Source organism: Hakea prostrata, chromosome 1 (genome assembly GCF_041222555.1).
Source record: "Hakea prostrata isolate BN-2017 chromosome 1, UWA_Hpros_2, whole genome shotgun sequence".
NCBI lineage: Eukaryota > Viridiplantae > Streptophyta > Magnoliopsida > Proteales > Proteaceae > Hakea > Hakea prostrata.
Genome location: NC_142600.1, coordinates 72,588,688 through 72,725,673, shown reverse-complemented (window position 1 = coordinate 72,725,673; position 136,986 = coordinate 72,588,688). Strand labels below are relative to the sequence as shown.

General features: G+C 37.9%; 10 protein-coding genes and 3 long non-coding RNA genes across 19 annotated transcripts; 5 read left to right on the top strand and 8 right to left on the bottom strand.

Moving 5' to 3' along the window:
• Nucleotides 1-3,903: 3,903 nt before the first annotated feature.
• Nucleotides 3,904-5,670, bottom strand: LOC149029874 (1-aminocyclopropane-1-carboxylate synthase-like). Its single transcript, XM_089151788.1, has 4 exons — nucleotides 5,494-5,670; nucleotides 5,242-5,373; nucleotides 4,988-5,142; nucleotides 3,904-4,772 (listed from the first exon to the last, which is right to left on the bottom strand). Exons 1-4 carry the CDS (start codon nucleotides 5,668-5,670, stop codon nucleotides 3,905-3,907), a joined length of 1,332 nt encoding a protein of 443 aa, XP_089007914.1. The 3' UTR covers nucleotide 3,904.
• A 13,612-nt stretch (nucleotides 5,671-19,282) lies between these two features.
• Nucleotides 19,283-29,639, bottom strand: LOC149029873 (DET1- and DDB1-associated protein 1-like). The gene is made up of 4 exons (XM_089142212.1): nucleotides 29,412-29,639; nucleotides 22,147-22,207; nucleotides 20,434-20,495; nucleotides 19,283-20,347 (listed from the first exon to the last, which is right to left on the bottom strand). Exons 1-4 carry the CDS (start codon nucleotides 29,565-29,567, stop codon nucleotides 20,240-20,242), a joined length of 387 nt encoding a protein of 128 aa, XP_088998338.1. The 5' UTR covers nucleotides 29,568-29,639; the 3' UTR covers nucleotides 19,283-20,239.
• A 2,037-nt stretch (nucleotides 29,640-31,676) lies between these two features.
• Nucleotides 31,677-35,009, bottom strand: SPO11-2 (sporulation 11-2). Its single transcript, XM_089151778.1, has 11 exons — nucleotides 34,919-35,009; nucleotides 34,747-34,830; nucleotides 34,374-34,503; nucleotides 34,134-34,271; nucleotides 33,950-34,038; nucleotides 32,814-32,942; nucleotides 32,591-32,685; nucleotides 32,386-32,448; nucleotides 32,231-32,307; nucleotides 32,008-32,135; nucleotides 31,677-31,916 (listed from the first exon to the last, which is right to left on the bottom strand). The coding sequence occupies exons 1-11, from the start codon at nucleotides 34,994-34,996 to the stop codon at nucleotides 31,782-31,784; spliced, it is 1,146 nt and encodes a 381-aa protein (XP_089007904.1). The 5' UTR covers nucleotides 34,997-35,009; the 3' UTR covers nucleotides 31,677-31,781.
• A 353-nt stretch (nucleotides 35,010-35,362) lies between these two features.
• On the top strand, nucleotides 35,363-37,268 carry LOC149029871 (NAD(P)-binding Rossmann-fold superfamily protein). The gene has a single exon (XM_089142211.1). The coding sequence runs from the start codon at nucleotides 35,481-35,483 to the stop codon at nucleotides 36,504-36,506; it is 1,026 nt and encodes a 341-aa protein (XP_088998337.1). The 5' UTR covers nucleotides 35,363-35,480; the 3' UTR covers nucleotides 36,507-37,268.
• A 1,741-nt stretch (nucleotides 37,269-39,009) lies between these two features.
• On the bottom strand, nucleotides 39,010-46,448 carry LOC149029870 (uncharacterized protein At3g49140-like). 2 transcript variants are annotated; one of them, XM_089142210.1, is made up of 11 exons: nucleotides 46,297-46,448; nucleotides 46,080-46,170; nucleotides 45,737-45,965; nucleotides 45,553-45,655; nucleotides 45,383-45,450; nucleotides 45,121-45,297; nucleotides 44,876-45,001; nucleotides 44,341-44,676; nucleotides 43,238-43,390; nucleotides 40,112-40,207; nucleotides 39,010-39,748 (listed from the first exon to the last, which is right to left on the bottom strand). In XM_089142210.1, exons 1-11 carry the CDS (start codon nucleotides 46,382-46,384, stop codon nucleotides 39,647-39,649), a joined length of 1,569 nt encoding a protein of 522 aa, XP_088998336.1. In that variant the 5' UTR covers nucleotides 46,385-46,448; the 3' UTR covers nucleotides 39,010-39,646. The 2 variants fall into 2 exon arrangements, 1 of the variants encoding a protein (XP_088998336.1); XR_016171206.1 differs by having other exon boundaries at nucleotides 39,658-39,748; nucleotides 40,112-40,185.
• Nucleotides 46,449-48,978: 2,530 nt separating this feature from the next.
• Nucleotides 48,979-58,449, bottom strand: ATERDJ2A (DnaJ / Sec63 Brl domains-containing protein). Of its 3 annotated transcripts, none has more exons than XM_089142208.1 (11): nucleotides 58,315-58,449; nucleotides 57,218-57,427; nucleotides 57,018-57,113; nucleotides 56,016-56,136; nucleotides 55,765-55,871; nucleotides 55,410-55,627; nucleotides 54,855-55,032; nucleotides 54,541-54,660; nucleotides 51,924-52,010; nucleotides 50,917-51,027; nucleotides 48,979-50,057 (listed from the first exon to the last, which is right to left on the bottom strand). In XM_089142208.1, the coding sequence occupies exons 2-11, from the start codon at nucleotides 57,401-57,403 to the stop codon at nucleotides 49,224-49,226; spliced, it is 2,058 nt and encodes a 685-aa protein (XP_088998334.1). In that variant the 5' UTR covers nucleotides 57,404-57,427; nucleotides 58,315-58,449; the 3' UTR covers nucleotides 48,979-49,223. The 3 variants fall into 3 exon arrangements, with proteins under 3 accessions (XP_088998334.1, XP_088998333.1, XP_088998335.1); XM_089142207.1 differs by having other exon boundaries at nucleotides 58,267-58,448; XM_089142209.1 differs by lacking the exon at nucleotides 58,315-58,449 and adding an exon at nucleotides 58,137-58,233.
• Nucleotides 58,450-59,589: 1,140 nt separating this feature from the next.
• On the top strand, nucleotides 59,590-61,361 carry LOC149029868 (uncharacterized). 2 transcript variants are annotated; one of them, XR_016171205.1, is made up of 5 exons: nucleotides 59,590-59,870; nucleotides 60,476-60,590; nucleotides 60,764-60,851; nucleotides 60,943-61,016; nucleotides 61,238-61,361. It is a non-coding gene; the product is annotated as an uncharacterized LOC149029868 (long non-coding RNA). The 2 variants fall into 2 exon arrangements; XR_016171204.1 differs by lacking the exon at nucleotides 60,476-60,590.
• A 21-nt stretch (nucleotides 61,362-61,382) lies between these two features.
• On the top strand, nucleotides 61,383-90,077 carry LOC149029867 (exocyst complex component SEC10b-like). The gene is made up of 25 exons (XM_089142205.1): nucleotides 61,383-61,413; nucleotides 66,125-66,226; nucleotides 66,338-66,595; nucleotides 66,676-66,750; nucleotides 67,213-67,314; nucleotides 67,600-67,650; nucleotides 67,760-67,865; nucleotides 69,644-69,763; nucleotides 69,855-69,946; nucleotides 70,650-70,818; nucleotides 70,900-70,976; nucleotides 71,099-71,197; nucleotides 71,307-71,397; nucleotides 81,069-81,154; nucleotides 81,251-81,424; nucleotides 84,685-84,738; nucleotides 84,843-84,968; nucleotides 85,118-85,210; nucleotides 85,316-85,462; nucleotides 85,779-85,882; nucleotides 85,973-86,057; nucleotides 86,865-86,923; nucleotides 87,939-88,037; nucleotides 88,146-88,229; nucleotides 88,328-90,077. The coding sequence occupies exons 2-25, from the start codon at nucleotides 66,125-66,127 to the stop codon at nucleotides 88,404-88,406; spliced, it is 2,532 nt and encodes an 843-aa protein (XP_088998331.1). The 5' UTR covers nucleotides 61,383-61,413; the 3' UTR covers nucleotides 88,407-90,077.
• A 298-nt stretch (nucleotides 90,078-90,375) lies between these two features.
• Nucleotides 90,376-99,927, top strand: LOC149029866 (Tic22-like family protein). Of its 2 annotated transcripts, none has more exons than XM_089142204.1 (9): nucleotides 90,376-91,137; nucleotides 93,049-93,143; nucleotides 93,444-93,523; nucleotides 96,968-97,009; nucleotides 97,081-97,205; nucleotides 97,952-98,129; nucleotides 98,292-98,470; nucleotides 98,651-98,893; nucleotides 98,999-99,927. In XM_089142204.1, exons 1-9 carry the CDS (start codon nucleotides 90,572-90,574, stop codon nucleotides 99,270-99,272), a joined length of 1,782 nt encoding a protein of 593 aa, XP_088998330.1. In that variant the 5' UTR covers nucleotides 90,376-90,571; the 3' UTR covers nucleotides 99,273-99,927. The 2 variants fall into 2 exon arrangements, with proteins under 2 accessions (XP_088998330.1, XP_088998329.1); XM_089142203.1 differs by having other exon boundaries at nucleotides 98,987-99,926.
• A 6,640-nt stretch (nucleotides 99,928-106,567) lies between these two features.
• Nucleotides 106,568-108,483, top strand: LOC149029865 (WRKY transcription factor 22-like). Its single transcript, XM_089151766.1, has 3 exons — nucleotides 106,568-107,038; nucleotides 107,170-107,283; nucleotides 107,441-108,483. The coding sequence occupies exons 1-3, from the start codon at nucleotides 106,614-106,616 to the stop codon at nucleotides 107,988-107,990; spliced, it is 1,089 nt and encodes a 362-aa protein (XP_089007892.1). The 5' UTR covers nucleotides 106,568-106,613; the 3' UTR covers nucleotides 107,991-108,483.
• Nucleotides 108,484-120,437: 11,954 nt separating this feature from the next.
• LOC149029864 (F-box protein At2g17036-like) lies at nucleotides 120,438-122,729 on the bottom strand. 2 transcript variants are annotated; one of them, XM_089151746.1, is made up of 2 exons: nucleotides 122,416-122,729; nucleotides 120,438-122,314 (listed from the first exon to the last, which is right to left on the bottom strand). In XM_089151746.1, the coding sequence occupies exon 2, from the start codon at nucleotides 122,024-122,026 to the stop codon at nucleotides 121,034-121,036; it is 993 nt and encodes a 330-aa protein (XP_089007872.1). In that variant the 5' UTR covers nucleotides 122,027-122,314; nucleotides 122,416-122,729; the 3' UTR covers nucleotides 120,438-121,033. The 2 variants fall into 2 exon arrangements, with proteins under 2 accessions (XP_089007872.1, XP_089007880.1); XM_089151754.1 differs by having other exon boundaries at nucleotides 120,438-122,309.
• Nucleotides 122,730-124,638: 1,909 nt separating this feature from the next.
• LOC149029863 (uncharacterized) lies at nucleotides 124,639-133,327 on the bottom strand. Its single transcript, XR_016171203.1, has 5 exons — nucleotides 132,827-133,327; nucleotides 125,841-125,929; nucleotides 125,339-125,470; nucleotides 125,097-125,177; nucleotides 124,639-124,984 (listed from the first exon to the last, which is right to left on the bottom strand). It is a non-coding gene; the product is annotated as an uncharacterized LOC149029863 (long non-coding RNA).
• Nucleotides 133,328-133,628: 301 nt separating this feature from the next.
• On the bottom strand, nucleotides 133,629-136,382 carry LOC149029862 (uncharacterized). The gene is made up of 3 exons (XR_016172804.1): nucleotides 136,337-136,382; nucleotides 136,176-136,235; nucleotides 133,629-133,830 (listed from the first exon to the last, which is right to left on the bottom strand). It is a non-coding gene; the product is annotated as an uncharacterized LOC149029862 (long non-coding RNA).
• Between the last annotated feature and the right edge of the window lie 604 nt (nucleotides 136,383-136,986).

The window sequence follows — 136,986 nt, the reverse complement described above, 5'->3', positions numbered from 1 at the left end:
GTTCGGTAGTCAAGAGTAGAAATGGAATTTTCTCTCTTTCTCTCAGTTAAAATCTTGGTGGAGAAACTCTTTTGCAGGGATCCTGACCTTTGATTCACTCCTGGGAACATATGATCTTTCAGGATACGTGGGATCCATTTAAGCAGAAACACAGGAAGGGGAGAGAGAGACATGGATGGTGGCGACATGACAACGCAGAGGATGACGAAATGAGTTGAAAAGGCCAAAACAAATTGATCTGTTTGATGGACAATGTCTTTTTTATTTTTTATTTTTGGTGGGTTTGATGGACAATGTCGTGTCATACAAGGTTCTTAAAAAGGCAACGATGATCATCATTAAAGTGGGGAAAGTTGGAAACCTAGAATGGAAAGTTGGGAACTGCACAACTTCGAAGTTTCCTGCATTTTTTTTTCTTTCTACGTAAAAGAAGAAAGCCCAATGGGTTCCAAATTTGAACTTGTTTGAGTTCTGCGCATTTACGTTAAGTTTAGGGTTTAGGGTTTAGGGTTTACATCATATGTCGCCAGACAGAAATTGATCTCACAGAGATTTCGGATTTAACGGTCCAAAATCTTGGTTTAACGGTCATGCACATTTTTTATCCAAACAATTTTGTCAAAATTTGACCATTCTTATGTAGTCATGTGAATTTTTGTTCCTATTACCCCAAAAAAAATGTTAAATTTTTGTAGCTATTAACATAAGAAAAATGTGAATTTTTGTATTTGACTTTGAAGAGACATATTCTCATAGGTGATCTAAATAACTTGATTTAGGAGGTTTGTGATGAAAGTAAAGAGCATCTAAAAGTATGTACTTGCAAGCAGATTCTTTGTGTCAGAGCAAGGCATACATCTATGCGTCCGACAGCTTGGATGTCTTGTCTGTAGTACTCGGATTGGTTGCTTGGTACCATGGGTAAGGCATCCAACAGTTGGATGCACAAACACACACCTTGCTTAGACGAAGAGAATTTGGATATGTATGTACCCTATGGCCTATGTTTGCTGTGAAATCATTGCGTGAGAGTTCTGGCAATTCCATTCTAGCAATCGGTTGAAAGATCTCTATTTGCTTTATTCTTCTACATAGTGAAAAGTTTTTCGCCTGTAAACATAACACACTGCATTAGTGTGTGAATCACGTTAAATCTCTTTATTCTTTTGTTGGCACATCGAATTATAATTTCTACTATTAATGGAAGAGATTAGTCCCCACACATGTAGTTAGTACTTCTCCCAACTACTCTCCCCACCGCCATGCTCAGTTGGGTTGGTCTGGCTGGAACACTTGAACTACCAAGTGTCATGGATAGCCAGGTTAGGTGCAGGTGCTTATTCATCTTCGGAGTCCTCTTAATTATTCTAGCCATCTGCTACAAGAATGTCAAACACAACAAGAAAGCAAGACTCAAGAGTTAGATGTGAATTATTGCTCACTGATCTGATTAATGAATTCTTCATAAACTTTTCTGTGAATTATTTATCAATCGAGGTAGGATCTTCAGAATAACTCTTTATATATAAAGGCTGTAATTGGTTGGATATCCTACATTATGCCTTTGTCCATTAATTAACTATACCTTATTTTAAGAATCTATAAGAATATTAGTGTGTTGGAATGTCAATTTCTATGGTGGTCCTTATCATATCCTTCAAATCTATATATTTTATTTCCACAAGTATGATAAAGACGAAACAATTTCAGGTCAGTTTCCTCCATTTATAAGCCAGCAGACTGGAACTTTCATTATCCAGTTGATAAAGCAACAACTCAGAAGAAGACCAACATCGCCATGACTTTTGATGATGCAAGGTCCCATGTACAGGGTGAACAACCAACAAGAATTTTTTATTTTCTCCATGGTAGAGTAGACTTCTTGTCATGAAGTACTGTCTTTATCAATTAACCATTCTAAGTAAGGAAGCTTATTAATATGTCTGCTTTGAACTCTACGTAGGCAGCTTATTATTTTTTTACTCGTTAGGTTGCAATGCAAGAGTAAAATTTAGAGATTTTCGTCTCAAGGCTTTTACATTAGATTTCAATCCCCCGTGTTCTTATGATTTCTATTATGATATGGACTTTTCTTTTAAATGCGTCGATAAGGAACTCAAGAAACAATTTTAGAAGCTCTGAGCAGTGCCGCACAGGACGTACATGAATTTCTTTCTGCTCTCTTGTTTGTTTGATGTAAAGAATTGCATCCTCTTTGCAAAATCTTCTCTTGAAGTTGGGTTCTCATTTGCTTGGTTCTCTTGCTGGAGCATGCATGATTTTGTAGCGAATAGGGTTGGGTTGTCTTTAAGATCTGTTCTGGGGGGATTTTGGGTCTTACAAAGAAAGTTGAGGAAGAAGGAGGAGTTTGTTGAGTTAACTAGGTGTAGTACGTTAGGTTCAAGTTTAGCGAAAAAGCTTGGATCGATCTAAATGCGTAGGATCATCAAGTCGAAATTTCGGCCGTAGGATCCGAAATTTCGGTTGAGATTTCGATCTCAACGTTAAATTTCGACCAAATTCCGATCCCACCGCCCAAATTGCATGGCTTGATGGTCCTGCGCATTTATTGCGCAAGACCCAAGCAAGGTCACAAGTTTAGTTTGTGGTTCAAGATTCACCCCAGTTATCGCTGTTTAAAAACTTAAGTTAATGGTTTTAGTCATGTGGACCATCTGATGGGTTAAAGTTAATGAATATTGATGGCGTCCATCCAATGTCCAAGCAAATAAGACGGACAAAAACCCTAGATGGAGAGGATCCAGACTAAGGGTGTAAATGGATAACAGAAATCCGCTTCCGGCATTCGCATCTGTTTAGAGATAATCGAACCCGTTCGATTACCAATAATAGGATGAGGATATAGTATACCCCTTACTTACCGACTATCCGTCTGATTAAATTATCTGATTAAGTTACTTATTTAGATTTATTTTCTTATTTTTATTAATTTTTTACCTGTGATATGTGACGATTTTTTTAGATTTTCTACTAAAATAACTATCAAAGTTTTTAAACTCTTAAATTTCAAACCTAGCCCTCACAAATAAAAAGGTAAATATGTAAACAGATAGTGAAAAACTTAAACTCAAATTATATTCATGCCCATTTAAAAGAATCTATTAAAAAAATAATTATCCAATTGAATCCATCCGAAACATAATAGGATATTATTTGAATCAGTCCGAATATAATAGGATGCAGATATGATATTTCCGTTTACACACCTAATGCAAACAAAATTTGGATTGACATTGAGTGTAATTCAATGGCCACCGTGATTTCAATATAGAAACAAGAAATTTCATGGTATACAATAAAAAGCTAAGAGTTCTCCATCGCTAAACTAAAAGGTTATCAAACAAAAAATAACACATCATTTTAGAAAAACAAATATATTGGTTGATTTCTTGGTAAAATCCGTTGGAAAGCAATAAGTGTGTTTTCCAAAGGTGGATTGGGGACGATGACTCTTGAATTGTGTGGAAATGAAGCTGGACTAGCTAGAGTAGGTTAAGATTTTATTAGTTTTTTTCTTTAAAAGTAATGATGTTTGTTTGACCAAAGATGTAGCGTGATAGTTCCAATGGAATCCTTTTTTATTTTCACATATAAATACATACCATCCTTCACTCCAAAAAAAAAAAAAAATAATAATAATAATAATAATAATAATAATAATAATAATAATAATTAAGAATATTATGAATTCTCCATGAAATTACATACCAATCTTCCAATAGTTGACTACGTTAACTAGGTAGGAAAGAATATTATGAAATCTCCATACAATACGTTATCAAGTCACTTGCAGCATGAAAGAATGAATCGACTTCCAACCAGTATATATGTGAATAGAATGTAGAATATTTCAGAGATCCAAGTCTCGAACTAACAGGAATTCCTAATTCCTGACGGAGCTTGTCTTGCTTCCTGACACAAACTTTTGAATCCTCTTGAGAGCTACTTCCATGGTTTCATCATCCATGTTTGCAAAGCAAACCCTGAACCAACCAGGCTCTGAGCAATGAAAAGAAGAACCTGGAGAAAAATTGAGCTTCACTTCATTGATTATGACCTTCCATAAAGCCATCTCTGCTTCTAATGTTGATTCTTTCAGGAGTTTCCTTAAGTCCATCCAACAGTAGAGACCAGCATTACTCTTCAAGCACCCCATCCCTACTTCACCAAGCTTCCTTGTGATGAACTCATACCTTGCTGCTAGCCTCTTTGCATTCTCAACTATGAACCTCTCCACAAACACATCATCTGATAACATTGATGCTATCAAGTGCTGTGTCTGTGTGGAGACTAATCCAAAGCTCGACATCTTGCGAGCGCAGCTCACCACCTTATCGTTATATGAGTAAACTATGCCAACCCTGAGGCCTGGCAAACCCATATCCTTAGAGAAGCTATACACAATGTGGATGAGATCTCTATTGCAGGAATTATCTTCCTCTAATATCTCTGCAATGCTTATGAATTTGGGTTGGCTGAAGACAGTGGCTGCATATATCTCATCACAGACTAAGTGAATCTTTTTCTCATTGATGAAGCTTACAATGGTTTGGAGAGTCTCTCTGTCCAACATAGTCCCTAAGGGGTTTGATGGATTGGTGATTAACAAGCCCTTTATGTTGATGTTGGCTTTCTGGGCTTTCTGATATGCTTCCTCCAATGCAGCTTTGGTGATCTTGAAGTCATTAGAGCTTTCGCAGACGACCGGAACTATTTGCACTCCGGTTCTCCATCTCAAATCTCGATCGAAACTGCAATTGTTAAGCAACCCTATTAGTGAAAAAAATAATGATGGAGAAGAAAGAAAAGTGGTGTGCCAAAAGTTTTAAAGCTGATGGAACGAACTTGAGTCAAATCTCTTTTATTTATCACATACCAGGCTTATCCAATTTAGTGTCTAAACACCAAATTGAGCCCATTAGGCACTTAACAAAGGAGAAGAGTGGTGAACAAGAGAAGAACATACGCTGGATAATACGGTGAAGGAACCAGGAAGGCATCACCAGGGTTGGCCAAACAAAAGATAATCAACTCATTGGCTCCAGTAGATCCACCACCCATGACTATCCGATCAGGTTCAAATGTAACTCCTCTCACTTTCCCCATAAACTTTGCCACAGCCTGTTTTGAGAGATCCACCAATGTCACTTTCTTATCAAACACTTCAATTGAAGATACTAATTGAAGGGGAAAAAAGTGTGATCGCTCATATGATCTTACCTCTCTAAAGGCTGGCAAGCCATGGTAGTCCTGAAAGATGGCAATATCCTTGAATTCTTTGACTCCTTCTGGTGTGCAGATAGATGCCCGTGGGTTTCTTCTAATCCAATCTTCGATCAAATCAAAGGAAAGCTGCGAGAACAGTAAACAACAAAAAGAGAATAAGTTGACTGCTCTGGACTTGGAATAAACCCATACTCCTAAAAAAAATTTAAAAATAATAATAGATGATAAATATTTATTTTCTCAGACCTGATTTTCAGCCAGACCCATCTGGATGACTCCCTCAGGGTTATGGGTTGCATGGAAAGGATTGTTATCATAGGCTTTCCATCCATCAAAATATGGAGAATCTTCTCCATGTCCACGGTTGGTAGCTATCTCAGATAATAGCTGCTTGTGTTGCTCACTTGGTGTGAATCCCATCATACAATGCAATGCAATGCAAATTAAGGTGTATAGCTATATCAGCTACTATGGGCAAGATGCTCTTCACTAGCTGTTGTGGTCTTCAACTCAAGGGGAGAGAAGAATTTATAGGAGGTGGAGGTGGAAGTAGCTAGGAATTAACGTAAAAGAAGAAGAGAGAAGAGGGAGAGATTTTCAAAGCTCAAAATTCAACGAAGCCCAGGAAGATCCAGGAAGTCATAGCTAAGCACAGACGCTAGCCCGTGTTCAATTCTAATGAAACATAAGCATGTGCAGTCTAGTTTTCTTCATCCACATTGAATGAGACTTCACTTCCTGTACTCTCTCATTGCTAGTGTTCTTAATTAGTCTTTCTCCTTCGGAAATTTCCCGTGAAGAGGAAGTGCTTTACTAATCGGATAAAATTTATGAAGTGAAACTTCCCACGAAGGATCTCAAGAGTTTCATCAACCTGGCTAGCTCCTTGGAAACGAAATGGAGATTTGAGAGAAGAGAGAATAGTCAATGTCACACAAGTTGTGTTATGTTGTGGCTTAAATTCGTATATTCAACTTTGAAGATTAACATATATATTTTGTTTGATAAGATAACTTAAGTTTTAAACTTAAACGTTAAGTTTCTATTGTCTTTCATCCAAAGGATAAAAAGAAAACAAAAAAATTCAAAGATAGATGAACATATTTTGACAGACAACCCGAATGATTTGATTTGAGGATCCTAATGAAAGTAGAGAGCTTGGGCCTAAAGGAACCATTAGTATGGTATGGTACAATTCGACCTAATGGATTGATCGGTTTACTTAATTAAAATCTATAAGTATTTACCTTATATTTGCCTATCGGGTTATTGTGAAATTTAAGATTTTTACCTTAGAGTTTTAGATAAGAGTTCTTGTAATACCGTTTTAGCAAATGATTGAGAGATCTTCATTTTTTTCTCTTCTACATAGTTGAAAGTTATTCTTCTTCGTCCTGTGAAGGTATTAGTGTTTGAACTACGTTAAAACGGTTGCTTACATGGAGGGTTCTCATTAGTCTTCAAACAATAATAACAAGCGTGCCTGTCACATTTTTTTTGAGTTTTAACATGCAGAGGGAAAAAAGGATACATGTTCCTATTTAGAGCAGCCTTGCTATTTTTGTAGCTTAGAAATCCAAAAGAACCTCCAAATTTAGAGACGTGCCCTACTTGGGTTTAGGTATCAGATTGAACATGCATGGCCAACACCAAGAGATAAGGATAAAATAAACTTTCATGTATTAGATCCTTGCGTGGGTGATCTGAGGAAAACTGGTTTTGATTCATTTTGGAAACTAAGTTCTGTTTTCCGCTCAAGAAACAGTTCAGGAACTAAGTTAGGCAACAAATAGTGTGTTGCTATGTATTGTAAGACTCACTGTTTCGGAGTTTTAACACCCCATTGGTTTTCTGGCTCGCAACCCATCTTAACGTGCGGGAAGGATCAATGATGGCGAAAATATGACGCAGATGATGACGATTATGTGTTCGACGAAATGCGTAAAAGGCAATTAGAAATTTGGAACACAGTCTCGAGATTAGGTCGAAGAGCATAAAGTGAAGTCATCTTCTCAGTTTTTTCTCTGTCAGACATAAACGTGATTGACATTCAGACAAATATCCAACAGAAGATCAAGTTGAATTCTACTTCACTAAGTTTGTTGAGCAAAAATCAAAGATCACACATAGCTTTTTACTGTGTTTTCGTACATACATAGTAGTAAATGCCACGAGCTTAGGCGTGTCTCTAGTTGTTCTTGTTCCCTACCGTCATGCTCAGCTGGGTTGGCGAAAATGGACGGTTGAACTGATGAGGCAACGCGTTTCTGTACGTATTTCCATGTGTAAATTCACGACTTCAATGTTTCTTTTCCTTTTCTAGGTCAGTTTCAAATGTCTTATGTACAATGATAATTGCTTCAGCCAGATAAACCATAACTTGTCTAGCCTTCTAGAGCATCTCATGGATTCAAGAATGACTACAATACTTACCTATTTGTTTTGCAAAGAAACCTGCTCGTGTCTGTTAATGGTTTGCAGGAACTTTCTTTCTATTGGGCTCTGCAATCTTCAACCCACTTCAGCATCATCAATTTTTCATGTTCATCTCACACAATTTCAGAAATGAAAGTGACTTAGTTAACTTACGTCTCTCGTCTCTGAATTATTTTATCCGTATTTAAACACAGACTTTCGAAGAAAGATGATTCAAACTCTAAGACTATATGGAGCAAAAAGCCCGAGTCTAGATCAGACCGTCTACCTATAAAGGAAGAGGTCTTTTCTTCCTTATATATTTATCCATCACACAATAGAGATAGGATCCACCAGAAGTCTTATGTCTGATTCATTTTTATTAGCACAGTCAAAAATGTACCCTACCAGTATTGTGTGGTTAAAAAGTACGAAGATAAATAATACAAGATGACCCAGAAAAGCCTTGGGCACTATTGTCATTTTCATAAAATTGAGGGATCCTAAAAAAATGATATTGTCCTCATTGACCCTTATTATCTTATATTTGATTTTTATTTTAAAAATATGCATCTTTGGTTTTCTTAAATTTATTTTTAAAATAAGTCTCTTCACTTTCTATCCCACTAGTATCAACATCATCCTTTTGAGGGAGTAACGAATCCAAATGGTATATATAATGGTATGTCGATTTCACATTACATTACTCCACCTACCAAAAAACTATTACCCTATACTAATATGTTCCAACCAAGATGGTGGACTTCTGCTTTTTCTATTAGTCTAAAATTTTTTGAAAACTTTATATGGGTTGTCAAAACCCTTTAAAATTTCATGCCACTTTAAAAATATTTTTTAGAAAGTTTATATAGGCCTTTGACTTGCTTTTAGAAATATTTTTCTTTACTTTCCTCACGAGTTATAATAGATGAATAATTACATAGTCAATTAAAAACAATATCATATTCGAGTTTAATTTGATGTCAGAGAAATGATCTCAGCTCTATAAAGAGCCCGAAAAAAGAACGTTAAGCCTCAGATTCGGATTAGGATTAAGATAAGGATAAGGATAAAATTCAAAAATTTTAAAAATTCTATCCAAACCCTATGTTGCAACCCTACTCTTCTCAAGTTTTTGTATGAGAAACCTGTTCAACTCTCAACTTGTGACTTTTGTCTCCTAATAATTTTGACTCTTTTTTCTTCTTATGTTCAGGTCAGCAAATCCCATTTCTTGGGTTTCAAGTTTTTCCATCATTTTTCTCTTTCAGATAGCTAGGTCAAAGCTTGTGATTCTGAAAATGTGCACCATTTCTTTTCTGGGTAATGACGTGCACCAATAAAACTCTGAAGACAAAAGATTTCCACTCATTATGCCAAATTCGCTGACTAAAACAAAAATGTGGAGAAGAAAGACGACAGTGATTTGTGATATATCTGATTCACGGGTTGTTCTTAAATTTTGAGATGATCTCTGTGGATCGCAGCCAATAGTTTTCCAAAATCAGCCAAAGTAGTTACCAATTTGGATTAGTAAATGGAGCAGCTAGGAACATAGATTTTTAATACTGATCTTACAGTCTCTGGATACATTTTTTTACCAGAGTAGTTGGTCAGAGGGTCTTATCCTGAACCATGATCTCATTCTTATTTGTTTCCTACAGGACTGATAAACATGAAGAAGATTTAAGTCAGCTTTCTCAAAATTCAAATTGATATTGGTTTGTGTGAAATAGGAATTATAAAGACTCTTCCTTTGAAGTCCAGAATGGTAAACTGCATGCATGATAACAGCAGAAATGAAATACACAACATAGTTTGAAAAGCATTCTTCACCTGGAGATCTGTCTGAACTGCCTTGGTTTTGTATGATTCTTTGACTACATTGAAAATGTGAAAATACTAAATAAAGCAATTTCAAATCACATGAAATGCATGTTGGAAAATGACTCTTTTAAGCATGATTGAATGAAAGGGTAATTTTCATCTGGACCATGAGGTTTTGGTCTATGTCTTTTTTTAGTCAAAAAATACTGAGACTTTGCATTGCCTTTGCTGTACTATAGAAAAAGTAATGACACTTTGTGCTAGTATACTATTGTTCCTCATTTTATCTTAAGAGACAGACGTCTATTGACTCCTCAAGTGTACATCAAAGGAGACGAAACTATTTTAAAGAAAGTGTCTAACACGTCTTGACGATTTTTCATCTTTATTCTACTGCTTTTGATTTAGGTTACATTTGTGTGTATTTCATTTTTTGTGTTAAATATTATTGATGTATATTCTCTTTATATAGTTATCATCTTATTTCTCCTGATTTATTCTTCAACAGGATATCTGATTTGTCCCAGTCTCGTATGATTTTCAAACGACATCATGTCTGAAGGACCACACATTAAACCATACAAATATGAAGGAAAGTGTGGAATGCATGCGCATATTTGACTTATGGTCGATGTGAGAATAGACCATGTTTCAATGAAAACACATGTAGCTTCAATCAACTTCTCTGGTCATGGTCGAAACGTGAAGGCAGAAAACAGAAATTCATCAGCTCCTAAGATTTTGTAGGAACCAACTGTGTAGGTTCTGGGTTGACTATTCCCATGTCGAACCTCTGTTTTCAACTGGGTAGTGCTCACATCGAGCCATTCACCATGACTGCTGATGGTGATGGTCTGATGTTCCAGCTGAGCACAGAAGAAGAATTCTAGTAGGGAAAGATTTGAAATTTCCATTCACCGAAAACAAGAGAAGAAAAAAAAGGCTTGCGCGCGGGGTAAATTCTTTGGATTCAAATGATCCCTACGAAGTGTTAGCAAAGCTATACAATGAAGCAGTGGAAATAGCAAAACACACATGCATACACAATACAAGATTTAGGCGGTTCCCTTGAAGGTCATGTTCATGGCCGACCAGAGATAGTTTTACCACAAGACAAAGAAATAAAGTGTAGACCTAAATCATTTTCTACCCATCTCAATCTGTTGAGAGACTCTTGACCCCCCAAAAAAACTGTTGAGAGACTATATATGATGATACTTTAGGGAAAAAAACCAGAATGCCTCTCCATCTAAAGACACCCAAAACAATGAAATAAAAGCTCCAAACGGTTTGGATCCCACAACTAGTCATCATAAGAAGTGCTTTGATGTTAGAAATGAGAGTGCAGAGGGAATTTCCTTATGGCAGGATCCAGTATCTTCTGTAGATGTGAATGGAAATCTCTTCCTGCAAAATAGGAGTCAGGACTTCTAAAGGGAAGATCATATGTTTTTTCTTGAGTAAACTTTCGTAAAGAGGTTCAAGCATTATAGGAAGGGATGCTTAGTTCATTAATCTAGATTGAAACAGTTACCTGCTCCTAAAATTACAGTCTACATTTGCAACAATAATACTTATTTTATCATTATTATTATTATTATTATTATTATTATTATTATTATTATTATTATTATTATTTTATAACTTCTAATGAAGGGGTTGTGATAAGTTGATTTCATACATATTATTTTATATGATTAATTTATTATATTTCCATGTATTTACAATTGTTTTATATCAATTTACCCTAATATGATATGAAAATGAATATGTTGCACCCTTTCCTTTAATTTCTATAATTTTGGTGATTTTATATATTTCCTAACAAATTCTAATAAAGATTTATTACTTTTACATGTAGGAAATTATCAATCAAATCTGGGTATTATTGCAAGAGTCCTACCTCAAGTCAAAAACATAAAGAGAATGAGTCCTTGCATGCTTCTACGTTTTATTTCCTATTTAGGATTTGATCAAAGAAGGGAAAAGAGGAAGAAGAATCCAATTCAAATAAGAAGGATAGAAGAATCCCGATTTTGAATGTCTCTGTCCAGTTTTGATCAAGATCTTCATCGGATGGTCATATGGTGTCCGATCGAGCTGATTTTTGGAGGAGAACTTCACGACGTCTTGGTCTTCAAATCCAACGGTGGGACTATGCATTGGAGATCTCTAAGTTAGTCCGATTTATACATCAAAACACTCCTTGGTTAAGTCAGATAAGAACTCTGAGTTTGATTCAAACTCTGAGTTTAATTAATCTATAAAAGGATAGCAAAGCCAAGGAAGAGGAGGAGGACGTTTTTGGAGCTTTGGAGGAGCGGAGAGATCGAACCAGGAGACGTTGGTTGGCTTTGGAGATCTGAATCTTGGGAATAAGTTTTTCTTGATCTTCTTTCAATGTTCTTGAACTCCTCTGTAATGTTTTTAGTTTCTAGTATGAACTAATTTAGTTTTTCTAGGGATCAGATGTAGCCTATCTTTGAATTCCCACTCTTGAATTCATCAATATAATTTTGAATATTGTTTCCATTGATTGAGTTTTTACTTCTATTCTTCATGCTTTTGATTAATTGGCCACTAATCAACTGATTTGTTAATCATAATGAACTGAGAGGGGATTTATGTGTTTAGTTCATTGGAGTAAAAGCCATGAATTACATGTAGGATAGAGATATACTTACATGGTTTGTGTAGTTGTTACATGGGAATTCACAGAATTTAATGATTTCTCAGTTGTTGTAACCCACATAGAATTATAGTAGGTTAGCAATTGAGGGAATTTCTATTAGTACTCGAGAGAGACTAATAGATAGGAAAGGGAATCTCGACTATCAATCAGAAAAATATTTCTCAAATTACAAAGAGGGAGAAAAGGGTGTGAATGCTTAGTTATGGTGAAATCTGACCCCTAGGTCTTTAGCAATTAATAATCTCAATTTAACTTTCAATTTGCAATATAGTCTAGAATAATTATCTTCCTTATTATTTGTTCAAATAAAATTGGTATAATTAATTTGGTACTTAATCTATAGTCTTCCGAGGGATCGATCTTTTATCATTATATTACTTGTTACGACAGCGTACACTTGCGTTGTACTTTTTCACAACAGGTTGGTTTTAGCTTACCTTACTTATATGTACTAATAAACTACTACATCCAATGCATGAGTATTGCATGTAGTAGTTATATATGATGATATAGAAAAATATCAGACGAAGGAATAATAATTAATTAATTTTTAGATTTATGTACAAAATTACTAATATTTTGTCTATAGAGTTCAGACATTTGGTAGAACTTGTCAAAATTACTTTGGCCCAGCTCTCAACCAGATGAATCCATCCCAAATAATATTCGTAGGTGACCATTAGTTATAAGGTTGTTGAATGTATTATAAAAGCAAATAATATTTTGAACTATATAATGTGAAGAATACAAGTTAAGTGAACACAAAATGTTTAAATTTGTGATGTTCATTAAAAATGCTAATCACGTGAGGTATTTTGAGAATACTTCATTTCTTTTTTATTTTTTTCTTGGGAATTTAGAACTAATCTGATCATATATTATGCATGATTTTTTGTTGGAAAATTTTCAAGGACATCCAAGATAATTGGCAAAAAGCATAGATATCCCAAAACTATGCCAAATTGACAATCACCCCTTTTTCCATTAAAAACTTTAATTAGTTAAAGAAAATGAAGAATATAAACTTAGTGGTATTATTCTATACCTTATAATATAAAATGACGAATTGAGAAAGAAAACGGTATTCATGGAAGAAGAAATAAGATGAAATTTAGGATTCAATTTTTAGGGCCAACATTGTAAAGTCACAAGAGAGTAAAGGTATTATAGAAATTATAAAATTATCTAGCCATGACTTAGGGTCTGTTAGGCTACATGAATCAAGAAATTTCAAATCTCTAGATTCATGAATGTAAGATTTTTACCCGTTTGGTTGTGAAAATCTCTAGATTCATGAAATTTAAATATTCGTTTTTTTACACTTAAAACGTGAATTTGTAGATGGATATGGAAAATTTATCTTTTTTGAAGAATAAGTTTGATTTATGACTATAAAAGCACTAAACATTTGCACATTCACAAAAATCACATCGACCAAACAGTTTTTCATAGTGAAATTTCCACAAAACAAGTTAACCAAACAGTTAATTTTATGATTGTGACTCCATAGATTTGAAATCTCTAGATATTTTAAATCTCTAGACTCATGTAAGCAAACAAACCATTAACAAAATTTGCTAATGAAGTGTACCATTGTAAAAGTAAAAGACATTTTAGGGTGTATGTGCTTTTTGCCAATTGTCTAAGAGTGTCTTTGAAAATTTTTCTTTTTTTATTTAGAAATACATAATGCATGATTGAGATAATAAATATTCATACAAAATTCGCATGGATAATCAAAATGTTTGTGGCTATTGTCTCTGATTATTCTATGTATTTAGTTATATTTTAACACAATGATTATTAATTTATCTTATTTTAAGAATAAATTTGATATACTGGAGGCAATTGATATAATACCAACATATACGAAGAAAATCTCAGGTAATTTTTTATTTATAATATCATAACAATATGAACTAAATTAGACTATTTATTTTTCATGAGTTGAAAATTATCCAAATCCTTCAATTACAAATTTTCATATATTTGAATATACATATTAGGTAGTTCTTCACTTCTTCTTTTTTTAATTATGAAATATAATTTTGAATTATTTTTATATTAGAATTAGCTGCATAAAGTTATAAGTTGGCTATTGTGGAGTAAATTTGTTTTTGAATTTTTGTGGTATTAGATTAATCTGAAAAGATGACTTTTTAGTTTTTATTAGTATTATAATTTTGGTTAAAATTTAGATTTTTTTTTTTCTCCTTCTTCTCTCCAATAATAGTGTGCAAATAACTTATCTTTTATAATTGAAAGGAGGGGAGAGAATAATTAAATATCTAAATTATATAAAATGATATAAAAAGAGAAGAAGGTATTACAAAAATTAATTAACACAAAAGAAATAAAATGATTATCAAGTAATTATTTATTATTAAAAATTGGGTTATAATTAATATTTAGAGCAAATTGCACAGGCACTCCAAAATGGAGGCCTTAAAGCACTGACATCCCACTTTATGTTTAAAAAACACATAGGTCCTATTCCATTAGAATGGTTAGTTATATTATTACAAAGACTATTATACCCTTGACTTATTTTCCAAGAAATCTTACTCATTTATCCCAAAAAAAACCTTGCGCACGACCGTTCAACCGTTTTCTTCCACAGAAAACTGACAATAAATAATAAAAATTCCATTGAAAATTTTGAGATTTAGAAGAACTAACAGTTGAAGCATTCTTCTTCTTCTTCTTTTTAAGTTTAGTAACAGTCAACACGAAACAGAGACAATGCTCTGTTTTTCATCGTTTTGTTTTTAGAATATCAAAATCTTTCATACCATTAGTCATGAAACAGTTTTTTGGATAATGGTATTCAAATTTGATATGATGAACACAAACTACTAGAACTCCAAAGTAATTAAATCACTATTGTTCCTGAGATTTCTGCCAATTTTTTTTAGCTGAGCAGAGGAACGAGATTTCAATGACTCTGTACAAATAACGGGAATAAGAGAAAATAACAGATACAGAAGAGAAGAAGGAAAAAACCTAAATAGAAAACTGGAGGTAGCAAAAGTGCACCAAAACATAGTGAATCTGCCATGGCCTGGATCAGGGTCAACATATTTGGCGCCGTTAGTGAAGCAGATGGATTGGTAACCTGGGGTTTGATTTTTTATTTTATTTTTTTCTCTTCAGTTTAAGGGCATTTTTGGAATTAATAGAAAATTAACAATGGGTTAACAGTTTCATTAACAGAATGGACTAGTGTGTTTATTGAATTGGGGTGTCAGTGTTTTACAGCTTCCATTTTGGGGTGCCAATACAATTTGCTCTAATATTTATTATTATTATATTATAAAATAATGTTAAACTTTTGGATACTATTTATTATTGTATGCAAATCAAATTATCAAGCACTTTTAAGAAAATAGAAATGTAGCCATCTCTCTTTCTTTCTTTTTACTGTCCAGTAAAAGTACTATATTTAACTCTCCAAAGAAATAGTCTTGGAGGGAAGAAAAAGAAATAAAGGAAGAGTCCAACATAAATAGAGGTGTGCAATTCCACTTCCACCACTGTCTTGAGAGGTTGAAAGACTTAGCCCCCTAGCAACATAGTCCGCATAGCCATTTTGAGTTCGGCTAATATAGTTTAATACAATAGAGTCAAAATAATCTCTAAACTTAACAACTTCATCTAGAATGCAAGTCCTTAGTCAATCTAATGAATTCCCAAACCCATTCAAAGCATCAACAACGCATGTAGGCTGTAGCCGTTTCTCTTAGAGTTTTACTTTTATAATAATAATATGATATCGGTTTTTGTTATGATTTTTGTTCATTTTTTATTAGTTTGGTATTCTTAAAATGTTCTTATGTGGAGATGTAAGCAAGGTAGAGGTTGGAAAGAGAAAAAAATATATATTTTATTCTAACTTTTGTAACTTTACTATTTTAACCCTGCATAAATATTAATTATGCACATAATCATTATCCTCATAAACAAAAATAAACAATTTATGACAATAAATCATAAACAACTCTTGATCTATTTATGAATTCATGTTTAAATCAATTTATTTTAATGAAAAACAAGGATCATAAATCATACCAAACACATCTATTTATGTTTACATGTTGAATAATCATAAATTTAAACCATACCAAAGAGAGCCTAACAATTACTAGCAACTCCGGCTTCATGCAGGCGACTTGCAGCCTGAAATCTCAGCTGAGGATGAGTTTTTGGAATTAGCTTGTCCTCATGGAATCGCGAACCTTTGTCCCATCCATTGTAACACATGTTTCTGTAGGACAATGAGATGGTTGCATATATAACACATCAAAAAAAGGAGGACGGAAAATTTTCCGGTGGACTCCCATCATTCGATTAACACACCGACGAGCATTGGGAAAATCATCTTATTGCCTAACACATTAAGCCTATTGTAGGTGAGCCCAACACAGAGACACTGACACTTGAGACGAAAAAAATCTTTTCTCAGCTAATTGTCACAAAATATGAATACTTCATGATAAACATGTATATGGTTGCAGGCCCAGCCAAAGCGAACAATCGTAAAAATTTAGCTTGAACCATTAAGAGAGGTAGAAATACGCCACAAGGAGGCAAGAAAGGTTAGGTGTCCATTCTCTAAAAACAAAGTCAACTAAAATTTGTATCTATGCAGTGGCGGAGCCACGTTGGGAGGGGGGGCCAGGCCCCGGATTTGAATGGAATTCCTTGTTTTTCCTTTATTTCTCACTTTAAATGTGAAAACCACTCTTTGGCCCCCCTCCAAAAATTAAAAATAAAATTCAGATAAGATGTGGGACATGTCATTCATATCTTTCTGGTTGTCTTAAATCCCTATTTGGATAAAAGGTTAAATTTTAATTAAAAACTAACTAAACCACTCCGATCCGTTTCTCCTTATATTTCTCTCCTTTTTCTTTTTATTTATTCTCTCATGAATCTCCTCTTTATTCCTATTTTTCTCTTTTTTTTTCTCCCGTCTCACTATTGCGTTAGCCTTTGAAATTTTCCTAAATCTTCTCCCTCGTATTCCTCTCTCTTTCTCATTATTCCTTTCTCTCTCCCTCACGATTTTCTATTAATTTACCTAATTTTTAATGTATAATCCACATTAAATATAATAATATATTCCGAGATGGGACCTCGTGGGTCCCCATTGGCCCACTCATTCGGCCCCCCCCAATGTTCATCCTGGCTCCGCCCCTGTATCTATGGATGATGAAATAAGCAGAGGCTCACCTCTGAGGGTCCTTGAAAACTTCCTAACAGTGGCTTTCTCCCACAATGCTGGCTTGAAGTTGAATGAAGAATATTGCCAGTTTTTGAATTGAAAGCTGACAATTATCATGAGTCTATCATGAGTTCATAAGACAAATGGTAACAGTCAGCCAGCGCAAAACAGCTGAAACATTCTTGCTAATAAGAAAGACGAACCTTGATATTTAGAACAACTAGTTAAAAGGACTTGGAATATCAACCAATGACTGAAATCTCCCCGAACTTAGCTGAAATGTAAATGTAAGCATGCTGTTCTCAAGGAAGAGAAAGCAGCAAAGGTGCTTCAAAGGGTAATTCAGGCTCTACTTATTTTTATTCATTTATATTGTGAGAAGCCAAGGTTAAGATCGACTATGCAATCAGATGATGGACCAGTATCCTATGAAAGCACTTCTAAGCAGAGAAAAAACAATCTGGTATACTAATGGATAATCCAATCAACTAACAGAGAATATCATATTTAAAATTCAGACCCATTCAATAGTAAATCAAACATTCGGATGAGCCCATAGAGATAGCATATTCAGAAGCTAACGGCAACCAACAAATCAATTTCATGGAATAAACGAACTAGAAGACATTAAAATAGCTAAAGCCGCGCGCTAACAGAAGAATGAAACAAAAGCTTACTGCTTCTTTTATGAACACAGAAGACGCCACACCCTTTCATATAGAGTCATTATCTTGGAAGATCTGCCAATGTCCAGAAGTCCCCAAGGCACCCAAAATTGCATCAACACATCACCTGCAACAAAAACAACAAGAAGACTACCAAGAAAACACTCTTATCATCTAAATCACCCTAATATAATCCCTCTGTGACCAACTTCTTCGATTGGAGCACTGAAATTACCATCGGAATGAGCTTCACACACTCTATCTATCATGGGGATATTGATTCCATCAATGATCAGTGGGTACCTGGGCTCCAATCTGTGCAGGTCAAAGCCATGACCAATCCGGAAAGGACGAAGGATTTCGGATGAATTTCTGGCAACTGTATTGTTTTGGGCTAGTCTGTTATATCACAGCCCCTTTTAAGATGAACCGTGGTTTAGCATAGCTTGAACCTATCTTTGAACCGGCGCCAAACCAACCTGGTTCAGGCTATGTATATATATGTATGTGTTGGTTCAGTTTTTGGGTTGAGGTTGTATTTGGGTTTTGGGTTCGTTAGTTGGCTCCGTTCTCGCGAACGAAGGGTTTCAAGAACCCTCCACTGCTGCTGTTTCGTGGAGATTACTCTGGCTTTCGGGTGACTGCCTCTTTGAGCCTTCTTTTCGGTTGTAATTTTCTCCAAAATATGCTTAGGGCCTGTTTGATTACATGAATCCAGAGATTTCAAATCTCCAGATTCACAAATGGGAGATTTATACCTATTTGGTTGTGTGAATCCTTGGATTCATGAAATCTAGGGATTTACATTTTTACACTAAAAATGTGAATCGGTAGATTTATGAGTATAAGGTGAAATCTAGAGATTTCAACCTTACTATAAAAGGGCTAAACATTTGAACCATGACTCCATCAATGTTTTTTCATAATAAATCTATAGATTTTATTTCAAATACTCAGAGGCTAACCAAATAGTTAATTTTATGAACCATGATTCCATAGATTTGAAATCTCTAGATTTTTTTAGGGCGTGACGCACCAGAACCGGGCACGGGGGGTGTGTCTCTGACTCCTCCTCGTTTGTTGGGGTCGTTCCCCTCTTCGTTTTGCCTTTCTTTTTTTTGTTTTTTTTCTTCTCCCGGCCCTCTTCGTCTCTAAATTTTTGAAATCTCTAGACTCAAGTAACCCTCTATTATAGTGATTGGACTATGTCTTGAGTCTCAAAGACTTAGGCTTTGGGTCGAATTCCATCATCAATCGTGTGTGTCTCCTTCTCTTAGTCTTTGCAATAGTCTTGATTTGTCATCATGTATCACAACATGTATCTTCTTCTTCTTTGACTTCGATTGAAACAGAAGCTGCAGTTAAAAGGCTCTTGTTGAAAGAAGAAGTCAAGAGACGAGAACCCTACAAGGGTTGTGGTTAAGTTAATCAAAAGGACGAGGTGTTGATGAAGTAGAAAAATGAGAAAAAAAAAATTGTCCAAAAGTAAGCTTATATAAAGATCTTCAGGTGAAAATCCCTAGAGGCAATGACAGAGTTCTGTAACATAAAATACGGGGGCAGTTCCACCAAACAAGAAAAGTTTGTTTACCAGGTGGAAGAGAATGTTTACAAAAATAAATTCTAAATAGATTGATAGCAGTGTAAAACTCAATTTCATATCGGTTGAATCAAGTCATGAATAGTCATAGAATTTCCTGCTTCCATACAAGATCATTTTTCCAGGTTATTAAACTCTGAATCATTATGTAGATCAATCAACTCCAAACGAACTGGGAGCAAGATTGGTTAGGAATGGCTGCAATTGGACAAAATCTGCCCAAATCCCAAATTCAGCCCAATCTCCAATTCCACATGGTTCGGCATGTTTGCTGGGCTAGATAACCTCAATGAATAATTTAATTGGCAAGAACCAACACCTCTCAATTATGAGGTCATGAGGTTCAACTCATAAAGCATACCTGAAGGAAGCTCTACTCTTAACCCCTGCAATTATTCAATGAAGGTCCTATAGACATATTCTACACGATTCTACAAGTCTTCCTAATGATTCCCACCCACAAGCAAACCATACCAGCAAGCACCAAATCTATAATAAGAACACCCTTTACATGGCAGTACGAGCAGACAGGATATGCCGAAGAATTGCAGGTTCCTAGGCTGAAAAGCTCAGTTGGAACTTTCTTCTGGGAATGAACCCCTAAGCTGCTTGAACCTCTGCTCTGAAGCCAGATTTTCCGATGCTGCTCTCTTGGGCCTCCTTATCTGCAAACGTAACTGAAAAAAGAAAGAATGCGGAGCTTAGGAGAGAAATGTGCTGCATATGGGAGTCTCCATTCTGTAAATTAGAAGTAGAACCAGACCTTTTCTTCAGCACGTCGATATAACTGTCCCCAGAGCGTATTTTTGGGTTCAGTTGTGATTACTGGGAAGAAAAAAAGATGACCACATTAAGTAGTGAAGCACAAGAATCAAAACAAGACGGTTTGGTGCACACAAATAAGTTTTGGTCAAGCACTGCTTCAATTCCCTCATGGCAGGTTACTGACCAGCAAAATACTCAATAAACCAATAAGACATACAAAGGAGATCAACCCAGTGAACGAATTTCGCAGGGTTATGGGAGGGCTGGGCTGGAGACAGTTTTAATTTTTGGCAGCCTTGCACTAGGTAGTACTGTAGTAGCTCTCAGCCATGAAACTGTACAAAGTTGAACAGACATAACAAGGTGCTGATTGAGTCAACACTAATAGAGAGCTGTAAGTTAGAAAAGGTAAAATTAAGGGTGTTCAGTTTCAAGTATTTCTCCACCATAACCTGCTACCAAGTTTTTGGCACATAGGCAGAGAAATGCTTGCTTCCTGGGATCTAGATATTCACACCAACCTTTCTGTTCACTCAAATTGGTTTGTGAATTATAGTGACCTATCTAGTTCAACCAAACATTAACCTAACCAGAACAGAAGTCAACATGTCCCGGTTGTCAATTTTCTTTGTTTGTAAGAGGACCAACTCATCATCCCACTTATGGGTGGTGATCTGCCTTGCTGGCACATTGCATTTGGACTATATCCAAGAAGATTAGAGGAGAGGATCCAAAAATGCTTAATTGCTGCTGTTGTATCCAGGATCATTGCTTTGTTATAAATGTATAGCAAAGATTTTCATACAGAAGGTTTCTGGTGCTTGAATTGGATGAGTAGGCATTCTTAGTAGGTTGGACACTTGCTGTTTGTTCTTTTTTCCCTTTCAGTTATTGTGTATCTGGAGAACCATGGACAGCCAGACTTGGTCAATAAGCACATTAATTAATCAGAAAAACTGCATTCCCTTTGTTGGATTGTAAGAGATTTTGTAGGATATCTTTCCTGTAGCCATAGCAGGCTAGCAGTCAACGGTGAGCGCGACAGAAATATTAAATGCCATGTGGCATGGAACTGCCGTCCATTTTGAGGGGCACGCAAAAAGAAAAGGTCCATCTTTCAGCAGAACAGAAGACTGAGTAAATGTCCAGACTCAATGGCCGCAGAGAACCATTGAATAACTGAAATCTTTAGACAACATGCAATGAGATATTAAAAGCAATTAATATAACAAGAAAACGATGGTTTTATTTTGCAATAAATCCAGTAAGTACGCAAAAACAATATCCAACTAACAGTATTTGTGTGTTTAGGTTTCAACATCTTACCAGGTTCATATCCTCACATGGGAGAGGTTGTGGCTTTCCACGATAAAGCAGAAAAAGTTAGAGGAGAAGAAAGAGATAGTTTTATTATCCATTATGACCCAGACTAGAAGGGGGGAATTGAAACAACTCATACAAAATGATTGAGGAAATGTACACTAAATAAAGTTATGTTTCATCACAATTGTAATGAAAACTATACTAGGTTATGATACCATTGCTTATTGTGATTAGCAAGTTCATGATAAAAATCAATAAGCGAAGAAAAAAGTGTCATGCGATGACATAATAAATGGACTCAACCAAAAAGTTTCAGTATATCTAAATAAAAAATAAAAGAGATGAAATAAGATTGTAATAGGATGATAACAAAGGATTAGTTTCTAACCTTGATTAGGTGGTGGAACTGTCCGATTATGAGTCGGATGATAGGTAGCGGGCATTAACTTCTGAAAAAATACACACCCCAAAAAAGAAGAAAAAGCCATCAGAGCAGAAGAAACTGTGCAAATATGTCTTTATTGCTGACACTTACTGGCTTATTTCACATTAAACACAGAAGTAAAAAATGAAACAAGAAAGGCTAATTAATGAAAAGGCAAAGATGATGCTTAAGAAAATAAGCGACCATTATGTACGCTAATAAATGAAGCAAATCCAAATACCATTCCCATCAAGAAGAGGGAATTTGAAACATCCCTCTCTACCCCTAACCAACGCCCTCCCTCCCTTCCCCCCCAAAACCATCAACCACCAGAAAAAAGAAGCTCAATAGCCCCTCAAGGAAGGCTTTCTTTGATGGCCCAAGCATATTTCATGTGACATTTTGGTTGTCCACAAATAGAAATTTCAAAGAAAGTGCTTCTAGGTAGGAGTTTACATTGCAAGGACTATTTTTCTCACTAGCTTATTGACGACACCCCCCTCTCCCTCTCTCTTTTTGGAGTCAATCAACCTCATTTGTTCTCCATGTGCCTCCATGGAGAAAAGTAGAGGGGGTATCAACCATAGATCAAGAGCTTCCGATGGGCCTTGTAAGGTACCAGTATTTGAATGTTGGTCCCCAAGGGAGAATCAATAGACTTCTACCCTTTAAGCAATCAGAGCTAGTGGTACCATAGATCAAGAGCTTGAACTCGAGAGTAATCCTGCCTCTTCAAAATAGTGAGTTGGGTTGAGATCTCAGTGAGATGTTTTAGTTTTTCCTTCCTTTTTCTTTGTGGGGACTGTTAAAGTGGATTGAAGCCCTAGCAGTCTGCCAGAGTACTGTGACTACCGTCAACCCTTGCCTTGTTTTCTTTGTTTCTCTCTCATCCCATCATCATTTGGAGTGGGACCACAACTCTTAGAATCATCGAAGGGTCCTCTTTCAACCTCCCAGGGACTTGGTTGGTTATATCAAAGGGTTGAAGAGCACAATTCATTACTTTACAACCTCAGAGGTAACACCAGCTTCTGGTTTATTTCCCTGTTTCATCTTTGCAGCCTTGCGATCTGTCGTACAATTGCTGCCAGTCGAGAGTAATCTTATTTGAGTATCATTGGTTGTTAGGGATTGAAGCCAAGGTGCAAAAAGTGTATTTTTACACCTATCTAGCATCTACAATAAATTCTTGTGTGCTCACCTGCTGCTAGTTTATATGCTAACTAATTAACTTCTATCCCTCTACTTCTTTCCTGAAATGTCATTAACTTGTACTTTAGGTGTTATTCAAACTGTTAGTTTTGACAAGGGGGGAGAGTGCATGTATAGAGGATTCCAACTGTCTTTTTATTTACAAAGCCATCATTCAACAAGTTGATTGTGTTGCAATCAAACCCCTCCCCCCCAAGAAAGAAAAAATCCAAAAGAACAGAATGGGATAGCTGTCTGGCTGAGAAGGAAAATCGCTATTTGTTAGAGGTTCCTAAGAGTCTCCTCTATTGAGATGGATGCCCCTAAGACCTTTTGGTTTAATATGCTTCTCGCAGTTGTCTTCCTCATCAATCAAAGGCCAAGTCAACTCCTTGGCTACAGAAACCATTTCACCTCAAGCATTGCTTATCCACTGCTCTTTCCTCAAAATCCATTTCCCATGAATTTCACTGAATCTATGTCTAACCCAACAATGGAAGAAGACCATGTCTAAGGAAATGATGGTTCTTCGAAAGGATGGTACTTAGACTCTTGTTGATCTTCCCAGGGGAAGAGACGAAGAGTAAGTATTGGATGCAGGTGAGCCTACAAATTAAGTACCGATCAGATGGTATTGTGGAAAATGTAAGACTCAATTGAATGCCGAAGACTACAGTAAGTATTTGGCATTGATTACCAAGAGACTTTGGCTCTTGTGACCAAGCACAACTCCATCAAAGCTCTCGTATCAATGGCAGCCAACGATAACTGGCCTCTGTATCAATTAAAAGCGAAGAATGCATTTTTCAATGGTGACTCACAAGAGGAAGTGTATATGCAACCTCCACCTGGTTTTAAGTTTCCTCAGCAAAATGGAAAGTGAACCTTTAGAAAAAGGCACTTTGTGGCCTCAAGTAGCCTTCTAGACTTGGTTTGGCAGTTGATAGGTCATCCTAAGGAATGGATATTCCTACATGAGTTGACCATACTTAGTTTGTTGATGACATTGTAGTGGATGGGAATGGCAAAGCCAAATAAGTAGACTGACATGTTACCTGGCCAATAGTTTGAGATTCAAGATCTGGGACGTCTGAAGTACTTCTTGGGAATTGAAGTACCAAGATAGGAAAAGAGAATCAATATTTGCTAAAGAAAATTTGTTTTGGATCCACTGAAAGAAAATGCAACTAACAAACACCCCAATTTGATCAAAAACAGAAGTTAGTTGAAGATTGTGGCTCTCCTATTATAGATGCAGGGAGCTACGAGATTAGTTGGGGAACTAATCCGTCTCTCCTTGAATAGGCAGACATCACTTATGTAGTTGATGACTTGGTGTTGTAAGCCAGTTCATTGATGCTCCCAAGACTAGGTACTTGGATGTTGTTTATCTCATCATCAAGTACTTAAAATCTTCTCCACTGAAAGACGTTTTACATGCCGAGCATAATCATCTAAGAATAAGAGGATTAGACTGACACCATTTGGGCTGGTTCAGATTCTGGCAAAAGGAACTAAATTTTATTGTACCATTGTACATGGTAATCTAGCTGAATGGAGTAAGAAACAAGTAGTTGTAGCTAGATCCAGCATGGAGGTAGAATTTGAGCCATGGCTCATGGAATGTGTGAACTCATATGGCTGTGGAAACTGATTTGAGAGTTGCAGTTTGACTTCAAGAGACCTATGCGGCTCGATTGTGATAACAATGCTGGCTATAAGTATCGCTCATAATCCCACGCAATATGATAGAACCAAGCACATTGAGGTTTACAGCATTCTATCAAAGGAAAGGAATTTGGATACATTTGTACACCCACTGTCAAGATAGGTGATCAACTAGCAGAAGCATTCACCAAAGTTCTCATTCCTGACCAGTTGAATGCCCTCTTGTGCAAGCTGGGAGTTCATGAGATTTCTCCAGCTTGAGGGGTAGCGTTGGAATTTATATTGTAATTTTGTCACTGGAATTACAAGTCAGGTTAAGCTGTAATTTTTATCCATGTTCAGTTTTATCTTTTACCTAACCAGGTAGGAAAATATACAAGAAGTTGTTGATGAAGCAAACAGGTTAGTGGAGTCTATTCTCACTCAGACCTTAGCCACAATCTCTAAATTACTCATCTTCCAACTTCTCTTCTTCCCTCCCTATCTGTTAATCCTGGTTGTTTTCCTAGCATCAATTTATACTCAGTTTCTAGTTTTCTCATCCTACAATCCATTTGACCAGAAGAAGCCTCCATGTGGCTCAGAAAAAGCAGTGAGTCATAAAAAAAACTTTCTTGATAGGCAGTACAAATTAAAATTTCCCTAATGGGAAGGAAACACACAGTAATATTTCACAAAAATAAAACAAGCATAAAACACACCAAAAGTCAATATAGTACCATTAGAACATAATGATTGAGAAAAGCAGGAATGTTGGTAAGAGGGCAACGTTTTTTAAAATTAAACCAGATCAAACGGTTGGATAGTCACACCCCTAACCACCTATCCATGCTTTTGAGTTGGTCTGCCCATGAGCCAACCCGAACTAACACCAGCCAGAATTAGATCGATATAAAACTTGTGACCAGATTATGAATTTAAGGAAAACTTTCGCTTCATTATTTAAGTATTAATAAACTCATCATTAAGAGAAAAGACTATAAAAAATTTAAAACCTCTAACAGAGTAGAAATTGAATATATTCAAATATTTGAGAAGTTTAGCATACATTTACTAAAATTCTAAATCTATAATTAATGGGGAATAATCAGGCATATGATAACTAAACCTAGTCAATCAGTCATTTGTCCTCCACCAGATTGTTATTTAAAATATTGTATGGAATCTTTGTAACAATGAAACTTCATTTTTCTACTTTAGCATCTTTATAATTGTCAGCAGAGGCCCCTATGGACACCTGCATCCACGTTGGAAATGGATACCCAGGTGAACATGTACATGTCCTTGTTACACCAAAAAAGTATTTTTGGATCAAAGGGAACTGTACTTCATTAGAATCTACAACATCAAATCATTCTAAAATTAGACTGCAAGCTATGGCATGCAACTTTAGTTACATTAGGATGAATAATGAGGTGGCAAAAATTGCCAGGAGGGAGAATCCACAAAGTGATTATTCAAGGTATTTGGGATAAATTACGTATAATTCATGAAGAATCAAAATAGGATGGATGAAGTGTAGACATACATGTTGTTTATTTGATATATGCCTTCAAACCTTGAAGGAAATTTTATAGGACAACAATATGACAAGATATAGTGGATGATAAAAGAATTTTGGGTAGTTAATAAGCATCAACTAGTAAAACACAATGTAATGGAGATAAGGACCTTGAGTTAGAGGAGTGGCAAAATAAGGAAGGATAAAGTAATGGTCACGTTAGAACTGATCTAAGAGTAGCTCTGATGCATGATAATCTATGAGAAGGTCATTTTGGGTTGCACAACCATCTTCAACAGGCCTTTGGATGCTCAAATACGCAGGAGATACTCTAATCAAATTGAAGGAAATAACAGAGACAAGGTTTAAATGACCTTAAGAAATGAAGATGTTGAGATGAATGATTGGCAAAACTAGGAAGGATTTACCCTTGGCTCCTTCTCCTTGAGGAAATTTGTAAGAAGCTCCAACTCTAGAAGGCAAGCTCCTATCCTATGCGGTCAAGGCTGTCCTAAACAAATAGATCCTTTAATCCACATACATCTAATGGTGTGGAATCTTTGCCATCCCTAAACCCATCATCCATGCCAGTCCCTCTTTGTAGCTTCCTCTATAAAGGTCAAGAATCCTCAAATTCCCACCACCCTACCAACTGGGCTTTTGTTTGTAGGCTCAAATCTAAGCGATGCCTTGGCATCCGAAGGATCAGGGACTAACACATTATTGGTCTCCTTGAACTTATTCAAAAAGTCTCTTTTTTAAAGAGAATTCCATCTAGGCCAGTTGGGTCTGTTGTCATTTTCTCAAGCATAACTCCATAACTCCATTTAAATTGTCCCCAAACCCTCTAGGACTTGGAGATATATCATTTTCCTCCGCCAATTAGCCTTCTCAGTTATTCCTTTCTCCAACCCTAATGGCTCCAACATCTCCTTTTGCTGGATCTTGGGACTGCTCAGCATTCTCATTAACGTCATTAAAGCTAGATCTATTTTTGCTTATGGTATTCCGAAAGATACCCTCCTCTCTTCCTTTATCTCTAAAGGGACATGGGGTTCGCCCCCTGCCCCTCTGAGCTTGATTGAATCTTGCCCCTCCTTCCCCCTCCCCACTCCCCTCCTCGTAGAAGAAATAGCCTCCTCTGGCTTCACTCCAAGAAGAACTCCTCTCGGTCTCTCCTTGGAACCTCATCCACACCCAATCCCCTAAGGTTTTCTGAAGTAACCTTGTCTAGTTCAAAGGTCATATCCCCCGCCAAACCATCACTATCTGAAGAGCCCTTCCCCACTGCCTTCCCATCCAATGCCTCCTGATCAAATGGTGTTTGCCCCTTCTCCAAACCCATTTGGACCCATGCCCTCACCTCCATCTGGCATAGGTGTCATCACCAGTAGCTCTTTGGTCTGGCTGCACATCGAGACCCTATGTCATTGGCTTACCTCTTTCTTTTGTGGTTCCCCATTGCTAGTACTCTGGGAAAGTTTGTTTGGCACATGTATCTCTCACATTTGGTTGGAGCGAAACCTTTGTAGATGGACTTCCAAATGGAGATCCACTAACCAGATTTGGAAGGCCATTTGTAGGGACATCTGTTCCAAGCTCTCTCTCCTTGTACCTAAACTGATGTTAGATCCCCCAAGGTACAAACTTATTGTTTTTACTTGGGGTCCAGATTCTTCTTGTTGAATCCTCCTAAGCATACCTAGCCTAGCTTGGATCCCCTTGCTCCCCCCCCCCCATATTTTTTCCTTTTGTGTTGTTAATGTACTTCTTATTCACCCAAAAAGAAGTAAGGGATGATCATATCAAAGCTGATATAGGAGTATCTCTAATACATGATAAGCTACAAGAAAGTTGTTTGAGGTGACATGACCATGTTCAAAGGAGGCCTTTGGATGCTCTGGTATGGAAAAGTGATTTGATATAGATTGAAGGAATTAAAACGGGTAATAAATAGACTCAGCATGACCCTAGGAGAAGCATTGAGAATGGGCATGCACAACCTAGGTCTTGTACCTAATATGACCTTGAATAGAGATGAACGGAAGGCAAGGATAAACGTAGACGACATTTAGCTTGGAATTTGGATAAGGCCAACCAGTTGTTGTCATGCTAGCATTTCAAATCTGACTACCAATGCTCCAGAATTAGTAGTTAGCAAGACACCCATCACTACAACCAAAAAGTTTTGACTGTGATTATTGTCTTCATGAAGTACAAATTGTGAATTGATTTGTTCTGGGAGACTGTAGTGCAGATCGTGTGTACTGGCTTGATTGTTGATTCAACCATTCTATTTTTGTTGTCATGCTAACTAGCCTGCTCATGAACATGGATACCAGATTTCCTTAAAGTAGCTGAGAATGGTGGGGAAGCAGTGTAGCAAAGAAACTCCATATGCAAGACGAGATATATGCTGCTTATGAGACGAAAACGTAAAATAGAGAACAAGAACTATCAGGGCTTCCTGAAAATGCAAAGCAACATTCCACCACTCAATGTGAGACAAATTCCCAAACCCATGAATTATCCACCGTAGTGCTAGGTTCAAGTATGATTTTTTATACTAGCTACTAAATCAACCAAAAAACAAATAAAATTATAGAATTTTTCATTCCAATGCAGAATCCCGAAGAGTTGCCCCAAAAGAATTATGAATATGTAGAAGCAATCACAGTAAAGCCTGATTTTGAATGAAAACACAGCATGCCCAGAATATCCCAAAAGAAACAAAGCTACTGTGATCCCGTGGAGGATGAACAAGGGATAATGAACTCAAACTCCAAACCAGCAATAAAAGTAAATAAGATTACAATGAATACATTTGTTTAGTTAAGAGGAAAATAAAAAAGGAAAAACAAATGCTTACAGAAGGATTCGAGGGATCAGATGGTCGATGTTGGCTAAAATTGTGAGGATCGATCGAAGGCCAATCACCGAGCATTGAACCCATGAAAAATATCCCGTTTGGAAGTCGACTTCGATCGGAGAAACTATCTATCTGCCTTTCATTGTACTGAACCATAAGAGAACATAGGAGAATTGGAGACTACTCTACTGAAAATGGGGATTCCGATGCAGAGATTTATCTCATGATTTGTCTTATAATGGTGGCCGTAGGAGGTAGAGAGTTCGTTCACGGTATGGCGAAACAGATACCGATACAATCCGTATCGTTACTACGCGAAATCGTCACGTAAGTAAAAAGACCACGTTTCGCGGTAACGGGTCTAACGAGTGACGGCCACTGAAAAGCCGACGTCACTAAGAGCAAATTATATTTACACCCTTTATATTTGTGAATAATTTGTTTGCACCTTTTGAAATTTATTTTATTATGTTTATATTCTTTATATTTTAAATTATACAACAATCATACCTCCACTGTAGGAATAATAGGGTTAGGGTTAAATACCGTTACTATATTTTCAAAATTTTCAAAATTATCTTTATTTATTTCAAAGCTTATAAAAAGGTTAAAAAAAAAAATCAAGGTCTCTTTAAAAAAAATGAGATTCACGCTAAGAATTGTTTTTTTTTACGTTTTTTTTTAATTTTACATAAGATTTACTAATAATAAATATATTTTTTATATTTAAAGCTAACAGTGTTAGACACAGGCACGTTTGTAATAAAATAAATTTAAAGAGGTGTAAGTATAATTATTTACAAACACAGGGATATAAATATAATTTGCTCACATCTATAGCCGTCATGGTTTGTCAGCGATATATCGCCATGTTGGAGTGGAGGGATACGACATTACTCTTTGACACAAGCTCGACAATATTTCAACAATATATCGTCGATATGTCAAGGAGTTATCTCCCATCGTGGTGGTGGCAGCAGCAAAATCTAAACAGACAAACATATTAAGTCGTCTTCTTTAGAGAAGAAACCCAATCACTCAGGCTTAAACATCTTCAGAAATTCATGAAATATCTAGACTCGCAAAATTTACTGGTAAAGGATGGCAACAAGATTCGTAGGCTAGGGTTCTTTGGGTCTCACCATAAATTCGGTTATCATAGGGGTAGATTTATGAAAATTTGAGAAGTTTTTGTACATTATTGATTTAATGATGTTATTATCCCCTGTTTTGTTTGTCGGATTTTAACAAAATACGTGTCAAGATATTATCTGCGCAGTCGCTAACAAAAATCGATCAGGACTATCAGTGTACGATTACCAGGTTCACATGGGGACGTTTAATTTTCAATGTCTGGAGCTGCCGGGTACACTCATCAAAGTGATGGGATCAAGGGTAGGTAGAAGCCTGCCAAACCGTGGCAGGTGTGTTTCTTCGAGAGTCTAGTAGTTGAAATTGTAGCTGCAAAGAGAAGTAACCAGATCTGATCAAATCCCAATCAAAACTACTCTGAAGAAAAGAACTAGTCAAACTTAAACGCAATGATGCACTTGAAGGATGTGTGAACGCTGTTGGGCAGAAGCTTGATGGGAGTGTTCTGTTCTGAGTTTTTCGACTGAATCACCAGGTAAACTCAAAATTTTGGTATCCATGGTCAACAATTATGTAAATTAGAGTGAATCTTAGTCAAACAAAATATACATATATTCAAATAGCCCAAGTAGACATCATTTTAACTGCTGAATTCCATTGTTTAGTAGGTTTTTAGGACACTTTTAGCTTCCTAGTTAGATTTGAATTTCTAATTTGAGTCATTTTAGCTTTGTTTTATTATTTCCTAATATTTTTAGGATTTCTTAGATCACTGTTGTCTTGTCATGTATATTCAACTTTTGAATAATAATTTTCAGTTTATCAAACTTTTTAGAATTCTTTGTTCCATGCTATCATTGCATCACACATGTACAAAAAATGATGCTATTCTGAACTTTCCCTCGGATTTCATGCATGTATAAATAGGTAAATGATTCTAATCTTTCTATGATATAAATATGTTCATCGTTAAGAGTATCTCTCCTAAGGTGATTCTCTAATTGACACCTTTAGTCATGTGTGACCTTACATTTTATCCATTTCATATAACATTTTTAACATTCATACTCACAAAATACATGATATCTTTCAATATGTAATAATGATCAGTAATTTTCAGAATTTGAAAACCCTTCCAACTGATGGTTGGAAATAAAACACTATTGTCTGATTCCAAGTCTCAAATTTCTGCAATTAGAATTATCAATTCACATCCCAGATATGGAAACTAATCAGTTCACAGAAAGAACGACAGAGAAGAGATGCAATCACCTAGGATCAGATGTAATCTGACTGTACAATTTTTTCGGCAATGTACTTCCCCAGAAAATCATACCCATGGAAATATAGTGCTTCAATTTCTGCCCTTTGACCACTCTGAACCATTGACTGCAGTTCTTCTCTGTAATTCTCCTATACATCATAAACACACTTAAGACTGCATTTCAAGGAGGCAAATTTGCATTTAAGTCTTAATTCAGATGGATGTAAGTTGCGTATTAACCTGCAGTGCCTCAGAAGACATCAAGCTTTTAGCTATTTGAAGATCATGAGGCTTCAGTGGAGCTAATGATTGTTCAGGTATAAGTGATAAATCACCTCCTCGCAATCCCAGCCACTTGACATTGCAAGCTGACAGGAATAAAAGGATGCTGGATACTCATAGATTCCATTTATAATAGACTCCATTCAGTGACCATAATGATGATGGAAAAAATAAGAGATACCATATCTGTATGCCTCCATACCCATACCAATGCTCCCAAACTTGAAGGTGCATAATATAGCTAGTCCTGCTGGATTCCTTCAGAAAGTTCAAATACAAAAGTTAGTCCAGAAACTCCGTTGCAATGAGACAATCAGACTTCCTCTTTAATCCCACCAGTCAACCAGTGCTACGATTGGAAGACTTGGAAAAGCACGGCTCAATCGATAAAGAAGCATCCTGTTATTGAATTTTACGCATGGAATATAAACAGCAATCAACAAACAAAGAATTAGTTAGTTCGGCTCCAGATGCAAAATTCAAAAGAGAGGCAGTTAAGCTTTTGTTAGTAGTGACATCCTCACTTCTTTCTGGGAATTACCTAGTTGCAATGTCTGGATATCCCTTGGCTGTCACAATTATGCTTGGAATTTGATTGAATATCTTGTCCTCGGCTAGTCTTTGGAATATTGCATGCTACAAAAGTTAGAATGTACAGTTGTGAAGATCACCATAAAGATAATTCATAGAATTAGCAAACCAATACCAATTCTCCACAAGAAAAAGCAATTATATAACCACATGAGAATGAACAACGCAGATACCTTTTCTACCACAATAATATAACGAGCGTCTGACTGCATGACCAACTTCTCTATCACATTCAAGTCGCCTGTAATAGCATGCCCAGAAGACCCACTAGCAGAGCAGTCTATAATCTCTTGGTTTGGCTCCTTCATTTATGTTCCAGATTTAGTCAGACAATAACATAAATGCTACACATGAATTAACTGGAAAACCACAGGAAGTAACATAATCATATATAAGGTTCCCTGCTAATGACATCTGGTTTTACGATGCCTCCAATGTTGACTTCCTACACAAATCGAGTATACTAGATGTACCTATCCACAAAGATTATCTATTGATTACAGGAACTCATCAACGAAATAGACAACCTCCTTCTATCTTTTGGAGATGCACACTGATTTAGATCAGTACTTGAGCAGTTAAACTCAAAATATAGGGAGAAAAGCCAAACCTGGGATGTTCTTACATTGCTGAATTCTTTGAGTTTTAGAATGACTTGGCTACTCGTTCAACAATTTTACACAGGCGAGCTAAGTCACAGCTCTTCCAAGTTTTGCAAGTAAAACCTTATGGCGAAGAGCTACAAATAGAAGTATTTGAGGAGAAAGAAACAAAGAGACGTTCGACTCCTCCTCCATTGCACATCCTAGTCTCCCCTCAGTGCATCCTCTGTTCTTCAGATTCTGAAAACTCTCCCCACCTCTTCCTTCCCTACCCTTTCTCTGAACCTATCTGACGCCTTGCTCTTGCTTTCATATGGCACAGGTGTAGGCTTCCTCAGCCATTGGACCTCGAATCTCGTCAGGGTTCCTCCATTGTAGACATGGTTAGGAAGCTGGTCTCAGCTCTTGCATTTCTCATATTTGGCTCAAGAAGAAACTTCCCAAATGGACTTCCAAATCCAGATCCCATGACAAAATTTAGAAAACCATGTGTAAAGCTGTTTGCTCCAAGCTTCTTTTGTTCTTCTTCATATGCCTTTTGTAGATACCCCACGAAACAAGAATATTGTTGTTACCTAGGGTCTTGACTTGTGCTACTTACTCAGGGCTGATGTAGTTCTCCAACACCCCCCCCTCCCTCCCTCCCTCCCTCTTAGGGTATTACATTATTTAGTCATCCAAGAAAAACAAAAACAAAAGAGACGTACCTGCAATAACAAACGCCCAATCAGAGCTCCTCTACTGGATGCCATAATACCAAGACTGTAACGACTGCAGTGAAGCAAAGCAACAACATCTGCAGCATTAATAAGTTACCATTAAAGGAGCCCATCTCAAAAAAGTTCAGTGTGCAAAAGGAAAGATGAAGAAAATGGGCAAAAGCAGCTTGACCTTGGATCGTTCTATTGACTTCCAGTTGGGAAGTAAAGTAATCTGGCGAGCTACAAAGCAACTTATAGAAAAGTTCTCTCTGAGTAACTCTCTTCTCTTGATTCAGAAGCTCAAAACATAACTCCATGACTTTCCACACTACGGGCGAAAATATGGAAGAAATAAAAACAAAAAACAATTTAGCTCGAGAACAAAGACATTTCCTGTAGAAGTAAGGAGAAGCAGATCGACTTTCACTACCTCTAACGAAGGCCTTGGCGGCATTGGCTCGCATCAGAGACCTCGTGCAGAAAGAATGAGAGAGGAAAATCGAGGAAACATCCGTCATCAGTCCACGGCTTACTCTACTGTTATTTGACGTCCTATTAATCTACTAATGGAGTCAGTTCGGATTCTAGCACATAATTCCCCATAAAAACATCGATTTCATTTGAAATAATTGAGAGCAACGGAGAAACGCAAAGGATATCACTTTATCTCTTGATAGTTCCGAAACACAATGGCAGTATTTAACCACAATTTTCTATACTTATCGATTGAATTTCAAGATTATAAGTCAAATATCTATGAATTGCAAAAGTAATGAAGGAAAACACAGAAAAACAAAACTAACTAGAGGAAGATCGGAGATGGCCGGATTTGGAGAATTCAAGATCTTGAGAAAATTGAGAACCGCAATTTCGATTCTAGCTCGCACCTTAAACAATGACATACAGTACAACGGTTACAGTCGGAGAAGAAGCAAAAGAGGAAGCAACAAAAAGTGAAAAGGTTAAGCTAGATACCACTGAAGGTGGAAGTATTTCTGCATAGCAGAGTTGCTGATCCGAATAGAACAAGGACGTTTTGCTGAAATCCGCCATTGTTGCTTCAAGTAGAATTGAATTTGAATTTGCAATTAGAGAAAGATGAAATCTGAGAAAAGGAGAAGCATGTTTGGGGTTTAGGAAGGGTTCAGGTTCCAACTTCCAAGACAGAAGTGTAAAAAGACCGTTTTTCAGATGGTTCGGGTGGGAAAACAAAAAAACGGTGCGGTTAGGCTGAATTCGGCTCCTGTCCGTATTTGGCTCCTTTGCCCGCGAATAATCGGTTCGATCCCAAGCAAAATGGTACAATGCAAATACGATTTAAGAACTGGTTATAAAGTTGGATCAAATTCAAATCAATTTGATTCTGATTCAGTTCTATCCTGACAACATTTTCGCCGAAAACGACCCGTTGAGTTGACCAGAGTAGAACGTGATTTCGTTTTTTTTGGGTATATTTTACGCTCACAGTTTCACCATTGCTGTTTGTTCATCAAGAAATCTGGAATCTGAACTGTATCGATATTATTGAGCTTGCTTGATGGCATCCAGAGATGGTGAAACCACTGAGAAGCTCAAAAACGTTGCAACTGCTCCAGTCTTCATCGATAATGATTCCTTACGTTCTTCTCTTTCCTACCCATCTCTCCTCAAACATCTACAATCATCTCTACCTTCTGCAAACTCGATTCAATCCCCAATTCGCCAAAACTACTCCGTTGATTCGTCATCATCTCTGCTACTAATGCCATCTTGGTCTTTATCTTCCTCTCTTCCGTACATCGGCGTCAAGCTTGTAACCTCTTTTCCTCAAAATTCCGCTCGAAACTTACCCGGAATTCATGCAAGTTATGTCCTCTTCAATTCTGTTACAGGCCAGACGTTAGCTTTCATGGATGGAACCGAATTGACTCTATGGAGAACTTCATGCGTATCTGCTCTAGCTTCCAAATTCTTATCGAGAGAAGATGCCGAGGTGCTTGTGATGATCGGAGCAGGTTCTTTAGCTCCGCACCTCATCAAAGCTCACCTTGCCGTTAGACCCAGTTTGAAGAAAGTGATAATTTGGAATCGAAGGGCAGAGAAAGCTAGAGATTTGGCTATCAAGTTGCGAGAAGAGGAAGAATTGAAGGGTGTTTCTTTTGAGAACGACGAGTGTTTAGATGAGATTATTGGGTTGGGTGATATTGTGAGTTGTGCTACGAGCTCTGAGATTCCGATTGTGAAGGGTGAGGCACTGAAGGCAGGAGCCCATTTGGATTTGGTTGGTTCTTTTACGCCTTCAATGAGGGAATGTGACGATGAGGCTGTTAAGAAAGCAAAAGTTTTTGTTGATTGTGAAGCAGCCTTGTTGGAAGCTGGGGAATTGGTAGGTGCTTTTGAAAAAGGATTGCTTTCTCCGGCAGAGATTGGAGGAAAATTGGTTGATTTGATCGATGGAAGTAAGGTTGGAAGGGCTACCTCTGATGAGATAACTCTGTTCAAATCTGTGGGTTCAGCTGTTGTCGATATCTTGGGCGCCCAACTGGTGTATGAGTCATTCATGGATGTTAAACTTAAAGGCTAGGGTTTGATTCCTGTTCATTTCCTTTCATTGCATCCATGTCTGAGTCTGGTTTTTAAAGCCTAATACTTATTCTAATTCTTCTATGTTTAGGAAATTTCCTTCTGCTTGAGCCTTTAACTGCTTCGATTTGGCTCTATCTTTTCCTTGTATGTGTTTGTTTCCTTTGTTCTAGGGTTGAAGATACTCCTCTACCCTGGCATTCCTATTGTCGATTATAACCCTCTTTGGTTTCTTTAACAAATTTATCCATGACTGAGTATTTATCAGTTTTAGTACCAATGTTGACTTGCATTGCACTTCTAACACATAACAGAGAACAGGGTTACAATCCTAAGTTGCTTAACTGCAAATTCAGGGTTTTCTGATTGCAGTTTCTAGATCCTTTGAACTGTCCAATTGGCTTAAGTATAGTATCAGGGCCTCTACTGTCAAAATTAAAAGTGCAACTTCAAGTTGAACACCTTCTGCAGGACTACTTGAACATCTAATTTTGTCAGGTGCTTTTGGAAAAGGAATGCTCACCATCTGTAACTTAGATAAGCAGATTGTCATACCTTCCAGGATTTCATGGATTTTCCTTCTTTGTAGAAATCTTTAGAAGAGTCCCACTTATTGTTCTTAGGTTAATTAACCTTTGAGAGATGCAGTTGCAAAACCATTAAGACAGAACAGGGGTCAACTGGTTTTCTCCAGTCCACAACTAGCACATAGCCAAGTGGAACCATATCAGGTGGACCTTACCTGTCATACCACAGAGCATTCTAGGACTGAATAGGGGTTAAAAATCCAAACCCCCCCCCCCTTCTCCATACTCTCATTTATGCCTGCTTCACTTAGAAAAGAAAGGGGTTGACTTAAACGGGTGGTAAGGCCTCCTCCTCTGCTGTTATTCTCATTCACTGGTTTGATCACCAAGGGACTTTAAGTACTGCATTTCCACCAGATTCTTGTGTCTCTGGCATTTTTGGCTTAGCTTATGTGCCACATTTTTGGCAGTTTTGTGAAAGAATCTATATTTTGGTTTCTTACCTCATCTATATTCTGGTAAAGTGGCAAGCATGCTGTCCTCAAGGTACCATCCAAAGCTTCATTGATCTCATTTTCCCACGAAAACTTGAAAGACAGTACTATAAGAGTATCCCTGAGCTTGAAAGGGGTTACTGATCCCTTTGATTTATAGGGTCTTCTATTCTTTATTTGATTTCAAACCCATTTCCTGATTGCAGCTTTGGAGCTTTAGACTTAGAAACTTGTTAGATAATGTTGTTGGTGTAGGCCTAGTCGGTGCTTAAAACATATGTTGTTGGTATTCAAACCTTCAAGTCTGCCTCCTCTCCTAAGAAGTCTCTGGCCAAGATTGGACACGATGAAGTGTTAGGATCACATCTTCTCCTATAAACATGATGGACCTGTCATGCTATGTAATAGTTACTGTGGAAATAATTTTGTAAGAAGTAAATGTGTTATGACCTATATCCTCAATAACGATGAATTTTAGAAGGATGGAGGAACCAGAGACAAAAATATAGTGCCCAGTTGCCTGGTAGAAGATGAGAAAGTACATTTAAGTTTTGATATCTGAGTAGCAGTCTTATAGTTCCAAATGAAAGATGTTTCCCAGGCAGAAAAGTTCCTTGATTTGTCATGAATATGCTCTGAATCTGAAACTGAATGCAAAGCAAGCTCCCTATGCAGTAAGTTTCTCTGATTCTAGGTTGAATTTTTCCAAGTTTCCGAAACCGACTGCAAGGCAAGATGCATATGGTGTAGCTTGTACCTCTGTTTAGCTTATTTTCTTTCATTGGGACCAGTAGTTCCACTGAGGAAAATGAATGTTATTTGTTCACACCCACAAAGAGGTAATTCATGTTGGATATTCCCAGCTGGAAGGAATACATGCCTGCTCCCTCTCACCCAGCACATTTTCTTTACGGCTCTTCATCTTCACCATTTCTCATGCTTGTGAATTCCAATAGTTCCTCTTGACTTCCCACTTCCTAGTTTCATTGGGGTCTAGAAGTTGAAAGCTGGATCTTCTGTAGATTTTCCTTCCCGTGACAACCTCTTTCCTGTATGTAGCCATCAATCCTGATATGCAGTTCCCATTAATTGATCACCACAGTACTCTTTGGTTACCAACTAAAGATAACCCAGTTTTTCTTTGCTTAAGCAGCAAACTTATAACTGTGCATGACTAATGAGACTAGGTGAAAGCTATACTTCATCCACTTTTTTCTTTTCATCCGGCGTTGAGTCCTGTGTACTCCCATCAACTGATGAAAATCTGAAATATGCTTTCCTTTTTTATTGCCCGAAAGAGAAACTGAAATACGCTTTCAAGAACTCAATTGAGAGAGAATTCTTCCACACTCAAATTCGTGAGTGGGAAATGTACATTTATATTATTTGAATTACAATCTGAATATTTGAATCTAAATTACAACTTGTTTACCATCAAACTCTACAACTCGTTGACACTCTTCTTGATTGGTTGGAGATAAAATCAATCGATGATAGAATTAGTTACGGTGGATTTGAATCTGAATTCAGAGGATTATCATTACACAAGTGTATAAGATATCCAATTTAAGCATTGGAATTCAGGAGTGAAGAAATTCTCTGTTAATCTTGGGTAACCAGAAACTCATGTATACATTAATTTCTCCCATTATGTTCTTTGATACTTTTTTTTGGGTCTCGCTAAAACAAATAACACTTTGACTTAAATTCAATCTTAACAGTGTATATATTTTACTTAAGGAATTATGGGTTTGTCAAAAGGAGTGTGGCCGAGGCAGGCAGATAGAGTGCCAATATAACATATTTACTTATTAATGAACTTTCCAATTTATCCACTTCAGATAACTTCTTCTTTATATTCTGCCATCACCTTCTAAGATGCCCATGACTTGATGTAATCCCTCACCTTAGCAACTTGATCTTAAACCACCGAGTAGAAATGTATTTATACGATCACACACATAAGGGGCAATGGTTCCCAGTATCTACTATTTGTATTTTACATAAAATTCATAATCTACAAGTGGGATTAAATGACTGCTGACTGACTGAATTCATCTTTAAAGCCTCAGCATTATACAACTTACAATAGAATAAATCAACTTAGAATTCTAAATATGTCAACACTCCTTCTGATGTGCTTCTTGACATTTCTGCGACTGTTGGATCCTTGGGGACAGTAGATCATGAAGTTGCCTCTCAGCACTATATTCTGAGGTGGCCTGTAAACACCCTCATCAGGAAAAAGGTCAGAATCAAGAACACCTTAACAAAGAAAAAAAAACACACAGAAAGGAGACTGTCTCTCAGTTGGTCAATTTTGGGGATGGACCATATTCATCTTCTAAAGTCTCCATGCTAAAGATCAGTAGCACATGAATCAAATCTTCTGACAAAAAACAAACAAATGATTGAAGCTTGAAATAATATAGATGAGTCTTACAGCTAATCAGGTTGGTCACGGTGTTCCTATAACAAGGTCAAAAACTTAAATTTAAGGAGCATACAACTCTCTTCCTTCCCCATGGTGATAGACATAATCAATTGTAAACACCTCAATCACTAAGATAACAATTGCTACTTACCCGTGTATTGAATGCAAACCGCAGGTTCTGGACTTGTGCTCCAGAGCAAACCCTCAAATCAAAACCAAGACTATCTACACCAACAACAGTTACCTCCTGTAATTTTTGAAGTTTTAATTAAGAATCTGAGATACCCAATTGACAACAATTGACAATAATGTGAGATCTTTGATTCCATTAGTGAACTTTTCTATGAAGTCACCTTTCCTCAACATACATGTCTACACATGTACTGATGCACTAATGAACAAAAGTCACAAATAAATTTCCAGCAGATTTCATGAACATAAATAGGATAATAGTGTTAAATATGCCTAGTTCCACATGGCCAAAAATTTGAGAGCTCATTTCATACTTCATGCACTTTTAACATGTCCATTCTGCTTTATATTTATAGATAGGAACTATGGTCATAATGCTAATATTGTTCATAAGGTGCATGAAATCAAGCATAAACACATAGAAAAAGAATTATACCATAATAAAGCACCATCTGCTGCCAAATTCTACAAAGATGAAGGTATGACTGACATGTCAGCCAACGATACTTCGTGCATGGCATAAGCTAGAACATGCACACCAAACATCACATGTCCATTGAAAATTCTTATGACATTGAAGGAAAGATAAAGAAATTTTAAGTAGTTTCACAAGGAAGCAGCAAAATTGCATACTTCAACTTGAATACAGTGAAGCAATGCTTTTCCTTCTGCTTTCATTAACAAACTTTTGGAGACAAGAATCAGTCACTTAGTTCAGCTCCCCAAGAAAATACTAGGTGGAACGAGCTTTAATAGATATCGGACACAATATAAGGGCATACCCAGTGCATGAGACTTCCTCCACTACAGGATCTGGGGAAGGTCATAAATTATGCAGCTTTAACCATATGACAAGAACTCACTGAGATCTTGCTTCTTGAGGTTCTCAGGTGAGATGTCCTGTGCATTGATATCTTAATAATATCTCAGTGAGATCTCAGAGAGATAATGATATAGCTTGGAATGTTACTTTTATTATCTCTTGGAATGTTACTAATGTTATAAATCTGGCTTTGATCCCTCTCCCACCCCCCCCCCAAAAAAAAAAAAAAAAGAGCACCGACTGAGACAATATCTCAGTCCAACTTGGTTTTGGCCTCCAAAAAAGGAGTCAAACCATCATCTTAACGGCTCAAAACCCATAACCACAGGATTACATGGAGTAAACTCACTGTCACATCGACATTGAGCAGAGTATACAACAACAACAACAATAAGCCTTTTCCCAACTAAATGGGGTCGGCTACATGGATACTTGCCCTCCAATTAGTTTTGTTTGAGGCCATGCTTGCATATCCTAAAATAGAGTAGAGGGCCTTATCTACAGGAGACTACTAAAAGTGCCTCTCTTGCTTAGAATTTAAACTCTCCTAGCACCAAGACTTTAGGATATAATTGAGCAAATTTAATTTTGTGAGTGATTAAATATTACGCTATATTTGGTCCCAAAAAAATATTACACTATAAGTGAATATAAATAAATCAAATAGGGGTAAATGATGACTGTAATAGCATTTAAAAAAGTGCACACATTCAAACGTTTATCAATATAAATAATCATTTCGGGATCCCATCAACCAATGCATCTTCTCTTGCTTTGAAAGTAAACAATCCAAGGCTTCCTCAGTGCCATATCAAATAACTATTAACAATTAGTAGATATTTTACATAATTAAATGCTTCCCTGTAGCCCTTATCAATGAAACAACAACATCGATCATTGCCTTCCAATCAGCTCTATTTGAGATCATACTTGATAGTTGATACAAGGCCTAAACTGTGCATGTGTTACCTCAGCACTTATTATATTCATCTTAGGTCTCCTTTTAGATATTTTACTGCCTCAATCTTGATATAGCATGACTTTAGATGGAGCTCCAATTTCATATGGTTTTTCCAGCCTAGGTCTGGAGTTAACTAAATCCATTGAACCACCCTATCTTGCTCAGGTTCTTGCCTAACTGCTGTATACCTGGGGAAGTTAATCGCCATCAAGATATCTGATTTTAAGGGAGATTATTTTTCAGATCAGTCAAAGATATGTTGATTTGTAGGAAAGATAACAGATCCCAGCAAGAGGAAGTACCTTCAGTTACTGTTTATGCTACAGTAATTTGGATAGTGATTATACAAGATCATCAAAGGATAATAGAATATTCTGGCTCATTTCGTACCAGAGAAGCTCATGTATGAAAAAGGATTAATTTTACTTCCTCATCTAGCTACTCCAAGGTGGGGAGTAGGCCCTGGGGGGGAAGTTATAGACACCTTTCCTTACTTTGTATCTGGTGTACTTCACTAAAGTAGAACACCATGATGCTGTTCTGCAAGAGAGATTTAGTAAATATTTAGGAAGTTTATTTTATTGGGAAAGTATTATGTAACCTTTTATTTTAAGGTAGTTATTAGACACAGAAAGTTACAAGTTTAGTTAATTGAAGTTTTAGTAAGTAGAAGTATATATCTTTTGAGTTATATAATATAAGTGTAACTAAACGGGTGAAATAAATTGAGTTGAAGTTTGAGTTGAATAGCTTGAGTGTGCGTGTCCCCTCCCCCCCCCCCTTCTTTTTTTCCTCTCTTTTTCCTTGTCCTCTTGTTGTATGATTTCTTTCCTCTTCCCCTGCAAATTCTTATTTCTTCCAACCTTCCCCATCTTCCTACCTGATACCCATTAAATCTGAATCAAACACTCTCCATACTAGAGCATCCAAAGGCCTCCTTTGGACACAGGCATGCATCTTCAAACAACTCCAATAAATTGCTTATTACTTTATCCATTCTAGTTTTGTCACACAACCATCTTAACATCCTCATCTCCACTGCACCAAGATTTTCTACATGATGCTTCTTAGCCAACATTCTGCACCATGCATTCTAACTGTTCATATGCACCGTTATAACAACTTCGTGGACATTAAAAAAAGTTCATCAGCAGAGTTTAAGAAAGTAACTATGGGCTGCAAGATGAATGTACCATCCAATTTGCAGGCTTCCATCAGTACTAGTGACATCCACTTGGATGTTTGCAGATAATCATTAAACTTCCAACAAAAGATTCAGAATTTAATTTACAGTGCAATACCTCTACTTTAATACCCTTGCATCTCCAGCAGAGAGACTTCAGGGCTTGTGTGATCTTTTCTCCACCAGCTTTCAAGCGAGAAATAATTTTAGCTGCTGAATGCGCAATGACATCAGGCTTGGCATTCTTGAAATCATTAACTTCAACTGCAGTCTGTGGAAAAATTAACATAAAGGAGAACATGATTTAGGCATGGAAGTGTAGAAACATAAAGCATCAGACTATTTCTCTACCACGGCAGACTGGTACATGTGAATGTGATAATATCAAAAGGATGAAGGCAAAGAAAGTAAATTAAGGCCCAAAGAGTACAAATAGTAGCATTGGAGAAAAATAAACTTATCCGGGCAACAAAAATGCACAAGAAAAAACACAAACATAGATCATACAGTAACAGTTGAGCTGAGGCTGGATCATTTATAGTAGACCCAAAGTTCAATGATCAGCTCATGACACGGGAAAACTTTTTGGTTGAAGACCATAACCCAGCGCAAGTCCTGCTTTTGCAACAGCATGGGAGGGGTGGATTGGGTTGGTCCTAACCAGAGGGAATTCCAACTCCCATCCCCCACCCCCACCCGCCAAAGGAAAAGAAAAACTGCCCTCAGACTCGAACTCAACCTCCACCCTCTCAGTCTTGATAGTGGCAACCCAAGTCCTGGGACTCAACTCAAATGGCAGCAGATATACCTTCAGCCTTCGACAAAGGCAATCTGCAGAGGAATTTCCTTATACAGATGGCCACATTGTCTGACATCTAAATGCTTAAACCCACTTCATCCTAAAGATATCACACACCCCCGGGGGGAGGGGGGGGAAGGGGTGGTTTCCTCCATTGCAAATAATAGATGTATAACCATGCTTGTATCACTGGGTTTAGCATAAGACTGCAGGACCACCGATATAACTACTACCAAGCTCTCATAATATTTACATTTGGATTAAACCTGGAAGAAGAAAAAAATGCCCACAGGTACAGCATGAATATATGTTTCAACCAAACAGTAACCATGCATCCTCTAAAGATGATCCACCAAAGCTAGCTATAACGCATGCGACCGAACAATGGTCAGTCAAGCAACACAAGTAAGCTCACAACATGCCTGATGCCCATGTGATGAAATCAACTCTATCTTGATCATCTCTAGCTTGAAAAGTGAAGTCCCAGGTCTAATTCTTTCAAGTTTCTCCTGTCCATCAGCCTGACCTGAACCATCTTTAGAAGACACTGACTCATGGTGATGATTATTAACCATGCCATCACCATCCAGCTTGTCAATTTTCCCTATCTGATTGTGGTCATCCTTGTAGGACTTACTGCCTGATATATGCTTTTCGATGAGAGGGTGCTCCTCAACAGAGGCAGGTCTAAGAAAGCCCTGGATTGCAAGACCAGCTGGGGGTTGATCAATCCAATCCACAGGGAGATCCATTGCAACCTGCAATGTAAAGACGAATTATAATCCTACAATGAAAACCTTTCTTAGTTTCCAAGTAAATTATTTTATACATTAAAAAGAGTGGGAAACATATGAGATCAGATTTAATACCATGTCTACGAAATATATTCTAATGCCCTATAAAAGAGAAAAAAGTGACCAGTTTGAAAAATTAGATGTAATCAAAAGAACCGATTACCTCAGCTAGCTGCTTAGCAAAATACATTGGATGTGAAGAACGCATTGTTTCCAATTTCGCCCAGTCACCAAGAGACTCGTCTGAGTCTGATTCATCTTCTTCATCCTCAAGAATCGCAACCCAATCCTGTCAATAAATAGCTAAGTAGAAGGACGAATGATTAATGAAAATAACATGTGAGAGGAATTTGCTGTAGTTTCCCAACATACATAAACACCCTTAAATAACCAGGCATAAAAATAAACCTTTTCATATTCATCTTCATCGTCTTCGTCATCATTGTCATCATCATCCTCATCATCATCTTCATCATCCTCATCAATATCATCACCATCTCCTGTGATTTCTTCAATACCAAAATTTGATGCTGCTAGATCCATCTCGCTAAGCATTTCTGCAGTATCCAAGCCTATTATCACTTGCTGCATTAAGAAGGGTTATCACTAAAACATCATAAATTCCACATTAGTAACAAGTCATGGAAAGGAAGGATGGAGAAGTCTATACCACAAAGTTATTCTCAGAAACTAACGTTTCCACAATGCCTTCATCATTGTTCACCCGGAAGTAGACATCTGATGATATGCAACAGAGTTTTAATGCCTCAACAGAAAATTGAGATTACCAATCTTATATGTAGTATAAGCCTTTCATAAAATGCAAGCCTTCTAACTTACTTCCATGTTCATCAGTCATGTAAGGCAATTCAGGCAAAAAAACGTTTTCATGAACTTCATCATTGATCAATGCTGAAAACATAATTGTTGCTTCCTTGTTTACCTGTATAAGACATAACTTGTTAATAAGTTAATGTCACAAGGAATTGTTAACAAATTTCAACCCAAAGGATGTGTGTAGTACTTCAATTAAGGTTCTGGTAATTTCGGCGGCTGTGAGTCTTGCGTCTCCACCATCCTGTGACGTGGAATCGGATATCTCTTCGTAGGGGTGGTAATTCTGCCTCACATTACTCTCTAAGGGATCTGAAGCCGCGCTTGAGTATCCTCCAGTTGCCCTAACTCTAATCCGGGGATGAAGAGAGTTCATCATTGCGAAAGAACAAGTATCTGTAAGCTTCCGAGCTCTGTTCCTGAGGATGAGTTTCAACACGAAGTAAATACTGAAATCTCAACTCCCATTTAACAATGGACTTGAAACAGAGAATCAAAGAAGTTCGAAAAGATTAATAAAGCAAAAGAAGAACCATGATACGTCAAGGCAGCTGACGCGGGATAGACGATGGAAGGCACTGTAGACTCCGGCAGAGTCGTCGGAGCTTGAAAAGGGGCGATAGTCTGCATTAGACAAGTAACGAGACTGAAAAAATGTAGGTGAAAGCGAATTAAATCAGAAGAGATGATTTTGATGAACAACAGAAAAAATTACTTAAGAAAGAGTGAAGAAGATGACTTTGCACGCACTTGCTATAGTGATGGAGGAACAACAGCCGCCGCTGCTAACTCCGGCGTAAAATCCGACAGCCGAAGCTGAATCCATCACCGTCATCATCTCTCTGTAAATATCACAATTTGAGATGTGCGAGCTTCTCTCTCGCGCATCAGGAATCAATCAATTTACGATTTGAAGAAATGCGTTTATCCACTCTAAGGTCACAAGGCCAGCAACCAATCCAACTTGGGTGGATCCTTTCCGGTTTTGGACCAACCGGTCCAATTCCAAAATACCCGACACAAACGTCTAATTTTGAACAAATTAAGGGAAAATTTTCAGCGGCATCCCTACTTTCTCCCTAAAATTAATGCCACTCCTTGAGTTATTAATTTATCTATTAAATCCCTTATAAAAAAAAATACATATCATTAACACTCCTTGTTATTAAATATCAAAATTAAGTGATGGTGTATCGTGTATGCAAATTAAACTTTTAGAAGAAAAAAAATAGAATAACCTATAACGAAAAATCCTAGGTCCGACTCTTCTTCGTTTCCCTCCAACCACTCATCTTCTTCTATTCTTATTTTTTTTTTTTTTTTTTTGTAGACATCATTTCTTTCATCTTTCATCTTTCATCTTTCATCTTCAAGACTTTTATTTTCAGCAAATAACTTTTTTCGTCTTACACGCCTTTGCCATCTTCTTCCTTTAAGGATGTGGGGATAATATTAGAAATAGATAAATGGAAACTAACTAACTAGCTAAGGAGCGGTACTGAAATTTTTTCAATTTTTTGAACTCACGACCTCTCCATTGAGAGGTGTTTGTTTGACCAACCTTGTGATGATATTGCATACACATATTTGAACCATTTTTTTTTATTCATTCTTATTTATACATTTACAAAAATGTATAAAATGGAGACCATTTTTTTGTTAAAAACACAAATTATTTGATTATTTTCCTAGAAAGTTGAGTTCACCTTGCAAGCTGCTTCAAGAGAAGAGATTGTGTATCTGTTAAATATCCACTTGTTCCTTGCTAACCATATATTCCAACATATGAGAATTGGCATAATATCTCTCGGCTCTACTCCTTGGAGGTAAACTAGTGCCTATCTCAACCTTGAAGGATCTCCATTAGAGAGGGTTCATTTATGGTATTCACCAAAAACTCAAGTCTTGCTACACACCAAACTGCCCTAGAGGAATGATATTAAAATAGGACATCATTGTTAGATTCAATCCCAACTCCACACCATCTACATTCCCCATTGTTGGCACTTTTGATGCATAGATTCTATGTTGTGGCCAAACCTTCTACACAAGTCCTTCATAAAAAAATTCTACATCTTCGCAAAGTAATGCCTTTCCACGGTCATTTTTAGTCCCTACTTTTCATTTTCTCCCACTTATGTTGTCTAGAAGGGGAGGGAAGGAGAGTTTGTTTCCATTATAGTTGGTTTAAAAGCAAGTTATATGCAGATTTGACTGTAAAAACCCCGTTAGGTTCTGGTAATTCTGGCAACCTTGAGTCTTGCATCTCCACAATCCTATGATGTTGAATATCACTTTGTATGGGTGGTAATTTTGCTTCACATTACATGGCGTTTGAGTATTCTCTAGTTGCCCTAACTTTGCATCGAGGATGAAAATAATTTATCATTATGAAAGAAAATATTGTAAGCTTCCGAGTTATGTTCCTGAGAAAAAGTTTCATCGCAAAGAAAATATTGTCACCTCCAATTTAACAATGGACTTGGAATGGAGAATCAACCAAGTTCAAAAAGATTAATAAAGCAAAACAAGAACCATGATGCGTCAAGGTAGCTAACGTAGGATTTAGATAAGAATAAAGAGGTGAAATGTTTCGATGGAAAATACAGATCAAAATATATTAGATACTTGTCTCCCGAAAATTGCTTCAGTTCATCTTGAACAATGACCATTGGATCAAGATCTCGATCCGAGAGTTGCAAATTTCGCTGAACTTGGGTAGGGCGGAGTTGAAGGATGGTCCCTCTCTCCCTGCAATTTTCATAATTGTTTACCCCCCCCCCCCCCCCAAAAAAAAAAATCCTAATTAGCAAATTTTTAGTTTGTTGGGAATTAAAATCATTTCTCAAAAATTAGTGGAAAAAGGAAAGAACTAGGGCCATGTCTATAAAGGAAGGGAAAAAATGAAACAAAAATTAGACTTCCAAATTATGATAGGGGTTCCTCATGTGGTACTACATAGAGATGATCTTGTCGAAGAGGGTAGAAATGAAAGAAAATAATTTACAGTTCATTTAGAAAACAAAAGAACAAACTGGGCCAAGGGACTTGGGCCTCTGCCCCTTGTTGAATGAAGATCTTTGCTACCAAAAAAAAAATAGCCAAGGAAACTCCATTGCTTGTTCGAGTTAAGTTAAACAGAAAAGCTTGTCTCTATAAAATAAAATGAACGACTAATTTACCTTCAGTTTTACCCTTTTTCTGCCCTGTTTTTTGGCGATTTTTTGTGCTAGTGGAACAAAAACACAAAATCTTCCTTTCGAATGTACCGGTTTATTCTTATGTACAAATGAAACAAACCAGTCTCTTCTTCTATGCTAAAAATAAGATTTTTGAAACATCAAAAACCTTAATATTTTCAAAAGATTTTTTTAATAAATAAGATACTAGATTTCAAAGAAGAAAATTTCAGGAAAATAAAAAACAGTTTTAAGTGATAAACATTTGTTTTAGAACAGAAGCGTTAATCAAATGGGCCTAGAGGTATCCTTGTTTTATCCATGAGAGAATATTATATCGAAAAAATACATTAATGACCTAAGTTGTTAAGGTAAGAGCAGTAATCTTGCACCAAATGACCATATGAGGAGACAAAATTCATCTGTAGCTCAAAAAAAAAAAAAAAAAAAAAAAAAAAAAAAAAAAAGAGAATAGGGGAGGGGGGTTGGTTATGGCACTCACTCTTCATCCGAGCCTGAACTTTCAGAACTTGAACCACTGCCTTTTTTATGAGATACACCATTAGCAACTGCTCCTTTCTTCCTTGTATCTGGTTTATCGTCACCATCATCACTGTACTCACTTTCATAGTCATCATATGCTTCTTCTTCCTCTTCCTCTTCCTCCTCAATTCCATCCTCAACAGTTGGACCCTCATCTGCCATGGCACCTCCTCTTGTCCCAGCCCGGCTTCGTTTCAAAACCTTCAACTTCAAACTTGTCTTTTTATCACAGCCAATCCATGAGTCACACAGGCAATAGGAAGTCAGATTGTAATTCCCTTCTGCAGGGGCCTGGAACTTACCCATCACCAACCTTGACCCATTTTTCACCTTCTCAACTGCTTCTCTAACTGCAGCATTTACCTCCTTCAAGCTTGCCCCCAAGCCCTCCTTTGTCTCTTGAACGGCCTTTGATGCAGCTGTGAGAGCTGCAGCCTCATCCATGAAGCTAACCTTCTGTGACATCCACACATTGTTGGTTGAATCTGCAAGCAGCAACCAGAAATTTTCTTCCTTGGGAAATGGAAAGTAAGGGGCATGTGGAAGGGCTCCAATTAGGCCATTCCCACGTTTGAGTGTGATCCATGCATGCATGGTAACAATATCACCCTCTTGTATGCCTTCTTCTCCTTCTGTCTCACACGTAATTTCAATTGTTATGTTAGGCATCATTTCCAGGACAATCTCAATGTCTTGAACTTCAGAAGCAGAGAACCCTGCAGCTTGAGTCAATAGCTCAGCACGCTCCTGAGGGCTCATGTCTTGAAACTCTTGAAATGTGCGCACCTTCTGGAAAAATAATTAAGAATTATATTAATTCAAGTCCAAGACCAGTAAAATAATATTAAGTAGAAAAACATATACCATGAACCATTGATGATACCAGAAGTGAAAAACCCCAGGAAAAAAAATTATCATTTGGACACACTAGCCCCCCAGTAAAAAGTTACTATTTATGTTCCAAATACAACCCCTCTAAAAATAGGATTATAAGGTGAATCACTGCTTGTGGCTACAGGAGCGAGAACAGAATATCTGGTACAAGTATTTCAATCTCAAGAGGTGTTAAATCTGAATATCACACACATAAGAATAGAAAACTGATATGTCCAACACCTTAACCTGGGCTTCTCCCTGCTCATCTGGAATAATCTGAGACTCAGATACACGAATGCCCGGTAAGCATTTTCCAACTTCCATGAAAATGATGAAACTTCAATTTCATACTATTCCTGTGCCTCAAACCTACATAACTACAGTTGTTCCGGAAGAAATAATAATACATCGGTTTTACCCCATCTCTGCTACATGGATAGTTTCAAATGAAGGGAATAATTGAGGTCCTCCCAATGCTGCTAATAATAAATGAAGAAGGTGACACAGAAAATGGAGGCATGAATAGCAAAACCAACATTGATGATACCAGAAGTGATCCAAATTCAAAACTTACGTCTATCTAGTTTGACCAAAAAAATCTACTAATATAGGCAGGGTAATAATTCTAATGTCAACCTAAACACCCTCCTCGAAAAGGTGAGTGTCAGCAAATCGTAATTATTATACAGAAGAGGGATCATACCAACAAAAATAGGTAATGGTTTTTTATTTCATACAAAGTTGACTAAACACTACCATCGGACGTACATACCTTGCGGGCAATCTTTTTGACAATTGCCTCACTAAAATGGGGAAGTTGAAGAAAGGGTGCAACACCTTCGATGGATCCTCCAGTAGCCTTTCTTGCATTAAGAGGAACAGCCTGCAAGATGAAACATTATTTATAGAAAACACACAAGTTAGGCAGACAAAGATAGAAAATAGTAAATTCAAGGAATTGTCTACTAATGATGGAGTAACAACTGAAAGTTTTACAAAAATAAAAATAAAAATAAAAATAAAAATTAAAGCCCTGACTGACTGCACTAATGAGAGGCATCTTAAAGAAAATTATGAGAAATTTTTGTTGGGAGATTTGATTCACATGAGGTGCAGAGCAGGAAACGTAACGACTCAAAGGTACAACCATACATGGATCAGTGGCTGAGTATGCAGGTAAATAAGTTTGCTTATATAATGCGATTACTATTGCCATTATAATTATTTGTAAACAAAAACGGTTTTTTCCTTTTGTCTTTCTACCCATTTAAAACTAAACATCAGATCCTTTTTCCCCCCTTCTTTTATTAAATAATAAGATCACTTCCCTGCTCATCAAACAAGAGAAGGGTGAGATCACTTCCCTGCTCATCAAAAAAGAGAAGGGTGGGAACGTGAGAATTTGGAAAATTTTGTTTAATTTTAGAGAAAATAGTTCTTCAGCTTTAAAGTCATATCTTTTCTTAAAGGGTTAAAACAAAATGGGTTCCTTGGCTTTCCTGTTGTGGGAATAACCATTATAAGTAAAGTAGGCAAATGCTGTTCCTTGGTCAGAAATTGTTTATCCATTAAAGCAGCCAAACATAGGCAAAAGTAGGAGAAAATATATATCTGACTTTTGCAAGATTTTATTAGCATTGATATGTAAATAACTTCAATATAATTTCAAACACAAGGAAATCAAATTATGAATGTCAAAATACATATGAAGTGGAAATGACAGGTCAACAAGCACACCACCATCAGAAGAATACACGAGGAAGACATTGAAAATAATACCTGAATGATACTTTGAGAAAGCTCAACAACCCCAGTTGCAGGCCTCAGCCATCCATGTCCTTGAGGACTGCGTGGTATAACTGCCATCTGCATGCATAAGCAAACAAAAGAGTAACTCTTCAAGCTCTTGCCAAGCTGATGGAAATCATTTTCAAAATGACAAACATCCCTCAACACAACAGATAGCCAACTATGATGGAAACTTTTCTTCATCTCCACTGGGAGGAAATCATCTTCTCTTTTTCACTTATCTAAGCCTTCTCAACTAGATGAGGCTGGCTATGTGGATATCATAGTTGCCAAGGATGTCCAGGTGGTTTGGTGGCACCTCGAGGCGACACCTTGTTGCCTTGATTCTTTCCCCACCTTGAACACTCTGCTCGCCTAGATGCCATGACAACTTTGATGGATAATTTTTAGCAGCTCAAATTTATAGTCATATCTATTGTTAACCTGATGCCATCTGCATTTTCTGTCACCCTTTCTTCCAAAGCATTTCAGTCTATGGTATGACCCTTTAAGCTTTTCATACCTTTGGTCTGTGCAACAAGCTGCTTCTTGTTAACAGTTGCAATGGCTAAAACATCTTGATGACTTCCCCTCACCAATTACCTATTAGAGTGACTTCTAGATCACTTTGAACATTATGATTCCTTTGTTTAATCCTTTCTAGCTTTGCCAACACAACTAATGAATTTAACGTACAAATTCAGAAAACAAAGACAGCCATAAAGGGGCATGAGAGGGAAGAAACTTTTTTTCTTTTGCCGGGGGGGGGATAAAGAAACATGGCTGTCTTTCTAAAATAAGCTTACTATTTGAGTGGAGCCAGAGTCTAACGAAAAGGAGGACAGGTGACTGAACGAAGGCCCTTCTCGGATGGAATAGAACAATCTGACCTAAACATAGGCAATTTTATACTCTATTGCCTATTCAACCCTAACACTATAATTTGTGGTCTAGTGCTTCAAGTACGATTCAATTCCCTCCCTGCAAAGAAAACTAGATCACATGCAACCAAGCACTTTGACTGGGTAGAGTAAAGGCACATGATAGCTGATCTACAACAAAAGAAGCAAGGGTGCTTGTTCATAATCTCATAGACCTATTATCTAAGATGGGTTTATTAGAACGTTTTGCTGTGGACCAGATTCCTGCATTCAGAGTTCCACCAATCCTGTCTCGTTATCCCCTTCTAACCCATATATCCAATTAGAAGAACCCAGACTGACAGGGTCATGATGTCATGAAGGGCTGCTTTTACTAGTTGTCTTGTGAACCCTTTGGGGTGAATATTTTGTATAATTTCTTTAGTTTTTCTTATGACAGCCCCTCCCAACTTTTCAATAAATGGGTTAAATTGGGAGAAACAAAGAAGTACCTGGCATCCTCAGGATATGGTAGGAAGCAGGGACAGTCTATTCCTCAGGCATTCCCAAGCTCTGCTCCTCCCTCATTCCATTAACAACGGATCTTGGTCCCCACCTGTTCCCTTCCCCTCCTAGGGATCAGCTCCTTTGGCTACCCTCAAGAACAAATATTTTCTCCATCGCCTCTGCGTGGAAAAACATTTGCACCCGCTCCCCCTGTCCCATGGGCCAAACTCACTTGGGTCAAAGGCACATCCCCCACCAAGCTTTCACCATCTGGAGAACCTTCACCCATTTCCTTCCCACCCAATCCATGCTCCTTCATCATAACATTCAAGCCGACCCTGCCAAGCTTTCACCATCTATCCGCACCCCTTTGACGCTGAGTCCGGTTCGATCGCCTCAACTTTTGGGTGGTTCTATGATACTTACGTTTGGTGGTTGTATTTCCCACATCTGGATGGAGCCCAACTTTTGTAGATGGACCCCCCAAATCTTGCTCTATTGACTAGATATGGAAGGCCATTTGCAAGCATAGTTCCTCCAAACTCACTCTTTCACCTGTCAAACCTCTTGTTGATAATCCAAGGAATAAGCACATTGTTGTTACCTAGGAATAGAAAACTCTCTTTTGATTGCTCCTAGGCTTGCTTAGCTTGGGGCTTCCACTCCCCACTCTTGTATTCTTCTTCTTCTTCCCTTTGGAGGGTTTACAATATATTTTTATTCAACCAAAAAAAAAAAAAGTACCTGACAGTTCAGTGACTTCCAGTTTTTAGCTATACCATAAACTGTTTTCCTTTCTTCTTCTTTTTTTTTTTTTTTTTCTTTTGTTGGGGGTGGGGGGTGGGTGGATGTACTGATCTATGACTAACTACTAATGCTCAGTTGCACCTTGAGCTATCAATTATCTACTCGGGCAAAGTTGACCAGCTGATCAACCTCCCATAGGAAGGGCATAACTGCTACTCTGAATCTCCAATCAAATTAAGCATGAAGTCAAAGTGAACAGATTACTTCCTGCAATTTTCTCCAATCCCCCACCTTATAACAGTTTACTAATGGCAACTTCCTCATCAAATTCACATGCGATCTATGCCCACTTCAGAGAACTACAAAAAGTAGATAATTTCTATGCTAGGCTTGTAGGTATACTGTACATAACATTTCAAAGAAGCAATGTTTCATAACCATGCTATAACAAACTCAATAATGCAGAACATGTTAACATTGAAATCATAAATCACCTTCATTAGTTCTTCAAGAAGGCGAGGTGCAAGTTCAAGCACATGCCTAAAGTCGGCCAGCAAAGCTGATGGTAATGTTCCTGCTTCGCGAGTTAATTGTGCCTGAATCAACAATTCTGTCTGTAGGAAAAAAATAAAAGAGCATAAGAATGTGAACAGACTAGTAATGATGAGAAAATAACATAGTACAGCATCTTGACGACAAGGCATCCAAGTGATTATTTTTTTTTGGGGGGGGGGGGGGGGGGGGGGGAGGGGAATTCAAGGCAGCACCTAGCAAGGCACCACGGGTAAAAGGAACTACAATAATCTACCTTAACAAGGGCAGGATGCTGCTTCCAAAACTTTGCTTGCTCTTGCTTAATGTTCTTAAGGTCCAGGTTCAACTCACTCCTGACTAACATGAACAGTTTCTGCAGGGGCTCACCATCACTCCTACGAACTGGCATTTCCTTGTACTCAGCAGCATTAATGAAGATGTCTACAACCTTGCTGTATCATGTACATGTTATTAGCAGTAAATAATAATAAGTAATTATCCCACACTGTATGGTCATTCATAGTAACATAAAGACTCTCTCCTTAAAAGCAACTAGTTGCAGATCCACTTGACTATGTGAGGGACAAGAAGAAACCACAAAATCAACTTGACAGATGCCATTCGCAAGCGGACATAAATAAAACACCCTTTTCAAATAGTTGATGCAAAATACCAAGAGTCCTTCCTAATTGCAATCAAGCAGGATAGAAAACTCAGTCATTCAATGACAAAGAGATCTCCATGCATGAATAGAGCTTATTAACACAACAGAAGTAAGGAAAAAAGAAAGCCTTGATCCCTGAAATATATAATGAAAAAATGCACATACCTAGGAGCCAATGAAGGTTTCATCAAGTGATAATAAGCATACAGCGTTTGATGCATAACATAGTTTCCCGTATACTTTGATGACCTCGAAAGATATATAACAGCCATCATCAAAGGCAGAAGAATGCAGACTCCAACAATTCCAAGTAAAAGTATTCCCCCAGATGCTCCATCAATGTTTAGAAGGAACTGTGGCAGAGCTATGCCCATTTGAAGCCCCTGCTTGAAACCCAATAATTACAATTTTTAGTCTCAGATGCAGCTAACAAGAAAAAAGGCCAAAAACATGGCTTCTTCTTATTATTATTATTTTTTGGGTGAAAGCTCCTTATTCACATATGAGGGAAGTATATGACCTGTCTGCCATCTGGATGACCATATTTTTCAAAATTTTCTCTTGATGTAGGATCTGTTAGAGCCTGATAAGCTTTGGATATGAATTCCACGAAATACGTGTTTGCCTCTGAGACCAAAATTCAATGGTTAGCAAAGATTTATCATGCCAAAAGAGAGCATCACATTTCTAACCAACCTGAAGGCCACATAATTTTTTTTTTTTTTTGGGGGGGGGGAAGAGGAGGGAGAATGAACGCAGGAAACATTCAACCTGGATCTGGATTTTTATCAGGATGATATTGAATGGAGAGTCTCCTATATGCCTTCTTTATCTCAGATTCTGAAGCTCCAGATTCTAATCCAAGAATGCTGAATGGCTCAAAAACTTGGATCTGAAGGAAGAAAAATACCAACTATGAGACGCAGCATTGAAAAATTCAGAGTAGACATTCTAGTCTTTGTTTTTATATAGTAGTAACTCAAATAAATCTCATAATCCAAAAATTATCATACACATTTAACGGTTTGATTACATTTTCAAACAAATTAACTCAGAACTTAAAAATATAAAATAACTACAACTGGAATTTGAGATAATGCCAACAAATAAAAAGGGGACATCCAGATATAGGATCAACATTCGGCCTTAGACGGTTTCTCATGCATACTTATCTCTATAACAGTACTTATGAAATAACCACACCCACAATGCTATTTCTAATAAGACAACCTAAAACCTAAAAATAGGGGAAAGAATTGCAGTAGATGTGTTTTGATCAGGGAAAAGAAATCTATTCATACTAGTTCTCTATGCCAGGCAGGTTAATCTTTCCTATTCCATCCTCTCCTATCATTATATCACCTCCTTGTTTTGGGTTTTCTTGTTCTCGTCCTTCTTCCCATACTGTCATATATCCATGTATTCCCTATTTTTATTCAACAGTATCTAATTCCCCCATCTCCAACAGTCGGACCTCAAATACATATATCTAAATAAATAAAATTAGGAACAGCTATTTTCAGAAAAGAAGCATTTTGCAGAATCTTTTCTAGGATCCTGTCATCGGTAGGATATGAAAACTTCCTATCCACTTGAATTAAAGAAGCAATATTCATTGTGTATGACACGCCAGTAATCACAGATGGGAAGTAAAAGTTCTGAAATTGACCTAACAATAATAAGACTCATATCAAAATTTTGACTAGACAACTTAGCAGTTGACCATCAATGCCCTCCACTGAAAAAAGAAATAGGAAAAGAGAAGCTAAATACCTCACGGTTTATGTGTTTAATGTAATAGACGAGGAATCCCATAATAACCCAGAGTAGCACAAGCGTTAAATTACTATATGTTGAGAAGGATGAGATCTGCAAAAACAAACCAAAAAATTAAAGAGGTTTAAGGACTATAAAAAACAAAACTCCCACTTATATCTTTGGAAAAATGTATAGATAGAAAATCAGCAACTGACCCGCTTAAATATGGATTTGCGATACTTCCCTGAATGTAAGCATACAGAACACTGACAGTGAATGCTCTTTGTTTTTCTAGATGCAGCACGACATAACTTGAGTATTGTGTAAGGCACTAAAGGCAGAGCCAGAACTGTCAAGATGAAAATTGGGAACAGCGAACTGTTTTCCTCTGATGCAGCCATGAAGGCTTGTTTCAATTAGAGTACCTATATAAGAGATAATTGTTAAGTGCAAACACGGACACAGATAAACTTTAGCAGAAGCAAGTGAGCTCATACTCTAGGGGGAAAATGATGTAAGATACTAAACAGTTCAATATCAAATAAACAAAACCAAGAAAAGCGAACAAATTGAACCACAGCAGAATGACTTTGCCTAATTAACCCACCAGCAACTCCCACTTAATAAATGCGTTAAATTTTGAGGTATTACTAGTTTACGCCAAAATTAGATTGCATAGCTTTGTACTGAATAAAAAAACATGGTTGAGCGGGCCATTCTTCCCAACTAGACAATAAACACGACACAAATACTCATCCATGCAGCCAAAACCATAAACCTCTAAACCCCTTTTTCCTTAACATAATGTAAACCAAAATTGCAGACACTCCAAGAAGGAACAGAATCAACTTCAATTCAAGAATGATGATAATGCCGATACACAAAACACAAAGAACCCTCCGATCTCAAATCAGAAAATCCAAGATTATTCAGAATCCGTAATCAAAGAATAAAACACAAACTAAAACTAGCACAGACCAACAATCCAATTAACAACAATCTGCAACAGGGGCGGAGGAATAAGCTGCTTTATTCACCAAATGTACAACCCAAAATTCACGAACAAAGAAAGATGAAACACAAGAACACATCCGCAGACCACAATCAGCATAAACCAGCACAAGCAAACCCAACCTGAAATCCCCAATTTCGAGTTGAAATAGAATACAAATCCAATAACCAATCCACAAAAATATATGAAATCAAGAACCTCATCTCGCGAAATTATAATGCAAAACGAAAACCCGAAATGAATAAAACTAACCCTAAAAGTGGGGGAGTTGTAGGATCTGATCTACCCCTATGTCCTTACGTTTACACTGCTTCAGATCTCCTGTCTTTCTTACGACGGCTAGAAGAAATGAACCATATATAGTACGAGAGAGAACCTGTCAAGAAATGCAGTGGAGTGAGGTTTACCGTTTACCTGCTCCCCATGAATGTGTTATTATTAAAAAGGCTAAACTGTAGCTGAACGGACTATTGGTTAGCTTAACAGCTCAAAATAATTATCGTCACATTTGTTAAACTAAATCCGAGTCGTGCAATCAAATTTTTTTTTTTATTATTATTATTTATTTATAAGGATTTATTAAGTTTAACATAACATCACCGGTGGTTGGTTCTTAAACATCGAGGTTTTGAGATAATTTCTTCTTCACTTTGTTGAGAGTAAAATACCAGGCTTTTGCGGTTCGGGTTGGACCAGACCGAGCCTAACGGTTTCGGCTGAAAAACACCCAGCCCAAACACGGCCTATTAACAAAATAATAGTTTCGGGCAGGTTTTGGTGGCAGATGCAGTTTGGGTTCAAGCTGATTAATGGTTTATGTTATGGATATTTTATAATAGACCTACTAGGTCGATTAAACTACGAATAAAACAAAGGCACTAAGCAAGGTGTATAATTTGAATCACATATAATATCTTTAAAGATAGGGATAAGGATCCAATCAAGCGGGTATTTTGTATTACTCTTAGAGTCCATATCGGATTCCACAACTACAATCCAAGTAATACAGTACCTTGTTGATATGTAAAATTTATCAATAACATTTAAACACATATAAGCATTAAGTTATCTCAAAGTTTATCGTATTGAATGTTCAAAATAAAAAAAATTATACAAATAAGTACAAATTATAGAACTAATATGCAAAAGAAAGTTGGCATCTTGATGAATTTTAATGGGTTGTATTTGCTTATTCTCCTTTCCTTTCTTAATACTTGTAAAAATGGATCAAAATAAAACATTAAAAAATTTCCAAATAATAATACACTTAGCTAAATATTTACTAAGCTCATCTTCCAAATGGCAAAGGCTTTGACAGACTTGTTGTTTGCATATTCCAAAGCAAAACAATTAAGAAAAACAAATGGATACTTGAGGTTTTTCTTATCTTTTACATTTAAATTAAATTTATTTTATTTATTTATAATGGGTTTAATGGGTTGATTCATGCTAAATAGTTTGGGCTAGACATGGACTAGCCCGGCTCAGCTCGAACCAGTGCAAGTTTAGGTTGTTCAGCCCAAACACAGTACATTAACTTGGGTCAGTCCGGACTATAATCGGGCCGGCCTCTCCTCCACGGTAGCTTTCAACAACGACATTCGATGAAAACCTCGTTCTTCATCTCCTTAATGCTTGTTATGGATTTTGTTTCAAGTTGAAACCAAAGTAACCTTGAGATGCGACGACAGAGAACTGCGACACCATCGCAGTAACTAAATCTCAGTTCCGATATCCAGCCGTTCTCATCCTTTTCTATAGACCAAGCAATCCAAAACTAGTGCTGTTCAAGTATCACGCAGTTGTATGACGCAGTTGTCTCTCTCGCGGAACCTAAAATGAGGAACTTCTTGTAGGTATGTCTTTTCTCGTTCTCTCTCTTACTCACTCAATCATTCGTTCTTTGAATTTGCCACTCATTGAATTCGTGATTTATTGTTGTCGATTCGATTAAGAAAATGAGTTCTCATATGCAGTTTTACTTGAAATTTAAAGGATTAATTGAAACATTATCAATATCTTTTGTTGTTAACATGCATTGCGAGAACATTGCTTTGAACATCATTTTCTGGAAACTAGGTTTGTGTTACTGCAGATGCAATGGGTGGGCATACATACAGAATATTGATGGTGTCTGATTTTTTCTACCCCAACTTTGGGGATGTGGAGAATCACATTTATTATCTATCACAATGCTTGCTTAAGCTTGGTCACCGCGTGGTGGTCCTGACTCATGCTTATGGAAACCGCAGCGGGGTTCGATATATGACTGGTGGTTTGAAAGTTTCCTATATTGGGGAGCCCATGATTACTTTTTTTGATTCTAAATTTGTTTTATAACGATAGCTGTCATAAATTGTTTTTATAACCTCAACAAGCTCCGAGGTTCTTCTTAGTTCCAGTGGATCTAATGAAAAGTTTCATTGATTGCAAATTGGATTACTTTTAATGTTTTATGTAGAATCGGGGAGAGTGAATTTGGACGTCTATGTTGGTAGTGCTCTCTTAGATATGTATGTTAAATGTGGTTGTTGCGATGATGCCCACAAGGTGTTCGATGAGATGCCTAAGAAAAGGTGGTTTCTTGGAGTTCTCTGATTGTTTTGGAGCTTCTTGTTATTTTTCCTTTTCAAGAAGAAATTAACTACTTCTTTTGTTTTAATCTAATGGGTCCATACTAGCAATTCTGGTTAACCTCCTGTTCTGAGTAGATCCATCTAATCTACAATTGATTTTGGTTTCTTAAAAGGAGCTTATGATGATGAAGAGGCAGCAGCACGTGCTTATGATTTGGCAACATTGAAGTACTGGGACAGGACACCATACATAACTTTCCGGTGAGTATTCCCTTCATTGACTTTTTAGCATTACAATTTAATTATGTTTCTAATTTTAATTAGATCAATTTAATGTGTTTACTGTGTGTAGTTAGAGACATATCAAGAAGAGATTAAAGAGATGGAGGGCTTATCACGAGAAGAGTATATTGGATCATTAAGAAGGTACTTTCAACCAAAAATAAAAATAAAGAAGTGGGTTATTTAATTGAAGTACTTTGGATAATGTTGTATTATTTTTTTCCCTCTATATATGTTGCTTGATTGCAGGAAAAGAAGTAAATCCTTGTTTTACCTGTTACATGTAAGTTGTTCTTTGAGATTAAGCAAATTGAACTTCATTTCCTTCCTGATCAAATCTGGCTCTGTTCTTTGTTTTGTTGTAGTTTGTTTCCTATCACCAGTTGAGCAGTCTTCTTCTGAGTTGCACATAAAATTCTTCATTTTACAACTCGAACCAACGGTGATTCATCTCTCTCCTCCGGTTTTTTAAGGTGAACTGGTGTGGAATATCTGGTGTTTCTCGGGACCGATCCTGATTCTGACCGTTGAACAAGTAGAGGTAAGTCTTAGTTTTATTATCTTGTTTCTAGTTTAAGCATGGATTATTCTATAGGTTCTATTCATTGGGGAAGTTTTCATGGGATTCTTAGCTGAGCTAGGGCATTTGAGCTTTATGGATCATTGTTTCTCGTAACAAGTGAGAGCGTGAGGCTGTCAACATGGTAATTATGTTATGACCGTGAATTCGTTTTTGCTGGGCAACTAAACCTCCTCATATTTGTTGTAGTTTTATGACCTAATCACCTAGGCAAACGATTGATGTAATACTGTGTTGAGTTATCAAAACAGTACCAAGAAGAATCTTTTCACATGGAATAAAGTATAGATTTGGGGCGATTGTTAGTAACACAAAATCAGATGGATGAATGGCTTTATAGTTAAGATTGAGTGCAAGGAATATGGAGGTGAAGGTTTTCTGAATGTCAGCCGGTTCCTCTCCTTTGCCGTTAGGGTGGAGCTCATTCGGTCTATCCTTCAATCCTCCTATCTTTATTGGTGTGACATTTTCCCGATTCCCAAGTCCATCTCGTCGGCAATGAAATCTCTCTTTTGTGCCTTTCTCTGGAAGGGCCAGGATTCCTCGCGATTCCTCCGTCCCATCAGTTGGTCCAACATCTGTCGGCCTAAAATTGAGGGGGGCCTAGGAATTCAGCAGATCCAAGAGGTCAATTTTGCTGCTTTGCTCAAATTCATTTGGAAAATCGTCTCCAAACAAGATTCCATTTGGGTAAATTGGGTTTACTCTTATCTTCTCAAATCTGACTCTTTATGGACTATCCCTATCCCTTCCAACCTTTCTTGGATCTGAAGGAAACTTCTTCTCCTCAGACCCTGTGCCCTTCGTGCCATTACCCCAAATTCCTCTAGCCTTTCCACTAACTTTTGGCTAGATCCATAGCATCCGATGGGCATTCTCCTCACCCTTCTTTCCCCCCGTACTGTCTATGAAACCCGTATCCCCAAATCCACCATTTTATCGAACTTCATCTTCGATGGCTCCTGGGGCTCTCTCCCCCACTCTAGTCTCACACAAGTTTGGAACTCTCTCCCCCCCCCCCAATATTTCTCTCCACTCATGATACTCTAGTATGGCTCCCTTCCTCCACCAAATCCTTCACCAAGTCTTTTGCTTGGAACCTGGTTCGATCCCCCTCCCCCTCCCCCACTTGGCCCCCTAGTTTGGTTTAAAGGTCACATTCCCCGTCACTCTCTTACCCTTTGGCAAGCCCTAAACCTGGCCCTCCCAACTCAGGCTTTCCTTATTACCCATCACATCCTTGCGAACCCTAACTGTATCCTTTGCTGGACTGGTACTGAGGCCATTGAATATTTGTTCTTTTCTTGCCCTTTCTCTAATTCCCTTTAGAGGAAAGCCCTTGCTTACATTTGGCCCCACTTCTGTTGCTCATTTAGGTTTGATCGTGACTGTTCTTGGATATTAAAACTTTTGAGGTCCCTCTATTTGTGACCGGATTGGTAAGCTTGTCTTTGGTGCTATGGTCTACCATCTTTGGTGGGAGTGCAATCTCAGGCCTTGGACTTCCAAATTCCGCTCTCGCGACTCGATTTGGAATGCGATTTACTTTGATGTATCTACTAGGCTTACTTGTATTCCCCATCCTCCGGTTGTTGATTCCCCAAGGAACAAGCTCATTGTTGTTTCCTAAGGGCTCAACTCCCAATTCCATCATTCTCTTCGATCCTTTCCAGTTTGGATCTTTCTTGTAGTTCGGTGTTTGTTCCTTTGTATATTTATTTATTCATCCAAAAAAAAAAAGTTAGATCAGGCATTATTGGTGCTTCCTAGTAGCAGTATGTCCATGACTGGGGTAGATAGTAATTTAGCTACTATAATTAGGGTTCAGAAGTTGATAGTGTGTGCGGTAGAGTTTCAACATGACAGTAACCTATAAACAATCGGAACAAGAATTGATTTCCAAAATATGGTTTTAACTAGGAAAAGTCCAATGTAGATTTAACAATAGCAGCCAATGGACTGCTCAGAATTAATTACAACAACCACCACAATAAGCCTTGTCCCAACTAAATGGGGTTGGCTGCATGGATTCTTGCCCTCCAATCAATTCTCTTTGAGGCCATGCTAGATTCAAGGCCTAAGCTATGCATATCCTTTCTCACCACTTCTCTTATGGTTATCTTAGGCATGGTTGTCAAAGCACCCGCCTAGGCGGCAAAGCGGTTGTTCAACCGCTTAAGTGACGCCTAATCTGCAAAGGAACATCAAGGCCCAAAGTGACATAGAACCTATGTTTTGCTTCGGGGGCGCTGCTCCCACACCTCCGCTAGCAACAGAATGTGAAGCATAAGCCATACTCAACATCAAGAATCAATGAATCAGTAAATGCGTAGGCGGACGCTTTGACAACCATTATTTGATGAGATGAACTGAACTTATGTTTGTGTTCTTTTTTTGAATAAATTTTCATAATTATGATTCTTGAATTTTTTTTTTTTGGATGAATGTGACTATTGAATATTTGTTTAGCTTATTACAGGAATTAGTTGTATTTGAAATTTTTTGACCCAACCTTTTTGGTTGTCTTATTGCTGCCTAAGTGCCACTTTGTCACCTAATCGTGTAGGCGAAGCCCCAATCGCTTTGGTCACCTTGCCGCCTTGACAACCATGATCTTAGGTTTTCCCCTAGTTCTTCTAGTTCCTTTAATTAGGATTTAGGATTATATCACTTCTCTATATAGGGACATTTATAGGTCTCCATTGAATATGGCCTTGCCACCTCAAACGGTTTTTTGGTAGCTTATCACTTATGGGAGCAACTCGCAGACCAGCTCTAAGATGATCATTCCTTATCTTATCCTTCCTAGTTTTGCCACTCATCCATCTTAGCATCCTTATTTTAGCTACATTGAGTTTATCTATATGATTTTTTTTAACAGCCCATCACTTTGCGTTGCACATCATAGTTGGTTGAACGACGGTCCTATAAAATTTTTCTTTAAGCTTTAATAGAATACGTCGATCACATAAGACCCCAGATGCACCTCTATACTTCATCCACCCTATTTTGATTCTTTGGGAAACTTCATCTTCTATATCACCTCTTTTATTTATAATTGAACCAAGGCACCTAAAACAATCATTTTGAAGAATCTCTTTATTGTAAAGTTTTACCACCTTATTGTCTATTTGATCATGACTAAAGTTACAAACTAGATATTTTATCTTTGTTCTACTTAGTTTAAAGCCTCTTGATTCTAAAGTTGCTCTCTATGATTCTAACTTGATATTAATCCCTACTTGAGTCTCATTTATCAACACAATATTATCAACAAAAAACATACACCAAGGAATCTTATCTTGAATGTCTTTGGTTAATTCATCCATTATAAGTGCAAGTAGATATAACCCAACTGTAATTGAAAATTCATTACTTTGTCCCCTGTATTATTCTTACACTTGTCATTGAACCATCATATATATCCTTAAATATGTCCTCATATTTTCTCGTGACCCTTCTTTTCTCTAGTACTTGCCAAATTAACACTTTAGGAACTCTATCATAAGCTTTTTCTAGGTCAATATATATCATATAAAAGTCTTTCCTACACTCTATCCTTTCCATAAGTCTCCTAATTAGGTAAATAGCATCTGTCGTAGATCTTCCTAGCATAAACCCAAATTTGTTCTCCGTAATTGAGGTTAAGTGTTTCAAATGGGTTTCAATTGCTCTCTCCCATAATTTCATTGTATGGCTGGTCATAATTAATTAAAACTCAAAAAAGCTTTCAAGTAGTTCTTTAGATTTGGTTGAAGTTTTGACCAAATCAGATAGCTGGTTTGTTAAACTTATTAGAAATTCAAAAAAGATTTCGTGCAAGTCTAGAATTGAAGGTTCTGCTTGCAGAAATGAGAAAGTAAAGTTATTTGTTAATGATTCAAGAAGATGATGGAATGAAAAGAAAGAAGAAAAAGAACACAGAATATAACACCCGGGCTTTACACCACAAGTTGCTTCAATCAAATCAAACACCAACTTATAGTGATTGAACACAAGGGAATCTTCAATAGAGATGAGAGAAGCAATAGCAGTGACTTTATTTATCAAACTTGTATTTAACATTTCCGCTGACAACCTAATATATAAAACTCAAAAATATACTTAAAACACTAAAACACAAAAATCCTAACCCAGTCGCTGACCAATTTGGCAATGTAAACTAATTAGAGAAGTGAAACAATAAAGGAAATAAACTCAAAACATGGATCGACTTAAGAATCTGAATCTCTTAAAACACTTAACAACAATTACATGCAATGTAAATTAAACTGCAAGAATTGGTTTGATTGAAATAATCCAAAACAATTTTAAAATAAACTTAACTAACTAATCTCATATGCAAGCTTGTTACGGATAGTTTTGGTCCATTAAAGTGGTATATTTACATTGGAAACATATTGGACTAAAGGCATGACCCACAAATAAGCTTATCTTCATTAAATTAAGCCACCTTTGATAATATATCTGCGTCAGTTATCTGATTTACTTTTCCAGTAAACACGTGAATGAAAAACTGCTGTGTTTCCACCGGACACTGTGTCTCTGAGACCTTTTAGTTTGATTATTTAAGTTGATTAATTAATACTTCGATGGCTTTTCAGACATTCTGATATGCTTGTTTTCAGTTGTTTGTATTAGTAACTGTTAACTTTTTGTCTCTCTTATTTAGATGAAAGAGGCTAGAGATGGAAGTGGAACAAAGAAAGATAGGGTTGCAAAATCTTCTTCTGTTGGCTCACCTCCAGTTATATTGGACATAGATGACTTTAAGGTAAAAATTTGAAACTTCAGCTTTGAGAGCAAAACATTTGAATTGACACTTCAGTACTGCAAGTTATTGATGTTTAACATTTTCTAAGTGGAGTATTACTCTGTTTTATAGGGTGACTTCTCTTTTGACGCATTATTTGGAAACTTGGTAAATAAACTCCTCTGTCCATTCCAAGAAGAAGAAACGGATTCTTCAGATGGCCATGGCAGCCTAGGTGGTAATGATGCTTTACCTAATGGGCACATGCGAGTTCCGTCTGATGTGGCAAAGTCAGTAGAGGTTGCTTTGACTCCGTTATTTCCAGAAGTTGATGCTCTTTTATCTCTTTTCAAGGATTCTTGCAAGGAGTTGGTTGATCTCCAACAGCAGGTATATCCTTGTGATTGAAGCTGATGGACTGGATGTATGTTTTATGCTGAAGTCATGTCTTTATTTCTTTTTGCTTGCAGGTGGATGTAAAACTGTATAATCTGAAGAGGGAGCTTTCTGTTCAAGACTCCAAGCATCGCAAGACACTCAGTGAGGTTAGTGTATGAGGACATCAAAACTGGATCATTTGTCATTGTCTGTGTATCACTTAGACTGCAAGAGCATGGCTTAATCAGAAAATACGAGGGGCTTCCATGCCCACCAAAGAAGCTTGAAGTTTGCATATGCAATTTGTTACAGTCCATTGTGACATAAAAAACTGTTCAACCTTGGTCAAACTTCATGCTTATGGCCTTTCACCATTCACCGTCAAAGCATGGTTATCTGTGGAGGACTTACTGAAATGAGAGAATTCTCTCTTCTTTGTTACCTTTGTTGGATTCATAAGTCTATTCTTTTTGGCATTCTAAGATGATTCTGTGGTCGATTATGTTTAATTTTGACAGTCTATATTCATGGAGGCTTGTCAAAATATGCATCTGGCCTTCCGGAATCTGATGTTCATTTTGATACATAGTAAGAACTCTATTTATTCAATTTTGTCTCATTGGTATCAGCTGGAGAAAGGTCTAGATGGTCTATTTGAAAGCTTTGCCCGGCTGGATGCACGTATATCTAGCGTGGGACGGACTGCTGCTAAAATTGGAGACCATCTGCAGGTAAAGTGCACGACTGTAGCCAGCAATTCATAATGACTTGACTTTTCTGACCTATTCCTCACTCACGAAGTCCAAGGGTTTACTCAATACACAAGGTCCCACTGCGCAGGTTCTGGGGAGGGTCATCATGTATGCAGCCGTACCCTCACTTTGCGCAAAGACTGTTTTTCAGACCAGTCCTCACTCTGTTGTCGAGGATAAAATGATGTGGTTTCTGATTTTCTGTCTACTTCAGTCAGATATTGTAGCATCTGATTTCTAAGAAATACCATTATTGCTTGTCAGAGTGCAGATTCTCAGAGGGAGACTGCTAGTCAAACGATAGAGCTTATAAAGGTGATTTTATTATATTTGTGGCTATATCCTGTCCTAGCGATTTAGCAGCTTATACTATCCTTTTATTGGTTAATTCTTTAACACTATCCTGTTAATGTGATCGCTGCAGTACTTAATGGAGTTCAATAGAGGCCCGGGTGACCTAATGAAACTTCCACCTCTATTTTCTGATGATAGTCGTGTTGCTGAGGCTGCTGCAGTAGCACAGAAATTGCGTAAGCTAATTTAATTTTTTTTTACACAGTAGAATTTATATTCACTACCACGATTAATCAATATTGCAAGATCGATAGATACTTTCTTCTTGTTAAAGATAAAGTAGTTCATATTGAACATTGACTATTTATAATTCTAAGCATAAATTAAGAGAAAAAGCAAAAACTGAAACATGCAAGGGTGAGGTTGACAGCTTATTATTCAACTAAGGCTGTGACCTATAGCCAATCCTCTGGGCCTTAGGCTAGTTAACATGTTAGGTGTTGACTGTTTGGAGGTGAGTGAGATTCAGGAATTTGTAATTGTAGTAATCCCATAAGAGAGGTACGTGCCTTGGCCTGAGAGCATTTTATCTAATTTGAAAACAGGTGGGTCAATTTGCATCCTGTCAAGTTTCTAGCAGCAATTATGGGTTTACTCCTTATGTTATTTTGCGTATATTTTTTTATTTCTGCCATTTATTAGTCAGGAGCAGAATTGATCTTTTAATTGAATTGAATTTAAATCTATATAAAGACGTACCTGCAATTAGGAAAAAATAACCTAATTGCAGGCTGCCTTCTTTGTCTTGCTGTAGACTTTCTTCTTCTTCTCCAATTCCTTGTCCTCTCTCAGTCCTCAGGCTGGTTACAGGGTCCTGAATTCAGAGCCTTTGTAACCAGCTTGGGAAACCCAGAATTCTTCTCGTCTGCTTAGTTTTTTAAATTTATTCTTTCTACCTGGGGTATAGCCATCTATCGCTGCCTTAGCCATATGATTGAGATACTTTTTTCGCATATTATATGAAGTAATTTGCTTGATTACTAATGCTACAGAAGACTCAAGAGGACATGGCATTGTTTTTTGCCATTTTCTGTTTCAGTTTGAGATTGCTGTGATTGCTATTCCCCTATCGATTCATCTTCTTCAGTTCGAGATCTGTCTATTGGCTACTGTGGTTCGCTGTGATGTCCTTTGTCCTTGATGAATTATAAATTTATCTGATCTGCAATATACAGTGGCTGTTGCTCTTATTCTGTTTCTTCAATTCGAGATGCCTGCTGATTACATGCTTCCCACCTGCTGATGATGATGTTTCTTTGAGGATTGTTTTTACGCAATTAATGGAACACTACATTCAAGTTCTGGAGCATTTAGCTGGTCTGATTAGTGACTGCTGCGTCTCCAAAACAGACTTGCAGATGCTCTGTTTTTTTGATGTTTCAATGACCATCTATGAGTAACACTGTACTCTATACTTCACTAAGTTGATTCTTCTTCTTGGGGTGTTATTGTTGCTTGCCTACAGCCCTATTTAGTAAGGCAGTCTTTGGTATAGTTTCTGTTTAGTGTTGGGTACAATTTATACAGCTTTTTTCTGTTTAAAAACAGTTAAAACAATACAAAAACCAAAAAAAGGTCTCAACCTTTTATTGATTTTTTCTATGAAAATCCTTTTCAGTTGTCTTTGCCGTCCTAACAACATCACATTTGGCTAACAGTACTAGTTGTAGGGGTATAAATGCAGAGAACGCACCTGAAAGCTCTCATACTTGCCAGGGGTCAAACACCCATCCTCTTGGCTTTGATACCATGCTCAAACAAATCACCCCAAAAGCTTGAGCTAAGTAATGGAAATAACAATTTATATAAAAAAGACTGTCCATAAAACAGCTGAAATCGCGAAACTGTTATCATCCATATACAGCATGGTACCTCCCTCAGATGTTTCTCTCTTTTTTTCTCTTTTCAAATGGTTAAGAGGTGCAAATGTAAATACTGTAGCATTTCATCTTAGGGTCATTTGCTGAAGAAGATATTGGGAGACAGGGCATGGCTGTACCATCATTAGTTGGAAATGCAACCGCAAGCAGGGGCTTAGAAGTTGCAGTTGCAAATCTTCAGGACTACTGCAATGGTGCGCCAATCAGTTATCAGTTGTTGCTTTTTTATACTTTCTTTTGCAAGACTCATCTTTCATGCTGCCTTTTGTCTCTTTTCTTTCTCAGAGTTGGAAAATAGATTGTTGGCTCGATTTGATGCAGCGTCACAGAGGAGGGAGCTATCAACAATGGCAGAATGTGCTAAAATTTTGTCGCAGGTTATTTATGAGGGCTTTTGGAGCCCATTGTACATTTTACTATTCTGGGAAGGGGTTTGAGATTTAAAGTATTCTTCTTAATAGTAACTCTGAAGACTCCACTCCTTTTTCTTTCTTTTATTTATTTATTTGATTTTGGATTTTTTCCTTCTGGTTTTGGTATCAATAACCATCAATAGAAACATGTTATCACTCAGCATCTACCGTTCTTTTTTCTCTCTTTAGTTTTTGCTTGGGAATCACTTCTGTTACACAAACAAACCAAGTCAATTGGCGTCACCTTATCTCTATAGGATCTTTCTTGTCTTGCACAAGATTCACAACATTCTTGTTGCACCTATGGATGTATTTATTTATTTATAGTCCATTCCTGTCTCCATTCTCCTTGGCAACTCAGCATGCCTGGTCCTAGAAATGTCTATAGGATCTCCTCCAATTTTAATTGTACAAGTTGATTAGATGACAAGGCAGAAGGATCTACACTTCACTTCTACTTCTGATTCCGTAACATTATCCTGATATGTTGTCCTTTTTGAGCAATTTGCATTACTGTTATGTCACACAGTCACTTGTTAAGGTATTTATGCTATTGTGAAGTTCAATTTATGCGACTCTGTTTTGAAGGACGATAGAAAGAGTTATATATTTATCATGTATCCATTATCAACTCTTCCCTTTCCTCCCTGTTTTCTGGACAATGCAGTTCAATCGGGGTACAAGTGCCATGCAACACTATGTTGCAACTCGCCCAATGTTTATTGATGTGGAAGTAATGAATGCAGACACTATGTTGGTTCTTGGAGATCAGGGTTCACAAGCTAGCCCTAACAATGTTGCTCGTGGGCTTTCTTCATTGTACAAACAAATCACAGGTTCAGTTGATCTTCCTTCATCTTTTGCCAGTAAGTTAGATCTCCAATGGAATTGATAAATCTGGTTTGCTCGGTTACCAGATACTGTGCGACAAGAGGCTGCCACTGTAATGGCTGTTTTCCCTTCACCGAATGATGTCATGTCTATCCTGGTGCAGGTATTAAGGATGGATTCCTTTTGGTTGTGGGCATTTTTACTTTCACCACATCCTGTGGAAGTTCAAATTCAAGGGTTTTGTCAGCTATTTACCTTTTGCAATTATTTTGTGATTGAGTACAGAGAGTTTTGGAACAGCGAGTTACAGCCCTTCTGGACAAGCTATTAGTGAAGCCATTGTTAGTTAATTTACCTCCGGTAGAACGAGGTGGACTTCTACTGGTGAGTTTGATTAATGGTGCTCTTTACCTACCATGATAAAGTTTTGGTGGGTCGTCCCCAAGGCTGGTGCACTTTGAAGTTCCCTTCATATATTTTCCCTTCTCAACAGTATCTTAGAATGCTAGCAGTGGCTTATGGGAAGACACAAGAACTTGCAAGAGACTTGCGAGCTGTTGGCTGTGGTGACTTGGATGTTGAAGGTAATGCTTTTCTTTTTTTGTTTGCATTTCTAATAGAACTAGTTTGTGATGCTAAATTATGCTAATTTACCAGTCCACAGTGGATGCAAAAACATCTGGATGGTTGTTGGCCAAAAAAAGTTATGTTCAATTTCTGTTTACTAATTGAGTGTGAAGAAATTTCTTTTATATTTGAAGTGGGATTAAACCTTCATCTTTGGAACTGATAGATATAGTTACAGTTACAGAGCTGGAATAATCAATAAGAAGAATGAGAAATAGAGCAGCCAAGACTGCTGAGTGCTGAGTGAATGCTGGTTAGTGCAAATAACTGAATTGCTCTATCAGCAGTCCTCTGTTAAACACATTGTGATGTCATAAAGACAAGCAAAAGAAGGCAAATATCTCTGTATTTTTTTTATTTCATTTGTCTAGGATATTTGACGTAGTCCTAGACTGATAGTTGATCAACTAAGACATAGCTTTTCCAGGATCTTGATCAGAAGCAACTTATGGGACAAATAGGTTAGGTCTGGGTTGGTTGGTTATGGCCTTAGAGGTAGGGTTTTATGGTTTGGACTATGATGGGATGAATTTGCTGCTGAGGACGGTTATGCTTAATGTGTAATGGCTTAATGATCTCATATGGGATGGTTAGGTTAGGCTACAAGAGTTCCAAGATAACTGTAGGGAAATGTGGGGTTATCCCCCCCCCCCTTCTTCTTCTGGGGGTGATGTGGGGGGGGGGGGGGGTAATGGACTTAGAATTGAATCTAGATCTTTCTGCACGGGAGATGCTCACCAAGTTTTATGCAATTTCAATGGTTAAATTTCAAGTTATGAAGAATCTTGACCTCGGTTTTCAAATCTAAATTTACAAGAACTGGGGTTTGGCTTGTCAAAATGGTTGGAACTTGGAGCGCAATTTAGGTAATGATATAGGGGTATGATCCTTCAAGTTTGGTCCAGTTTGGTTGGCTAAATTGAAAGATATGGAGTTTTTAGAGGGGTCTAGGGAGTATGAAAATTCATGAAAATATTTACATATTGAAATTGGCTGGTCTTATTGGGTTCAAATTAGTGTCTAAGATTACTTACCAGGGCTAGGGTGATGATGTGCCTAAAATTTGGGGATAGATCTGATGGTTAGACTGGTATAGGTCTGACACTGAATATTGGGTGTCTTAGGAATTCTGAAAATTCAAGAAATTTAAGAAGAAAAAAAGATCACAAGGAAGGGGTATGGGTTGTATAGGCTGATAGATATCTGGATGGGGAGCCTTATAGAGCTTTGGATCTAATAATAATGAAGTCTTGATGGCTGTCAATCAGGGTTGTCAAAGCATCGGCTGAGGTGCGCCTAGGCGGCAAGGTGGTTTTTCAACTGCCTTGTTTTGAACTGCTTAATTGACGTACTGTTTTTTTACCACTTTGTTGCCTTGTGCACCTTATGGCCGCCTAGACTCTAAAGCAGACGTTTTGTTGAACTTTTATACATAATTTTTATTTCTTAATTTTAATTTTTTAAATCAAAATTTATTCTACAAAGCCATATAGAAATTCAACAGTTGGTCATTTTGGAATCGAGGCCCAAACTGCAAAGGAACTCCAAGGCCTGAAGTGACATAGGACCTCTACAGGATGTGAAGCATGGGTCATACTCAACATGGAGAATCAATGAATCATTTACTGGACAATGACTTGGAAATCGAAATAATGAGATCTATTTTTTTGGATGAATGTGGTTATTAAATGTTTGTTTAACTTATTATAGAAAGTAGTTGTATGGAAAAGTAGTTTAAAAATAGTTGTATTTAAAATTTTTGGCCCAACCACTTTGGTTGCCTTATTGCCACCTAGGCAGAACCCCAACCTCTTTGGTCGCCTTGCTGCATTGACAACCATGCTGTCAATTCAGCTGCAGCAAAAGATCTTGGCTTGGCTTCACCTATACCGTTAGGGAATACTCAACTGTTGGACGTTCTTGGATTAAAGTTGACGTAAACCAGTAGTTGTGGTAGCAAATAGACATAAAAGCTCTCATGGCTGGAGAAGAAGTATCATGTAATCTGAATTGTACCTATTGTTCTTTAAAGGAGGTATAAATGGGCTCCCCTTAGCAGCCTTAAAGCTCGTAACAGAAATAGGGATTTAACTCCTAAAAGAAATAGAAGTGAAAAAAATTTATTAGACCCAACACTCTTGGTGGACTCATGGTTTGGACATTTATAACAGAAATACCACATAGGAGAAGACTGTTTTGCCCTTCTAATTTTGGTAGAATGCATATAACTAAACCACATTTAAACTATTTCATACATAGCCTAGACACTCAACTTTTTGGCCTGTAGGTAGGCCCATGATTTCATAAACCTGTGACGAGGGCCCAACATCCATATGCATAATCTATCAATTCTGGGTTGGTTTCAAAGAAAAATTGTCAAGTATGGTACTATCGTGTTGGATATGCGTCAATTTTTATTAAAAAATAAGCTGATATCCTGGTTCAAATCCAATAGAAATGGTTAAAAAAATTAATCCCAATCCCAAAAAGATAAAAGGTCAAGCCCCTAGTTCAAGAATAAAATCTGGACTGAGTTTCTTTCTTTTTTATTTTTTTAACTGAATCTGAAAATTCCATTAATCTTTTTTTTGGATAAATAATATATTAAAAGCAACAAGCAACACAACGAGGGAAGATTACAAAGGAGCCGGGGGGGGGGGGGGAGCACAAAGCTCAAGAGGGAGAGATAAGAGGGCCGCTGAGACCCCATAAACTAACAATTAACCTATTTATGGAGTTGTCAGCAATAGGGGGATGGGGAAGGGATAGCAATCTAGAAGATACATCAAAGTAGATGGCTTTCCAAATCTGGTCTAAGGATCGAGATTTGGAAGTCCATCTTCTAAGGTTGCGCTCCCACCAAACATGATGGACGATGGCACCAAAGACTAGCTTGCTTGGGTGATCTCAAATGGAGTGACAGGCGAAAGTCCTCAAGAACCAAGTCTAATCACGAACGAACTCATGTGAGCGTTTCGAGTGGGGCCAAATGGATGCAAAGGCCCTATCCCACAGGGGACGGGAAAATGGGCAAGTGAAGAAAAGGTGGTCAATGTCCTCTGAACCACTCCAACAAAGTGTGCAACTAGGGTTGGCGGGAATATGGCGGCTAATGAGGAAGGATTGGGTAGGGATGGCATGGTTGAGAGATCTCCAAAGGGTGAGGGCATGATGGGGAATGTGACCTTTGAACCAAACCAAATGGGACTAGGGGATGAGGGGAGCAGAGAAGGTTCCAAGTGGATGATGTGATAAAGGATTTGGAGGGCAATGGGGTCCAAATGGTGGTATCTCGGGACATGTTAAGGATAGGGGGAAAGCATTCCAAACATGTGTGAGACTGAGGTGGGGGAGAGGGGACCAATCCCCTCGGAGATGATGATGTCAAGGGTGCTGGTTTTAGGAATACGAGTCTCATAGACGGTGCAGGGGCCAAGGGAGTAGAGAACGCCCAACGAATGCTAGGGGTCTAGCTAGAAAAGGGTGGAGGATCCAAGTGAGATTTGGACAAAGATGGCAGAGAGAGCATGGGGACAAAAGAGCAAGATCTTCCTTCAGATTCAAGAAGGATTAGAGGGGCAAGAAGTAGTCCAGATTGAATATTGTTTGAGAATGTAAGAGTAGACCCATAAAACCCAAATAGAGTCGTGCTTGAAGGCAATCTTCCAAATGAGTTTCAGGAGGTAGTCCAAGTTAACATCGAGAATGCGACGGATACCAAGGCCACCCTCAAATTTGGGACGGCAGACAACGACCCAAGAGATGGGGTGAAGGATTTTGGATGATTCTTGACCTTTCCAAAGGAAGCAACAGAAGAGGGACTCCATGGACAGAATAATGGATTTGGGGATGGAAAATATACCACTTCAACAAATATAAGAGGATTGGAGGACAGATTGAATGAGCACCACTCTCCTAGCAAAAGATAAAAGCTTTCCTTTCCAGAGTTGAACCTTTTTCCTAATGTGATCAAGCATAAGGGAGTAGTGGTGGCAGGTGAGCCTACTGGGGATGAGAGGAAGACCAAGATAGGTAACAGGGAAGGAACCTGGACTAAACCCTGAGAGTTGCAGGAGAGAAGCGCAGGTTACATCCGAGCTCCAGAGAGAAAAAGGGTGGATTTGTTGAGATTGACATGGAGACCAAAGAGAGATTCAAAGGTGGAGAGAGGGAAAGAATAGTGGAGATAGATTGATGGTCAGCTTTGGAGAAGATCATGAGATCATCCGCAAAGGCAAGATGGGTGAGATTTGAGGATCTACATTTGGGGATGGGTGAGATGAGGAGCTGATCTGTGTTTGATTGGAGGATGCAGGAGAGGATCTTGAGGGCTAGGGAGAACAGATAGGGGGAGAGGGGGGCATCCTTGGCGAATTCCCACCCTAGAGGGGAAGTAGCCTATAGGAGAGCCACTAGCGATGATGGAGAAATGGGGGGGGGGTGGAGATGCAAATCTTAGTCCAATGGACAAAGGCCAGAGGGAATCCCATTGCAGAGAGGACTCTCATTAATGAAATCCCAACGGATAGAATCGAAGGCTTTGTGGAGGTCCACTTTCAGAAGAGCAACCGGGGAGTGGGAAGATCTATCAAAGCCTCGAACAATTTCCTCACAAAGGAAAATATTATCCGATATACTTAGACCCAAAATGAAGGCAGATTAGTTTGAGCTCACAAGCGAGGTAATTACCTTCTTGATCTGATTAGCAAGGATTTTGTAAATGAGATTGCAAAGAAAGATGGGGCGGAAATCAGAAAGGTAGGAAGCATTAGGCTTCTTGGGAATGAGACAGAGGAAGATTTGGTTGATTGAAGAGAGTTGGGAAGGATTAATAAAAAAACTCCGGATGGTATAAACAAGATCATCTATAATGAAGTCCTAGGTATATAAGAAGAAGCCCATACTAAAATTGTCAAGGCCAAGGGCACGATTAACTTTGTGAGAGCAGATGGCACAGAGGATCTCCTCGGGGGAAGGGATAGAGCAGAGGAACTTTAGATTAAAAGAGGAAACAAATTTGTTGAGGAGAGAGGGAGAAAGGGAAGGCCGGGGAGGGAGGAAAGACGGAGAGAGAAGACTGGAAAAGAAAGAAACAACTTCATTCCTGATGTTGGGGGGATCAGAGATCCAGGACTTGCTTTTAGATAGGAGACAAGGAATGGAGTTGAAATTCAGGAGGCCTTTGAGGGAGTGATGTAAATAGAAAGTGTGTGCGTTTCCAAGATTGAGCCATTTGATTCTTGCTTTTTGCCGTAGGAAACTTTCCTCCTAGGAGGAGAGAGAGGAAAGGGTTAGGGATAAAACATGCTCTCCCTTAGCAAGAGAGGGGTTCAAGGGATCCCCATAGAGGAGGAGCTGGATCCTAAAGAGGTCAAAGCGGCAAGAAAAGACTTAGGAGGAGATATTACGGAATTTGAACGAGTTCTAGGAGCAAAGAGCAAGCTTGGTATTTCTAAGCTTGCGAGCTAGGGCAATGAGGGGGAGAGAATCACAATGGGTTGGCTGATTCTAGGCCTCAATGATCATAGGGAGGAAAGAAGGTTTGGAGGCCCACATATCGAAGAATTTGAAGGGCTTGGGACCAGAGGAGGGGGTTCAAGAACATGAAGGGTGTAGGGGGAGTGGTCTGAGAGACTGGGAGGGGAGTAATAGGCATGAGTGGTAGGAAAAATGGTGAGCTAGGACTTGTTGACAAGGAAGTGATCTAGCTTGGAGTTGATATGGGCTTCTCCAATCCTCCGGTGCTGTTCTAGTGAGGAGATGACTAGAGTCACCAGACCATCGAAGATCAGAGAGTCCCATATCCTCGAGGCAAGAATTAAAATCTTCCACATCAACTGGATCCAGAAGGTTACCACCGACCCTCTCATGCGAATATCGAACAATATTAAAGTCGCCACCAATACCCCAAGGGAATCCCTCAAGAGAGGGATCTAAAGAGCGAAAATCATCCCAAAGGAGAGAGCGCTCAGAAGGCTTATTAAAGCCATAGATGATGGTGGAAAGAGGGGAGAGGGCGAGGAGGGAGGGATGAGACGAAGATGCATGAATTGAGGGGACGAGGAGAGGAGAGAGATCTGAAATTTGGAAGGATCCCAAAGGATCCAAATGCGGCCATTGGGGGCAAGATTGGAGTCAGAGAGGAGAGACCAAGAGGGGGCTATTGCCTTAGCAATCCAATGGGCATTATCATTGTAAATATGGGTTTCAAGGAGTGCACAAAAGGAAGCTTTGGAATCATGAATGGAAAATTTCACATCAGCTTGCTTAGAGAGGGCATTTAACCCCCTAACATTCCAAATGAGAATATTGGACGTGGACATGGCTGCTGTTGTGGGGGGGGGGGGGAGAGGGCATCAAGTTTGCTAAAGGTTTAGTGGGCAGCATGTAGAGAGAGAGAGAGAGGGGGACACAATGGGCCAAGCAGGCGGGGATAACAAGGGAGTCTCACACAATGGGGAATGAAGGGGAGAGGGGGTTTCAAATAGGTTAGGGTCAATGGATGAGTCGGAGTTTGGAGAATTTGGATAAAATGGGACAATGGCATGGTTGCCAGAAGGGGCTCAAAGGGGCTGGCTGTAGTTGCACAGGTGGGGGAAGTTTGGTTCAGAGGACATTGTAGGGATAGGGGGCTTTTTCGCTGGGCCAAGGAGGGGTGCAGTGAGATGGGTCAATGGAACCAGGAGAGTGGTTTGGGTTGGTATTTTTTGTTGGGCTTACAGGGTTGTTGGTGGGTTGGGCCATGGTAGATAGGTGGGTTTAATGGGTTTATATTGGTTAAGGTTGATTGAGGGTTTAATGGGCTTAAGTGATGAGGCCCAACGGCAAGTGGGTTAACTTGGGTTGAGGGAGGATATAATGAGATGGGGGAAAGATCAAAAGGGGGATGGTGGCCCACCCCACTGTCATCGATAGACAGGGAAGAGGGTTTAATGGGAGATAAAGTCTTTACCTGTTCTGATTTCTAAAGAGGAGCCGCAGGCTAGAGGAAAAGCAAAGACAAGTGAGAGGCTTGAGATGGTAAAGAAGGAGAGAGCTTTTCCATTGCAGGTTGAGGTGAAGGCAAACTTAGTGCAACACATAGGCTGTCGTGATGGAAAGGATTAGGGAAAGCCTAATTTTGCGATGACCAGGAGGTGGAAGCTTCGTCAACGGAGCCTTCGATGTGAGTGCTGGAAGCTTCGGGCAGAGCAGTCTCAAAGAAAGATTCGTCGTTCCCTTGAGAAGCAGGGTTTGTAGAGGTCAAAGAAACTAGAGAAGCAGACCAAAGGAGTTCTGATTTTTCCCCCTCTCTTTTTCCTGTTTCTCGAATAAGTCTTTGTCATTGGAGCGGTTGTTGGAGAGGAGGCAGCGGGAACTACAAGCACCGAAACTCTATCCAATTTGTCGATCAAGGAGATTTGAGAAGAACAAGTAAAGTCTTCTTCCATTTTTTCTTCATTAGGCAGAGGAGCACGAACTTCATTGCCAGGCCGAGGATTCACTACAATCGGCTTGGGCAAAATTCCAAGAGAAGAGTTGATTTTAGTGAGACCATAATTGTAGGAAGATTCTTCATGACCAAAGGAAGCACAAGCATCACATCTCGTAGGGATCCAATTGTAAGCAATAACTTAGTTACTCAGGCCATTGTCATCTTCAGTGATGATAAGAGGGGGGGGGAAGGGCTTGGCTGCAGAAATTTCAACACATCCTAGCATACGAGAGACACTCCAATCTTAAGGTTTTCAAATCAGAGCGGAGAGGGCAACCGATGGCTGAACCGATTCTACTGAGGCAATCTTGATTCAAGAAGTCCAAGGGGAGTCTAGGGAGGTTAATCCACAGGAGAATAGTGTTGAAGTTGACCTTGCAGAGAGGCTTAGAAGGTTCCCAAGACTTGATAAAAATGGGAGGTTTGCCATCAAACCATGGAGGTCCTTCAATAGCTTTGGTTTTGCAAGAAGGAGAGGCAAATTTGAAGACAAAGGTATTGGCATCAATCAGGTATGTTTCCAAAGAGCCTTGAGCGTGCCATTGCTTTGACAGTGAGGTTTGACAATGCCAAAGGGAGGGAGGGCCAAGAAATTGACCAAGCACAAAAAGATTCCAGAGCTTGATGCTATCAGCAGTGGCAGCGGAGGGATAGTGAGCCAAGGGGGTGGAGTCGGGGGAGGGAGAGGGAGGAATGAACGATAGGTTGCAGACATTGGTGGGTAGAGATGGAAATGGAGGATGGGAGGGGGTGAATAGCAGTTCGAGGCTTTGGGTGGTGGTTCAGGGATGCAGGGGGTAGCATTTTCTTGAGAGTTCGGGATACGGGTGGTGGTAGATGGATGGTTGCAAAGGGTAGCAGATGGAGAAGGTGGGATAGAGGGTGGGGGGGGGGGAGACGTCGGAGGGCATGGCTGAGGTGATGCTTCCAATGATCAATCTTATTTAGGATGCTTCCATAAATGTTAGTAGGGTAAAACGTTGCTAGAAGGCACAAGTGCGATAAGATATTTATTTCTTTCTTTTTCCATTCACAGTGCTTTTGACGACATTTGTGCACGCCAAATAAAACTTGACCAGAACATTCCTCCAATATAAATAAGATTTAAACGATTGTGGTTTTTTCGAACAATTGTTTTGTGCTTCACTTTATGCATAAAGTCTCATTTAAAAATAAGAACATTTTACCACTCAATCTTCTAATCAAGAACATTTCTCTCAATTCATGGAACTTTAATTACTTATAAGATCATATTTTCTAGCCAAATGTGAGATTATATATATCATGATGATGACCAATTCCAAGAATAGTATAAATGAACTGTCTGTTTTTATTCTTTCAAACTTTAAATGGCTTGTTTTTTCAGCCTTGTCAAGAGAAGAAAATCGGGGGGGGGGGGGGGGGAGGAAGGGAAGGAGAGACTGCTGATTAGAGAAATGGAATGGGATAGCCCTCCTGGCAGGCCTCTTATGTCATTATATAATAGGTTAGAGACATTAAAAAGAAGCAAACACAAGTAAACTATCATGTTCTAGCAGTAAACTCGAGTAAAAACAAAACAACTTAACTGTGGGATATGACAAGTATACCCTTGTGGTGAATTGTGCAAAAATGTAACAGATTCTATGTTAAAACATGAACCAAATAAATAATGGACATAAAGAAAGCTGATCAAAGATGACACAAAGATTTAATATGGTCCACTGACCAATGCAGTGGTAACCAGCGGGTGAAGATGAAGGTGTTTACGCTATGTAACAGAAATTACAATGGAGATCATCTCATGAACAACAAAAATCAGCATTACAAGCTTTCTCCCAAAACCCCAAATCTCATCATGCTTTGCCGGAGCAAATTGAGGGATATAAATAATAAATAATATTCCAACAAGTAAATGGGTCATTCCATCTTTTCAGCTCAAGACCTGTACTACCATATCAATTCAGATCTCCACCAAAATATGTGGGAGTGGGTCAATATTCAAACCAGGTATAAGAATTCAAGGCATATATAATTCAACGTTCCTCATTCATGTCTCTAAATTGATTCATGCTAACGGAAACTTCACTTTGATTAGATAATTATTTTCTGCTGGATTTGTAGCTAATGGATCCTTGTTTTTAGGTCTAAAAGTAAATATCTATGTTGATTCAGGCCTTGCAGAGTCTCTGTTTCTATCTCACAAAGATGAATATTCTGAGCACGAGCAAGCTTCCCTCAGACAACTCTATCAGGCTAAGGTTTACACGATCATTCTTTCTACATCTTGCAAGCCCAGTTCAGCTTGATGGACTGGTTCACTCTAACTTATGCAAACCTTAACTATTGCTGTGCAGGTGGAAGAATTGCGTGCTGAAAGCCTGCAGCAGATCAAGGCAACTGGGTCAATCGGACGCTCAAAAGGAGCTGCAATAGCATCTTCCCACCAGCAAATATTGGTCACTGTAGTGACGGAGTTTGTACGCTGGAATGAAGAGGCTATCTCTAGATGCACTCTGTTTTCCCCCGAGGTAAAAGCTTTTCAGGAGCACATTTTCCACCAGTATCCCTTGTGTATATGTTTGATTTATGGTTGGTTGTTTTTTACTGCTTACTGAAACAAATTATTCTGGTGAAACTGGTTCAGTTTGAAATGTATCTGCAATGTCCTCTGGTGCATTCTAGAACATTTCATTACTTTAATCTTGCTTCCAGAAGTACGTATGGATACCAGAAGTTATGTAATCCTGGATTACAGGGCCAGTGATAGGATCTTTTCTAACAACCAGCAGGCTCTCTAGGGCCAAACCCTGGAGGCTCTCTGGTTCACTCACAGTTGCTGTAGTTGCTGTCTCCAGGTTGCTGCAGGCTCAGAAGTAGAAGAATGAAATAAATTGCAGAAAACTTCAAGATCTCAATCATGGAGTTCCTCCTTGGAACCCACAATTCCAAATATCCTTCAAATCTTTCTGCAAATCTTATTAATCCAGTTTGACTTGCTTACGTTGTGAATGGCTTATTTGTATCCTTACATGAAGGATTTCCTAGTTGGATTCAACAAACAAAGACTAATTAGGATAATTAAGAACTCTAATTCGATTTGAATTTTGAAATAAAATTCCTTCTTAATTTAAAACTCTACTGAGGAACTAGAAGAGGAGTTCTACTCAGAACCAAGGAACGGAATCTCGGTTTTGAGGCCGGTTTCAACCTGGCCAAAAACCAAGACATCCAAGTTGGAACATTTCAGCCATAGTTTTGACCCTTTTTTCATCGAATTTCTTGCCTCCTATCTATTTAAAGCATAATAAATACAATAGAAGGCGCATTTTGCTAAAAAAAACCATTGGAAAGTTGTCATTCAAGTATACTAACACATAACTGGTTCCGAGAACTACATCCATATTGCATTCAGCACACATGAATTGTTTGAAGAATGATTACGTATGCAACAATGCAACAAGTCAACAAAATATGATAGCCCTAGCATGTACAATGTCCTAGACTTCAGTTCCATGTTGACTGCCTGGCTAGAACTGGTGGATCCATTAATTGAATTATCCATTAACCGAATCATTGTGTTTCTATAGGTGGAATTATCCCACATAATACAGATACCCCATCCTAGGAAATGTATCATAAGGGAAGATAACTCTGATGGAAACCCACGCTTAAAACTAGCCCAGCTAGCTATCTTAGTTCAAGATCTCGCTTTCGACACTCATCTCACCCCTCAAAAGAGATGGCGAGATCTCAAGCGAAATCTTGCATTTTTTGATGGGCCAACTCGATAGAACTCGAGGGCTCATCTCGAGGGGTCTTAAGGCCCAGGTTGGGCTCAAACTTGGTAGTTAGCCTAATTTAGGCCTTTTAAACACACTGGTGGCCTTAGATTTGTGAAAAAACAACCTTAAGTATGAGTTCTAATTCGAGCTTAAGTTTGAAACCGAAATGCTGCAAGAATGAATAAGCAAGGTTATAAAACATAAAATATAGATCCTTTGAGACATATAAATGAAAAGAAAGTGTATCAAATAACTTAAATGGCAACAAAATTCCATCCATATGAGTATAATATAACATCACATTCTCGACTCTCGAGAGTACAATAATACAACCATTATAAGTTTAATATAAAATCATATGTTCATAACAAAAGTGTTGGGTATGGCTCATGCTTCACATCTATTGTCAACGACCTTGCCCGACACATATTGGGGGCCCGCTCATGTTGGGCCAATAAATAGCTGTTGTGGCCTTGGTTGAAGAACTCCTCCAAATGGCCTTCTTTGATCCTCCTTTCTTGATGTAGATGTACTAGATCTTGCTGTGGGTGAAGATCCGGTATCAATCTGCAAAAAATTGCCCCCAAAAAAGGGGTCAAGGTTGGCCAGTGAGATGATGGAGGATAAACTTCATCGTCGAGAGGGAAAGACCTTCTTTTTTTTTCCGTAAGCTACTTGACTCTGTAGTGGAGTCAAGTGCAAACTTCCAAGTGTTGTAGCAACTAGTTGAAAGTAGTTCTCTCAAGGGTTGGACCTTCAGGGGATTTGTTAGGGGACTTCCCTTCACGGAAGGACTACAAAGTGTTCGGCTCAGGACACTGTAAAGGGATTCCCAGGGAAAAATGGGCTTTGGAGTGGCTTCAGCGAGTTCAGAGGCGACAGACAGCGAGAAAGAACAAGATAGGGTGAGATCTCAACTTGTCTCTCTCAACAGGGGGAGTTTTTAGTGGTTGGATGGACCTAGATCTCGGTCTCAAGTTTTACAGTTCTTGAGATCTCATACCATGCTAGCTGTGAGTACCCTACCATGACTGGAACTGGATCGACTAGTACCACAGGAATCCAAAGATGGATTACGCCAACGATGCATAGGTTGCTGGGGCTATCGCTCCATCACCATCTAATCCATACCCATATGCTATCTGCATATTGCTGCCATCATCAGAAGAATAAGTAGACCCCCCCAACTCCACCATATGTTGATGATGCTCCCCTATATCCATATGGATCATATCCGTTGCCATAATAAGCTCCATGTGGTGCTGCAGACTCGACACTCTCCATGCCACTGTAATATCTAGACCCTCAAGTAGACTTAACCAAGTTCATCGATCCCATGGAGCCTGCCAAGCTGCCCACATCCATCCAAAAACTATCCTCAGGAAGTCCACATTTGCAACGGCTATATGTACGTGCTGGTGATTCCTGTGGCATAGGATGAATTAGCTGACGATGACTCTTCCCTGGTACCCCTCCTCACTTTGCGCTGGAGAACTCGTGGTGCAGCTACTGCTGGGTTGAGATAACTGAGTTTATTGTTTCTCAAATAATTTTCCCCTGAATCATGTTGGCATTTTTTTCTGTTTGTTGACTGCATGAATGAACATAAGTCAATTTCATGTGCCAATTTATGGTTGTGACCACAATGAACACTAGCAAGCAAATTACTTTGCATTGTGATCTTCAACAGCTTGTTCAAGAGAATTACCTTTTTGAGATATATTTCTTTTTTTGATGATGTAACCAAGAAGGATCCTTGATTTGGTTCCTGTATTGGCACTAGTAGTGAAAGTGGAAATAATGTCATATAACTTCTCTGGCATGACCAGCCCTATATAAAAAATTCCCTGTTATAGTATATACCTCCGAGTTTGTGATACTACACTTATCTTTTACTAATGTCGTCAAATGATAGTCAGATACTGATGCATATTCTTGTTAAACGTGACTTATTTACATGTTTCTCTTGTGTTTTACAACAATTGATTTTTTATATCATTCTCCAGCCTGCTACTCTTGCGAACAATGTGAAAGCAGTGTTCAGTTGCTTGCTCGACCAAGTAAGTATGATGGGTTTTAGTTCAAAATTATCATGGGCAATCAAGCTCAGATTTGCCTATATGGGACACCCAGGTGGGGTTTACTCAGGTTATTACTTTTTCAGGTTAGTCAATATATAACAGAAGGGCTAGATCGAGCAAGAGAGAGTTTGAATGAAGCTGCTGCTTTGCGTGAAAGGTTTGTGTTGGGCACAAGTGTTAGTAGAAGGGTGGCTTCTGTTGCTTCCACTGTAATTGCTCTACCGCATGTCCCTTTTCAAATTCCAATTCTTTCGTGTACTTTCATTTAATTGTCTTTCTTTCCCTTTTCTGCTTTATATAAAACTAAAAATTTTCTCAAGTCAAGCATGAGACTTAATAGATTGGTAACAATGTGTAGGCAGAAGCTGCTGCAGCTGCCGGTGAAAGTAGTTTCAAATCTTTCATGGTGGCAGTGCAACATTGTGGAAGCAGTGTAGCTATAGTCCAGCAGGTGAGAGTCTCCTTTTCCGATGCAACTCTGTATTCTGTTAGTTTTGGTGACAGATTATTGGCTGATAATTGAAGCTCTAATTGTGATTTGTGATCCATTTGGCAGTATTTTGCAAATTCTATTTCTCGTCTCTTGCTACCCGTGGATGGTGCACATGCGGCTACTTGTGAAGAAATGGCTACAGCAATGTCTAGTGCAGAGGCTGTTGCATATAAAGGGCTTCAACAATGCATTGAAACCGTGATGGCTGAGGTTTTTATGTGAACATTTTAAAAGCAACTAGAAGATTGAATTGCTATAAGCAACGCATGTTTAATCTGGGAGATTGCTCCTTTACTGACATATTTGATGATGATCTTTGGATATACTTTAGAAACCTGCATTTATGTGATTCAAGATTAATATCAATTTTCCTTTGATTTTCTTCAGTTGGTTGCAATATTTATTACAACTTCTCTAGCATTCATTTATATTTTAAAGGATGTTGTTTGTTGGTTTACTTTATTTTCTCTTCCTTGCATGAGATTTTTCTCCTCATTCTACTTTAACAAACTAAATCATTGTGCAGGTGGAGCGATTGCTTTCTGCTGAACAGAAGGCAACAGCAATAGATTACCGATCACCTGATGATGGAATTGCCCCAGATCATCGGGCAACAAATGCCTGTACAAGGTATGCTTAACTTTACTGTAACCTGAGAAACTAATATTTTCTATTGAAAGTAGTTAACACTCCCTTCTTTTTTTCCCCTCTCATTTTCAGAGTTGTTGCATACCTCTCTCGTGTACTTGAGTCCGCTTTCACTGCCCTAGAAGGCCTAAACAAACAAGCATTCTTAACTGAATTGGTATATTAAATTATTGCTTTGATGATCCTTTGTCTTCACCATTTTTTTATTTTTTTCCTGTTTAACATGCTTTTTGGATTGCTTTGTGTTGAATTCTTTCTTTCCACTTCTTGGTTAAACTCTATTACCTACTTTTACTGGTTAATAATATATCCACATTTGAACATGAGTTCATGTGTTGTAGTTTTACAAGTAAACTTCTAATTTGTTCATCGCTACACCAAGATCCACAAGTGGGGAAGAAATTCTCTGCGAATGCCACGTTCATCTCATTATGCTTTAGTGATGCCTCTGAAATGCTGAAAAACCTTCCAGTAGAATTGAAATGCATGATGCATGTTATTATTTTCTGCCTCCTATAACTTATTTTTTACACCTCTAGGTTGCTCCATTTTTACCTAGTGGTCACAGGTTCAAGTCAGAAACAGCCTATCCATGAAGCAGGGTTAAGCCTGCATTCGTTATGACCTTCCCCAGACTCTACAGTGGCAGGACCCTCATGCATTGGGTATGCCAATGGCTTGAGCATATCCTCTGCTTCAGGCATAGGTATCTTGTTGGATTGTTTCAGTATTGATACTTAAAACTTATTTGAGTAAAGAGATCTGCAAACTTGGAGAACTGTGATGGCATTTGCCTGTCATTCATATTTGCTCCTATACTGGTGTTATGCTGGGATATTATAACCGCAATCTGTTCTCTGACTTATCTTTGACTATGTTGCTTCATCTTATCTTTATGGCACTATTTATTGTATGGTGCTTATTTTCTGACATGGCAATTGAGAGTTGACCATTGTGATTTCAGGGAAACCGTTTGCACAAAGGATTGCTTACTCATTGGCAGAGGTTCACTTTTAATCCCAGGTAATATGCTTGGATACTTGCTGTCTTTGTTTTCAAATCTGTTGGTTTTACTGAAGGTTATATGATGAAAGATGGTAAATTATGGTTCACTGATGGCTCCATGGGTTGGAAGGGGGGTGAATTCTGCCAAGTGGACATACTTAAAAGTTCTGCCACTCGTTCTATCAAATACTCTTAAAGAACTTAGATATAACTATAAGTAAGCTGTGGGCAGCAACCCTTGGGGGTTCTCTTGGCCCTTGGCCTTGGACATGGAGGGCTCAGATACTGCATCAATTAGGCCTTCTACATCCTTAAATCTGGTGCCATGCTTAGACTAGCTTTCTTAGCCTTTAATGGTTTTCTTGAACCTCATTATTCGCCACCAAGTCTCCTAGAGGAATGACATGTTACTTCCAATTCACATAGGACATATTTAGCAACCTTGTTAGTACAAGTGGTCATGTTGTTCTACATTGAATTAGTGTCTGCATCAAAGTCTCACTCTCTGTTTGACTACTTATCCAATAGCAATGTACAGTGATAAGATATTTTATATCTGTAGACAATATAGAGGCAGTTAATTAGCTTTTCAGTAAAGCAATTTTCTAATCAATGGTGTTGTTATACTTAGTAACTACAATGGAAAACTATGAAGAAAGACCAAGTCATGTTACTTACATCTTTATCTAAGACGAAGACTACCTGAAGGTGGGCCATAAAGTGAATTTACTGTGGAGCTTCTTGGAGAATTCTCATGAGGTCATGTTAGTTATTAATGAGTACAGTTGAAATTATATTAGTTACATCATTATAAATAATTTAGACTAACCAAAGCTAGGCCATGAACTGGATATGGTCCAGAGCTTGTAAAAGACCTCCCATGGAGACCTCCTACAGCCAGGCTAATTGACTAGGGCAGAGTTGCATTCCACCCCCATCCTCCCAAAGTCCTCTCTAACTGTTTACCTGGGCCTTTATTGTTTTTCCTCCATGTACTCTTTCATTTACTTGTCTATGTTTTTTCTTTGTGCAGTGGTGGACTGCGGTTGAAGCGTGACATAACTGAGTATGGGGAGTTTGTGCGCAGCTTTAATGCTCCCACAGTGGATGAGAAATTTGAATTATTGGGCATGTAAGCAGTTTATTTTCAATATACTATTCTTATTTTTATTTCAGTCGTCAATTTGCTAAGTTTATTGACTATCAATTTATGAGTATATACTTATAATGTTACTTCCAGCATGGCCAATGTATTCATTGTTGCACCTGAAAGCCTCTCTACATTGTTTGAGGGAACTCCCAGCATACGGAAAGATGCACAGAGGTAATAATGCATGGTTTTTGTTGTTCAGTACTCCGTCTATTTGGCAGTTGCTACTGATCTCATTTGGCTATCAACTATTGGATTTGCTGTCAAACCAGGTTCATTCAACTGAGAGAAGACTATAAGAGTGCCAAGCTTGCATCCAAGTTGAGTTCATTATGGTCAAGTTCTAGTTAAAACAGAAGTGTCTTCGGCTATTGAACTACTATGAAGCTAGAGATAACCAGCTATTGGTTGCATTTATGGAACAAGGAATCACAGAGGTGGTCAAACCTCCCAAGCTGTTTGGTGATTCTGGTTGGAGGAAGACTTTGAGGAGCCAAGTTGATGCTGTACCAACCCTGAGGGCTAAACCTGAGTAACAGAAATTATCGATGAAATAAGGATGAGCAGACCAAATGAATTTGTTCTTGTGAATTTGATGGTTTTTTTTTGTATTTGAGGTACATTGGGGCCAGCTTGCGGCACCCTTAATTACATCCTCAAGGGGGATGCTTGTAGTCCGCAAGGGTCGAACCCATGACCTCTCCACTGAGAAGTATGGATCTTACCACTCTACCAACCCTGCATTGACAGAATTTGATGGTTTTGAGGAGCCAAGTTTACGTTAAAACAATCCAGAGAGCAAAACCTGAGTAATAGAGTTGTCTCTTTCCTCTTATGCCCGAGAACTTTCAGAAATTAGTTTACTCAGTGGAAGACCATTTTATAACATAGATTTGTGGCTGACAAACGCTCTCTATCCAGCGGATATATTGGTTGAATACACCCTCTTAGACTTCTCATTGAGTTAGCATTGCCAATGTTTATGCATCAACACTGTGGTTGAAATTCTGCTAGTGGTGATATTACTAGGCAATGGCTTTTTTTGGTTAGAGTAAGATTTTATGTATCACCCCATGACATCAACATCTGTATTTCCCATGGTTAAGATAAAAAACTGGTTTGCCTAATTCATCCATTCCACCTTGTGAGCCATCCAATTCGTTTAAGAAGTCCCATTTATTACATCGGATACAAGACGATAAATTCAAAATCGGGAATAACAAGGTCTGGTCATTAAAATTTTCAGGTCAGATGAAAAAAAACTCATATATAGATATATAGCTGACACAGGAGAAATTCGAATGCTAGATGCCAATTGAACTACAGGTTGCTGAAATCTGTCCGATTAGAATTGAGATGGAAATTGATAATTCTTTGGCCGTTTCAATCCCCCACCTCCCTTGTTGACTAATCGTGCTTCAATGCCGTTGCAATTAATGCGCAGCACTGAATTGTGAATGGTGAGGATGAAATCTTGTGGTTGGGATGTCGACCACTTTTTTCTCCCTACTTTTTAAGCTACATTAGCTGAAATAATTTATTAAAAAAAAAAAAAAAGAAGAAGAAGAAGAAAAAAGAAAGAAAAAGAGAAAGAAAGAAAGAAAGAACGAAAAAAAGAAAGAAAGAAAGCAAAACAGGTGGCTCGACCACGACTTTGAATCTTCACCGTAGGCAGGTCAATGTTGCGCATTGAACACCTCTTTAACTTGACACCTCCATTGTCTTTCTCGGATAATTATTTTTCATATCCATCTCAGTTTAGTAATTTAGGGTATATTTGTCATTTCAACAAAAGTTACAGTCTAGAAGGGTAACATTGGTGTGACAATTTGCCGATTTTTCTCCCAGTTTTCAGGGGATTTTTCTCCTTTGTGATAACCACAACCACCGCCGGAGAGATAGAAGGAAGAGAAGAAGATGTTTTCACCACCGCCCGAGAGATAGAAGACAGAGAAGGAAAAGAAGAGAATTAGGCAGCAGCAAATTTAGTGATTCTAACGAAGATATTGGCAACAGATCTCATATTCCGTGAGGTCAAGGTGGATTTTAACTGTATTTTGCCAAATTGGCCGGAAAATAGACGGTTTTCCGGAGACTTGTGCATTTACCGGTGATATTTGAATATATCGGAATTTTGTTTAAAAAAATTCACCCTCTGCCCAAAGCGGCCGAAATTCCGGACGATATTCGGGGAAATGTTGTACACTTGTACCGTCTCGAGGGTCTCGCTGAGGTTAACACACCGCACAGCCTGGCAGCATTTTTTTCTCCACAATAAAAAATCACGACGCCATCTGTAGTACGGACCGTTCACACTTCACAGAGTTCCTGCAAGATATATATATATAGAGAGAGAGAGAGAGAGAGACAGCGTGAAGTGCACAAGTGAGGTGTAGAGAACTCGATTTGTGAAACTGTGCAGGAGAAGCAATTTCTTACAGAAGTGAATCAAAATTCCTCTCTGCAGCCAAAATCCTCCGGAAGGTACTGAAAATCACTTTTCAAGCAAGAAAAACATGGCCTTGATCCGCCATGAAAATCACAAAAGCAGCAGCAGCAGCCGCCGCCACGACCTCCAACCTCTCCACAACGTTTCGCGTTTCGTGCAATCTGCAACCTCTAATTTATTATCTCTCTTCAACAGCAATCTCAACAGCAGCAAGACCTACAACGCCAAGTCTTCGGCGACTTCAGCATCATCTAGTCCTCTATCTGTTACGTCATCTTCTTCAGCATCATCTAGTCCTCTATCTGTTACGTCAGCTTCTTCGTCCGCCATATGTGTGCCTTTCCCATTAGCCGATCCCCCACGGTTACCAAGTTCCTCTTTTTGCAGTATGCCTGCTGAATCCTCTTCTTCTTCCGACCAAAGTAGCTCCTTTTCATCTCCGTCTGCATCGGCAATCAACGGCGTGTCGTCTGCATCGGGTTTCCCTTCTTCTGTTAAGGTTTCCGGTCTCAATTCAACCTCAAAGGGAGGTGGGCCTGCTTTCGTCGGTCAGGTGTTCAGTATGTGTGACCTCTCTGGCACTGGTCTTATGGCCGTCTCAACTCGCCTTGAAATTCCCTTCCTTTCCAAAAGGTTAGCCCTCGTCAATGTCTATATTCTTTTCTCTTATCTAATTCTAGTTTCAAATCCATGAATGGGTTCATTGAAGCTCAGGGCCAAAAATGAAACCTTCCTTTGTTAGTATTCCCTACTCGAAATTAAATACGTGGGTATGCGCTTTATCTGTTTGCTTTTCATTCTGATTCTGCTGGGAGCTGCGTCACTTGATTTCATTGATGTTCATGTAAATTGATCTCAATGATAGCGTATGAGCTCTCTTACTCTTTAAAATTTAAGATGAGGATGACACTCAATTTTGGGCAAGTGCAAAACATAGCTATTAATCTATATGTAGTGTCCCTTCTAGTATTGTACTTTTAACTGGCAATGAACAGTCCCTCTGTTTAAAGCTTCAGATAAACTATGAACTATAAGATTTTTTAATATGTCTTGTTTCATGAAGTAATTAAAATTAATCCAGGACAATTCTTTTCCTAATATTAATTTGTACCAGATTCCTTTCAAAGTGCATTGGTGTCTTACTAATCTTTGGTGGCATTGCTGTCATCATGGTTTCCGTCTCTATTGAGGTGTCACCAAACCACATTTATCCTGCTAGCCTATGATTCCTCTTCTTTTGCTGATCAGTTTCTTTTGGAGACTCAAATTATAGTTTACTCATATCTCAATCTATCTTTGTTGCTTGTGTCAGTTTGAACTATGAATTACAGTAGCCATAAAATTAACAATGTTTTGAAACAGCCCTACCAGTTGGAAATTTGGAGATCTCAGCCCTAGCTTTCAAGCTGCATTTATTCACCACCCAACAATTTAGATCAGTTTTATTTTTCCTTCCAGTGGCTCCTCCAATTGCATTTCAATAAAGATCAAGAACAGGGCTCCACCATGACCTTACATGGAATGCTTTTCACCGCAGTGGCCAAAAAGCTGTGACAAGATGCAGCCATGCAGGGAATCATGTACTCACCTGAATTAATGAACCATTAACCATGAACCCCGAAATGTTGAGATAACATTCCTGTAGAGCTTCTAAAATAAGGGATGATTTATAAAGAAACTTGAGAAGGTGAACTTTCGAACAAGAATTGATAGAAAGTGGTGTACCCAGTGCACAAGGTTCCTACCAATGCAGAGCTTGGGGAGCGTCATAAATCATAACATGCACAGCCCTCCCCTTCCTTTTGTAGGGATATGTGACCGCTTGGTTACTAGGGAGAAACCTTTATCATTGCATCAAGGGCCACCTTCTCAAGTGAATAAAAAAATAGATATTTGCCCTTAATGGAAAACGAATGAAACTCTTCAACAAAAACAGCCATTCATAGATCTCAAGCCAAAAACCAAGTGAACCTCCTTAATTCAGTCCAGCACAGTTGTTACTTGAGCAATCAATTTCAAAATTTAGGTTCCCCACTCTTTGTTCTCTCATTACCGATAAATTGTAACCCTAACTAGTAGTTTCATTATAGTCAATAGAATCAGAATTTGGTGGTAAGTGGCAAACATAGTTCTGAAACTCAATACAGACCTCCCACCTTATTTTGTTTTTCCACTCCAAATTACACCTGAGAGGTCCTTGGGTAAAGATCCACCCCACAAAGTTCCAGGCTGATCCAAGGAAAGTCAGCTTTGATTTTAGAAATTCTTCTCAGCCCAAAACTTCACCAGAGATAGAGCCCTGAATGTCTTCTTGTATATCTTCATGTATCACCTCACATCAGATTTTATCAAGTAATACAGGTTGATACAATTGATACACCTGACTCCAATTTCTCTCCCATGTTAAAGTGGTGTATTATATTGTGTGTGCAAATGTGATAGGTATCATTCTGATATATTGAATATTGATACTTACATTGTATTTGACCTTTGGTTTTTTTCCGTGTGTTATCCTTACAAAGTTGTTTTATTTCTTCATTGTAGAACACCTGAGTGGGTTAAAAAGATGTTTGCAATGATCATCAAGAATGAGAAGGATGGTCCCGTGTTTCGCTTTTTTATGGATTTAGGTGATGCAGGTATTTTATTAGCAATTCCATTTATGTTCTGTTCTGGTTTCAAGACCAGTATCGTTGGATAGGAATAAAAAAAATGTTACTGGCCTGTATTGTCTAGTACATAAATTACTTCTCTTATTGTGTGTTCTTTTCTTTTCTTTTCTTTTAAAAATAAAATAAAATAAAATAAAATAAAATAAAATAACTATTTAAAGTTTTCTCCCTTATAGGATCTTGTGAGGTTTTCTATAATTCTGTTGTTACTTTATTAAATTATATTGCAAGATAGATCTACACTCTTAACCTAGTGCTTTCTTCTAGTTGCATATGTTAAACGGTTCAACATTCCAACTGGAGTTGTGGGTGCTTGTCGTTTGGATTTAGCATACGAACATTTCAAGGTTTGGCTCTATTGGTCTTGCTCATTTTTCCCTCTAATACTTGTCCTACATTTATGTCAGAATTGAATATGTCAGTGCTTTTTTTAAATGTATCCTTTATGGTTTCTTGTTTATTGATGTGTTAATGTGATAATGTTTGAGCTATTTAAATTTTTATCATATTGGTTGGCAATTTAAAAATTCTTCTGTTCTCTTTAACCCAAAACTGAGTTCTATGTACCAGTGTCAGCTTGGTACTGGAGACTGTTTATTGGATATTATAAACAGAATAAATTAGTTGCAGGCTTCTTTTATGTTTTCCCTCTTTATTTAAGAATTTATTCAAGTTTTTATTGAGAAGCTTCTGAGCACTGACTGCGCAAATGGGTAAATTCAAAAAATTATACTAATAGTAGAATAAAATGCTTTTTGAGGGGCACATTGAGAAAGAAAGAAGATGTTTGCCGCATTGAACACATTGCCATCATCAACAGCACACTCAAAAAGAATGGAATTAAAAAAGAGATTCTTTTTAGTGGTGAAGGGTATAATAAAAAATAATGAAATTGCATGTGGCGAGTTGAGAGTCTGTTGGATGGGGTGGGAATAGAGACCAGCACACTTTGTGACTACCTAGCCAGAGGTTCAATTGTGAATCATACACCTTAATGAATGCTATCAAAGGAATATCTGGGATTGGTGATTTTTGGGGGGTATAATAAAAAAGAATGAAATTTCATGTGGCGAATTGAGGGTCTGTTGGATAGGGTGGGAATAGACCAATAACTTGACAAGCACACTTTGTGACTACCTATCCTGAGGTTCAATTGTGAATCGTACACCTTGGTGAATGCTATCAAAGGAATATCTGGGATTGGTGATTTTTGGGGGGTATAATAAAAAAGAATGAAATTTCATGTGGCGAATTGAGGGTCTGTTGGATAGGGTGGGAATAGACCAATAACTTGACAAGCACACTTTGTGACTACCTAGCCAGAGGTTCAATTGTGAATCGTACACCTTGGTGAATGCTATCAAAGGAATATCTGGGATTGGTGATTTTTGGGGGTGAAGGGTTTAAAGAATGTCAATTAAATGCATGAAGTGTATATTTTAGATGGTAAAATGAAGATATGAGGATGGTGAGAAACTTAAGCTGATTATAGATATGCTGTGTTTTGAAGTGAAAATGATTGTTGTTTCAATTCTATAAAAGGAAAATCTTAGGGAGTGCATATGAAAATACAAGCTAGCGCTATCTACATTGTTCAAGCTTTACTGTAAGCACCAAGCTGAAGATGATGTGGTAGTTGAGCAGGGTGGTTAATCCGTACCTATCCAACCGATGTGATAGAGCAATACTCTGTTTGATTCCCCTTTGATCTGATGCCTACTACCTATCGTAAAGGCAGCCTGGAGTCCATGGCTGGCTGACATATCATGCTTTCGCCATCAGAGGGAGGGGATGGAAAGAACGGAGTCAGTCACCTAACCGATCCTGAATAGCCCGATCTTTATTTTTTTTTAGGCTGACGGTAAAAGATAAAAAGGGGAAGGGGGGAAAAAAAGTGAGAGAGAAAGAAAGAAAGTTGCTACTGTATATGGATACAGAATCGGCAACCCAGCGTTGTCCTAACTAGGTGGGATCACTTACATGGATCCTTGCCCTCCAACAGCCATATGGCCTGTATACGTCATATCCCATAGGTCATTTTATGTCTGTCCCTAACTCTTTTAGTTCCTTCAATCTGATTAAATCACTTCTAAACCAGCTTTAATAGGATCATTCCTTCCTTTATCCTTTCTGGCTGTGCCACTCATCTATCTCAAAATCTTCCTCTCCATTATAGGATGCTTCTTAGTTGCCCAACATCCTGTACTATACATTATGGCCAGTTGTATGACTATCTTATAGAAAATTGAAAGAAAAGAAGAAAAAAAAAGCCAGTTGAGGTACTCCATTCCGTGCAACTTGATAACCTGGCAGGATGGAAGAGTATGACTAGGAGTACAGAGAAACAACCATCACCGCTTCTGGTAGAAGCACCTTACTTTTCTGCTATTAGATCATTAAACGAAGAATATAATCACATCTGGGGCAAAAGATCAAGAAGTAAAGAAGAGTTATGATGACCTAGGAAGAAGACGGCATGAAGGCAACAATAGAACGGCAAACTGGGAATCATGCTGAATTATGGCATCATCAGGGAGGGTGACAGTGAAGGGGGGTTGTGGCAGCAAGAGTAAGAGCTAGGCAGTTTGATGGAAGACTAAAACAACTAAGAGATCTTGGAGGAGACTGGCAACAACCAGGAGAAATTGTGGCAGCATCACAGCAGCTACACTAAATAGAGAGAGTCAAGGCAGTGAAGGGAGAGCATGACTAGCAAAGGATCGATATGGAGTGGTGGAATATCACAGTGAAACACCCGCCGAGGGGGGGGGTGTTTCGTTGATTGTGAGTTGTTTGACTTAGTGAGACATGGGAGGCCAATTTCCTGCAGGTAGTGGAAGAGAAACTTTACTGGCAATGAAAAAATAAAAAAACGAGTTTTGGGTTTTTGGGTTCTGATTCCAAGTTGAATTACAGACTGGCTGAAATGAGCCGGCTTGCAAAAATGACAGAGGTCACTTATTCATATATGGAAATGTTTCTATGGATAATTGTCACTATCTAACAACTAGAAAATATCTTGGCATGGTTATCTCAGTAGAAATATTTGCTTCTTCAAGTTTTGTGTGGATTCCCACTTCATATCCTCGTTCCTTCCATTTTCTTTATCTTTCCGAGTTGCTGAATTACAGGATAGTATCCTCACTAATATCAGTTCCGGTTTTAGTTTCTTTTCTCTGTTTCCTGGTTCTTATTTCTGTTACTGTTCAGTTCCTACTTTTGTTCATTCTGTAATTTGAGTCTTAATCAGGTTCTATTGAGTTTCTATTTCTTCAATAAATTACAAATCATGTGCTTATCCTCTCTCTTCCACGGATTCTTCATAGCTGATTATCCAACCATCGGACAGGCTTGATATGTTAAGACAGTATTCCCTGTAAATATATCAGCCATCAACCAGTTTTGTGTTTAGTTTTGATTTATTTATTTTTTCTTTTTTCCCCTTTGTTGAGTCATTTATCTTCTATTGTTTCTGCAGTTCTGCTATGAGATTCTTATTTAAATGGAATTTTGTCAGATATCAGATTCTGATTGTGCTGAAACTTCAGTGTGTCCTATTACAGTAGTACCATCCCAGAGCTTTTATCATATCTGATTCTTTGATTCAGTATTTTTTCTTGAAATCCATTTTTGACTTCCCTGCAATTCTGAACTTTTTTGTTGGTTCCTGAACCATAATGTAGTAATGTAGTAGGCGGAATCAGTTTAGTTTTACTCGCTAGTGTATTATATTTGTAGATTCTGTTCAAGTGGTCCATTTGATATATAACACGGTTTTCTCTGTCTTGCAGGAAAAGCGTCATATGTTCGAATTTGTTCCCAATGAAAAGCAGGTAAGGACTAAGGTACAGAAGTCATTTTGTATATGTTTCTGTTTCTTTATAATGATTTTCGGCTTCTGCAGGTCAAGGCAGCCAATAAACTTCTCAAGGGAAACCCACAGAGTTGTAGAAGAAAAATCAATGGTGTTCCAGTTTTCACTGCAGAAAACTTAGATATTGCAATAGCAACATCGGATGGGATTAAGTGGTATGATGTTTTGCACTTCACGTGTGGACCTTTTTCATATCTGTTGACATCTAAAGTTCCTACCTTCTCTTACTCCACTCAACTAATATTGAACCTTGGACCTCCAGTTACATACACAATAAAGTTTCTTTAACATGGCTGAGTTATGTGTGTGCATGTGAATATATATATATATATATATATATATATATATATATATATATATATATATATATATATATATATATATATATATATATATTTTACAAGTTTAAATTAACTGTTGTTTGGTCATTGAGCAAAAGATCCCTGATCTCATGCAATCTATGCATCTAGTTTGTTACATTGAATTATGTATTAGCCAATTTTTATTTTATTTTATTTAATATGAAGCCCACCAAGTAATGTTTTGGTCAAATTGACAAAGCCGGATTCAAATGTCTAACCCTTCTTGTTCACATTTCCCCTATGTAGTTGGTTGTATAATTATTATTTTTTTAAAGCATTTTTTCAACGATTGTTTCTTGTGAAGAGTTGTTATGAATGAGATTTCTCTTTCATGGAGTTACTGCATGTTTCTTTGTAAGAACTGCTGGATTAACATGCTTCAAGAGTCTGTTGACCAGCATTTCCATATTTCAAAGTTGACTGCTCTTTTTCGTTTAAGGAATTCAGACGTACTTTTTTGATAACTGCATGCTATACAGACTCAGAATCTGTTCACCAGCATTTCCACATTGATTGTTGACTTATCTTTTTCGTGTTAGGTATACACCTTACTTCTTTGATAAAAACATGTTAGACAACATCCTCGAGGAGTCTGTTGACCAGCATTTCCATGCATTAATCCAGAATAGACATATGCAACGGCGACGGGATGTGATTGATGACAACTTGGCAGAAGTGGTTGAGGACAGTGGGGAGAGCTTATGGGAACCTCCGGAGGTACTAAACCTACTGATGGGGAGTTCACGTAATAAACAATTGGCAGTTTAATGATGCAGAAACTAGAGCTGAACAGGAATACTGAGCACCATATTACTTTGTTCACCAGTTCTCATATATTTATTTCTTTGTTTTGATAGGCTTGTGATTATTTTGTGGTAGGTTCAAGAAGTGCTGGATGAAATGGGCCATCCTGGAATACCTTTGAGTGTCATATCAAAGGCGGCTGAAATGCAGCTGCTTTACACTGTTGACAAAGTGCTCTTGGGAAATAGGTGGTTACGAAAAGCCACAGGCATTCAACCAAAATTTCCATATATGGTTGACTCATTTGAAGAAAGGTACATGTCACACCGTTTTCAGCATTGTGCGGTAATGTAAGAATACTTTACAGGCCTACTTTAGAACTCCTCAAGTCAGGCCTATTTATGGTAAATAGCTCGTTTCAAGAGGTGACCCACAAAACAAAACCCGTTTCATTCCTTGGTTTTCGATGTTCTTGAGAATACTACTGGCTGCAGGAGCACGGCTTCTTTTTTGAGGGCAACAGGCTGCATTGCTTCCGGTGCTGATTCAGGAGCAAAGAATGTCAATGATAGGCAGGAAGGGAAGCTTGGCAGTTCAGAATCCACAAAAAGTGGGAAAGCCCCTGACGATCGTAGCGAGCATGCTAGGCATAGCAACTCTGGATTTCCGTTTGGGTTAGCCAATCTATGGTCAAAACATAAAGATATGCCAGATAACCAGCTGAGAACAGATTCAAGGTGCCACCAATATATTTTGTTGTCCAGATATACCTTGTAATTTCCTTTGAATACCTTCTTAAGTTATTTCTTCTTTTGTTTTTCACGAAGCAGTGAATGTGTCAGGGAAGAGCCTCTGCCGAATCCTCTTCTTCCAAAGATCACAATGGTTGGGATTTCTACAGGGGGAGAGGCAGGGAAGATGAGCAAAGCCAGCTTGAAGAGGACGATGGAGGATCTGACTCGTGATTTGGAGCAGACAGGTCAGAAGAGTGGTGATTCTTGTAGCAGTGAGCAAAAAAATGACGATAGGGATCCTCTCTTCGTGGCAAATGTTGGTGATTACTTCGGGATGGCTAAGAAGAGCTCCAGCAAATGGGTACGTGGGGAAATCAATTGACAAGCCAAGCCTGTCGGTAAGGTTTGTTTAAAGTGTAGATTAATCTTTAGGAATGCTTTCATTCCAGTGTAAATTTTGGTGCAAGGAGAATGCTAGTATTTAGAATTATGATACTGGCGTGTATCTTAGGAAGGGAAGTCAATTCAATTGCTGCAAAATGAATTCAGCTCTTGATGTCTTCCCCTAGCAGTGCAAGTCCATCACAATAGGGTATTAAGTGCTGGCTCAGTTGAGGTTAACTTTTGTAAATGAGGCTTGTAGGGCCAAATTGTAGGGCCAAATTTGATGCCCATTGGAGCTGGCTTTCACCCTTGGGGTTTAGTATATCTTTATGTCTGGCATATGCTGAAGTAGCTCAATAGTCTCCTCTGCTTTGTCGTGAGGCCATACACCCTTGGTTGGTTTAGAAAGCAAGTGCGTTATCTCGTAGATGTTACACCATGTCAACTTGACGTGCTTGTTGATGCTCTTTGCAAGTTCCGTGCCTGTACTCAATTCTATTCGGCGCTACTTTGCGTAAATCTTTGCCTTCGTATCTCACGTTCATCACATGTATTAAATTTCTGTGAGTTAGGCCCCATCACCATCTGGTATATGGTCGATTCATGGGTTTTCCACACCTACACAGATCAATATTGGGTCACTGTTGAGTTTATCCGTGGACCAGACCATCGCCGCAGCTGTCTTGCATAAACACGTCTGGTTTGACATGAATTGGGTTTGCTCCTGTCTCTATACCATGGGATTTCAAATCTATAGATTTCAAAAAAATTAAATATTTGGTTAGCCACAAATCTATCGAAGTTCGTAGGGTTTCGTCGGGTTATTCCGCGTGAATCCGCAAATTTCATCTATTTTATACATAGGGTGGAATCCATAGATTCGACCCAATACCCAGGGTCTGTAGATTCCACCTTTCACCCAATATCCAAGAATGTTTTAGAATCAAACTGGCATAAATCTGTAATTTATGAATCTAAGAATTTAAAAGCCCTAAACTTCATATAAAATAAAGGGGCCTTAAGCAAGATTGGAGGTGAATTTTGGAATTGTGATACTCTAGAAAAAAAGAAAAAAAACCATAGCATTGTCTAGCGTATTTGTGCAGAGTATCTGGCCACAGTACAGTAGCAGCGCTTTACACCACCAAATTCCTATAAAAGATTCTTTTTTGGTTGCAGAGGAAAGGAATCTTGGAATCATATTTTCTTCTGCTGTGAGTTTGCTCTCATATCTTCTTCTGAGTTTTGGTTTTCTTATGTTGTAAGACTACTTTGTGGATGGCTTTGCCCCCCTGGGTAAGAAGCTGGTGAGAGAAATTGTTCCTTTCCTCTCTGTACTTTATTATGTGGTTTTTATGGTGTGCTTGTAAGGTGTTGGACAAGAAAAGTAGATTCCGATTGAAGTGTTTAGGGCCGTTCAAATTGCATGTGCCAAGTACCTAGCCTCTCGATCTACCATCAATCCTGTAATGCCAAGTTCCACTTCTTCTTGCACTGGACTGGATCCCTTCAAAAAATTCAAAAAAAAAAAAAAAAGTTAACTTGGAAACTATTATGATAATCTTTACTTAGACCACTAAACCAGTATGAACCCTTCGGCTTGGGACAAGTTGTTTCAACTTAGAAAAAAAGAAAGAATCAGTTTGCTACTTTCATGTATTCACTATTCACTTACCAGAGAGATGACTGCGTGTATGGTACTATCCTCATTGATTGCAGCGTGAAAGGTTCAACATACCAGCGTAAGCGTTCAGTGAACTTCTCACTTATCATTTCTTGGCAAGAGTGGCGTGTTGATAAGAGATAATCCTTGTATGCACTTGTGTCAGAGTTGAATTTAAATGCTCCATACCTATACATTAAATGCTCTGTGCTTATCTAGGGATGCACCAACTCGCATATATCCCATTGGGTATTGCTTCCTTTCGACTTGTCTGGAGTTCAAAAGGAGATATGTCACATCTGAAGCCCACTCTGGTAAGAATCACTGACAGATTTGAAAAAAGATGTATCAAGTCTTTAGCTTCTCTTGCAAGTTTGGTGCATCCCGAATCCTAACCCCTTGTCCAAATTGGAAGAATCCAGTGGTTGAAGTCCGTCTTCTCCAAATGACATCCTATTTTCCTATAAGAGTAATCCTTTACCCCATGATCTGATAAGCCAAGTAAGCAATAGCATTTACTTCTACAATGAGCCAAGAGTATTCATATTCTTCGAGCATTTACTCATCTCTACGAAGATTTGTGTTATCCAGAATCTGACTTTACCATTAGAGATGGCTTCCCATCTACAGAGACAATCCACTCTCACTATATTTTTTATTTACAAATCCCTAATTTCGTAGCATTTTCATATCAAACTGGAAGCAAATTTTGGAGCAACAAAAACCCTTTCTCCATTAAATCAGTAGCTGATGATATTAAGCACCTCAAATCTTATTTTGATGTTTGTAGAGTTTTCTATGTTTCAAGGTTGATTAAAAGAAAGTCTAAGCATATACCTTGACAAGGAGGGTTCAGTCTGTCCTTCTTCTGCCCATCACCATTCTTTATTTTAGAGTAAGACTGTAAGAGTTCTACCAAAAAAAATAAAAAATTAAATTAAATTTTAATAACTAACAAAATAATATTTCAAATGGTTTTGAAATCTGCACGTGTCTAAAACACACGGCACATTCTAGTAGGAGCGGCATTGTGCTATTTTCTTATTGGAATATGGAGTTGATTTGAGATGGCCACACCATAACCAGGTGAAATGATGGTAAAGAGCACCACTTGAGGTTCAAAATGCAGGTAGTGGTTCATTTCCTTTTCTCTTTTTTTTTTTTTTTTTTGTGTCTAAGAACTAAAATGTATGACATTAAGTAAAAAAAGTGTAAGCGAAAACTGGACGACAATAAGGTGACATCAACCATAAATAAAAGTGAGACATTTTATCATGAGCGAGAAAGTGGCTTGTTTCTGTACTACCTACTTATTTACCCAACAACAAAAGGGGAAAAAAAGGTGAAGAGAAGCCGGTTCGCACCACTAAGTTCTAAATACAAGCAGTAGGACCCATCTTTCTCTCTTTTTTTCTTTCTGTGTATAATCGCTTTCTTTTTCTCTCATGCAATATGTGAGAATGAGATACACCCAATATGAAATATAGAGAGAATTACCTAATCTTTAGTGTGTGAGTTACCTAGAGTAAGAGTCATTAAGGACGACATTTAAGTATGATAATATGTTATATGCCTAAAAAGGTCCATTCTGAGGTATAAGCGTTGGTATCTAATATATAATAGATTAAAGGACTTGATTCAACTTTTTTTGAAATTTTTGATAAATTGGTCAAATACCTAAAAACAGGTGGCTAATCAATAATATCCATATACAGTTTTGCGAAGAAAGCATAAAAACCAAAGAACTAGTTAGATGTCTCTTGACCAAGTATAGATGTAAAAATGAAAACTATTAATAAATTAAAGTAACAAAACAACCTCTCATCAAAAATTGATGAGATGATAAGATCCAAAAAACAATGACATGGTTAAGTTTCAACCCCATTTAAGTAGTGGTGAGTTGATGACTCTTCTCACCTTTGTGGTTTCAATCATGGTGCACTTCCTATCCTTATCATTGTTTGAGTTTACCAATTATATGATACCATTATAGATTACTAGTATAGAACACAATTATACGATTGTCATGTCATCAATGTAATATCATATGATATCGACATTGATTATGATACCAATAATAGTGCCCACACTGATATCCATACTCAGCCTTTACAAGCGACCTTGCTTACAATCAAGTTATTCACTTTGGGCGGTGGGATCGGAATTTCGGTCAAAATTTCAGATCCTACGGCCGAAATTTCGACTGATGATCCTGCGCATTTAATGTGTAGAATCCAAGCTTTTTCGCTTTACAAGAGTCTCATTTGCAAAGAGGATAAGTGCTAAAATGTCTGTTCGGCAAAGGTAGAAAGATTCCTTTTAGAGGATCCTTTGGTTAAAATGTGTGGGTACACCTTTGAGCATTAAGAAGATAGATTAGAAGTGGACATTCTTTCTAAATACAAGAGAAATATAAGAGCGGAGTCAGGATTCAATATTAGGGTGACTACAATGACTTTTCTATCCGTCAAGGTGAAGCTATTCCAGGGCCAATGGGCTGTGGTCTCCTCTTGATTTTTTGAAAATCCCCCGTCTTTTAAATCTTTTAAAACATAATGGGTAAAAAAATTATTGTGTTTTGTGTGATGTCAAATCCTAGTTCTACCCCTGTTAACCACTGTCTCTACTCTTTACCTTAAAAAAAATTCTCTAATAAGAAGCGCCGAGAGTTCATATTTCACATATGGAAAGAGGGCAGGAAAATGGAAAAAAAAAAAAAAAAAAAAAAAAAAAAAAGAAAAGAGTCCAAAGGAAAAAAAGAAATATTAAAAATAAGGGGTGAGGGAAGGCCACGACCCCTCACCTTGGGGCCACTCCACATTTGCTTAAATATGTGGCAGAGGGGGAAAAACATCATCTGTTGTGTATAGTAGTGCACTTATATGTCAAATAAGTGGCTAAGAAAACTTAAAAATTAAAAAATTATTGAAGATTTTTTTTAAAATTCAAAATTGAACCTTTAATTACAATCTTCTATTTGGGATAAAAGTGCACTACTATGCATAGTAGAGGATTTTTTTCTTCCAGTAGAAGGACGTGGAAAAAATACATTGTTTATCTTTGCAGATAGAGAATCTCAACTTAGTCTAGATTGTTACATAACCAAAATAATGGATCTGATTGGGTTGATTTTATAGTATTGTTACACCTACTTTGGATAAGGCCAGCAAATCGGAATGAACCTTTTGGTACTGATTTAATTAGGGAAACGATAATGAATCGTTAAGTTCATTCCGGAAAGTGGCATTTCGAGGAGGCTACCCATTAGTTAAGTGCCACGTAAGTAATGTCACATTACCGAATAGAAGTTCAAATGATATCTCCAGGGATGTTACTTCTCGGGGAAGAACTAGATGCGTCAAAGCATTAAATGTGTCATTTAATGTACGGTTTCCAGTGTATTGCCCCTAAAGTTTCTTGAAGAAGATTTAGGCCTTGGCTTCTCCAACAAGCCAAGTTTCATATTCAATCTAGACTCTTCAACGAGCATATGTCAATCTAAGGAAGCAGAAAAATCTTTTCTACAATGAAATCATGGATTATCAATATAAAAGTAGCGGATGAAAGATAGAATGCAAATTAGGTGAGAAAACTATAATATTTACTCTCCTGTGATCACTCTTAACATTGAATGTCCTTAAATTAGGTGAGAAAATAACATTTACTTTCCTGCAATCACTCTTAACATTGAATGTCCTTTGAGTCCTAAATTACTCACTACGAAGTTTTGTGTTATTCAGAAATCGACTAAATCGTCGGAAGTGATTTCCTGTCCATAAAGGTCAGAGGTGGTTCACTCTCACACTTTATTTTTTGTGCAAACATCTGGTTTAAGATCAATTAAGATTATCTTTGAACCACCTGAGAACCAATGCAGCTTCAGAAGCAATAAGTATGTATATGCCACGTGTTGTAATGTATTACGGTTTGTGTACCTGTACGTCGATATGATTTTATCATACGTACGTAAAGACTTGGTCACTTGGTAGGGTTTTTGTCGGTTTCACCGGCGGGTCGGGTTTTTATTTATTTATTTTATTGTAAAACGGCGGGTTGATTCACGTGTTAGGATATTCCTCTTTTGAATTTCATACATAAGTTAACTACGTGTCAAACGACGATTAGTTATTCTGAAACATCACGTGTATTGCGATCTATTCAATTCTCAGCCGTTGGATTTTGTTCATCTCTCGATACGATCTCCGTTGTTTTTTGACAGGTCGATAGCACGGTATTCTCGCGCTTTTTTTAAATTGCAACTGGTCATAACAAATACCAACACGTGGGTCCCACGCTAAATCTCCCACCCTCTCCTTAAAGAAGAACACGTGATAAGAGATATTCAAAGATGATAAGGATTCAGATCCGACGGATGATATTTCCTTTTCATCGGGATTCGGAAAGAGAGCGCTGGGGGCCCACCAAAACCTGCAAGCTGTCTCCCGCTTCAGGAGGAGGAGGGGCAGATCTCATTCCCCCCATGGGGCCCACCTCAACAACGATAAAGTTTCGGTTACTGTGTCCGACTGACACCTGTCATATGCCCCTTACCGTACGCACGCGTTTAACTGAGAAGAATTTCCCCCCATGACTTCATGGCATCACAATTCACAACGCGTATTCTGCGGAGGAGGGGGAAGTAAGCGTGCCAGCCGTCCGTTTCTCATCACACGTCTTTCCAGTCCCCACCGAACTTCTCACCACCGAACTTCTCAGAATGCCTTGCGAGCGAGACTCAAAAGTCCAACTTGGAGGGTGTGGATGGTGGTCCCTACTTCTTTTACCCTACACGTACGAACACCCTACAGTCCACATAGGATACACAAAGGTGCCTCCCACTTGGTAGTGCCAGTTGTGCATGGTGTTGCATAACAACACTTAAATCCTATTAAATCTCACTTGCATAAATTACAAAAGAATAATTATATTTGAATCAAGAAAAAATCAATTCTTTTTATAAAAATTTATCATTATTTTTCCATAAAAAAAGTTTTAACCATATAGATAATAGATAAAAAAATTTATTCTGTTCTATATAAAATATCGGTACTTTGCCTCTTCCGAATTCCGATATCACATCCGAATCGGCACGCACTCTAAGTGGGATTCACATGCGCACGTCGGATAAGTATCTTTTTTATATAGGACTAAGGAGGGATTTGATGATAAAATATGTGAGTTTGGGGGTCTGCCGACTCGAGCGGTAGACCCGGTGGCGACTCAGGAAAGCTGAGTGGAGAAGTGGACCCTGCCGGCAAATGGGCGCTTTGTTGACTCAGTCCCGCCAATAGAGGTTATCATAGCGCGTGGACTTTTGCGTACGAATGTAACGAAGGAACACCATTTGTCCCCTCGTTGACATTTGTAAAAAGTCAATGAAAAAGCAAAAGCGGTTTCGAGAGCTTGCTTTCTCTCTCTCTTTGTGTCCTCTCCCAACCATTTATAAATTATAAAACCATAGCTTGCTTTTCTTCTCATCGTTCTAAAGCTCTTTACCCTGTAAAGTCAGCGCTGTCCTTTACTTCTCTCTCTCTCTCTCTACCATGCTCAAACGGGAGCAGCAGCGAGCAGGGCAAGAGTAGGGACAAGAAGAGAGCTTTTGGGAGCAATCATCGCTGGAACTGAAATTACCTCTGCAAGTTTCAAGGCACACAAGAGCTCTGCAAATTTCTGGACATGGGAGACGACTGGGATCTCTACGCCGTGGTGAGAGGTTGCTGCACTTCCACCTCCACCACCAGTGCCGCCTCCATCTCCATGGAAGACCCTTCTTACTCAACTCCTCCTCCTCCTCCTCCTCTGGGTCTCTACCAACATGATCAGAATCTACTCTGTTTTCCCAATCTTGACAACAGAACAGAGGAATTAGAGGCACTTTACAAGCCTTTCTTCCCCAAATTCGAACCCGTGTCTTCCCATCTCACCGGCCGTGGAGGATTCAAAGACCAAGAGCACCACCAACAACAAAAACAACAACAGACGAAACCACTGCAACACCAGAAGCAATCTCTACAGGCTCTAACAGTGCCTGCCTCTGCTTCTTCTGCCGCTGCTGTGGCTACAACCGCAAGTCATTCTCAGACCCCTCGATCAAAAAGAAGGTTCGCTCTTGTCTCTTTCGATGTTTGTTATTCCTTATCAGATCCTTCTGAGATAAAGAGAAAGATTCTTAAATTTTACCAGATGCCCATTTTCTAAAACTTCTTTCCCCTGTTTTTATTTCTTTTTACAGGAAGAATCAACTGAAGAAGGTGGTTCGTCAGGTACCGGCAGAAGGCGTCTCTCCAGATGTTTGGGCTTGGCGTAAATATGGCCAGAAACCCATCAAAGGATCACCTTATCCTAGGTAGAAGAACAGATCTTTTCTGTGCATCTTTCTTCTTTTGGGTTAAATCTTTAATGTTCAACCTCTGCAACTTGCTCTGTTTTTTCAGTATATTTTTCTAATTAGATCAATGTTTTCTGTTTTTTTTTTTTTTTTTTTGTTGTTGTTTCATCCATAGGGGTTACTACAGATGTAGCAGCTCAAAGGGGTGCTTAGCAAGGAAACAAGTAGAGCGGAGCCGCTCAGATCCAGGAATAATGATCATCACCTACACCAACGAGCACAACCACCCAGTTCCTACCCATCGGAACTCTCTCGCCGGAAGTACTCGCCATAAGTTCCCAACCCCTCAAAGATCCACCGGCGATGAAGCTGGAACACCCACCAGCAAACCCTCTTGTTCTTCACCAGCATCAGTAACCACAGTCCTTTCTCCAACAACCCCTTTAACTGCCACCATGGAAGATGAACTTCTGCTACAATCCAAGCAAGAGAGCAGAGGAGGAGAAGACGAGGAAGAAGAAGAAATGATTGAGGAAAACGAAGAGGATAGCGATCTATTTATCCCTGATATCGTTATGGATGATGATTTTTTTGTGGGTCTTGATGAACTGACCGGAACAACCAGTGGGGACACCTTGGATGATTGCTTTCCTGATCACCTCTCTCCAACTTTTCCACCTTCTTGGCTCCCTCAAAACACCGCCACCGCCGCTGGTGGCAGCTGAGACGCCGGAATGGTCGCTCACCGACATGGGTTCTTAGAAAAAACTGAAAACTTCGAGAGGATCTCTATTCTTGTCCTTGGCAACACAGAATCCCAGACATGTTTTATTAAAAACACACACCATTACCAAGAGCCAAGGCTCGAGAAGCAAAGTACAGAGTGCATAGAAGAGTGATCCAAACTTGCTTTGTTAAGATGAATTTTAGCAGTCTAGATTCACTGTAAAATGTAAAACCATACCAAGGTCAACGAAGATACTTCCATAGATCATTTTTCTTTGCTAATGTTTTGCTCTTCGTTGTTTGTCTTACCCTATTCATTAATTGTTGAGATTAAAATAAAAATTTCAGCTTTCGAGTTGAGGTTTTCATGTGTGTGCGTGACAGTTGTCTATTTCTTTCTCGAAATCTCAGCCACTTTGTTACCCTTTCTGAAATTTTGTTTGTTTTGTTTTTTTTTTTTTAACTGAAAGAAAACCTTTAGTTGTAAAACATAGAAGGAGCTTATGCCGGGAGTATTATTATTATTATTATTTTGTAGTAATTCAAATTCATTCATCCAAACAAGCACAAACTTCTGAGTTATAAAGCTTGAATAACCAAGAAGTGGACCTTGGCCAATGAATTCTGCTCGGCACAGAGACAGCCGTCCTAGCCAGGGGGTATTATGGACTCTAGGTCAGGATATATATCTCATTTCTCATTAGACCTCTTAATCATATAATAAAAGAGTGGAGTTCACTTTTGAATGTTGATGCGAGATCTAGTATGAGTCGTCTCTTCAATATATAGTAGAGAGATGTTAGGAAAGCATAGACCTCTATTCGATTGGATAGATGTAGTAAGGTATAAACATGAGTCGCCCTTTCAATATATAGTAGAGAGATGTCAGGAAAGCATAGACCTCTATTTGATAAGATAGATGACTCACTATTATTTATATCGTTCGAGAGAATTGAATCCATGACACCTTCCTGATATTTACGATCTTTACACGCCAACACTTGTACACATCATCTATACTGTTAACGATTACGTGTACCGAACATGTTTTATGGTAAAGTTGTCAAAGCTTCTTACCAAAAAAAAAAAAATGATTACCTAAGCCGTTGCAGATAGGTACATATAGACTTTATGAAAAATATGAATTAAAATTATCAAATTTCGAGTAGTTTCATTGGCAAAAGATCAATGCATTGTAGTATGTGGTCAAGAATTTGAATCCTTTTGCAGTTAAGGGCAAAACATTGCTTTATATTTAAGTTATCTAACAGCTACCCCCATTAAGACGTAAACTGAAAAACGAATTCAACTAGCATGTCTTTCTCTTCTTCATAAAAAAAAATGGAGTTTTCCTCGAACATAAGAACCATTCTATCCTACTTTATTGATAAGTTATTAAATATTTTTAAAAACTGAGATGTCCAACTAGTTTATGCACATCTTGACTAATCCTTAGTAGAACTTATATAGTCAAACTTAAAATGAATCACTACTTTTTTATAAACATTAAAAGAACCTGCTTTTTATATTTTATATGTATCACTCTTATCAATCCAATTGAATATATAAAATATTGACTTAGTCGGTGTTAATTTATAGATGTTGGAAATGCCAAGCCCTTTTCTTGGGGAGGATTCTAATGTAGTATAAGCTCAGTTGTTGACTTATAAATTATAATTTTGAGGTATTTGGACTCCAGGGTTTATGTTTATCTCATACAAATATAGTAATCAAACCCAATACAGTGGATGTAGATTTTAGATGTCTGAGTTAATTCATATGATATGATCACTCCTTACTTTTTCCTAGATGAAATAATGATTTAGGGCAGTTTGATGATTGCTAAAAGCTTAACATGATAATGTTTATAAGGGGAAAAACTTTCTTACATCGATAAATATACGCATGAATCTTTCTTGTGTGTTTTTTTTTATTCTTACCATATGGGATCCACATTGACACTATATTTCAATTCTTCATGTAGATTCATCGTGTTTGACAAGTGATTCTTATGCTGAGATTGGCCTGATTTAAGAGATTAAATCTACAGTGATCTCATGAGAAGCCTTCTTCAATTTAATAATTACAAATGTCAGTGTTAGGTAGTCATGGTCAAGAGCAATTCTATTTATACCTACAATGCATATGGAAAGAGTCCAACAACTTCATTGTGATTCCTCCTCTCCTTTCTAGGTTGACTTTTATTTCCTTTCTACACGTTGGTTCTACCTACCAGGCTCACTTTGTAGATCCTCTTGCTAAGATGTGAAATAAACATCTTAAGATTTTTTGAGTAATTCAAATAAGAAATAATTCCTACAACATCGTTGTCGGGTTGTCTTTCTTTTGTGTTAATATTTTGATCAATGGATCCCAACCTGACACTCTCTCTCTTATCGCATCAAATAACATTATTTATTGGTATCATATCCTATAAAAGCATCAGAAGAAGGTTCCCTTTCTGTCTTTCATATGAAATGACTTCATTCATCTTTTTTTATGTATGAAACCATTGGCACTTGATTGGGGGGTGGGGTGGTCCTCTATGGTGTTTGCTAAGAAATTCCTCTCCCTTATTTAAAGTGAAGAAGAATCCTAGAGAAAATCCAATTTCAGACCGTTAAGGGAAGGGAAAAAGTAAAACATCATTCCACATCATTGTGGTCCATGAGAGTTGCCATCTTATCATCTTATGATATGATATAGAAGAAGAGAAAAAGAAGATGGTAAGAAAACATAACATAATAGCAAAAATTTCAAAATGTCAATAAAGTAGGAGAGGTTGACAAAACTTAAATGGCAATTGGAAAGAGAGAAAAGGGAAAAGGGAAAGGTTGGAATTTTGGCTCCTTGCATCCAATTCCAACACCCCACGCAATGAATCTTTGATGAGTTCTGTCTAGTTAAAATAACACTGTGCTTTTTTTCACAGAATATCATCTGATGATCAATGGAGAATTACAGACAACAAATCAACAACACTGCTCAAAGGAATATCTTGTGGGGCAAAATATTCATGAGAAGGTAATTAATTGGATGAGATGATAACATCAGATGAAAGAGTTGGTTGGTTCAATTATTATATTTTCAAGATTGTTTTTTTTTTATTTTATAGTACATATAATTTAAATATATGACATGATTTTGTTCTTGGCCCCAAAGAGATTTAAACTCGAAACCTTACCGTCCGAATCATTGATTGTCTTTTCTTTTCTCTTTTTAGTAACATCTGATTCCGTGAAGTCCATTACAAAGTCGGGATCATCTATTTGGCTGATTGTAGAATTTTAAATGGTCAATCTTTTTCGCTTGTGAAATACTTGTGGCATATAAACACTTTTAAAAAATGAGTTTGTATTTGCTACTACGCGAGTATCTCGAGCATAGTTCCTAGATCATGGCACAGGATCCAACAGTTGCGATTACTAGGCAAGGAGATTTTTTGCTTCTTATTTATTTGTGAAAGACACAAAAGTCACAACCATTGAGTCTCAAAAATGTCACATATCGTACAATCTGAGAACAGCACGTGTATCTCCGGCAAATAAAAGTTTCTCATAAGTTGCATGGATTAAGAAAAAATGTTGCATGTCTTGGAAGGTCTTTATTCCTTTTATAGCAAAGATGTCTTGTGATTAGTTTGTTGATTATCCCAACATCTGGTCGTTAAACCTTTTTTTTTCCCTTTTTTTTTCCCTTTTTTTTTTTTCTTTTTTTTCTTTTTTATTTTTTTTTTTTTTTTTAAAAAATCCCAAAATAATTTTAATTTGAAATTTCTGTTATTCTTCGGGGAGGTTTTTGGGGTTTAATGGGGGGTTAGTAAAGCGGTTAAAAGTCAAACTCCCATGGGGAGCGGTCCCCAAAAAAAAGTTTCACAATCTGGATTAAAAAGTGTATGATGTCTGGAAGGTCTTTATTCCTTTTATAGCAAAGATGTCTTGTGATTAGTTTGTTGATTATCCCAGCATCATGAGTCATGTTAAATAGAAACTCTATAGAAACATTTTAATAACTTTTAAAATATAATATATTTAACATAAACTTTACTGAAGAAAGAAAAAAAAAAGTCCCAAAAAGCTATGATTTTATTTGGTTGCAAGAGAATAACAGGGAAGGGAAATGAAGATTTCCAGCCTAAAAATGGAAGTTTTTGTAATCATTATCCAATTTGATTACATCTAGTTTTATATTTAATAACATTAATACTTTATACATGTGATTAAAGAATTTTCAGATGCAAAGCAACAAATATTTTACAACCATTTGAAGTTATGATAACCATGGAAGATAATAATTATATTAGTTTCTTCATAAAAGAAGTAATTATACAAGTTTGTTTTCTATGATCTGAAAATTTCACTTATCTTTCCTTCACTTCTCCTTGCAAGTAAAGATAAATCAGAGAGTTTTCTATACATGAGTCGTGTATGGAAGCAAAATTTTTTTATCCATATGTCATCAGTTAATATAAAACATTAGTATTAATAAATAAAAAATTTCAAAAAAAATCTATATATGTCATGTTGTGCGCAAGAGAAATTTGACTTTATATTATAAAATTAGGTACAAGCAATTATCAATCCATAAGAAAAGATTTATATTTATATTATTGAGAAAAATATTATTTTGGCCGGCTAGGAAGAGTACAATAGCATTGTCTCTTTGAATATATATATTTCTTCACATAGAATGAGCGCTCTGCTGCCTACGTATAAAACAGTTTTGTCGGTCTTCATTTGGCATTTCTTTTGTCAATTACTTAGAGAACATCATTTCATAATATAAAATCAGATAAAACACCTTGCATAATCACCATAAATGGTAAATGGTTATTCTCTCTTTGCAAATACTCTCTATTCTTTAAATCTCCCTCAAAAAAAAAAAAAACCTTGAATAGTAATGACTTTGATATTTTCTTTTCATTTAGCCACCCTTTACAATCGAAGGAGATGGAGAATAAAAAAAATGAGAATCAATACACTAATGTGTCTATTTCCACGTCAAAATTACATACTTTCGTAATCCACATCTTTATGTCAATTTTTACATTTAGAGGTAATGAAGAAAAAAGACAAGTGCATCTTCTCCAGCCACTATAATAATATTAAGTAAATAAAAACTCTATAGCATGAAGATGTTAACATACTTTTTTAAAGTGAAAAGAATAACGGTGAAAAGATAAGGTTAAATAAACAATAATTAAAAAAAAAAACTATTAACATACTTTTCTCATGTGAAAAGAATAATGAATAATGGTGGATTAACTTCGAATTCCATGTATGGCGGTCACCGGCATGACAACACCTTAGTGATAGGGTCTCCGACTCTAGACCACTAGCTTTGCTTTATCACTTTTGTTTACCACCGGGAACTCATCCAAGTCCTCTTGGTCTTTTGCAACTACCTAGAAGTGTCTCCCAGCAGATCAACGCTCATGGATACAATGCCTCTTTTCCTCTCTTTAAAAGCTCACTTCTGACTGCCGATGCTATCTACACACGATTGATTGGGAAAGTTGGAGTGGAATTATGTTTGTCATCGGAGTGTTATGTACCTTGGTTTTCCTACTATGGTTTGTGGAGTCTCAATCAAGTGTAGAGTGAGGTAGAAAACCACTCCACAACAATAGTGGAAAAGTAGATAAAAAAGAAAAGATTACAATCGGTTCCCAAAATAAAATGAGAACAAACAACTAAGGTCTCAATGAACAAACAACTAAGGTCTTGTGATGTTTCTTTTAATGAAATTCATATGTTTTATCTTGGCACGAGTCAAATTCAGGGGGAGAATATGGATCATTATAATGAATTTGTTGTGCAGAAATTTGCTCTCCTACCCCATTACCAAGTATGTCAGATAACTCTGATACCATGTTCACAATGAATACAAGATTTTAACGTGGTTCGATCTTCAATGTGAAGTCTACGACCACAGTGAAATCCCCAATTAACTATATTCTCGGGAGCGCTTTCATTATCTTTAAATAGAGATGGTAGTATACATGATGTGATATTTTACAATGAGTGGAGTTCTACAAGGAATGGGAACTTTACAATGTTTAGGACTATTAGTCTTTATGTTATACTGAAAGACTAATATCCAATAACACTCCCCCTCAAGTTGGATCAAAGATAACATCTGAGGTCAACTTGGACAATAGTTTTTGAATCAATACACTAATGTGTCTATTTCCACGTCAAAATGACATACTTTTGTAATACACATTTTTGTGTCAATTTTTACATTTAGAGGTAACTAGGAAAAAAAGATAAGTGCATCTTCTCCAGCCACTACAATAATAATAAGTAAATAAAACTCTATAGCATGAAGATATTAACATACTTTTTTAAAGTGAAAAGAATAACGGTGAAAAAATGAGGTCTAAATAAACAATAATTAAAAAAAAAAAAAAAAAAAAAAAAAAAAACTATTAACAAACTTTTCTCATGTGAAAAGAATATGGTTCGTGGAGTCTCATAGGATGGCTTCCTCCCACCTTCCTTTGGGCTCTATTACCATGAACCCCTCTGCTATTTCCCCCTCTTCAAAGTTTGTCCTGAAGCTCTGGCTCCCTGATAGACAACCATCCACCATCGCCTTTACTCCAGGGAAGCTAGCTGACATTTATATGGTTTTCGTTATGCTATCATCGGTCGGGTGCCAGATATCATTGTTGTTAATAACTATAAACTTCAGCTCTTGGCAAATAAAGCTTGGCAATTCGAAGCCATCATCGTAGTAGAAATCTATTATTTGACTGAAGGAGCCCCAGACATGTTTATTCTTAGATTTAACTCGACAAGAGTTGCACACTGTATCACTTTCTCTCAACCATGGCAATACAAGGGGTCACATATCTATTCATGCAACCTTGGGATCTAGCTATACCAGCCGCCACTATTCCTTTTCATTTTGGTATTATGTGGATGCAAATTCTGAACACACATTGGCATTAATATGATTCTAAAATTTTGCACTCAGTGTCTTCCCAGATCGGACTCAGATGTAATATATGAGTCCTAAGCTAACATAGTCTTTAAAAAGATGAAGGTGGATGAGCAGATTACTTCTGTTTTCTTAACTAAGGCTGAGATGGCTGGCCGGATTTAGCCATCACAGGTGCCGTGATCCAATTCAGCCTTAATTGTCGAGGGCTTGGTCATCCCTCGACTCAAATGGAGCTTCAAGGTTTTATTCGTAAATTTCGACCATCCTTGTTATTTTGTGTCAAGTTAAGTTGTCCAAGGTCTAGCCTCAACTTTTGTGTAAAAAATGAGGGCTTTTCTAGTTTTTTGTCCTCCCCTCCCCGAGGTCGAGTAGGTGGTTGCTCTTATTTTAGGACTCCTCGGTTTCAGTGGATGTAGTGTGGTAGTCCAACTGGTGTATGCTTGTGATGGTGACTAGCTCATCTATGCAATGGCATCAATCTTTTGTTTACTTGCACTCCTCTCCATCACAGCAGCGGCAATAGTGGGAAACTTTACATCAATTAGGATCTTTTGTAAACATGCCATGGCTTCTCAATGGCGATTGGAACTGTTATTCTTTAGTAACTGATAGACAAGGGGGCATCCCCCGCTTTCGTGGAAGGATGTTGAACCCTTGTCTACCTTCATCTCTTCTTACAATCTCCATAAAAGTTCCTACACATGGTATGAAATCTACGTGGTCCAACAAACAAACCAGATTGCATCGCGTCGAAGGGATATTGGACTAGTTTATTTTGAACGATGACTGGTTGGCTATGTACCCTAGGGGTGTCAATTTGTACCCCGAACCGTTGAAACTGAACCTGTCACATCCACCCAGTCGGTACCCTATCTGGAATACCCGAGTGTGTGATCTACAGTCCGGAAGATCAAGTTTAGGAACGATCATATCCACTTAGCACAATAATATAATCAAAAGCATGAACAAATCATTGTATTCAAGTAATTTAATAATAAAAGTCAAGAAGGATGTCACAAGGATCACAAAAGAACATCAGCGTGCAGAAAATGATACCATTCAAGTGTAGAGTGAGGCGAAAATCACTCCACAGTAGCAGAGAAAAGTAGATCAAAAAGAAAAGATTACAATCAGGTTCCCAAAATAAAAGGGGAACAAACAACTAAGGTCTCAACGAAACTATAAAAGATCAAAAAGAGGATGAGATGATGTCCCATCGCTGGCACACAAGTGCTAAAGCCGAACTACTCCTGATAAGTATTAGTCTCGTACTGGTAATCTTCACCGGCGTAATCACCGTAGCCAGTACCTTGAGTACCATAAGAATCATCAACTTGGTCTTCATAGTATTGACCATCATAATCAACAGTTGTAGTACCTGTAGGAAAGTCTAACAAAAGATGTTGCAAAAATGAGTGAGTTCAAAAGAACTCAGCGAGGTAGTTCAATCCATAATAACACATGATAGAAAATCATACAGAATGCACAATGATATGAAACAAACAATGCAGATATGCTTCTAACTCTATATATGCTGGTCTCTATTGGCAAACATGTTTTAAGTCATAGCACCATACTCCTCTGGGTAGGGTCTCAAATCACTCTCCCTCAGCCTTCTCGGCATCTTGGGTTCTCCAGTTGGCAATGGGTAATGAAACCTTCTCGGACAACCTTGGTTGGAGTTTAGGTCAACGCTCTCTCACGCCTCCGTTTGGTCTGCGCCCACAAATCCCCATTGCTACCACGGGCTTCCGATCAGGTCTGATATAATAGGGACATCATAGCCAAACACTTCTAGACATGTCCTATGCATGTCAACCAGTAATCAGGGAAAGCGCCAAGGGGCACCATAGGAAAATGTCCCATACCACCTCCACTAGTGTCCAAAGGCAAGAAGGCATTCCCCATTTCCAAATCACAACCTAGGCAATCACATTCCCAATTAGTCGTTCACAAGCACAACTGATAATATAAAACATAAGTAAGTGATCATTCATAATTGAAATAACAATTGCATTATAAGAACAAGTACTACTGATAGTTGAAGAACTACATCAACAATATAATTATAAGAAACTAAGCACAACAGTACTGATGATCATGTAATCAAATCTAAAGACAAACATATTAGGTTATTAGGGATCAACCATCCTTACCTTGAGTAATCAAAGAGTTCCGTAGAATAATGAGGAAGAGGTTCAAGACTAGCAATTAAACCCTAAACAAACATATAATAATAATTAGGGAATAAGACCTAGAAGATTAAAAGTCAAACGGAAGTAAACAATGTAGATTTGAGGCTACTGACTCTGTTGGCCGACTGAAATACGAGGCTGCAATTTGGTCATAACTTCTTCGTTTGAAGTCCGATTGCTCCGAAATTCGAAGGGGCGCTTCCTAGAACATATTAGGACTATCTAAGACAGTCGAAGCATCAAATCATGGTCGAAAGATATGATCTTGATTGAGCCATAACAATTTAGGATTTCATCATATATAGTCCCTGACTCTCATGGAGACTCTCATGGAAAGGCTAGGGAGAATAAAGATTCACCCTAGGGAATAAAGAATAAGAAATCACATCAAGAAAAGCTTTGGGGATGAACCAACAATTAATAAAGGATTAGGGTTTCCTAATTTGGTTACCTCTCATGAGGGTTACCAAAATCAACTCTCACAAAATAACCCAAGGTAGGTTCACAGAGGGTAAGGGAAACACAGAATTAGTATTTCAAAATCAAGAATGGCATTGGAGAGGATCCACCAAGTTAACATAAACAATAGTTTTAACCAAATTGGTTACCCTGGGTTATCCAAGGGTTTCCTCCCAAAATCTCCCTACTTTTGGTTTCTAATGGTCCAAGGAACATTACGGATCAACCCCTCAATCATTAGGACACAAGGGAAGGTCATGGTAATGGGAATGAGACCTTTCCCACAATCATAAACTTTGTAGGAAAAACAACACAAGGGAGTAATCAAGAATTCAGGTAAAATCAAGAAACAAGAACATCACCATATGGTTCAAGAATATAGAGTGAATGGGGGATTCACTCTATGGCTAGCAGAAACAAAGAAGAGGTCATTCTAGTAGTGTAATACCCTACTCATAATCAAAAGATCAGAAGTATATAAGAAAGAATGAATCAAAGAAGAAACGAATCGGTTACTAACCTTTTAAAAGAAGAATCGACGAAGAAACTCAAATGGATGCTTGAGGATCTTCCTTGGCTTTAGAGGAGAGGTTCTAGGGTTCTTCCCACATTCTCCAGAGGCTTAGAATTGATTGTGAGTGAAAAACACAAAGTTCCCCCCTAAATAGCATAAAAAGTCCAAAAATTACCAGGATTTCCAATTTTGACCTTAATGACCCTGTTGGTCGATTGGTGGTCGACTGGCCAGTCGACCTGTCACACCTGTCGAAGCAGCTCCTCAAACAAAACAAAGAGAGCAAGAAAACGGATGCGCTCGCAACGAACGGCTTTAGCGCGCAGCACTCGCTCCCTTGCTTGTTCCTAAATTGAGCTTTCGTGCGTTGCGCAAGTTGAACTGCGGTTACCCGCCCGACAACCCGTGGGAGTGAACCGTCACAGGATCCACGGTCTTACCATCAATAATAATAAATGTAAGTAATAAATAATCATGAGCAAGAATAAGTGCAATAATTAATAGAAAGTTTACAGAAGTCCAAATACTCCAATAAAATAATCAATGAAAGAATTAATGATCAAAAAGAATATGAGTTCAGCGGAAGCAAATCAAAATAATTCAAATAATCTTCTTTCCAGTTTCTTTCTCTAAAGCTGAGAACTTAGCAAGGTGAGGGGTTCTCCAATTCTTCTCCATACGATGGGCAAATTGCTTGGCAACCTGTCTCCTTCGTCCATCAATGGGTGCTATAAGCACACTCCATGCACTCATAGGAGCTCCCGCATAGGCTATCTCCATCTCCCATTGCCGGTGCCACATCCTCTTCATACGAGAAGGCTCCTTCATGGGGTACCAATCCAATTTCCGGCGCATGTCCTCCATCTTTACAGGCTAATACAACATGAAAAATAAAGGAAAGAGTTCTGACAAACTCAATAAGAACAACATAATTCTCATCCAAATGTCAACACTATCAGAAATGCATATATGATATGTATGAAGTGCAAAAGAATGAATGCTACTAAGATCTAACTGTGCATCCAGTATGTTCTTACCAAGTTAGTAATATTCAATGATTTACATACTACTTCTAAAGGTATGATGTTTAGCTTGTTGTTCGTTGTTCAAGGATTGCTTGTGCAAAAATATCAAACAGTGCTAGGGCTGGTTGAAAGGAACAACATTTCATGTAATCGAACGGGTACCTAGAAAAAATTGAAAAGTCAAAAAATAAAGCAGATAAAGGAGAAATTTGATTGGAAGCAAGAGGCATACCTCAGGAACTTGGGGGCCATTGTGAAGGATAGGTGTAAGAGTGTCTTCCTGTAATGGCTCATAGTTCTTTTTTTTTTTTCTTCTAACAACTCGACCTAAATGCCTGCAAAATATCAAATCGACATTCCAAGTTTCGACCGACATTTTGCAAGTTTCGACTATTTTGCAAGTTCCAACCGAAATTTCACTAGTTTTGACACTTCAACTTGTTTTTCCTTGTGTTTGTTGATTTTTATCTTATTTTCACCTAATTTCACAATTCCTTTGCCTTTAAACATTTCTTAAACCACAACAGCTACAAAGGAAACTTTGTTGGCAATAGAATGTGAAGCATGAGCTACACCCAATACCTCCAAACTTCCCGAGTTTCCCCCTTTTTTGGGGGTTCATGCATGCCTTGAATGGCCATCATTTAATCTAGTTGGCCATTGTATTTTGTAGATTTTTTTGTATATGTAAACATTCTATCAATAATTAACGTATGTCAATCTTGTTGATCTTTGATGATTCCATGCCTGTATGCAATACATTTGTACTTATCAAAACTAGTCATTTGTTGTTTACTTGTCTATGTAATTGAAATTTGAAAATTTGAAACTTTGTAAGTTGCTTTAAGTTCTAACCATGCTATGTAATACAGTTGGAACTTCTCGATTCTTTGTCATATGGTAGCTAAAAGAATGCTAACTTTTTAGTGCTTTTTTTTTAAGGTAAAATAGTAGTTTCGTTATGTTTATTATGCCTTAAATGTGCAAGAAACAAGAATTCAAACCATTTGGAGGTCATACAAGGCCCAAACCTAGGTCAAAACTTCAAAAGAAACTACCAGGTTTCAACCAACCTAGATTTTTCGGTCTATTACAGGATGAAACTTAGGTTCCAATTGAAATTTTCACCATGATTGAATTTTATAACTCATTGAGACTCATTGGAAGAGCCCCTCCAAGGGGAGGATCCAAACCCATCCCCTTCCTCACTTTTTGATTAATTTTCACCTCAAGCTAGAAGGGGGAGAGAGAGATCTAGTTCAATAGGAGTAATCAGCCATTCTGAATTTTGAATGAGTGGTCAAAACAACACAAGAAAAGTAGTATTATATTTATATCCTTCTGCTCTCCTTCACTAATCAAGGGGAAAGCTATCCCTCGTTAATCTCCCTCAGCTACTCTAGTTGGCTGTGATACTTATAGCAGTTGATTCCTTTCTAGATTGGTAAATTATACTGTTTTCATTTCTTTAGATAGAGGAACATGGATTTGGTTGCTGCTGGTAGAGCATTGTGAGGGAGTGCTTGCTTGGCCAAAACAAGAGTTTGCTGCCCAGCAGCTTCGCAGGTGCCAAACCTTAGGATAATAATGGAGTCAACTCCACCACTGGACACACTTCTGGTTTGAAAACTCGAAAGACTAGGACAGCTGGGACTGAAGAGAAGTCCTAATGCATTTTGATCAGAACTTCAAAATACAGCGATCAATCTAGATCTATATAACAAACTTAACCAACGGTTGCATTACAGGAGAACTTCCCATTGAAACATTATAAAAAATTTGGAAGCCAATCAATCCATAATGTTTGCCTTAATATGATAAAATAAAAGCAAACAATTCTACATAACATAAGCATACAAATATAAAGAATATAAATAGCATTAAAAAACAGATAAGCCTCTTCAACAACTGTCCACAAATCGTCTTCCTCCCTGCCAAGTAATGGGGGCAAACCAAATGGGTGGAGACGCACGGGAATAAAAACCAGTCGGGCAAATATGTTCAATGCTGTTGTCGTCCAAGTGAAACACACCCACATCAACAAACACACCCACATCAACAGACGTTGTTACGTCCAAGTACTCATCTGTGAAGTATATGGAATTCCCTCTAAATCCATTATAGTGAAGTGCTGAATAAGAGAATCCAGTACTTGTACCAATAAACAGCATCTGATCACCTAAATCCTCAACCTTAACCCAGCATCGATGTTGTAGATCTAACCTGAAAATCCAGAACATGTAAGTTTTGGGAGATTCTAACCCTAAACTATATGAAACAAATTCAGTCCTTTTTATAACCATTAGCAACTCTCCACAAGACTCTACCAAATAAAGAAACTTCACGTGATGATGCTGAGGATCGATATCTACTGCTGCAATATCTGCTACTGCTGGACAAGCAATGTTACAACTTGTTTCTCTTATCTGAGGAAGTAATTCCAAGAGTATAAGATCATAGCTAAGCCTGATGGCGTACAGTCTTCCATCATAGACAATAAAGTCTTCAATTCCATGAGGGGCTCCGATAAAGTCAACTCTGGACGGAATCCAGCTCTTATCTCCTGGTCTACAGAAGGTTAAATGACGCCTCCCACAAATAGCAATGACCAAACAATCATCCACCACCGCCACTCTGGATACAACCTTGTTTGCATTCAAAGTAAAGTTATTAGTAGCAGCAGCAGGTGACACCAACATAGCCTTGCGAATGTGGTTTCGACTCCCAGCATAAAGATGTGAAGGGTCAATACGAGTAAAAGTGGATCTAGAGGGAAGTTCAATTCGAACCCTAGTAAATGGATTGTATACAAACATGCGTCCCTTTAAATAACTGAACATTATCAACCATCCCCAGTTAGACCCACAACACCGAACACCACGAACTTTAGGCATTTCAAAGCTATAAATTTTGCCACGTAAGGCATTGAAAAACCCATCATGATGAAGAACTCGTCTTGATTCGTCTGAGAAGGAAAGCACCAACCATGGGAATTGAGGTTTAAGGTATTGAGGCTTAAACAGTGATTGACGCCATGATCGACAAACTACACTGACACGATGAAACTCCACCAAGTCTAATTTGTTTATTATTAGGATCAAGATTTCGTCTGGGAGTATCGTAGTGATATTATTCTTGAAACCACCATCGCCGTTTGCAGTTGATATCTCCAACCTCCTTCGCTTTGACAGGTTGACAGGAAGGGATGTCATGCTAAGTTACCAATTAAAGACAAACAAACAGAGAAACTATCAAATGGAAGATCAAGATATGGAATAGCTACCTGCAGGGATCGAGTGATAATCAATAGATCGATGTCCAATGAGAAACACCACCTAGCCCTAGGTGAGTTAATCTCACGCTTGGGCTTAATCCAATCGCAGCTTCTGCCTTCTTCTGGTAAGTTCCAAACGATCTACTCTCCCTCTATCTATGTATAAATAGATCTCAAGGTAATCTTGTCGTTTCCTTTTCCGATTAGGATTCAACGAATTTTTATTTAACATGTATGAGAATGAAAAATATGGATTTTTTTCCATTTAAAATTCTTGTTCACGACCCTAAATCATAAGGGGACAAGCCAAGCTCAATCTCGCGTTAAATTGGACTGATCTGCTCCTGTCTTTGTCGCTATCCTTGTGTCTAGTGTCTAGTCTTATCACTTTGTTGTATATATATATATATTGGAAAAAATACGCTTTTTATATATAGGGATAGAGATATTACATATGCCGCTGGTGGGGGTTGAACCCGTGACCTCTCCATTGAGAAGCAGGTTCCTAACCATTCTATTACTCCCCCATTGGCTTGTTGTGTATATTCTTTTCCTCCAATAAAGAATGGGCAAGGCTGACTCTCTTGCTTATAAGGCACTGTCCGTTGATCTTTGTAATCTTGATGTCTTGCGTGGGTGTGTTAATATATAGGTCCCTTTCTACCAAAAAAAAAAAAAAGAATGAGTAAGGATCAGGGGTGGAGTTTACATTAAAAATGAGGTAAATTAATAGAAAATTCATGAGTGTGAGAGAGAGAAATGAATAATTTGAGAAAGAGAGACTGAATACCTGATGTGGAGAAGATTTATGAAAATTCCAAAGTTTGCTAACTATTTCAATATTTTGTGAGACGTGTGAGAAAAATTATGAATGACATTTGTACCCATCATTTTTATCTTAAATTTTTATTTTTAATTTTTGGATGGGGGCCAAATAGTGGTATTTCACATTTAAAGATAGAGAAATAAGGAGAAAAACAAGAATACTTACAATTTCAAAAAATCCGGGGGGGGGGGGGGCATGGCCCCCTCCGGTCCCAACGTGGCTCCGCCATTGGTAAGGATGTCTTCTTTCAAAGAGAGGAGTAATATTGTAATAGATGTTTTAGTTCATGGAGTTTTAGGTGGCGTTTGGTTTCGCAATTCTGTGGAATCAGGTTCAGAATCATGTTTCTAGGGAATCATGAATCTGTGGAATTAGGTTCTTTAGAATCATATTCTAAAAAAAAATCATGTTTGGTTACCTTGATTTTGACAAGTGAATCTATCAGAAACCTCATTTGGTTACCTTGATTCTGAAAGTGAATCTGCTTTTGTTATTTTATTTTATTAACTAAAGAGCATAACAATAATTTCCAAAATTCAATACATCAACCATGAAATTATTGAGACACATTTATTGGTCAAAATTAAATATCACTAATTAAACATGATCCCATTAGAACCCAGTTATAGGTTCCAACTTCCAACTCAGTACAATCGTTAACGAGTTCATCCTAAGCTTTTTGAACCCATGGTTGGTAGTAAGTTTTGGCGAAAGTGATGTTACTAGGGTTTAAGGTATTTGATCCTCTGGCATTAATGGTTTTTTTTCTTGGGTTTTAATTATCAATAACTTATTAAATAATCTGTAATAATTCTTATTCTGGGTAAACTTCTTGAAGGGCTTCCAGAGCTTTTCACAGGAAGAGAAGGGAAGTCAACTACATCACTCAATATGGGACAATCACATGTGTAAGAAGCTCACACACCCATGAAGACGTTAGCTTTATCCAAGCATTAAACAATCTATACCAAATATTTGAATGTTCAATAATTTCAAGTTCTCAATTTAAAATTGAACATGATTCAGAGAGTGAAGGTATCCATCCATCCAAGAGTGCTATCTTTGTGAACCAATGTAGTTCTCTTTAAAATCATTGAAGAAGCAATATTTGGAAGTACCTTACAATTTGTCAACCTAATCCACAAACTTAAGCAACTAATTCGATCAAATCCATCAATCTTATTTACTTATAATAACCTAATCCATCAACTTAAGCAAGTTATTCCTTCCAACTTGCACTAACAATTTTTTTGATTGTGTGTGTGAGAGCTGCTAAAAGGGGGGGGGGGGAATTTGTATTTTAGACAATGATAAGCCAGAGAGATTGCCTCCTCCAACCAAACATAGGTTACACCATTCCTAAGTCACAAAGAAACAACCCAAGTAATGAGAACCACCCACACACACAGACTATACTTAAAAAATTATCATTCTCCCTCTCTCTCTCTTATCTTCATTTGTATCTGAGCATAGTTGACTCCATTGAATGCAATTAGTATTTAAAAAGTTATCCCAGTCTAAACGAAAACTACAATAAACTGGAAAGCCTCAATTACCAGTCAATTAAAAAGTAGTGAATGGTGAGGTCATTTACATTAAATTCTTCATCAATACATTTAGTATTTATCATCCCTTCACTTCATTCATATACTAACACAAACAATCTGTTTATTTTTTCCCCCATATGTTAGGTACATATCCGTAAAGCTGAGAAGATCCCACCAAGACTTCAAACCATGTATGCTCAATGACCTGCGACAAAAGATTACAAACCATCCATTTAGACAGTTGTGTCCTGAATTTTTTTACTGTTAACAAGAATTCCATCAATTTAGAAGTTTGTAAGCAAAGAGAAGCTGCCTACCGAAAAGCCTTCTTTTCATGATTCCAAGTCACTCCTGTAATCACATTTAGTTTGTTTGTAGCCTTCAATCTTATTCACCGCCTACAAATCACAAAACACAGTTTTGAGATATACAAATTGCTACTCTTATCTCTGGAAACAAACAAGAACAGAAAAGATTTTCTGAAAAATATAAGAACAGAGAAAACCAGAACTAGAAGGCACCAGTTCATAAACTGAAGTGTTCTTCATTAAAGAAATACCTCAATCCATGCTGCTAGCTTTGGCCTGCCGGTAGCGATATCGTAATTCTTTACATCCAATAATAATTCTTAACAGCTCAAATGCATAAGATTGATTGCCATCAGTATTTCATTGGATCAAAGGTACATAATCTGTTGTGCATAAGATTGATTGCCATCAGTATTTCATTGGATCAAAGGTAAATAATTTGCTGCCCCCAACATTTCTCCAGATTTTAGTCCAGAGTTAGCATCAGTTCCTCTATTGGTTCAAGAACATACAGCTAAGTCTGAAGTATTTGCCCCTTGTTTCAATAAAAAAAAAAGAACACAAGAAATTTAGAGCTTAAAAGGAAAAAGAGGCAAATTGTTTTTATTATGGCAAACCAGAAAATATTCACATGTTATCCTCACCTGAGTATGAGAAACAAAAAGAAGACAAACATGCTATTTGGTATTTGAAAAAAGACTATATTCGAATATATTCTGTTGGTAGTGCTGATTGAATCCATAGAATACTCACTTTCCAAATTCAGTTCAATGAGCTTGTAAGTTGCTTTTAGCTCTGACAGCAACTGCTTGACCTTCTTGCTATAAGGGTGATGGGTCTTGCTGCACATGTTACAAAGAGATTGCAGCAGAATGCATCATTTTAAACTTCTCTAGCTGGAGTCACATGTCATCCATTCACCACATACCAAAGAGTTGAACTGATGAAAAACTATTTATATAAATGCATGAAAATTAGTGATGATGTAAAGATAGTAATGCATGTTTATGGATTGTCATTTTCTTCCACTCTTAGATATACTGAAACCTCATCAATATTCAATACAACCTGAACAATTATTAAATACTTTCACCACGAGACAAAACCCACAATTTACTTAACCATTTAACCTTATTAATGAATCCACACTTGACTTTCCTTTCCTTTGCCATTCAAAACTGACAAATTTGAAGTGCCCATAACTCAAACTTCTCTTCTCTTCCTTATCCTTTCTCTCTATCTCTCTCCTTCTCCTACCCAGAGAGGAGACCTCAGACCTCAGAGCTTCTGTGGTGTTTAATTTTTCTTCAGAGATCATATACGGAGAGAGACAGAAAGAAGAAGGGATCCGCCCAACAAAGATGACACAACTCAACACTATGGGAATTAATGAGATGGATCTCCAAACTAAATCAAGAACAGCTATATATATATATATATATATCTTTAGAAACATAAATTAAACAAATCAAAGAGTTAAAAACATGATCTACAAAAAGATGACATCGAAGATGCATACAAGGTTCTATAATTAACAATCAAATGACTTCCAAGCAAGCAGTCAACATATATTAGCACATATGGGCTGGCAGGGGATAGTGAAATATTTAAGGCCGTACAAATTTAGAAAATGCAAAAATTCATGTTTGGTACAGGTTCTAGATGCCACAAGAAATATAATCAACATTCACTTGAAAATTACAGCAGCATACATCTCTCAATTTCGCTTCAATTCAAGGTTGTTTCATATGTGGTTCAGTATGTATGGCTATAGATTTTAAATAACAAAAAAGAATCAAAATTTGTTCAATGGCAAGAATCAAAATGTGGTTCAGTATGTATGGCTCATGGAAATTTGTTCATTAAACAATATTCCATATCAAACACCAAGTTATAAACACAACTTCCTGTGGGAAAAACACAATACAAGTAACACCACCAAACAATATTCCTCTCAGTTATTTCATCAAACATCTTCTATAAAAGAATAAAATATGATAAAAATCGAACACCTATGCATCCCACATGCAAGCTGCTACACATCAAACAACTGTCAAATAAAAATCATGTAACACTCAGAACACTTCATAACTATAGAATTTTAAAAAGAATCGAAAAATGAAAGAAGGAGAAAATACCTTACTGCTCTGTTTCTTACAATCTTACCAGCAGGAAACCGAGACGGAGAAGACTGAGAAGAGAATAAGAGATTAACCACTGCAATGTCACCGGAGATGGAAAAGATGAAGAAGACCAACCGCTTTGGCAAAGACAACGCTATGACTGAAGCTTAGTTAGAGAAGAAGACAGAAAAGAAACCGACGATTTTTTTGGAGGAGATGGTTCGATGGTCTCACTACATCGAGTTCAAGATGCTGAAGAGAAGCTTCTGCGACTAGGGTTTGGAGGAGCTTCTGGTTCGATGGTCAAGCTTCGATGGTCTCACCTCTTCTGCAGAGCTCAGGAAACGAAGAGGAACTAGTACCGGTGACGAAGAAACCAAAACCAAAACCAAAACCAAGGGAAAAAACCCAAACCAAAATCAAAGAGGTCAGACGGCACATTTTAGGAAGAGTTGCAGAAATTTTACAGTAGAAGAGAGGGACTTCGAAGGCGAGGAGAATGACAAAGAATTTCACGATAATGGGTGATTCCGTTGAATCACCATATTTATATGTGGGTTTGATTTGGGTGAGTCTGTTTGGAAACCACCTCAAGAGGTGGTTTCCAATGGATTCCGATTTTTAGTGTAAAACATGGATTCCAGGTGATTCCATGAATCACCTGGATTCCGACTCAACATGTGAACCAAATGCTCTTTTTTATCTAATATCATGATTCCCTGGAATTTGATTCCAGGGAAACGCGGAACCAAACACCACCTTTTAATGATTCTTCTTAACATGGAAACAGGCATGATATGGAATGTGATATAGGTGAAGATTGGTTATCAGGTGGATTTGCCCTTAATATTCCTTAAGAGGTAGGGTTTTCCTAACCTTTTTTGGTGTAGTGCAGCTGATAATGGTATCAGCTGGATATTGGTATCCATAACGTACAAAAAAGTTCACATGGTATCAATACTAAGAATCATCAAGTGGTTAAAGACCCGCCCTCCCACGGGGAGGTCCTGGGTTCGCACCCACTCGGCGGCGTATATTAGTAATTTAGTTCCCTCCCCATAGTAACAAGCTACCTTTCCAAAAAAAAAAAAAATTTTTACTAAGAATCATAAACCCCCCCCCACCTATTTTGCCCAAGAAACAACTGGTATTTTCTTTGGGTTCAACTTCAGTGCTGCACATTACTGTGCTGCCAATGGTCTAGATTGAAATCTCGACCGTTGACAGCAAGTACTCCGTATTTAATGCACAACATTTAAATTTGCCCCATCTTTTTTAGTGTTAATAGGCATGGGCTTAGTATTAATAGGCATGGGCTTATGTAAGACATATGTCACTATTTATATAAGGTCTTCTCTATGATCTTTTTTCTTACCATTGAAGAAAAGATTAATTAGCAAAAGAATCCTCAAATTAATGGATTTCCTGCATTTATTTTGCACCACCCACCACTGTTCAACACTTCTACCTTTCTTAGCTTGGCAAGGCCCGATAGAAAAGTCAATACATTAGCACGTAAAGTTATAAGTACATCCACCCAAAATGGGCCTCCAGAATCCTTGCGACTTGTGGGCCAAAGTCCAACAAAACGAGATGGGCATTGCCTGGCCTTATTAAACCTGAAAGAAGCATTAATTTGCCATTGGATTCTTGAAACTACAATGAAATCCAACCAACCAAGCCAAGTCCTCTTGTCCAATGGATCTAGTATGTTTCTTCTACTATGTTCTCATATAAATGCATAAATACCCAGGTTACCCCTCTCTCTCTAGGTAAACCTATCTCACCCCTAATGTTTTTAAGGGAAATTACCTTCACTACTTATTTACTATTTTCCCCTACTTTCAGCCTTTCTCCAAACCCAAGCCCAATTCTAAGACTCTAGTGATTGAAAAGTCTTAACCCAGACCCTACCTTGTCAAATTTAGTCCAATCTAGGGCTGCCCTAATTGATCCTGGTCTGGACTAGGTTGGTCTAACTACACTTTTACTGTTGGTAGTGTTAGTTTTGTTCATGTTACTAGGAATCACAATTATACTATAGATTATCTAGCCCAGAAGGTCAACTTAGTGGCTCATTTGACTATATGGCTTATCTCCACTTCTTGGCTTAAGGACATTTATTCTGATGTCTTGGCTTCATCACTTTAATAAAAATCTTTTCTTCCCTTCCCTCCCCCCACCCCCACAAAAAAAAAAAAAAAAAACATTGGTTAACGATAAAAATGCACATTTTCAAAATTTTAAGTTTTTGAAACCCTAGAAAAATAAAGGGAAAAAAAAATCCAAATGTTCACACTAATATATGTCCGAACACCCTGAACCCATAAGAGATTAAGAGGAACAAAAAAAATGCATGCATATTTGAGGTTAGTGCAAAAAGTATGTAGATTGCAATCTCATCTCTTCAACTGAGAGTGACTATGAAACCCAACCCTAACCTTGACTCGAAAACCCTGTTGTTTATACCCGAAGTGAAGGAAGAAGACAACTATGGGTCATCTTAGTAGAAGACATTGTGTTTGACCCCGAACCCATGGAGATTGATGATGGTGCTCCATACTTAGAAGCTTTGGCAGTGTTTGATAAAAAACTGCACTTTGAAGAATGAGATATTAATTGATGGACCTAATGCACTCTTGGACATGATTTGAAGGTATTTCTCTGACCTAGACAAGTAAATTGTGAAGTAGGAAGAAGCCCACTTGAATTTGAGTTGATCTAAGCCTCCATTTCCCTGTGTCAGGCTTGCTGTCCTAGCCTGGTCGACTGTCTAGTCAACTGGCCAGTTGACCATCCAGGCTGCCAGCTGAATATAGAATCCAAGAATATCTTGTTTTTAGGTCTTTTGGTGCTCTATTTAAGTAGACTTTGTGTTTCTTAGCCTCATTTAACCCTTAGAGAACGTGGCAAGCCTCTCTTAAAGCCTCTCCTTGGTGATTGTGAAGAACTCTTGGAAGATCTATAGTTCATCTTCTCTTGTTCATCTTCAAGGTTAGTAAACTCTATGTTTCTCTTTGATTTACTCTAGTACTGATCTAATCTCTTTACTGTGATTATAAAGGTATTGCAACCTTGCAAACACCTCTTCTACAATCTCTTATGATGAGAATGACTCCATTCATTCCATTAATGCTATGATTCTCATACTTGATTCTTAGCCATGATTGAATGATTTCTTCATGAAGACATGATCATTCTTCAAATCTAATTTCTCTAGCATATTAGATCTGAATTTTATATTAATATTCATCTCTGATCTATTGCTAATGATCCTCTTGATATGATCCTTCATTCTCCTTTGCATCCATGGTTGTTTTCATTGAAAACCATGCTTTTGATCAAAATAGAAAGTCATGGTTTTTATCCTTGTTTGATGTTTAATCTTTGCTAGATTGTCTTAGAATATTGTTCTTAAGATTCCTTTGAAATTTCAGAGTGTTTATCTCGATTTGGGTCGGACAAAATTCAGTTTTGGCGGCGCCTGGTCGCGGCGTCCCAGCCGTCTGTCAGGCATGGACAGCATCATGTTCTTCGTCCGATTTGATCCGTTTGACCTCCAATCTTCTAGGGCTTTCTCCTGATGTTGTATCTATGCTTGTCTAGGGTTTATTTGCTAACTTTGGACTTGATCTCCGGAATATCTTCGAATCTATTTAAGGTAAGGACAGTTGTTTCCATATTAACATAGACTGCGTGAATCTTAGTTTCTATGTTGTTCTATTTTGGGAATTTCAAGGTACTTAATGTTTTATCCTCTTCTTGATAAGTTACTTGTAATGACAAGTGATCTCATGGCATGCAACCTGCAAATTTGTTGCAATGATTGCTGGAAATGAACAGCTCTCTGAAGCTTCTCAGATATTAAACTGTTTGTCTGATTATGTTTATTGCCCGTAAGTCCATTCTTCTCTTTTAATCACCCTGTTGTCACCTACTGCTAATGGTAATGGGATTTCCTACTAATTTGAGTTTTTTTTTTCCCTCTTCTTCCCCCTCTAGGGTTTGTGCATGTATGTAGGTATGTGTAGAATCAATCCAATTATGAATGAAATACTAACTAATTCCACCTTTAAATTGGCTTTACTGATGTTACTGCTGAGTGTTGCAGACACAGCATAAGATTCAAATGGACAAAAGAGATGGTAAATTTGGACCAAAACCAGTGATGGCTGTCCCACAATTCCAAGAGAAGTCACGTTTAGATCAGCCAGTTCCTCTGGCAGTTGGATACCCTCCGCCAGCATATGGGCAGCCATATGGATACCCACCAGCTTATAACAGGTGATCTGTACAATGAAGCAAGTGGAGACACAAATAAACTCAGCATTGAACTATTGACAAAGTGCACTTATTTTAGTTTGAGATCCCTGAAGTGAGTCCATTGATTTAATTTTCTAGGAACTACTACATTTTCCTTCTTTGTGTAAGTAGTGTACTGGTTCTGTCTAAACATCTTAAATTTATCTTTGAAATTCTGGTGATGGCGTTTTTGTTGAGGATATTTAGTTGTAATACATGGGGGTTTTGTTGCAAGAATATTGTTGACCTGGAAATCCTTTTCCCTATAAATGCATAATCAGATTGTTTGGGCTGCACCACACAGTGCCTGAATGACAAAGACTTGAGCTGAACAGCAAGCTTGCCTTCTATATCACCATAAAGGCTCAATTATTCAAGAGCCCCCCAGACCCCAAAAGTGAAGTAGGTAGCCATGTAATCCCAGATTTTCAATCTTGGATATTACCCTAGATCAGAGATGCAGGATCTATAGAACTTAGGCTCATCTTGTCTTTTCTTGAGCAACTGACATATGGGAGCATACCAATAAGGTATGGTTAAACAGCATTGTATGTAGAAGGGTAGTGAACTCACTTAGAGAGAAAGAGAGAGACACAGAAAGTTCTAGCATTATGTGCCTTGGCAGCTGAGAGAACCTTTTTCCCAAGTTTGAAATGGCTTCTGTTTTTCAAATTGTGATCTGATTTCAACTGCTGCCAATTGAACCATAAACAACTTTGTAAAACAGGGCGTCCGCAAGGCCAAACGTTACAGCTGAAAGTTTCTTCTCAGGGAGGTCTTCAGTACTCTCAGTATGAGCTTCTAACACAGCTAGTTTGGTGTGGGTTAGATTTCTGCCCAGTTTGGTTTTTCCAGAGGTCAATATAATACTTCAATAATAAAATTCTCTAAGACTTCGAAGAATCACATTCAAAGAAGCTAGGTAGAAAATTTTGACAGACATATTCAAAGAATTCTTCATCCTTTAAATAACAAATTCATCAGAACATCTAGAAACAAAGATAGGTGACAAATATGAAGCACTCTCAAGACTCTGCTACAGAGTATAAAGGAAAATGAAGCACCAGAGAGGTTGGCCATCTCTGCATAATAGAGGTTTGCAAAAAAAAAAAAAACTATATGAAATTCATCAAAATCTATTGTCATTCATAGTAGTCTTAAAACACTAAAGAAAACCACACAAGACTGGCAAAAATTTTAAAAATAGTAACTTCAAACTATATTTCATCAACCGGTGGGCGACACAATGTAGAAAAACCATTGTCAGGTGGAGAGGGGGTGATGGAGGAGAAAAACACTAAAGAAAAAAGAAACCTTGCATGCCTGGTCTTCAACTTTCTGGCACGCTGCTATCCTCTGCATTGGCTGGCGCACTGCTATCCTCTGCATTGGCTGGTGCGCTGCTATCTTTTGCATTGGCTGGCGCGCTCTATCCGCTGCATTGGCTGGCACGCTGCTATCCGCTGCAGCCAATATTTCTGTAACACAAAAATATTATTAGTTTCTAATTTAAACAAAAAAGTTTATAAAAAAAATTAAATAACTAACACTTACCTTCGTCTTGATCCAACTGCAATTAGCTGTCGCACACTTCAGGGTGGATCTGATGCACATGATCAGCTACAGTAACCCCGTCCTCATGGCGGAAGGGGCATCCATCACAAGGACAGATGTACAAATGTCCTAACCGGCGTGCACGGATCTTGACATTGTGAAAATAGAGACGATGAACATCTACAGTCACACTCCTAATCCCATCGGTGATACTCTGCTCATACTGTTCAAATAGTAGATGATGAGTACCCTTGAAGTGTTGAATGAAATGATCACACATGGTAAAAGTCTCCGTGATCCGACACTTTTTCATTCGACACTTCAAGGGTACTCATCATCTACTATTTGAACAGTATGAGCAGCGTATCACCGATGGGATTAGGAGTGTGACTGCAGATGTTCATCGTCATATCTATTTTCACAATGTCAAGATCCGTGTACGCCGGTTAGAACATTTGTACATCTGTCCTTGTGATGGATGCCCCTTCCACCATGAGGACGGGGTTACTGTAGCTGATCATGTGCATCAGATCCACCCTAATGTGTACAAAAGCTGGTTGCAATTGGATCAAGACGAAGGTAAGTGTTAGTTATTTAATTTTTTTTATAAACTTTTTTTGTTTAAATTAGAAACTAATAATAGTTTTGTTACAGAAATAGTGAGCTGCAGCAGATGGTAAAAGTCTCCGTGCAGTATTGACAACAATAAATACCACCATGGAAAAAGAACCACGCGAAGCAATCATGAATATTCAGAACCATATCTGCAAACACATCGGTTACCACACTTAAAATGTTTAACATATCTTTTTTTAGTGACAAAAGCTGTAATATATGCACAAACATAATAGTATCATCATACATTCATATAGCTGAATTAACACCTTGGAAAATAATATGCCTCTTGGGACGCACCTACTGCCTAAAAATAGTAGCATTGTAACCCACATCACCCTTAAAAGAGAACCTACACAAATATGAATTTGAATAGAGGGAAACGAGTAGATGGATTTTCCATCGTTCCAAAATGTGGCCGATTCCGGCTCGAAATCTGACGCCTTCTTTAATTGGAAAATGAGGTCGTCCAAACTAAGAGATCGATGTTTCACAACTGTCTAAGTCTTGATGTTGGTTATTTTCTCCAAAGATTTGGTGTCTTTTTCTTCTAGGTTTTTGATTTCTTAGGCGAAGGAAGATGAACTTGTTCTTTGACCATCATCTCCTTCTTGAGCAAGGGTTCTTCAGATTGTCGTTGCTTTTCTCAAATACAGTTTTCATGGAATTTCATGATTGGTTAGGTATTTTAAGGAAGTTTAAATTCAGTAGGATGAGGGAATGTTATTCCTAGAATAAAGGAAGTCGGGTATGGGAAGAAGAGATCAGCAAGCTCTGCTTGCTAGGAAGGGCAACCTCTCGGGTATGGGACTGAATGTGTAGGGAGTTTGGTAATATGTAATGAGTGTTGCTTTCTATAGTAAGTCAATATTATTCTCATTCCAAGAATTGATTCTCATCCATAGACAACTATGTGTATCTGTTGATGAAGATTATCAAGTTTACTGAATGAACTGAGTTTCAGTTATTGCTGTCTTTGTTAATTTTGCTGAGATGAATGAATATAACCATTGCTGTTATTAAGCTTTTGGTAGCACTTTGGGAAGGCAAAGGAGGGTCCTACCAGAGACTAATTTATAGCCTTCAAGAAGGAGCTCACACGAGGACTCAAGTTTAGAAAATAACTTAAACTAGGACTCTGACTCGGACTAAGGACTCATACAATGATTCTTATCATATCTTACTCTAGAAGGATCCAAATTGGAATAAAATAAAAATTGATATGGAATACTTGTAGGAAGTAGACTGTAACTAGGGGACTCCTCCGTTACTAATTTGGACTTTTCATAACTGGACAAATAAGGACTCAAATTCAAAAATAAAAGTTTATCTAAACTCCTAACATGCTTCTGAATCAAATGAGGTCAGATTGGGTTTGACTATGGGACCCAAATGACCAATACACCCCTATGCTGGTTGAAATTCCATGGCTTGTTGCTAGGGCTGTGGGGTACTGGTAACCTCCATGGCCCCCTTTGGGTGGTCCCAGACTGGGTTCACATCAGTTTCAGAGCAGGAAAACTAGTTCCATTAAAACATGAACTAGAATACATTTGTGGACAAAGCAACTTGAAGCAAGCCACAGGTTCAGAGCAGGGAAACTGGTTTTAAATCATGAATTAAAAAACTAGGGGAAATACTGATGCTGTTACTACTACCAGTAGTAGTAAGAAAACTTGTACTATTACTACGTGCAGATGCAGGTCTTTAGTTCTGCATCAACTTCTGAAAAGAATCATTACATGGTTTTTTAATCATGTATTTATGTTTCATTGAACCAGCTTTTATGCCCTAAGTATTGGAAAATACAAATACTGCTACTACTTCTGGTAGTAGTTAGATTCTTGCGGTGATACTCCTTGCAGATGCAGGTCTTTAGTTCTAAATCAACTTCTGAGAGGAATCAGTACCTTTAGCTAATTTAAAAAGCTATAACCTGATTTATCCAAAAAATATTTAATCAATTCCTCTTTGAAACAAAAAAATCTCCTTTAACTAACAAAAATATAATAATGAACCAAGATAACAGAAGCTTGCCATGAATTGTACAAATTTCATTTGCTGTAAATTGTGAGGTTTGGATTTATCACAATTAAATTTTTTGAATTACTGAAAAGCTAAGATAGTTCAATCACCACGGCGCTGCCAAAACGGGAAGTAGGTTACTGTGACAAGGTCAATTGGGCCAGTTGGATCCAAATTTAGTCTTGAGTAGACCCTACTTACCCTTGTCCCCTTCTCTTTTGCCTTTAATTTCTGTTTGGAATCCCCCGTCCCTGGTTCAACCATCTCTTACACCCCATATCAATAAAAGAAGCTATATAGCATCAACCATCCATTACAAGGGTTTAAGCAATCTTGACAAAAAAAATTAAAAGTTCTACACATGAAAATCATAGCAGTGAACCTCCAGTGATAAGCAAAAATACAAAATCCGATATCAAAGGCGCATTCAATCGCAGTATAAAAAAGAAAGAAAGAAATGGATAGTTACTTTTTCGCAGGCAAAGACGACTGAGGGCAAAATTGATCGCGGAATAAAAGAATGTGTCACCTACAGAATTGAAAAATAGCTAAAATAAAGACACAAGACAATAAAGAAGGAAGAAAGGAAAAGAAAAAAAGAAAGAAGAAAGAAAAAAAACATACATTTACCTTTCGCCCGCGAACTGACGACGAGTGTCGATTGGCAGAAAAATCGTGAAGTTTGAGTTCTGTCACGACAGTAATTGGATTTAGAACTCGCATCCATTAAAACCCTAACTCGATCAAGAATTCAACGACGGCCATGAGTTTTGTACTGCCATTAGCAACAAATCAGAAGGAAGTTTTTTACAAATTAAGACAAACCTTGAAATGAAACTCCGAACAGATTCGATTTCGTCTTCGTCGCAGATCAGAATGAGGAAAACGACCGGAATTTAGACATGTTACCACGCCCTTAATGTTTAACGGGGATTCAGTTGTCCTCTTCGTCGCGGAACAGCTCAGTAGCTGACGGTCACAACTTACAACAACCTTGAGGTACAAACAGAATGAGGAATTTTGGCATTTTAAAATGGCGGTTCGGTCCAAACCGGTTGCTGGACCAGTCGGCATATTGTTTTGCACTTTTACTTAAAGTTTTTTTGGTATTGGTGCTTGTTTAATACTGGAAATGAAACGTCGCCGAAAGGGTGCGAACCGAAGACCTCCCCATGAGAGTCTGGACTTTTAACCGCTCTAATAACCCACCATTGACAATTGTAATCCACTTTTACTTAAAGTTAAAACCAAGGTTCCTGGACAACATGCCGAAGCCTTGT

Bases quoted from the DNA above. Each gene is read 5' to 3' on its own strand.
- LOC149029874 (XM_089151788.1), bottom strand. From the start codon at position 5,670: ATGATGGGATTCACACCAAGTGAGCAACACAAGCAGCTATTATCTGAG. The intron at 5,143-5,241 runs GTAAGATCATAT...CTCTCAAAACAG, and splicing joins GCTTGCCAGCCTTTAGAGAG to GCTGTGGCAAAGTTTATGGG. The intron at 4,773-4,987 runs GTATGTTCTTCT...TAACAATTGCAG, and splicing joins CCTTCACCGTATTATCCAGC to TTTCGATCGAGATTTGAGAT.
- LOC149029873 (XM_089142212.1), bottom strand. From the start codon at position 29,567: ATGGTTCAGTACAATGAAAGGCAGATAGATAGTTTCTCCGATCGAAGT. The intron at 22,208-29,411 runs GTAAGCATTTGT...GTATTTTTTCAG, and splicing joins CTGATCCCTCGAATCCTTCT to AAGTTAATGCCCGCTACCTA. The intron at 20,496-22,146 runs GTTAGAAACTAA...TTTTCTTCCCAG, and splicing joins AGTTCCACCACCTAATCAAG to TAATCACAACTGAACCCAAA.
- SPO11-2 (XM_089151778.1), bottom strand. From the start codon at position 34,996: ATGGCGGATTTCAGCAAAACGTCCTTGTTCTATTCGGATCAGCAACTC. The intron at 34,504-34,746 runs GTTAGTTTTGTT...CTCCATTAGTAG, and splicing joins CCATCTCCGATCTTCCTCTA to ATTAATAGGACGTCAAATAA. The intron at 32,686-32,813 runs GTATCTGCGTTG...TAACTTTTGTAG, and splicing joins ATATTATTGTGGTAGAAAAG to CATGCAATATTCCAAAGACT.
- LOC149029871 (XM_089142211.1), top strand. From the start codon at position 35,481: ATGGCATCCAGAGATGGTGAAACCACTGAGAAGCTCAAAAACGTTGCA.
- LOC149029870 (XM_089142210.1), bottom strand. From the start codon at position 46,384: ATGATGACGGTGATGGATTCAGCTTCGGCTGTCGGATTTTACGCCGGA. The intron at 45,451-45,552 runs GTAAGTTAGAAG...GCATATCATCAG, and splicing joins CATGACTGATGAACATGGAA to ATGTCTACTTCCGGGTGAAC. The intron at 44,677-44,875 runs GTAATCGGTTCT...TTTACATTGCAG, and splicing joins TTGCTAAGCAGCTAGCTGAG to GTTGCAATGGATCTCCCTGT.
- ATERDJ2A (XM_089142208.1), bottom strand. From the start codon at position 57,403: ATGGCTGCATCAGAGGAAAACAGTTCGCTGTTCCCAATTTTCATCTTG. The intron at 57,114-57,217 runs GTCAGTTGCTGA...TTGTTTTTGCAG, and splicing joins GCAAATCCATATTTAAGCGG to ATCTCATCCTTCTCAACATA. The intron at 52,011-54,540 runs GTGATTTATGAT...TTATGCATGCAG, and splicing joins TTCTTGAAGAACTAATGAAG to ATGGCAGTTATACCACGCAG.
- LOC149029867 (XM_089142205.1), top strand. From the start codon at position 66,125: ATGAAAGAGGCTAGAGATGGAAGTGGAACAAAGAAAGATAGGGTTGCA. The intron at 81,155-81,250 runs GTTTACACGATC...ATTGCTGTGCAG, and splicing joins GACAACTCTATCAGGCTAAG to GTGGAAGAATTGCGTGCTGA. The intron at 84,739-84,842 runs GTAAGTATGATG...TTACTTTTTCAG, and splicing joins TCAGTTGCTTGCTCGACCAA to GTTAGTCAATATATAACAGA.
- LOC149029866 (XM_089142203.1), top strand. From the start codon at position 90,572: ATGGCCTTGATCCGCCATGAAAATCACAAAAGCAGCAGCAGCAGCCGC. The intron at 91,138-93,048 runs GTTAGCCCTCGT...TCTTCATTGTAG, and splicing joins ATTCCCTTCCTTTCCAAAAG to AACACCTGAGTGGGTTAAAA. The intron at 98,894-98,986 runs GTGCCACCAATA...TTCACGAAGCAG, and splicing joins CAGCTGAGAACAGATTCAAG to TGAATGTGTCAGGGAAGAGC.
- LOC149029865 (XM_089151766.1), top strand. From the start codon at position 106,614: ATGGGAGACGACTGGGATCTCTACGCCGTGGTGAGAGGTTGCTGCACT. The intron at 107,039-107,169 runs GTTCGCTCTTGT...TTCTTTTTACAG, and splicing joins ACCCCTCGATCAAAAAGAAG to GAAGAATCAACTGAAGAAGG. The intron at 107,284-107,440 runs GTAGAAGAACAG...TTTCATCCATAG, and splicing joins AAAGGATCACCTTATCCTAG to GGGTTACTACAGATGTAGCA.
- LOC149029864 (XM_089151746.1), bottom strand. From the start codon at position 122,026: ATGCCTAAAGTTCGTGGTGTTCGGTGTTGTGGGTCTAACTGGGGATGG.